The sequence below is a fragment of the Lichenostomus cassidix genome, chromosome 21, assembly GCF_008360975.1.
Source record: "Lichenostomus cassidix isolate B80296 chromosome 21, HeHo_3.0, whole genome shotgun sequence".
Classification (NCBI taxonomy): Eukaryota; Metazoa; Chordata; class Aves; order Passeriformes; family Meliphagidae; genus Lichenostomus; species Lichenostomus cassidix.
The window spans coordinates 6,183,770-6,313,718 of NC_139501.1; the positions used below are offsets into that span (position 1 = coordinate 6,183,770).

Genomic DNA, 129,949 nt, shown 5'->3' on the forward strand with positions numbered 1-129,949 from the left:
ACGGTTTCCCTGGGTTCCGCAGGGGATGGGGAGCGCGGCAGGGCTCCAGCCAAGCCGGAGAAGCTGCGGCGCTCCAGCCTTTCCCTGGAGCAGCCCAGGGCAGGTAGGATCCCTCTGGAGCTTCCGTGGGATCCAGCAGCCGTGTGTGTCCTGCATTCCTGGCTTTCCTGCATGGCTTTGGGGTGCTGCAATCCCAGGAGAGCATCCTTGGAATCCCTGGGGAGCTGAAATCCTTTGGGAGCTGAAATCCTGGGAGAGCTGAAATCCTGCAAGAGCATCTCTGGAATCCCTTGGGCTCTGAAATCTTGGGAAAGCATCCCTGAAATTCCAGGAGAGCATCCCTGTGGGGCTGAAATCCTTCGGGAGCAGAAATCCCAGGAGAGCTGAAATCCCAGGAGAGCATCCCTGAAATCCTGGGAGAGAATTCCTGGAATTCCTGGGGAGCAGAAATCCCTTGGGATCTGAAATCCTGGGAATCTGAAATCCTGGGAGAGCATCCCTGGGTGGTGAAATCCCAGGACAGCTGAAATCCCTTGGGATTGGCAATCCTGGGAGAGCTGAAATCCTGGGAGAGGATCCCTGAAATTTTGGGAGAGCATCCCTGGAATTCCAGAAAAGCATCCCTGGAATCTGTTGGGATCTGCAATACCGGAGAGGATCCCTGGCCCAAGCCGAGGCTAATCTGATCATGGCCAAAATTAGGGAAGGAAAAAAGTCTCACACCCAGCCGGGGCTGCCAGCGCCTCCCACCCCTTCCTGTCCCCTTCCTGTTCCCGTTCCGTCCCCATCCCATCCCCATTCCCGCTGTTCCCGGGTATTCCAGCCGGGATGGGGTGGCACTGAGGCCATGTGGAAGTTCTGGCTGCTCTCCCATCCCGACGTGTCCTTGGCTCGCTCAGCCTCCTCCTCCTCGGGTAAGGAACCCCTGCTGGCTGCTTCCGGATTTCCTGCTTTCCGGATTTCTTGCTTTCCGGATTTCCTGATTTCCTGCTTTCCTGATTTCCTGCTTTCCGGATTTCCTGCTTTCTGGATTTCCTTATTTCCTGCTTTCCTGCTTTTCCGCTGCTTTCCTGCTTTTCCTGCTTTTCCACTGTTTTCATGCTTTTCCACTCCTTTTCTGCTTTTCCACTCCTTTCCTGCTTTCCTGCTTTCCTGCTTTCCCGCTTTTCCTTCTTGCGTGCTTTTCCCGCTCTTCCCGCTTTTGCTGCTTTTCCTGTGTTCCTGCTTTCTTGCTTTTCCCGCTTTTTCTGCTTTCCTGCTTTTCCTGCTTGCCTGTTTTCCTGCTTTCCTGATTTCTTGCTTTTCCTGTTTTGTTGCTGCTTTCCTGCTTTTCCCGCTTTCCTGCTTTTCCTGCTTTTCCTGCTTTTCCTGCTTTTCCTGCTTTTCCCGCTTTCCTGCTTTCCTACTTTTCCTGCTTTTCCTGCTTTTCCTGCTTTTCCCGCTTTCCTGCTTTTCCCGCTTTCCTGCTTTCCTACTTTTCCTGCTTTTCCCGCTTTCCTGCTTTTCTGCTTTCCTACTGTTCTGCTTTTCCCACTGCTTTCCCCATTTCCAGCTCCTTTTCCACCTTTTCCTGCTCCTTTCCTCCTGCTTTTCTGCCTTTCATACCACTTTTCCAGTTTCTGCCTCCTTTTCCCACCACTTTTCCCACTTCCAGCTCCTTTCCGCTTTTCCTACCTGCTTTTCACATTTTCCCGGCTCACTCAGGCGCCATTCCCGCATTTTGGGGTTGGGGTCCCTCCCTGTCCCCTCCCTGCCCGGCTCATCCCAGTGCTAGCTCCAGAGAGAAAACTGGGATCTGCCTCTTCCTGGAGCTGAGCGCAGCGCAGCCCAAATCATCCCAAATCCGAGATTTTGTGGAATTTGGGATTTTTGCCGAATTTGGGGGTTGTGTGCAATTCGAGAATTTTGTGGAATTTGTGTTTTTTGCCGAATTCGGGTGTTTTTGCGGAATTTGGGGTTCGTGTAGAATTTGGGGTTTGTGAGAAATTTGGGATTTTTGCGGAATTTGGGGTTTTTGCAGAATTCGGGATTTTTGCGGCATTCAGGGTTTTTATGAAGTTTGGGTTTTTGTGGCATTCGGGGTTTTTATGGAATACAGGATTTTTGTGGCATTCGGGGTTTGTGTGCAGTTCAGGGTTTGTGTGCAGTTTGGGGTTTTTGCAGCATTCGGGGTTTTTGCAGAAATCAGGGTTTGTGTGCAGTTTGGGATTTTTGCAGCATTCGGGGTTTTTGCAGCAATCAGGGGTTTGTGCAATTCGGTGTTTTTGCGGCATTCGGGGTGTCTGTCCCGCAGGTGACTCGGAGGAGGAGGACACCGCGGGGTTCCTGGAGGTGACAGTGTCGGACATGAAGCACCCACCGCCCGAGCTCAGCCCCATGCCCCAGGGACTGACCCCACAGCAGGTCTGGGGTTGGGATTGGGGATTGAACGGGTTTGGGATTGGGGATTGAGGGGGTTTGGGATTGGGGATTGCCAGGGTTTGGGATTGGGGATTGAGGGGGTTTGGGATCTGGGATTGCTGGGGTTTGGGATTGGGGATTGCTGGGGCTTGGGATTGGGGATTGAAGGGGTTTGGGATTGGGGATTCCCAGGGATTTGGGATCAGGGGTTTCTGGGATTTGCGATGAGGGCTTCCTAGGGATCTGGGATTGGGGCTTGCCAGGGATCTGGGATTGGAGTTTCCCCTGGATTTGGGATTGTTGTTTCCAGGGATTTGGGATGTTTCCCTGGCATTTGGGCTTCCAGAGATTTGGGACTGGGGTTTCCCAAGGATCTGGGATCGGGGATTCCCAGGGCTTTGGGATCAGAGTTTCCCTGGCATTTGGGATTGGTGTTTCCCAGAGATTTGTGATTGGGGTTTTCAGGGATTTGGGATTGGGGTTTCCTAGGATCTGGGATTGGGGTTTCCCAGGGATTTGGGATTGGGGATTCCCAGGATTTGGGGTGGTCTCAGCTCCCCCAGGTCCCGTGACTGAGCGGGGAGGGAAACACTGAGTCAGCACAAACGGCTCTGCCCTGTCAGCACTTCTGCCAGGCCAGGGCTGCTTCCTCTTTTTCTGGGATTTGGCATCTGTGGGATCAGGGCTAAGCCCCACACACTGTCCCTGCATTTCCCGGGATTCAGGATCCATGGGTAATCCCGATTCCCGCAGGTTGTCCGCAGGCACATCCTGGGCTCCATCGTGCAGAGCGAGCGCAGCTACGTCGATTCCCTGAAGCGAATCCTGCAGGTGATTCCTGGGAATTCAGACCTTCTTTCCCGGCAATTCAGGACTTCCTTTCCTGGGAATTTGGGACTTCCTTTCTTGGAATTTGGTACCTCCTTTGCCACGAATTTGGGACCTCCTTTCCCAGGATTTTGGGACCTCCTTCCCTGGCAATTCGGGATCTCCTTTCCCGGCAATTTGGGGCTTCCTTTCCCAGGAATTTGGGACTTCCTTTCCTGGGAATTTGGACCCCCTTTCCTGGGAAATCGGGATCTCCTTTCTTGGGAATTGGGATCTCTTTTCCTGGCAGTTTGGGCTCCCCTTTCCTGGGAATTCAGTACCTCCTTCCTTGGGAATTCAGGACCCCCTTTCCCAGGTCCTGGGAATTCAGAACCTCCTTTCCTGGCAATTTGAGACCTCCTTTCCCAGGAATTTGGGACCTCATTTCCTGGGAATTGGGACTTTCTGGGACTTTGGGAGTGACTTCCTTTCCCAGGAATTTGAGACCCCTTTTGCTGGCAAGTCGGGCTCCCCTTTCCTGGGAAATCAGGACCTCCTTTCCTGGGAATTTGGGTTCTCCTTTTCCGGCAATTCAGGCTCCCCTTTCCCAGCAATTCAGGACCTCCTTTTCCAGGAATTCGGACCCCTTTTCCCATGGATTTGGGACCCCCTTTCCCAGCAATTCAGGCCCCCCTTTCCCGGGGGTCCCCCTGGCGCGGATCCCGCTGTGCTGACCCCGCAGCATTCCCGCAGGATTACCGGAAGCCGCTGCTGGAGATGGAGCCGAAGGTGCTGAGCGCCAGGAAGTGCCAGGTGGTGTTTTTCCGGCTGAAGGAGATCCTGCAGTGCCACTCCATGTTCCAGATCGCCCTGGCCTCCCGCGTGGCCGAGTGGGACTCGGCCGAGAAAATCGGGGATCTCTTCGTGGCCTCGGTAGGGGCGGGAAAAATAATGGGAATTGAGGCCAGAAATTCTCTGGGATCCCTTTGGATAGTGGGAATGGCTGCAAAGGTCATGGGAATCACCTCCAAAACCCCTGGGAATCACCTCCAGACCTCCCCTGGGATCTTAGAAATTGAGAATGAGCTCCAAACTTCTCCTGAGGTCTCATCAGAAATTGGGAATCACCTCCAAACCCCCTGGGAATCACCTCCAGACCTCCCCTGGGATCTCAGAAATTGGGAATGAGCTCCAAACCTCTCCTGAGGTCCCATCAGAAATTGGGAATCACCTCCAGACTTCCCCTAGGATCTCATGGGAAACTGGAAATGACCTCCAAACCTCCCCTGGGATCTCAGAAACTGGGAATCACCTCCAAATCCCATTAGGAATTGGGAATAACCTCCAAACCTCCTCTTGAGAATCACCTCCAGACCTCCCCTGAGATCTCATGGGAAACTGGGAATCACCTCCAGACCTTTCCCAGGGTCTCATGAGAAACTGGGAATCACCTCAAATTGGGAATCAGCTCCAGACTTCCCCTGGGATCTCAAAAATTTGAGATCCAAATCCCGTCAGAAATTGGAAATCATCGCCAAACCTCCCCTGGGATTTGATGAGAAATTGGGAATCACTTCCAGACCTCCCTTGGGATCCAATCAGAAATTGGGAATCAGCTCCAAACCTCTTCCAGGTTCCCATGAGAAATAGGGAATCACCTCAAATTGGGAATCACTTCCAAACGTCCCCTGGGATCTCAGAAATTGGGAATGAGCTCCAAATCCCATCAGAAATTGGAAATCGCCTCCAAAATCTTCCAGGATCCCATGAGAAATTGGGAATCAGCTCCACACCTCCCCTGGGATTTGATGAGAAACTGGGAATCACTTCCAGACCTTACCTGGGATCTCATGAGAAATTGGGAATCGCCTCCAAACTTCCCATGGGACAAATTGGGAATCAGCTCCAAATCCCATCAGAAACTGGGAATCACCTCAAATTTGGAATCACCTCCAAATCCCACTGGAAGTTGGGAATCACCTCCAGACCTCCACTGGGATCTCAGAAATTGGGAATTGCCTCCAAACTTCCTCTGGGATCCCATGGGAAATTTGGAATCACCTCCAAATCCTATCAGAAATTGGAAATTACCTCCAAACCTCCCCTGGGATTTGATGGGAAACTGGGAATCACCTACAAATCTCAGAAATTTGGAATCACCTCCAAACCTTTCCCAGGATCCCACCAGGGCTGGATTTAGGATTAAACCAATGGTGCCCAAACTGGGAATCACCCCCAGCCCCCCACCCTTTCCCACCCCATTTTCGGGAATCCCCACCCCATTTTTGGGAATATCCCCCATTTTTGGGAATCCCACCCCATTCCCAGTTTCCCTCCCTCTCCAGTTCTCCAAGTCCATGGTGCTGGATGTCTACTCGGATTACGTCAACAACTTCTCGGCGGCCATGGCTCTGCTCAAGAGGGCCTGTCTGACCAAGCCTGCCTTCCTGGAATTCCTCAAGGTCAGCTTTTATTCCAAAAAAAACCCCTTTTTCCTGGATTTCTCCCCCGCCATGGTGCCCCTGGCTCTACTTCTCCCAAAAAGCCCATTTTTCCTGGCTTTCTCCCCACTGCAGCCCCACTTTTCCCAAAAAAACCCGTTTTTCCTACTTTTTTTTTCCCCCCAGAAGTGGCAGATTGCCCCAGTGCTCCCCTTTTCCCAAAAACCCCATTTTTCCTATTTTTCCCATTTCCTCCCAGAAGCAGCAGATGGCCACCAGCTTCCTTTTTCCCAAAAACCCCATTTTTCCCATTTTTCTCCAGAAGCAGCAGATGACCCCTGCCTCTGCTTTTCCCAAAAATCCCATTTTTCCCATTTTTTCCAGAAGCGGCAGATGTCCCCAGTGCTCCCCTTTCCCCAAAACCCCATTTTTCCCATTTTCCCCCCAGAAGCAGCAGATGTCCCCAGTGCTCCCTTTTTCCCAAAACCCCATTTTTCCCATTTTTCCCATTTTCCCCCCAGAAGCGGCAGATGGCCAGCGCTGACCGTGTCACTCTCTATGGGCTGATGGTGAAGCCAATCCAGAGGTTCCCTCAGTTCATCCTCCTGCTCCAGGTACTGCCAGGGTGCTGATTCCGATCTTTGGGGTTTGGGGTTTAGCATGGGATGTGTTTTGTGGTTCAAAACATCCATCCCAAAGATCATCTTTGGTTTTGGAGATCCCAGAATTGCTCCAGTTCCCTCAGTTCTCCCAGTCCTTCTCCAGGTATATCTGTGGGGTTTCTGCTCCCAGTTTTTGGGGTTTGGCATGGGATGTGTTTTGGGGTTGACACCTTGGCTGGATTTAGGGATCAATCCCAAGGATCATCTTTGGTTGTGGAGATCCTAAAATTGCTCCCAATTCCCTCAGTTCTCCCAATCCTACAGCAGCTACATCTGCGGGTTCCTGCTCCCAGTTTTTGGGGTTTGCCCCAGGGACACATTTTGGGATTATCCCGAGGTTGGATTTAGGGATCTATCGCGAGGATCACTTTCCAGGCTTGGCCGCTGGAGATTCCCAAAGCTCTTCCAACAGTGATGTTCCATATGGCACCACTTTCTTGGAGCCATTCCCATTCCCAGATTTTATTCCCGTTTTTCATTCCCTGTTTTCATTCCTGGTGTTTATTCCCAGATTTCATTCCCATTTTTCATTTCCAGGACATGCTGAAGAACACTCCCCAAGGTCACCCTGACTGGCTGTGCCATTCCTGGTTTTTATTCCCGGTTTTTATTCCCATTTTTTCCCAGAACATGCTGAAGAACACACCGTGGGGTCATGCTGACCGGCTGGGCCATTCCCGGTGTTTATTCTCATTCCCAATGTTTATTCCCAGTTTTTATTCCCATTTTCCCAGGACATGCTGAAGAACACTCCCCGAGGTCACGCTGACCGGCTGTGTCATTCCCATTCCCATTCCCGATGTTTATTCCCACTTTTCATTCCCATTTTCATCCCCAGGACATGCTGAAGAACATGCTGCGGGGTCACGCTGACCAGCTGTGCCGTTCTTGGTGTTCATTCCCAGTGTTTATTCCCATTCCCATTCCCGTTTTCATCCCCAGGACATGCTGAAGAGCACTCCCCGAGGTCACACTGACCGGCTGTGTCATTCCCGTTCCCATTCCCGGTGTTTATTCCCATTCCCATTCCCGTTTTCATCCCCAGGACATGCTGAAGAACACTCCCCGAGGTCACGCTGACCGGCTGTCGCTGCAGCTGGCGCTGACGGAGCTGGAGACGCTGGCCGAGCGCCTCAACGAGCAGAAGCGAGTGGCCGAGCAGGTGGCTGAGATGGAGCAGCTCAGCCGCAGCGTGGGGGAGAGGAGCAGCCTCAGCAAGGTGAGCCTTCAGCCTCATCATCATCTTCATCCTCAGCATCCTCATCATCCTCATCATTGTCCTCAGCATTGTCTTCATCATCGTCCTCATCCTCATCATCCAGATCTTCCTCCTCAGCATTGCCACCATCCTCATCCTCAGCACCGTCCTCATCACTGTTCTCATCTTTATCCTCCTCTTCTTCCTCCTCCTCCTCCTCCTCCTCCTCCTCCTCCTCCTCATCTTCATCCTCCTCCTCCTCCCTCCTCCTCCTCCTCCTCCTTCTCCTCCTCCTTCTCCTTCTCCTTCTCCTTCTCCTTCTCCTTCTCCTTCTCCTCCTCCTCCTCCTCCTCCTCCTCCTCCTCCTCATTCTCCTACATCTCCTCATCCTCATCTTCATCCTCATCCTTTATCCTTATTCTCATTCTCATGTCATTCTCATTCTCGTCTTCATCCTCCACATCATCCTCTTCCTCAGTGGGATTGGGAGCTGCTGGGTTTGGATTTGGTGTTTCCTCTCCCCATTGGGGTTTTTGGGATCCTCTTTGCTCCCAAAGGATGTTGGGATCCAACCCAAGCCTTGAGGGTGGAATGGGGGAATTCCTCCCCAAGGAGCTGCTGGGTTTGGATTTGGGGTTTCCTCTCCCTGCTGGGTCTTTTGGGAAGCAGAAATCCCTGTTGGGTCTCCTCCCCCGGATTTTGCAACTCTCGGAGTTGGAAAGAGGAACCCAAAGTGACCTCATGGTGCCACATCCGGGGCTGGGAGTGGCCCTGGAGAGAACACACAGCAGGGCCTGCTGGGATTGGGGTCGAGATTGGGATTGGGGTCAGTATTGGGATTGGGATTGGGATTTGGGTTGGGATCAGGATCTGGATTGGGGTTGGGGAGCTTTTGGAGAAGGTTTTTGGGAGGTTCTGGGGAAGGTTTTGGAGCTTCTGGAGAAGATTTTGGGATGTTCTAGAGAAGGTTTATGGGAGCTTTTGGAGAAGGCTTGGTACTGTTTGGAGGAGGTTTTGGGATGTTCTGGTGAAGGTTTTGGGGATGATCTGGAGAAGATTTTTGGGAGCTTTTGGAGAAAAGGTTTGGGAGGTTGTGGAGAAGGTTTTTGGGAGCTTTTGGAGAAGTTCTTTTTTAAGGTTCTGGAGAAGGTTTTGGGGATGGTCTAGAGAAGGTTTTGGGATGTTCTGGAGAAGGTTTTGGGAAGGTTCTGGAGAAAGTTTTTTTGAGGTTCTGGAGAAGGTTTGGGCTGTTCTGGAGAAGGTTCTTGGGAGGTTCTGGAGAAGGTTTATGGGAACTTTTGGAGATGATTTCTGTGATGTTCTGGTGAAGGTTTTCAGGAGCTTTTTATACAGATTTGGGAGCTTTTGCAGAAGGTTTTGGAGAGATTCTGGAGAAGGTCTTGGGAAGTTGTGGATGTTCTGGAGCTGGACTTTCCAGGCTGGCCAGAACCATCATCCCTGATCTCCCCACAGCTGCTGAGCTCAGGGCAGCGGCAGCTGCTGCTGTGTGAGACACTGACCGAGACGGTGTATGGTGACCGAGGGCAGTGAGCCTGATTTGGAGAGGGTTTGGGAGGTTCTGGAGAAGGGTTTGGGAAGGTTCTGGAGAAAGTTTTTGGAAGCTTTTGGAGAAGGTTTGAGAGGTTTCGGTGAAGGTTTGGGGATATTCCTGGAGGAGGTTTTGGGATCCTCTGGAGAAGGTTTTGGGGATGATCTGGAGAGAGTTTTTGGGAGCTTTGGAGAAAAGATTTGGAGAAGTTTTGGGATGCTCTGGAGAAGGGTTTGGGAAGGTTCTGGAGAAAGTTTTTGGGAGCTTTGGAGAAAAGGTTTGGAGAGGTTTTGGGATGTTCTGGAGAAGGTCTGGAGGTTGTGGAGCTGGACTCTCCAGGCTGGCCAGAAGCACCATCTCTGATCTCCCCACAGCTGCTGAGCTCGGGGCAGCGGCAGCTGCTGCTGTGCGAGACGCTGACCGAGACGGTGTATGGTGACCGAGGACAGCTGCTCAAGTCCAAGGAGCGCAAGGTGTTCCTGCTCAATGACCTGCTGGTCTGCGCCAACGTCAACTTCCGGTCAGAGAGCTGGACTGCCGGCCCCAAATCCCGCGGGTCCCATGGGGGTTGCTGGGATCTGCCCCGGGAGGGATGGGGGCTTGGGAAACCTGGGGAACCGCGGGTGTGGGGGATCCTGGGGGGGTTGGGGGAATCCCATTGGATTTGGGGCAATCCCACTGAGGTTGGGGCAATCCCACTGAGGTTGGGGGAATCCCATTGAGGTTGGGAAATCCCACTGAGGTTGGGGATTGGGGGAAACCCATAAAATTTGGGGAAATTCCACTGGGGTTGGAGATTGGGGGAATCCCATCAAGGTTGGGGCAATCCCATTGAGTTTGGGGTTTAGGGGAATCCTGTTGAGGTTGGGGGAATCCCACTGAGGTTGATGTTTGGGAGAATCCCATTGGATTTGAGGGAATCCCATCAAGTTTGGGGTTTGGGGGAAACCCATTGAGTTCGGGGTTTAGGTGAATCCCATTGAGGTTGGGGTTTGGGGGAATCCTGTTGAATTTGGGATTTAGCAGAATCCAATTGAGGCTGGGGGAATCCCATGGAGTTTGGGGGAATCCCATTGAGTTTGGGGTTTGGGAGAATCCAATGGATTTGAGGGAATCCCATCAAGCTTGGGGGAATCCATTGAGTTTGGGGTTTAGGGGATTCCCATTGAGATTTGGGGGAATTCCACTGAGGCTGGGGAAATCCCATCAAGTTTGAGATTTGGGGGAATCCCATCGAGGTTGGGATTTGGGGGAGTCCCATTGGATTTGGGGTTTGGGGGACATTGAGGACTTTGGGGTGGGTTTGGGGTTTCTCAGCCCCCTTTTCCCACCACGGGCTCCAGGAATGGGATGAACTCAGCAGGTTTTGACACCTCTGAGTGTGGAAATCCCGGAATTGCCCCAAATCCCACTAAAGAGCTCCTTTCCCCTTTCCCAGGCCGGTGCCTGCAGGGTGGCTGTGAGGTGTGCTGAGCTCTGCCCCACAGACATTTGGGGTTTTCCTGCACACTGTGGGGGCTTGGCCTGCAGGACGCCTTTTTTGGGGGAGAGATGGGGGTTTTTTTAGGGGAAAAGTGAGGTTTTTTCTGAGGAAAATGTGGGGTTTTTTTAGGGGAAAATGCAGGTTTTTTGGGACGAAAATGTGGGGGTTTTTTAGAGGAAAACGAGGATTTTTTAGGGGAAAATGAAGGGTTTTTTGCAGGGAAACTGTGGGGGTTTTTTAGGGGAAAATATGGGGTATTTTTTTAGGGGAAAGATGGGGGTTTTTTTAGGGAAAAATGTGGGGGTTTTGGGGGAAAATGTGGGGGTTTTTTAGGGGAAATGTGAGGTTTTTTTAAGGGAAAGGTGGGGGTTTTTTTTAGGGAAAAAACGTTTTTGTTTTTAGGGGAAACATAGGTTTTTTTTAGGAGTAAAACATGGGGGTTTCTTAGGGAAAACACAGGGGTTTTTTAGGGGAAAACACAAGTGTTTTGGGGGGAAATCACAGGGGTTTTTTAGGGGAAAGCGCAGGATTTTTTTAAATGAAAACATGGTTTTTTTATGGCAAAACACTAGGATTTTTTAGGGAAAAACAGGGGTTTTTAGGAGAAAAATGAGGTTTTTTAGGGGAAAAACGCTGGGTTTTTATAGGGGGAAAACCAAACTTTTTTAGTGGGAAACACAAGCTTTCTCTAGGGAAATACATTCTTTTAGGGCAAAACACCAGGATTTCAGGGGCAAAACCATGACTTTTTCTAGGCATACAAAAGCCATTACTTTTTTTTACCATAAAAACCGCGTGGCCCTTTCTGAGGTCAGGAAAAATCCGTTTATTTTGGTGGGTGCTCTGTTCCCGTCAGAGGGCAGCCGGAGCTGGGCAGCCTGGTGCCGCTGGGCCCCAAGTACGTGGTGAAGTGGAGCTCCAGCCTGCCGCAGGTGCACGTGGTGGAGGTGGGGCAGGATGGACACCACGACAAGGACAGTCCTGCCGGGGTCACTGCTGCTGGCCGCAGGCACGGCCCGGCCGGCCAGAGCGCCAACAGTGAGTGCAGGGTGGGGCTGGGGGGGGTGGGGGTTTGGGGTGGGGTTTGGGGTTTGGGGTGGGGTTTGGGGGTTTGGGGTGGGATTTGGGGGGTTTGGGGTGGGATTGGGGGTTTGGGGTGGGATTTGGGGGTTTGGGGAGTTTTGGGGTGGGATTTGGGGTGGGGTTTGGGGGTTTGGGGTGGGGTTTGGGGGTTTGGGGTGGGGTTTGGGGGTTTGGGGTGGGATTTGGGGGTTTTGGGAGTTTGGGGTTTGGGGTGGGATTTGGGGGTTTGGGGGTTTGGGGTGGGATTCGGGGTTTTGGGGTGTTTGGGGGTTTGGGGTGGGATTTGGGGCGTTTTGGGGTGGGATTTGGGGGTTTGGGCTGGGGTTTGGGGGTTTGGGCTGGGGTTTGGGGGGTTTGGGGTGGGTTTTGGGGGCTTTGGGGTGGGGTTTGGGGGGTTTGGGGTGGGGTTTGGGGGGGTTTCACCACTCTGGGAGGTGGTGGAGTTTTGGATGTGGCACCTGAGGCCTTGTTCCTGGTGGGATGAACCTTCCTGTGCTGGGATTTGGGATCTGGGGGGTTTGGGGTGGGAACTGGGGGAATTTCACTGCTCTGGGAGGTGGTGGAGATGTGGATGTGATGCTCCAGCCCTTGTTCCCAGTGGGGTTGGGGTCTCATTCCTGGGATTTGGGGGGTTTCAGAGGATTTCACTGCTCTGGGAGGTGCTGGAGTCAAGGATGTGGCAGTTGGGGCCTCATTTCTGGAGGGATTTGGGGCTTTTTGGGGGGATTTCACCACTCTGGGAGGTGTTTATGGACATGGTGCTCTGGCCCTCATTCCTTGTGGGATTTGGGGTTTGAGGTGGGATTTGGGGGTTTTGGGGGGTTTGGGGTGGGGCTTGGGGCATTTGGGAGGTGATGGAGTTGCCAACCTCAGAGGTGTTTGAGGAACAATGGATGTGGAATTCAGGGCCTCATTCCTGGTGGGATTGACCTCTCTGGGGTGGGATTTGGGGGTTTTGGGGGATTTCACCTCTCTGGGAGGTGGTGGAATCGTCATCCTTGGAGATGTTAGAGGAACAATGGATGTGGCACTTGGGGCCTCATTCCCAGGATTTGGGGGGTTTTGGGGAATTTCACCACTCTGGGAGGTGTTTATGGACAGAGTGCTCCAGCCCTTATTCCTGGTGGGATCGACCTCCCTGGGCTGGGATTTGAGGGGTTTTGGGTGGATTTGGGGGGTTTGGAGGATTTCACCGTTCTGGGAGGTGGTGGAGTGATGGATGTGGCGCTTGGGGCCTCATTCCAGGGATTTTTGGGGGGTTTTGGGGTGATTTCATTGCTCTGGGAGGTGTTTTATGGACGTGATGCTCTGGCCCTTGTTCTCAGTGGGATTGGGGTGTCTGGGCTTCAATTTAGGGGGATTTGGGGGGTTTTGGGGGATTTCACCTCTCTGGGAGCTGTTTATGGACACGGTGCTCTGGCCCTCATTGCTGGTGGGATTGGGGTCTCTGGGGTGGAATTTGGGGGGTTTGGGGGGATTTGAGAGGTGGTGAAGTCACAGATATAGTGCTCAGGGCCTCATTCCTGGGATTTGGGGGGTTTTGGGGCATTTCAGTGCGCTGGGAGGTGGTGGAGTCATGGATGTGGCACTTGGGGCCTCATTCCTGGTGGGATGACCTCTTTGGGATGGGATTTATTCCTAGGATTTGGGGGATTTTGGGCGGATTTGGGAGGTAGTGGAGTCGCAGGTGTGGTGCTTGGGGCCTCTTTTCTGGTGGGGTTGGGGTGTCTGGGGTGGGATTTGGGGCGTTTTCGGGGGAATTCACCAGTCTGGGAGATGGTGGAGTCATGGATGTGGCACTTGGGGCCTCATTCCTGGTGGGATGACTTCTTTGGGATGGGATTTATTCCCAGGATTTGGGGGATTTTGGGCAGATTTGGGAGGTGGTGGAGTTGTGGACTTAGTGCTCCAGCCCTCATTGCCAGTGGGATTGACCTCCCTGGGCTAGGATTTGGGGGGTTTTGGGAATTTCACCACTCTGGGAGGTGGAATCCCAATCCTCAGGGCTCATGGATTGGGCTCAGTCCTGGAATCTTTCCCAACCCTGTGGATTCCACTCTGTGGGATTCCCTGAATTCCCATTTCCCCAGGCAAGGTGTACCTGGGTCCATTCAGGATTCCCAAATACCCATTTTTCCCCCAAATTCCCATTTTCCCCAGACAAGGTGTACCTGGGTCCATTCAGCATTCCCAAATTCCCATTTTTCCCCAGACAAGGCGTACCTGGGTCCATTCAGAATTCCCAAATTCCCATTTTTCCCCAGACAAGGCATACCTGGGTCCATTCAGCATTCCCAAATTCCCACTTTTCCCCAGACAAGGTGTACCTGGGTCCATTCAGAATTCCCAAATTCCCATTTGTTCCCCAGACAAGGTGTACCTGGGCCCATTCAGAATTCCCAAATTCCCATTTTTCCCCAGACAAGGTGTACCTGGGTCCATTCAGCATTCCCAAATTCCCATTTTCCCCAGACAAGGTGTACCTGGGTCCATTCAGCATTCCCAAATTCCTGTTTTTCCCCAGACAAGGTGTACCTGGGTCCCCCGCGGCTCTTCCAGGAGCTGCAGGAGCTGCAGAAGGACCTGGCGGTGGTGGAGCAAATCACTCTGCTGGTCAGCACCTTGCACGGCACCTACCAGGTGGGACCTCCGGAAAATCCCGGAAAATCCTGGAAAACCCCGGAATTCTGGGGTGATCCTGGTGGATTCTGGTGGATTTTGGGTGTTTCTCAGAACCTGAACATGACGGTGGCCCAGGACTGGTGCCTGGCGCTGCAGAGGATGATGAAGGTGAAGGAGGAGGAGATTCACTCTGCCAACAAGTGCCGCCTGAGGCTGCTGCTGCCCGGGAAACCCGACAAGTGAGATGGGAATGATGGGGTTGGGAATGTGGGCAGGGATCGTGGATTTTGGGAATGTGGGAAGGAATCCTGGATGGGCCCTGGAGTTTGGGAATTGCAGATGGGCCCTGAGTTTGGGAATCCTGGAAACATGGATGGGCCTTGGGCTTGGGAATTTGGGAATGAATCATGGATGGGACCTGGAGTTTGGGAATCCTGGATGGATCCTTGGGTTTGGCCGTCCTGGAATTCTGGATGGGCCCTGGAATTCGGGAATGGCAGGTGGGCCCTTCAGTTTGGGAATCCTGGATGGGCCTGAGTTAGGGAATCTGGGAAGGAATCCTGGAATGAATCCTGGATGGGCCCTGGAGTTTGGGAATTTGGGAATAAATCCTGGGTAGGCCCTGAGTTTGGTAAGCCTGGAGTGAATCCTGGAGTTTGGGAATTTGGGAATGAATCCTGGATGGGCCCTGGAGTTTGGGAATTTGGGAATCCTGGATGGGCCTTGGAATTTGGGAATTTGGGGATGGACCATGGATGGGGCCTGAGTTTGGGAACTGGGGAATGGCAGGTGGGCCCTAGCGTTTGGGAGTCTGGGAATGAATCCTGGAGTTTGGGAATTTGGGAAGGAATCCTGGATGGGCCCTGAGTTTGGGAACGTGGGAATGGCAGGCAGGCCCTTGGGGTTTGGGAATTGCAGATGGGAATGGGAATCTGGGATGGGCCCTGGAGTTTGGGAATCCCAGAGTCTTGGATTGGCACTGGAGTTTGGAGTTTGGGAATTATGGACGGGCCCTGAGTTTGGGAATCTGGGAGTGAATCCTGGATGGGCTCTTGGGTTTGGGAATCCTGGAATCCTGGATGGGCCCTGGAGCTTGGGGATCCCGTATTTTGGGAATGCTGGAGGCTCTGCTGTCCCCAGGTCTGGCCGCCCCATCAGTGTCATGGTTGTGTTCATCACCCCCAACCCCCTCAGCAAGATCTCCTGGGTCAACCGGCTGCACCTGGCCAAGATTGGCCTCCGTGAGTCCTGAGGGGCTGGGGAGGGAATTCCAGAGCTTTGGGATGTTTGGGATGTTCTGGGAAGGTTTGGGATGAGTTTGGGGAAAGTCTGGAATGGTTTGGGGGAAGTTTGGGAAGGTTTGGGATGGTTTGGGGAAAGTTTGGGAAGGTTTGGGGTGGTTTGGGATGAGTTTGGGATGGTTTGGGATGAGTTTGGGAAGGTTTGGGGTGGTTTGGGATGGTTTGGGATGAGTTTGGGATGAGTTTGGGAAGGTTTGGGATGGTTTGGGATGAGTTTGGGATGGTTTGGGAAGGTTTGGGATGAGTTTGTGATGAGTTTGGGAAGGTTTGGGATGGTTTGGGATGAGTTTGTGATGAGTTTGGGAAGGTTTGGGATGAGTTTGGGATGAGTTTGGGATGAGTTTGGGAAGGTTTGGGATGAGTTTGGGAAGGTTTGGGGTGGTTTGGGATGAGTTTGGGAAGGTTTGGGATGAGTTTGGGAAGGTTTGGGGTGGTTTGGGATGAGTTTGGGAAGGTTTGGGATGGTTTGGGATGAGTTTGGGATGGTTTGGGATGAGTTTGGGAAGGTTTGGAGAAGGTTCTGGAAAAGGTCTGGGAGTTTGGAGGGCTTGGAAGGCTTTGGAGAAGGTCTGGAAGGTTGTGGAAAAGGTTTGGGACCTTTTGGAGAAGGTTGGGAAGCTTTGGAGAAGGTTTGGGGAAGGTGTGGCAGAAAGTTTTAGGAAACTTTTGGAGAAGGTTTTGGGGATGTTCCTGGAGAAGGTTGGGAAGATTTTGGGAAAGGTTGGGGAGGTTTGGGAGCTTTTGGAGGAGGTTGGGGAGGTGCTGAAGAAGGTTTGGGATGTTCTGGAGAAGGTTTGGGAGGCTTTGGAGAAGATTTGGGAAAGGCTTGGAAGATTTTGGAAAAGGCTGGGGAGGTTTGGAAGGTCCTGGAGGAGGTTTGAGATGCTCTGGAGAAGGTTGGGGAGCTTTTGAGGAAGGTTTGGAATATTTTAGAAAAGGCTGGGAAGCTTTGGAAGGCTTTGGAGAAGCTTTGGAAGGTTCTGGAGCAGGTTTGGGAGATTTTGGAAAAGTTTGAGGAGGTTTGGGAACTTCTGGAGAAGTTTGCGAGGCTTTGCAGAAGATTTGGGGAAGGTTTGGAAACTTTTGGAAAAGCTTGGGGAGGTTTGGGATGTTCTGGAGAAGGTTTGGGAGGATCTGGAGCAAGTCCTGGAGGTCCTGGAGAAGGTTTGGGAGCTTTTGGGGGAGGCTGGAAGGTCCTGGAGAAGGTTTGGAAGATTTTGGAAAAGGCTGGGGAGGTTTGGGAGCTTTTGGAGGAGTTTGGGAAGTTCTGGAGAAGATCCTGGAGGTTCTGGAGAAGATCCGGGAGGTTCTGGAGAAGATCCTGGAGGTTCTGGAGAAGGTTTGGGAGGCTTTGGAGAAGGTTTGGAATGTCCTGGAGAAGGTTTGGAGGTTCTGGAGAAGGTTTGGGAGGCTTTGGAGAAGGTTTGGAATGTCCTGGAGAAGGTTAGGAGGTTCTGGAGAAGGTCAGGCTGATCCCAGCATTCCCGTTTTTCCCGTTTTTCCGCAGGGGAGGAGAACCAGCCGGGTTGGCTCAGTCCTGACGAGGACAGGAAGAGCAAAGCTCCCTTCTGGTGTCCCATCCTGTCCTGCCACATTCCAGCCTTTTCCTCCAAAGCCTTGGATCTGCAGGTGAAAACCGGGAATGGCCCTTGCTGCATCCCACATTCCATCAGATCCCGGAATTCCGGGAGGAATGGCAAAAATCCCACTCTGGAGGGGCTGGAAATCTGGGTGTGAGGGTGGGAATTGGTGTGATCCCGCCTGGAAAATTGGGAATGGCAGTTGGATCCCAAATTTTGGGGAGAAAAAGCACAAATTCCGCTCCTTAGGGGCTGGAAAAGTTGGTTGTGAGGGCAGGAATTGGTGTGATCCAGCCTGGAAAATCGGGAATAATAGCTGGATCCCAAATTTTTGGGAGGAAAGGCACAAATCCCACTCTGGAGGGGCTGGAAATTTGGATGTGAGGGTGGGAATTGGGACAATCCAAGGAGGAAAATTTGGAATATCAGCTGGATCCCACATTTTTGGGTTCCCACTGACATCCTGTCTGTTGGGGGTGATTTGGGTTTTCCATCTCCTTTCCCTTTGCATCCCAAATTTTGGGGAGGAAAGGCAGAAATCCAATGGTGGATGGGCTGGAAAAGTTGGTTCTGAGGACAGGAATTGGTGCAATCCAGCCTGGAAAATCAGGAATGTCACCTGGGCTGTGTGTGGATCCCAAATCCCGAGTTCCCTGACCTGTTCCCGTTGCCATTCCCAGCTCACAGCCGCAGTGCACAATCCTGTCCATTCCTCACTCCTGGGATTCTCGGCCGTCAGCACCTCCCTGCCCCAGGGCTTCCTCTGGGTGAGCAAATCCCGGGATTTGGGGGGGATTGGGAGGGAATCCCCTTTCCCAGGGAATCCTGGGCTGGAATTCCCTATTTCCCATGGGATCCTGGGCTGGAATCCCCTATCCTGTGGGTTGGAATCTCCTTTCCTGTGGAATTTCCCATGAAGATCCCAGGTGGAACCCATTTCCCAGGAATCCCCTCATTCCCATTTTTTCCTGTTCCCATGGGATCCTACGCTGGAATTCCCATTCCCAGACAGATCCAATTCCCAAATCCCATTCCCAGAGAGATCCCATTCCCAGAGAGATCCCACTCCCAGAGAGATCCCATTCCCATCAAGATCCAGTTCCCAAATCCCATTCCCAGAGAGATCCCATTCCCATTCCCAGCTCCCAAAAAATTCTTCCCCACCCAGGGCTGACCAGGGAATTCCAGGTGATTTTCCCTTATTCCCACTCCAAGTGCCCCTGCCGGCTCATTACTGGTTTTCCCCTTTCCCATGGGATCCTGGGCTGGAATCCCCTATCCTATGGGCTGGAATCCCCTTTCCCAGGAAATCCCAGGCTGGAATTCCCTTTCCCACAGAACTTCCCATGGGATCTGGGCTGGAATCCCCTTTCCCAGGAATCCCTTCACTCCCATTTTCCCATTTCTCAGGGAATCCCAGACTGGAATCCCCCATTTCCCACAGAATTTCCCATGGGATCTGGGCTGGAATCCCTTTCCCAGGACTCCCCCGATTCCCAGGAATCCCCTGATTCCCATTTTCCCCTTTCCCACTGGATCCTGGGCTGGAATCCCCCATTTCTCATGGAATCCTGGGCTGGAATTCCCTTTCCCACAGAATTTCCAACAGCATCCCAGGCTGGAATTCCCCATTTCCCAGGGAATCCTGGGCTGGAATCCCCTTTGCCACGGAATTTTCCACAGGATCCCAAGCTGGAATCCCCTTTCCCAGGATTCCCCTCATTCCCAGGACTGCCCTGATTCCCATTTTCCCTTTACCATGGGAATCCTGGTCCGGAATCCCATTTCTCAGGGAATCCCAGGTTGGAATCCCCTCATTCCCAGGATTCCCCTCATTCCCAGCACTCCCCTCATTCCCAGGGATCCCCTCCTTCCCGTTTTCCCCTTTCCCAGGGAATCCTGACCTGGAATCCCATTTACCACAGAATGTCCCAGGGATCCCCTCATTCCCATTTTCCCCTTCCCCAGGGAATCCTGACCTGGAATCCCATTTACTACAGAACGTTCCAGGGATCCCCTCATTGCCATTTTTCTCTTTTCCACGGGATCCCAGGCTGGACTCCCGAATTCCCAGGGTTCCCCTCATTCCCGTTTTTCCCGTTCCAGGTGGGAGGAGGCCGGGAAGGCTCGGGGGGTCAGGTGGAGATCTTTTCCCTGAACCGCTCCGTTCCCCGAACCGTCAAATCCTTCCCGCTGCCCGCGCCGGTGCTCTGCATGGCCTTCATCCCGGAGCCCCTGGAGCCTGAGGATCCCACGGAGCCGGGAAACCCCGCGGGAAAACCCTCGGATCCCAACCCCAGCTCCCCTCATCCCGCAGTGTGCCTGGGGCTGCAGGACGGCAGGTGAGATCCCAAATCCCCAGTTCCCAATCCCAAATCCCAAATCCCCAATGCATGCCCAGGGATGATCCCACGATTCTGGTGAGATCCCAAATCCCCAGTTCCCAATCCCAACTCCCAAATCCCCAATCCCAAATCCCCAATCCCAAATCCATCCCGGGGATGATCCCAGAATTCCGGTGAGATCCCAAACCCCAAATCCCGAATCCCAAATCTGACCCCAGGGTGAATTCTGATCCTGGAATTCCTGATGCCGGGCTGGAATACCCTATCCTATGGGCTGGAATCCCCATTCCCAGGGAATCCCAGGCTGGAATCCCTTTTCCCATGGGATCTTGGGCTGGAATCCCCATTCCCAGGGAATCCCAGGCTGGAATACCCTTTCATGTGGGATCCTGGGCTGGAATCCCTTTTTCCATGGAATTTCCCCATGGGAATCCCAGGCTGGAATCCCCTTTCCCACAAGATCCTGGCCTGGAATCCCTTTTTCCATGGAATCCTGGGCTGGAATCCCTAGTCTGGAATCCCCCATTTCCCATGGGATCCTATGGGCTGGAATCCCCTTTTCCCATGGAATTTCCCAAGGAATCCTGAGCTGGAATCCCTTTTCCAATGGGATTCTGAGTTGGAATCCCCTTTCCCACAGAATTTCCCAAGGCTGGAATCCCTTCTCCCATGGGATCCTGGCCTGAAATCCTTTTTCCCATGGGATCCCAGTCTGGAATCCCCTTTCCCATGGAATTTCCCACAGGATCCTGGGCTGGAGTCCCCTTTCCCATGGGCTGGAATCCCCTTTCCCAGGAATCCCCTCATTTCCGTTTTTCCCCTTTCCCACTGGATTCTGGGCTGGAATCCCCTTTCCCACGAATCTCCTCATTCCCATTTTTCCCCTTTCCCACTGGATTCTGGGCTGGAATCCCCTTTCCCACGAATCTCCTCATTCCCATTTTTCCCCTTTCCTACTGGATTCTGGGCTGGAACCCCCTTTCCCATGGGCTGGAATCCCCTTTCCCATGGGATCCTGGGCTGGAATGCCATTTCCCATGGGCTGGAATCCCCATTCCCGTGGGATCCTGGGCTGGAATCCCCTTTCCCAGGAATCCCCTCATTCCCATTTTTCCCCTTTCCCACTGGATTCTGGGCTGGAATCCTGGGCTGGAACATCCCATTTCCCACGGGATCCTGGGATCCCCATTCCCATGGAATCCCGGCCTTGCTCCACAGCCTGCTGGTGTACGGCAGCGTGGATTCGGGAACGCCGTGCCTGCGGAGCTGCAAAATCCCGGGAATGCTGCCCATCCTCAGCCTGGGCCACAGCGCCGACTTCCTGTTCGCCGGCCTGCAGGACGGCAGCCTCGCCGCCTTTCCCTGGAACAACGGTGAGCAAAACCCCGGGAAATCCTCTGGGATTGGAGATTCCTTGCTGCTGAAATGGATAAAGTGGAGAAATTCCTGGTTTTCCCCATTTTTCCTGATGTTTTAGTCCTTTCCTGGTGGCCCCAGGGTGGGAAAATGGGATTTTCCAGGGGTGGATTTAAAGCGTTTTGGGGGAAAACATTGGGAAAATTGTCCTGGAGATGGAAAAGTGTGCTGGAGAAGGGAAATTGTCATGGAGAGGAAAAATGGTTATGGAGAAGGAAAATTGTCCTGGAGAGGGAAAATGGTTCTGGAGATGGAAAAGTTGTTCTGGAGATGGAAAATTGTCCTGGAGAGAGAAAAATTGTGCTGGAGAGGGAAAATTATCCTGGAGCGGGAATAACTGTCATGGAAAAGGAAAAATATCCTGGAGAGGGAAAATTGTCCTGGAGATGGAAGATTCTCCCTGCTGCTGATCCGGTGTGGGATGCACAAGGAATCAGAAAAAAATGGGATTTTTTTCCCCCAAAATCCCTTTTGGGGGCTGGAATTGGAGTTGATCCTCTCCCACCTCACCCATGTGGAAAATTCCCTTTATTCCCTGGGTTTTGGGGTTGTTTTCCCTGGATTTGGCTCAGGCTGGTTGGGATCTCTCTTTTTCCCAGGAATTCCTCGCCGGGGATTGGGAAATTCCTTTTTCCCATCGCTAGGGGGTGGGAAAGAGCCTGGAATAATCCTGTGGGATTTGGGCCATTTTGGGGTGAAATCCCTGATTTTTTCCAGGAAAACCACAGGAAGCAGCACCTGGATCAATCCCGAGGCACCAAATCCCCCTAAACTAGGATTTTGGGATTCTTTCCCAAATTATGGCAACCCCGGGAGCTAATTAAGGGGAATTTTAATTAATTGTAATTGTTCAAGTGGCTGCCACGGGGGGGCAGTTTTGAATGCCAGCCCGGATTTTTGGGAGGAAAAAACTTCCCTGAAAAATCGCTCCTTTTTTCCCTGGAAACTGGGATTTTTGGGAGGAAAAAGCTTCCCTGAAACTGCTGCTTTTTGCTTGGAAATTGGCATTTTTTGGGAGGTAGGATTTTATAGGAAGTGGGAATGACTCTGAAAAAGGGATTTTGGGACTGCTGGGAAGCAGGAATGACCCCGTGGGTGTCACTGGGGCTCCCATCAGCCCTGGGGGGCTCAGCTAAATCCTGAGCATTCCCTGGGATCCCACTGATTCCCTGATTCCTTTCATTCCTTGTGATCCCATTGATTCCCTGATCCCATTGAGCCATCCCCATTCCACACTCTGGCTGGGATTCAGGATTGAGCATTCCCCATGCTCCCATTCCCTGTGCTCCCATTGACTCCCTGACACCCCACTGATTCCCTGACCCCATTGATTCCCTGATCCCATCGATCCTTTCCTGTTCCAGGCTCTCTCTAGGATTCAGGATTGAGCATTCCCTGTGTCCCATTGATTCCCTGATCCCATTGATCCATTCCCTGATTCCAGGCTGTCTCTGGGATTCAGGATCAAGCACTGCCCACTCTCCCATTGATTCTCTGATCCCATTGATTCTCTGATCCCATTCCTGTTCCAGGTTCTCCCTGGGATTCAGGATCGAGCATTATTTCCCATTCTCCATTCCCGTTCCAGGCTCTCTCTGGGATTTGGGATCATTCATTGTCCAATCCTTGATTCCAGGTTCTTTCTGGGATTTGGGATCATTCATTCCCCATTCCCCATTCATTCCCTAGTTTCAGGTTCCCTTTGGGATCTGGGATCAGTTCATCGTTCCCCATTCCCATTCCCTAATTCCAGGTATTCTCTGGGATCTGGGATCATTCATCATTCCCCATTCCCATTGATCCAATCCCTATTCCCAGGCTCTTTCTGGGATCCGGGCTGTGCTCCCATTGATCCATATTCCCTATTCATGGGAAGTCTCTGGGATCCAGGATATGCTCCCATTGATCCAATCCCTGTTCCCAGGAATTCTCTGGGATGTGGGCTGTGCTCCCATTGATTTCCCCTGTCTGTAATTCCAGGAACTCTCTGGGATCCGGGCAGTGTCCCCATTGATCCATTATTCCCTATTCCCAGGAATTCTCTGTGATCCAGGCAGTGTCCCCATTGATTTCCCCATTCCCTATTCCCAGGAACTCTCTGGGATCCAGGCAGTGTCCCCATTGATCCATTATTCCCTATTCCCAGGAATTCTCTGTGATCCAGGCAGTGTCCCCATTGATCCATTATTCCCTATTCCCAGGAACTCTCTGGGACCCGGGCAGTGTCCCCATTGATCCATTATTCCCTATTCCCAGGAACTCTCTGGGACCCGGGCAGTGTCCCGCACCTGTTCCGGGTCGGCTCGGCTCCTCTCCGCGCTCTGCTGCCGCTGGACGACTCGCTCTGGGTTGGATCTGCCAACCAGGTCTGTGTGCTCGACGCCTCCTCGCTGCAGCCACAGGTAATCCCAGGAATCTGGGAATTCTGGGAGTTCTGGAGGGCTCGGGAACGCCGTGGGGTCAAAATCCTGGGAATTTTGCAGGCTTTTGGGGGCTTTGAGTCCCAAATTTCCCCTTTTTCCCATTTTTTGTGCCTATGGCAATTTTTTATTCCCGTTTTTGTGCCATTCCCAAACTTTTTGTACCAATGCCAACCTTCTGTTCCCAGATCTTGTTCCCAGCAAGATCCCATTCCCAGAGAGATCCCATTATTTTTTGGGGCGAATTTTTGAGAATTTTTTTTGGGCAATTTTTTTTGCTAATTCCAGGAATTTTTTTGGGAATTGCAGCAGCAGTTCCAAGATGTCTGGGAATTCTGGGTGGGGCTGTGCGTTGTCGAGAGCAAGAACTCCAAGAATTTTGGGAATTTTTTGGGGGAATTTTATTTGGAATTCTGGGAATTTCATTGGGAATTTCGTTGGGAATGTCAGGAATTCTGGGCATTGCAGCAGAGGTTCGAGGCTCACCCCAGTGCTGAGGGGCCCAGGAATTTTGGGTGGGGCTGTGCATTGCCTGGGATGTGCTGTGCAAAACTCTGGGAATTTTTTGGCAAATTTTGAGAAATTTTTTGGGGGGAATTCTTTTTGGGAATTCCATGAATTTTGTTGGGAATGTTTGCCAAGTGCAGCAGCACTTCAAGACTTACCCTGATCATGAAGTGCCCAGGAGTTCTGGGTGGGGCTGTGCATTGCCAAGAGTGGGAATTCTGGGGATGTTGGGGATTTTTTTGGGGAATTCCTGGGATTTTTTGGGGAATTTTTTTTGGGAATTCTGGGAATTTCTTTGGGAACTTCTTAGGGAATTTTGGGCATTGCAGCAGCAGTTCGAGGCGCACCTGGACTCCGAGGCGTCTGGAAATTCAGGGTGGAGCTGTGCATTGCGGAGAGCAGGAACTCTGGGAATTTTTTGGGGTAATTCTGGGAATTCCTTTGGGATCTCTTTGGGAATTGGGAATGTTTGTGTCCCCGCAGCAGCAGTTTGAGGCTCACCCTGACCCCGGCTCAGCAGTGACGCACATGGTGCGCGCCGGCTCCGGGGTGTGGATGGCGTTTGCCCTGAGCTCCTCCATCCGCCTCTTCCACACCGAGACCCTCGAGCTGCTGCAGGAGATCAACGTGGCCACCAGGACCACCCTGCTCATGCCAGGTCAGTCAGGAATTAGTGATTATTGATTAATTAATTGGTTATTGGGGTCAACGTGGCCACCAGGACCACCCTGCTCATGCCAGGTCAGTCAGTAATTAGTGATTGATTAATTAATTGATTAGTGGGGTCAACATGGCCACGAGGACCACCCTGCTCATGCCAGGTCAGTCAGTAATTAGTGATTATTGATTAATTAATTGATTATTGGGGTCAACGTGGCCACCAGGACCACCCTGCTCATGCCAGGTGAGGATTCATTAATGCTTAATTAGTTAATTAATTGATTAATGGGATCAACATGGCCACCAGGACCACCCTGCTCATGCCCAGTGAGGGTTAATTAATTAGTGATTGATTAGTGATTAATTAATTCATTAATTGCTGAGATCAACGTGGCCACCAGGACAAGGCTCGTCATGCCAGGTGAGGGTTAATTAATTAGTGATTGATTAATGTTCATTCATTCATTTGTTGCTGAGATCAATGTGGCCACCAGGACTATGCTGCTCAGGCCAGGTCAGGGTTAATTAATGCTTAATTAGTGATTAATTAATTATTAATTAATTACTGAGATCAACGTGGCCACCAGGACCACCCTGCTCATGTCAGGTGGTGGTTCATTAATGGTTAATTAATGATTGATTAATTAATTAATGAAATCAGTGTGGCTACCATGACCACCCTGCTCATGCCTGGTGAGCCCTAATTAATTCTTGATTAATTAATTAATTCATTACTGAGATCAATGTGGCAACACGGGCAATGCTGCTCCTGCCAGGTGAGGGTTACCTAAATTAATAATTAATAAATAAATAAATAATGTGGTCATTAATGGGATCAACGTGGCCACACACAGAACAGTGCTCATGCCGGGTCAGAGCTTAATTAGTGGTTAGTTAATTAATTAATTGGGGCATTAATGGGATCAGTGTGGCCACCAGGACCACACTCCTCATGCAGGCTGAGCCTGACCTTGTCCTGTGATCCCAAATCCCTGTGATCCCAAATCCCTGGATCCCAAATCCCTGTGATCCCAAATCCCTGGATCCATTCCCATTCCCTCTCAGGGTTATCCCATCCCATTCCCACCCTGGAGCTCCCCAATCCCTTCCATAACTCCAAACCCAAATCCTATGTCAATACTTTTTTCCCTGTTTTCCCCCTTTTTCCAGGCATAGTCCTCCCTCCCAGGAGCATTGGGATCAAATCCCTTTGGGATTCCTGCTCCCTCCTCCTCTGGAATGTGGCAGCTCCTTAACGAGCCTTTCCCGGAGCTGCTTTTCCATGGATTTCTCTCTTTCCCAAAACTCCTTTTCTATGGATTTTTCCCTTTTCTGGTTCTGCTTTTCCATGGATTTCCCTTTCTCAGAGCTCCTTTTCCGTGGATTTATCCCTTTCCTGGAGCTGCTTTTCCATGGATTTCTCTCTCCCATCTCCCCACTAAATCATTCCCACAAAACATCCATTTATTTCCTACTGCAATCTCTTTTTTCCCCCATTTTTTCTCCTCTTTCCCTTTATTTCCCTTCCCATCACATTCCTGAGGATATTCCCTATGGAAAACTCCCTGGGCAGTGAATCCTTGGGGATTCCAGCCCTGGGATGATCCCTGATCCCGGATTTTCCCAGATTTTCCCATTTGTTCATTCCCAGGGCAGAAGCAGGTACGAGTGACGAGCCTCCTGATCTGCCAGGGCTCGCTGTGGGTTGGGACAGAGCAGGGAATCATCGTCCTGCTGCCGCTGCCGCGCCTCGAGGGAATCCCCAAGATCACCGGTGAGAGATTCCCAGAATTCCTGAACGTTCCCAAGGGTTCAATCCCCAAAATCACCAGTGAGATCCCAAAATTCCCTAAGAAACCATTCCAAAAGGGTTCCACCCCCAAGATCACCAGTGAGATATTCCCGGGAATTCATGAACATTCCAAAGGGTTCAATCCCCACAATCACTGGGGAGATCCCGGAAAATTCCTGAAAATTCCCAAAGAAACCATTCCCAAAATCACTGGAGATATTCCCAAATTCCCAAGAGGTTCAATCCCCAAAATCACTAGTGAGATTCCCAGAAAATCCTGAACATTCCCAAGGGTTCAATCCCCAAGATCACTGGTGAGATTTTCCCGGGAATTCCCAAGGGTCCAATCCCCAAAATAACCGGTGAGATCCCAAAAGTCCCGAAAATTCCCAGAAATTCCCAAAGAAACCATCCATGCCCAAGGGTTCATGGTATCCCTGAATGGCCATTCCAGCCTTTTGGAATTCTCAGCTCATTCCCAATCCCATTTTTCCCATTCCCAGGGATAAGTGGAATTCCTGACAATTCCCATTCCATTCCCACATTTCCCATTCCCAGGGAAAGGCATGGTGTCCCTAAACCGCCATTCCAGCCCTGTGGAATTCCTGACATTTCCCAATCCCACTTTTCCCATGCCCAGGGAAAGGCATAGTGTCCCTGAACAGCCATGGTTTCCCCATGGAATTCCTGGCTCATTCCCAATCCCACATTTCCCATTCCCAGGGAAGGACCTTGTGTTCCTGAACAGCCATTCCGGCCTCTTGGAATTCCTGGCTTTTCCCATTCCCAGGGAAAGGCATGGTGTCCCAGAACAACCATGGTGGCTCCATGGAATTCTCAGCTCATTCCCAATCCCGCTTTTCCCATTCCCAGGGAAGGGCATGGTGTCCCTGAACGGCCACTCCGGCCCGGTGGAGTTCCTGACATTTCTCATTCCCGCTTTTCCCATTCCCTGGGATAGGTGGAATTCCTGACATTTCCCAACCCAATCCCAAATTTCCCATTCCCAGGGAAGGGCATGGTGTCCCTGAACGGCCACTCCGGCCCGGTGGAGTTCCTGGCTCTGGCGCTGAGCTCCTCCAGCCCCGACGCTCTGCGCAGCGACGCCGAGCAGGAGCAGGAGGGCGAGCAGGACAAATCCCCGGATCCCGACGGACCTTCCCCGCGGGAATTACGGAAAAAAGGGATTTTCCTTCGCTACAAACTCCGCTCCACCTCCCACCTGCCCGGAACGCTGCTCTCCGTGCGGGAATCTCCGCCGGGAATTCCGGGCCACGCCGAGGAGGACGGATCCATCTACGAGCTGGATGACGATCCCGACGTTTGGGTTCGGAGCCGGCCGTGCTCCCGCGATTCTGGCCGCAAGGAGATCTGCTCCGTGGCCGTCGTCTCCGGAGGCCGCGGCTATCGGGATTTCCGGGCGGAAAGCCGGGAATTCCGGGCGGAGCAGCGCGGCTCCGGAGCTGCCGACAGCTCGCTGCTCATCTGGCAGCTGCCGCTGGCGCTGTGATTCCCGCCGGGATTCCCGCCCGGCGCTACCTCAGCTATTCCCGGGAATTCGCCTGCCTGCTGGGAGGAGAAATCTGGGAAAAACGTGTTTTCCATCCCTGAGATCCGGCGGGAAGGGAATTGGGAGTTCTGGGATTTTTCCCGGGAATTCTCCTGCTGGGAGGAGAAAAATCTGGGAAATACATGGAGTTTTCCATCCCCAGGATCTGGCGGGAAGGGAATTGGGAGCTCTGGGGTTTTTCCCGCCGGGAGGAAAAGAAATCCTGGAAAAACGCAGAGGTTTTCATCCCCGGAATCCAGTGGGGAGTTGGGAGGGGAGCAGGAAAATCTGGGAAAAACATGAAGTTTTCCCTCCAAAATCAGGCAGGAAGGGGAGTTGGGAGCTCTGGGATTTTTCCCAGGTGCTTCACCTGCTGGGAGGAAAAATATCCAGGAAAAATGCGGAGTTTCCCCTGGAATCTGGTAGGAAAGGAGTTGGGAGCGGCGGGATTTATCCCGGTTTTTTTTTGAGCTGGGATTGGCTCAGTGTGTGTTTGGATGATCCCTAGAGCTAGAAATCCCGGGATTTATCCATAGGCTGTAAAATATTCCAAATTCCCGGGAATTCACCTGCTGGGAGGAAAAAAAATCTGGGAAAAACGTGGAGTTTTCCCCTGGAATCCGGCTGGAAAGGAAGTTGGGAGGGGAGGGAAAAAATCTGGGAAAAACATGGAGTTTTTGCCCCGGAATCTGGTGGGAAGGGGAGTTGGGAGTTCTGGGATTTTTCCCAGGAATTCACCTGCCAGAAAGAAAAAAATCTGGCAAAACCGCAGAATTTTCCATCCCTGGAATCCAGCGGGAAGGGGAGTTGGGAGGGGAGGAGAAAAATTCAAGGAAAAATGTGGAATTTCCCCCTGGAATCCAGCAGGAAGGGGAGTTAGGAGGTCTGGAATTTTTCCCGGGAATTCGCCTGCTGGGAGGAAAAAAATTCCAGGAAAAATGTGGAATTTCCCCCGGAATCCGGTGGGAAGGGGAGTTGGGAATGGTGGGATTTTTGTGGGATTTTTCCCTGTTTTCCAGCTGGGCTCTGTGTGTGTGTGGATGACCCCTAGAGCTAGAAATCCCGGGATTTATACATAGGCTGTACAATATTCCCTGTAAAAAGGAGGAATCTGTATATATCGGGAACGCGGGGAAAAGTGGGAGTCGCTCCCGGGAAGATAATTGGGAATTGTGATAATTCCCTGGCTGGGAATTCCTGGATCTTCGGTACCAAAATTCCCTGGATTTGGGAGCTGAGCCAACTCAGCTTCCTGAGGAGAGGCAAAAGGGGGAATGTGGAAATAAATGCAATAGGAATCGCCGTGCTTTTCCTGGTTCTTTCCCGGGATTTGGGCATTCCAAGGGTTCCATTTTTCCCAGGAATGCTCTGGGATGAGGCTTGGAGCAGCCTGGGATGGTGAAGGTTTGCCATGGAATGGGATGAGCTTTGGGATTGCTCTTTTTCCCATTATTTCCCACCTCTTTTCCCCATTATTTCCCACCCATTTCCATCTGCCGCGGATTTTCCAGGAATTCTTGCCGGCAGTAAAACCTGGGATGGAGAAGCACAATGGATCCAAGGGAGGAGCAGCTCCAGTCCAAGGAAAAGTGACTGAAATGAGGCTCCAGGATCCCTGAGCAGCTGGAAAAATTATTCCAGGCTGCTTGGGAGAGTCATTCCCAAAATCCTGGGGAAAAAATTCCACTGGGAATATAATTTCTGAAATCCTGGGGGAAAAAAAAAATCCCACTGGGAAAGTCATTCCTGGGTCAGGCAGGCTGGAGAAATTCAAGGAATTAACACCTCGGATTCTATGGAGGAGGCTTGGGATGAGGATTCGGATGAGGATTTGGGCTCTGGGATGCTCCCGCAGTTTTCCGGGATTTGGCTCCTTTTGGGATCCTGGAGCTTCCCTTCATCCCTGCAATCTGGGATTGGAGCGAATCCTTCCCATCCCAGCGGGAAATTCCAGAGGTTGGGATGTGGAGCTGCTTTTCCAACTTTTCCTCACTTGGGAGCACCGTGGAATCCTCCTGGATGATCCCAGAAATCTGTTTTTTGGGATTTATGGGATGCAAATCCTGCCCCAGCTGGGTGGAGGCCAGGCCTGGCTAGATCCTGCATCCATGGAAAAAACCGGGATAATTCCTGATCCACCTGCAGCTCCTTTTCCCTGGCACAGGCAGCAGCAGAGCCTGGGATGTGCTGGGAAAAGGATCTGGGAAAACCTGGGTTTGTCCCCTAAAATTGGCTCTGCTCCTTAGGAAACCACAGTGGAAATCCTGGGAATGTTTTCCATGCAGGATTAGCCCAAAGAGGTCATGGAGACTTTGGTTTCCAACTCCTCCTTCCATGGAATGCTGGGAAGTTCTGCCCAGTTTGGAGGCAAAATATTCCTGGATTTCTGCCCCAAAATTGCCTCTGCTCCCAGTGAATACCCACTGGAAATCCCGGGAAATTTCCTAATGGGATGAGCCCCACAAGTTAGGGATGTGCCATGGAATTTAAGGAAGTTCTGCCCAATTTGGGGGCAAAATATTCCTGGATTTCTCCTCAAAATTGGCTGTGCTACTTCTGAACCCACACTGGAAATCCCGGGAAGGTTTTCCATGTGGGATGATCCCTACAAGTTAGGGATGTGCCATGGAATGCTGGGAGGCTCTGCCCAGCTCAGTGGTGAAATATTCCTGGGTTTCTCCTCAAGAATCAGCTCTGCTCCTTATGAATCCACAGTGGAAATCCCAGGAATGTTTTCCAAACAGGTTGAGCCCAAAGAGGTCATGGAGACTTTGGTTTTCAGTTCCTCTTTCCACGGAATGCAGGGAAGTTCTGCCCAGTTTGGGGATGAAAAATTCCTGGATTTCTCCCCTAAACTGGCTCTGCTCCCCTGACCCCACACTGGAAATCCTGGGAATGTTTTCCATGCGGGATGATCCCCCACGAGTCCCAGTTCCCAGTCCTCGGAATTCCCAGGATCCCGTGGATCAGCCCTCAGCGCAGTATTTTTAGCCGCGGTGTTTGTGCTCAGCAATCAGACCATGAAATCGCTGGAGACAGAACAGCCCTGAGCTGAGCTGAGCTGAGCTGAGCCAGAGCCGCAGCTGAGCTGGGATGGGATGGTGGGATGGGATGGGATGGGATGGGATGGGATGGGATGGGATGGGATAATGGGATGGGATAATGGGATGGGATGGGAAAATCCTGGAATTGTCACCTTGTGGCTCCTGGTATCCCCAAGGCCCTTGTTCAACACGAGCCGAGGGAAGGCAGGAGCAGCGATCATCCCACATGGAAAACCTTCCCGGGATTTCCATTGTGGGTTCTTAAGGAGCAGAGACAATTTTAGGGGAGAAATCCAGGAATTTTTCACCCCCGAACTGGGCAGAACTTCCCAGCATTCCGTCCAAGGAGGGGTTGGAGAGGCACATCCAAGACTTTTGGGGCTCATCTTTTTGGGAAAACATTCCTGGGATTTCCAATGGGTATTCATTGGGAGCAGAGGCAATTTTAGGGGAGAAATCCAGGAATATTTCATCCCCAGATTGGACGGAGCTTCCCAGCATTCCATGGAAGGAGGAGTTGGAAACCAAAGTCTCCATGACCTCTTTGGGCTCAATCTGCATGGAAAACCTTCCTGGGATTTCCAGTGTGGATTCATAGGGAGCAGAACTAATTTTTGGGGAGAAACCCAGGAACATTTCACCCCCAAATCCGGCAGAGCCAAGGCTGCCCCCAGATGAGGTTTTCCCCCTTTTCTGAGCAGGATTTGTTCTTCCCAAGTTTTCGAATCCCTGCTGAGGAGATTCCCATCCTGCTCATCCCAACCTGGCCTGGGCACAGCCTCATCCCAGCTCTCCTGGCCTAAAAACATGGATTTGCAGGGAATTCCAGGGTTGTCCCCCCGCCTGCTCTTGCCGGGGCTGCACTTCATGCAAACTCCTCTCCGGCTGCATCCATGGGAATTCGGGAAGGGAAAGATGGACATGAAACACTCCAGGTCTCATTCCCGGGATCTGGAGCTGCTGGGAAGAGTGTTCCCTTCCCAAGCAGGATCTGCCTCATTCTGGGATATCATTTGTGGCTCTTCCCGGGAATTGGGATCAAAAGGTGCTGAGGGGAGTTGGAGGAGCTGGGAAAATTCCGGATCAAAATCCAACCTCACCCCTTGGAAAGGCTTTCCTGCCCCAAAAACCTCTCCCAGAGGATCCTTGGGATGTGATGTGGATATTTTTGCAAGATAATCCTACATCCCATCCCTGTCTTGGGATTTGCAGGGAATTTGACTCCACAGAGCTGCTGCTGAGGCTTTTCGGGGCTATTTTGGTCTCATTCTTTAAGGAAAAGCTGTGGAATGAGATGTTCCTGGATTTTCCCACTCCAGGCTCGAATCCTGCTGTCTTTCTTTCCCTGTCACTCGGATCTCCTCGGATCCGGCTCTGAGCCGCTGCCTGTCCGAGATTAAACTCCCCTGGAGGCTCATCCCGCCTGGATTCCTGGTTTTTGACATCCTCTTCCCGGGATAATGGGATTAATTACAGCCAGATTTGTGTTCCCCACTCCAGGGTCGGAGGAACCGCTCGGGAATGCTGATGGCTTCTCCTTCCCCCTCCTTCTCCCGCTGGATTTGGGCTCTATCTAGGGTGGGAGAGGATGGGAATGGGGCGAGACTGGGAGCTGCGGGATTAGGGGAAGGTGGGCTGGGAAAACAGCGATGGCTGAGCTGGAACGGGATGGTGGATGGTGGAATGATGGCCATGTTGGATTGATGGATGTTGGAATGATGGGCATGTTGGAATTACGGTCATGCTGGAATGAGGGGCTTTGGAATGATGGACTTTGAAATGATGGGCATGTTGGAATTACGGCCATATTAGAATTAGGGACATTAGAATGGTAGATGTTGGTATGATGGCCATGTTGCAATGATGGATGGTGGAATTATGGCTGTGGTGGAATGATGGACGTTGGAATGATGGCCACGGTGGAATTACAGCCATGCTGGAATGATGGATGTTGGAACGGTGGCCATGGTAGAATGGTGGCCATGATGGTAGGGAATGTTGGAGTTATCACAGCCATGCCACCGGGCAAAGCCAATCCCTAACCATGGTGGCCCCATGGCAAACCCTAAATGATCCCGATCCCAAATATCCACTGGGATAAAGGCCACGTGCTGCTCCAAACCTCCTCCCAATCCTTGGGAATGTTGGACCACAAGGGCCTTCAGCCCCTCAAACCCATCCCACTCCTGACCTCCAGAATATCCACACCCCCTCCCCCCACCACTGAGCGTTAATTGGGTGCTAATTAAGTTCTCATTAAGGCTCCGGGCTGGGTGATTTCCCAACCCTGCTCTGGAGCTGGGGGGCAGCTGGGAGGAGGTCGGGAGGTCCATCCCGAATTCCAGGGAGGTTCTTCCCGGATTCCCAGGGGGCAGCTGGAAGGAGGTTGGGAGGTCCATCCCGAATTCCAGGAAGCTCCATCCCGAATTCCAGTTAACTCCATCCCAAATTCCAGGGGACTCCATCCCGTATTCCAGGAAGGTCCGTCCCTAACTCCAGGGAGGTTCATCCCTAACTCCAGGGAGGTCCATCCCGAATTAATCCCAAATGGGATGGACATCCATCCCATGTCCATCCCAGGGGGCAGCTGGAAGGAGGTCAGGAACTCCATCCCAAACTCCAGGGAGGTCCATCCCAAATTCCAGGGAGGTCCATCCCGAATTCCAGGCCCGGAGCAGAGCCGACCCCCCCATTAGCGCAATTAGCGGCGCTAACGAGGCTCTCTGATGTTTTATGCATGGCTCCTGCTCTCCCTGGCAAGCTCCCGCTATTTTTAACTCCATTAATCACGGATTCCCGAGGGGTCGGATCTGTGATTGGCGTCACATGGATCGGGATTTCAGTCCAACCCCCCTCGCCTTCATCCCGCGGGAGAGGGAGAAATGGATGGGATCGGTCCTTCCTGGGATTTTTGGGGAAGTTTTTTTGGGGAAAAACTGGGAAATCCATGTCCTAGGACGAGGGGGGAAATTGGGACCTGAGGGTCTGAGAATCCATGTCCTGGATTGGGGGGAAATTGGGATTTGGGGGGAAAATTGGGACCTGGGGGGGGGATCTGAGCATCCTTGTCCTGGAATGGGAGGAAAATTGGGATTTGGGAATACATTGGGATTTCGGGGGACATTGGGACCTGGGGATCTGAGCATCCAAATCCTGGCCTGGGGGGAATATTGGGATATCTGGGTTGTCAGAACATCCAAGTCCTGGATTGTGGGGATATTTGGACTGGGGGGATTTGGGGGAACTTTGGGACCTGGGGGTCTGAGCATCGTTGTCCTGGATCAGGGAAAAAATTGGGATTTGGGGTTCCAAGCATCCATGTCCTGGGATGGGAGGAAAATGGGGATTTGGGAAGACATTGGGATTTTGGGAACATTGGGACATTGGGGGGATCTGAGCATCCTTGTCCTGGACTGGGGGGACAATGGGATTTGGGAGAACATTATGATTTGGGGGAACATCAGGATTTGGGGTGTCTGAGCATCCCAATCCCGGATTAGGGCAACACCAGGGCCTGGAATTCCCGAGTTTTCCTCCCAGGGAGGATAAAATGAAGGAGAAGCAGGAAAAGCTGAGCCAAGCCGGGCTGGAATTGCCTCTTCCCGAGGAACAGATGGAGCAATGAAAGGACAAATCCCTCCCCAGGCTGATCCCACTCTGAGGAACCAAACAATCCCACAGGAGGTCCTTTCCCGGCTTCCCGAGGCTGCGTAATTCCCAGATGGAAATTGGATATCCAGGTGCTCGAGAATGGTGGAAAACATGGAAAAAAGGCCTTTCCCACCCTGCAAAACTCCCGGGGAGCCAAAAATCCTGGGAAAAAGGAATATCCAGGTGGATTTGGGATTCGGGAGCATCCCAAACTCCCTCCTTCCTCCTTTTCCATGCCCTCAGGTTGTGGATTCCAACCCCGGGGAGCAAAACCGATTTCCCAAGGTTTTCCCAATTAAACTCTTCCCATCGGAGTCGTTAATTAGGACATCACGGGGCGCTTCCCGGGAACTCCGATTTCCCAAGTACAATTACTAAAATCCCGGGAAACAATGAATTATCGGCCGCGATTAAAATTAATTACGTTTTCTCCGAGTTAATTGAATTATTCCTCGGGTAGGGAGACGAGGGAATTCCACCGTCCAAAGGAGTGGGAGACTCGGAGGAAGTTTCCCAAATTCCGTGTTTTTCTTGGATTCCCAGATTCCCAGAGTTCTCCCATGTCCTTGGGCTTGGATAGGGTAGAATTTTCCAGGGAAAAATAAAATCCCAATTTCTTGGATTCTCCGGGAAAAAGGATTTTCCTTTCTTTTTATTTTTTCCGATTCTTCCCCCATTTTTTCCCCCTTCTTTTTATTGGTTTTAATTTGCCGTTAATTTTTGCAGCTCCTCCTTCATTTTTCCAGCCAAATAAATTGGAGATCCAGGAAAAGGGATTTGCTCCAGGTGGGATCTGTGGTTTTTTTGGGAATATTTGGGAGCTGAGGTGGATCCTGGGATGAGGAAGACCCACAGACTCTCCTTACTGCTCCTTTCCGTGTTTTTCCTCCCAAAATTCGGGAAAAAAGACTTTTCCCAAACCGAATCCTCCCCTGGCTGAGGGTTCAATCCCACAGGAGCAGACATCCTGGTTTGGAGCAGGAAATCTGGGATTCATCCCGGAATTCCTCACCCTCTCCTCCCCTGGGAGTCTGCTGTGCTCCCAGCTGTGTTCCCTGCTGGTTTTTATGGAAATTAGGAATTTTTCATGGAATTAGGTCTGGGATAGAGGTCAGGGAATGCTGAGTGTGGCATCAATGCATGGGAATGCATTCCTGGTGCTCCAAACCTCCCTAATCCCAGAATTCCAGCAATTTCCCCTGTTCCATGCCCCAGACTTGGTTTTCCCAGTGAATAAATAATAATAATAGTAATAATTATAATAATAATAATAATAATTTCCCCATTAATTTTGGAATATACCTTTATTTTTCCCTGATTTCCCCCCATTTCTCCCCATTTCCCCCTTTTTTTTTAACATTTCCCCATTAATTATAGAATTTACATTTATTTTTTCATAATTTTCTGCCTTTTTTTTCCTTTAATTTCCCCATTAATTTTGGAATTTACCTTTAATTTTTCCTAATTTCCCCACCCTTTTCTTCCTTTTTTTTTTCTTCCTCCAGTATTCCCCATTAATTTTGGAATTTACCTTTTTCTCCCCTTCTCCTTCCTCTCCCACTTCCACCTGGATTTATTCCCACCTGGATTTATTCCCATCCATATTTCAACACACATATATAATTCAAATATTCCTGCCCTGCATTCCCTCATCCCAAGGAGTTTCCTTTTTCGGGAATCCTCCCTGGATTTCCCTCATCCTCGACGTTCCCATTTCACATCCAAGGATAAAAAACCTCCTCCTGCCGATTCCCAAAAGTCCCATAAAAGCTAAAAATTCCCACTGAATCGCAGCCAGCGAAGCACTTAAACATCTCTGTGGTGATTAACGAGGAGGAACTCTAGGATTTGGGATGGATCTGGAATTTTGGGATGGATCTGGGATTTGGGATTTTGGGAGTCGTGGGAGGAGGTTCTGCTCCTTGTTTTACACCATGACCAATTTTTTCCCATTTTTCTTCCCTCTCCTGGCAGACCCAGCCTGGAAAAACGGGAAAAAATTCCTTCCCGATGCATCCCAGGCTCTGCTGAACCTGAATTCTTTATTCCAGGAAAATAGTGGGAATCTGGTTTGTTCCGAGGGTTGAAAAACAAGGATAAAAATTCGTTTATTTCCAGGAATAAATGGATTTTTTCCGTTTGTCTTTTTTCCCCCCCCCATTTATTTTTTCCTTGCCCTTCTTTTCTTCATCCCAGGGGATTTTTGGGATGCCGAGGTTTTGATCATGGGGAGATTTTTGGGATTCCGAGGTTTTTGGGATGCTCGGATTTGGCCCTTTTGGGCCATTCCCATATCCCAAAGTGGGACTGGGATGAATTTTGGGATTGGGATGTATTTTGGGATTGGGATGGATTTTGTGCAATTCCTGCATCCCAAACTGGGACTGGGATGAATTTTGGGATTGGGATGGATTTTGGGATTGGAATGGGTTTTGTGCCATTCCCATATCCCATGTTAGGACTAGGTTGGATTTTGTGCCATTTCCCTTTTCCAAATGGGGATTGGGATGAATTTTGGGATTAGGATGAATTTTGGGATTGGGTTGGATTTTGTGCCTTTCTCATATCCCATATTAGGATTGGGATGGATTTTGTGCCATTCTCATATCCCATATTAGGATTGGGATGGATTTTGTGCCTTTCCTGCATCCCAGACAGATTGGGATGGATTTTTCTCCATCCCCCTATCCCAAATTGGGATTCCATCCTCTCCTTGATCTCTCCCCTCAATCCCAGCCTGCCCTGGAGCTTTTCCAAGCCTCTGGAATTGGGAACATCTCCCCGAGGGCACCTTTGACGTCCCAATCTCTTTTTTGGGATCTCTCCAGCTCCGGCCTTGTCCTGGATTTTGGGATCTGCTCCACTTCCTCTGTCCTCCTGCAAGGATTTTAATTAGCAGGGCTGGAATTAGGGCATTAATTTGGGAAGCGGGAATTGCTCTCCTTGTTTCTTCTCCCCGCGGCTGCAAAACACCAGGAATTTGGAGGTTTTCTGGGGGGAAAAAATGAAAATCCACATTTTTTCCCCCTCATTTTTACCTCAATGGTGGGGGAGGCCTGGCTGAGCTTTTCTCGGAAATAGGGAGCAAAAATTCCGTGGAAAAATTCCATTGTTTGAAACGCCAGCTCAGATTGGGCTGGAAAGGAGGAGAATAATCCCTTTTTGAAAGATAATAAATCCTTCCCTGCCCTCCCATTCCACCCTGGATTTTGGGACATTTTGGGATAAATCCCCATTTTTTTAAAGGATAATCATCATTTTGGCATTGTCCTTCCCTGCCCTCCCATTCCACCCTGGATTTTGGGATAATTTGGGATAAATCCCCATTTTTTGAAGGATGATCATCCCTTTTTGAAGGACAATAGATCTTTCCCTGCCCTCCCATTCCAACCTGGGTTTGGGACATTTTGGGATAAATCCCCATTTTTTAAAGGATAATCATAATTTTGAGCATTGTCCTTCCCTATCCTTCCATCCCAGTCTGGATTTGGGCATATTTTGGGATATTTTGGGATAAATCCCTGTTTTTTGAAGGATAATCATAATTTTCAGCATTGTCTTTCCCTGCCTTCCCATTCCAACCTGGATTTGGGGATATTTTGGGATATTTAGGGATGAATCCCCATTTTTTGAAGGACAACCATCCGTTTTTAGCTCATTCCCGCCCTCTGTGCTTCCACCCTCTGATTTCCCGGGAATGCCGTTTTCTCTCCTGGATCACCACAGGGAATTTTCATCCCAGGTGGAGTCAATTCCCATCCAGAAATTCCCATTTTATCCCTGACCAGGAGCACCCCTGGCTCCAGCCACGAACCCCAAATCCTTCCTCATTTTCCATCTTTTTTTCCAGCCCCATCTCCCTCAAATTTTAACGGAATTGCTCATTCCAGGCGTTTCCAGGCGCCGTTCTGTGAAATTAAACACGAAATCAACACATTCCCGTTATCAGCGGGAAAAGCGCGGCTGAGGAGAATTGGGAATAGGGAAAAGTCTTTATCTGGAATTCCACACATTCCTGGCGCTGGGAATTGGGAATTGCTGGGGATGGAGCTCCTGCTGGGGAACTATCCGGGAGTCTCCAGGCTGGGAAATGCATCCAGGGTCATGGAGTTTGGGAAAAGTTGGGAATTTCCATGGGGCTGAACCCACTCTGTGGGGTTTTCCTGAGGCTTTGTGGAGGGGAAAAGGGAATTTTGCAAAAGGAATAAGGAATTTTGCAGAAGAATAAGGAATTTTGCAAAGGGAAAAAGGAATTTTGTAGAGGGAATAAGGATTTTTGTAGAGGGGGAAAAGGGATTTTACAAAGGAATAAGGAATTTTGCACAAGGAATAAAGAATTTGGGGGAAAAAAGATGTACTTTTGCACAAGGAATTAGGAATTTTGCAAAGGAAGAAGGGATTTTGTAAAGGAATAAGGAATTTTGCAGAGGAATCAAGAATTTTGGAAAAATAATAAGGAATTTTGCAAAAGGAATAAGGAATCCTGTGGAGAGAAAAAGGGATTTTGCGTAGGAATAAAGACTTTTGTGGAGGGAATAAGGAATTTTGCAGAAGAATAAGGAATTTTGTTGAGGGAATAAGGAACAACCGGGATTGTCTCATCCCAAAAACTGGGATGGAGCTTTTCCATGGGATTTCCCTCCATAAGGGCTCATCCTGCCCTGCCATGTGCTTGGTGTCTCCTCCCTTTTTTTGGGGGATTTTTTTTCTCAATCCACCTCCCCAATCCTCGTAATCCTACAAAAATCATGGGAATTTTCCCTATGGGAAGCAAAGGCCTCGGATTTTGTGTCTGGGAAGGGAAAAAAGGGAGAAATGGCATTGGAAGCTTTAGGAGAGATAATCCCAGTTATCCCTTGGGACAACCCATTGCTCATAATCCTACAAAAACACGGGAATTTTCCTTCTGGGAAGCACCAGGATATCTCCATGAACCAGAGCGATGCCAAGCCCTGCTTTTCAATTGATAATTAATTGATCCACATTCCCCCTTTCCCTGCCTTTCCCCTTTTCCATCCATCCCTCCATCCCTCATCCCTCCCTCCCTCCCCCGCCGTTCCCCCGGGATTCATTCCCGCGCTGTCGCATTGTTTCCGCGGATTATCCGTGAATTCCTCGTGCCCTTCCCGGCTCCCCGCGTGTCCCTGAGTTGATTCTAAGGCTCTGCGACAGCTCAGGCGCCGAATCTGCCGTGCCGATCCCGGGATTGCGGCCGAGCCGTCGCCGGAGCCGCGGCAGTCACAGCGCATTAGGGACACCGCGAGGCCCCGGGTGGCACCTGGAGATGATCCCAGGGTGGAGATGATCCCAGGGATAATTACTCAGGAGGGTCTGGTGAATCCAGGGAGAGCAGGATGAGTTTTCCCGGGATTTGGTGCCTGTGGGGATGATCCTGGTGCTGGAGCAGGTTGTGCCTTTGGGGAGCTGTTATCCCGAATTAACATCCTGTTCCTCTCCCTTCCTGCTCCAACCTCTCCTTTTCCTCCTCTGGAGCATGAAGGGCATGGCTGAGTTGGGATTATCCCAAATCATTCCTGGGTGCTGAAGGTGAAGGTGAAGGTGAAGGTGAAGGTGAACTCACCTTGGATTTCTCCTTTGGGCCAGGATGGCCATAAAGCCAGTCCAGGACAACCCTAAAAGCCAATCCATGACTGCCCCAAAAGCCAATCGAGGATGGCCCTAAAAGCCAAACCCAGGATAGCCCTAAAAGCCAAGCAAGGATGGCCCTAAAAGCCAATCCAGGACAACCCTAAAAGCCAATTTCAGGATGTTCCTAAAAGTCAATGCAGGACAACCCTAAAATCCAATCCATGACTGCCCAAAAAGCCAATTCCGGCCTTTTTTCCCATCTTTTCCCCACTTGTGAAGTGCCTGAATCCCTCTGGCATCCACGGGGAGGAAGTCAAGGGGAAGGGAGGAAAATCTTGAACTCAGATCCGGAGCAGAATCCAAATCCAAACTCCGCCAGCTCCAGGCTTGGAATCTTCTCCCGTCACGGCGAGGACTCGACAGTGTGGCTTTTCCTGCCAAAACCACCCCGGGATGGCTCCGAACTCTTGGACCCAGCTCCTTCCCGGGAGGCTGGGATCCATTCCAGCCCTGCCGGGCGGATCTGGGGGACGAGGAGGTTCCGCTCCAGCCGAGCCGAGCGCCAAAGCCTCGTTAAAACCGCGGGAGCTTGGCAGGGTTTGAATGGGAAACTTGGACAAAACCGCAGCTTTTTCCCCCCAAAGTCCAATCAATGCCTTTGGTCTATAAATATCCTCTATAAATAGCGACGGGAAGAGGTTTCAATATTTCCAAAGGCTCTTTTGGGGGAGGAAAAGCTGGGAAATTGGGGCTAAATACCCTTTTTGTCCTACGTTGGCTCAGCAAAGGCAGCGCCGCACCCAGAAAAGCCTCTCGGCTTTGCTCTGAGAGCCTCGAGGAGCTTGGTTTGGGGGAAAATCGGCAATAAAACGGGATTTTATTCCAGCCGGGAGTCTGGGAGAGGCAGAGTCCGTAATGGGGTCACCGCCTGGGCCGCGGGCTTGGCAGGAACCTGACAAATGGCTGAACTGCGGAGAGCTCCGAGCGGGTCATTAGTGCCTAATTAGCGCCTAAACGCTCTCATTTGTCCTGCCGTGTCAGCCCCGCCTCGCGGGGGGATCCCTGCGGCCTCTGCCTCCCGCATCCCACAGCCTGGGAATGCCGGAGAGGCAGGGAAAGGCAGGAAAACAAGGGGTTTCCTTGTCTGCTTCCCAAAGGGAATTAATTTCTGCCCAGCACAGCCTTTTCCTTCCTGAATCCCCACCTGGCTCTTCCTTCCTAAAGCCCCACTCGTCCTGTTTTCCCTGAAGCCTGGCTTGGCTCTTCCTTCCTGAGTGTCCTGGGTGAATGTTCTGGAAGTTTGTACCGTGTCCATGGTAAAAGCCCAGCTTGGCTCTTGGTTCCTAGAGCCCAAATTGGCCTTTTCCTTCCTGAATCCCCACCTGGCTCTTCCTCTCCAGAGCCCCACTTGGCCTTTTTGTCCTAAAGCCTGGCTTGGCTCTTCCTTCCTTCCCAAAACCCGTCTGGCCTCTCTCTTCCTTCCTCAAGCCCAACTTGGCCTTTCCTTCCCACAGCCCCACAAGGCTCTTCCTTCCTAAAGCCTGGCTTGACCTTTCCCTCCTAAAGTCCAACTTGGTTCTTTGGTCACAAAGGCTGACTTGGCCTTTCCTTCCCAAATCCCCACGCAGCTCTTCCTTTCCAGAGCCCAGCTTGGCTCTTTCTGCTTAAAACCTAACTTGACCTTTTTTCCAAATCTCAGTCTGGCCTTTCCTTCCCAAATCCCAGTCTGGCCTTTCCTTCCTAAATCCCAACTTGGCTCTTCCTTCCCAAATCCCAACTTGGCTCTTCCTCCCTAAACCCCAACATGCCTCTCTCTTCCCAAAGCCCCACTTGACCTTTCCTTCCCAAATCCCCCAGCAAGGCCTGGCCCATCCCCCTGTTTCCTCTCCTCCTTTTTCCCAGGAACACTGGAATTCCCATCCATGGAATTCCATCGAAGCCCACCTGGATGCAGCCCTTGGATTCAGTGTTGGACTCCAGGACCTCGGAGATCTTTTCCAGCCTCACCAATTCCATGATTCCTCTTCCCTCACTCACTCAGCCCTCCTGCCTCAAACGCCTCCGGGTTAGGAATAAATTCCCAGGTTTTGTGTTCCTGGGATGGCAAATCGAGTTGGAAGGGAGATGAGTTTGGAACATCATTTTGTTTTTCCCTTCTTTCTCCTCCGGAATGTTTTTCCATCTCGCTCACAGCCCGGCTCGGCACCGCCGGGTGACAACGTGATGACAGTGAGTCCGATAGAGGGGGAGGAGATGGATCCGTGTGGGGAAAGAAAAAATGGGAAAAGGAGGGAGGGAGGGAGGGAAGGAATGAGGGGATGTTGAGATGCCACTTCACTCCTCACGCTCACTGTGATTATCCCTTCCCGGCTCCCCCTTCTTGGAGATGAGATCCCAATCCTCCTCCGCTTCTCCTGGCTTTTCCCGATTTATTTTTACCTGTTTTCTGGGTTTTATATTTGTACTTGGATATAAATAAATCAGGAGCCATCCCAATGCGAGGATCCACGTGGGGCTGGGGTTGTCCCTTCCCACGTCCAGCCTGGAGCGCAAAAACTCCAGGATGACTCTGAAATTCAGGCAAAACAGGTCTTTTCCCTAAAATAATGTGGATTTTCCTTCTTTTTGCCCCCGAGGAGAGTGTAAGACCTTGGCAGGCTGGGTTAATTAATTTTTAATTAATGTGCAATTCGGATAGAGGCCTGGCCTGGTGGAAAATGGTTTTTGGGATGTAGATTTTTGGGATGAGGGGCAAAGTGGGTTGGGATTCATGTCAGATCCAGGGGTTATTTTCCCTGTGATTCCCTCAGGAATCTCCTGTCGGCTGTGCCTTGGCTGCTCCAACCCCTTCCCAGCCCTTCCTTCGGATTTCGGGGACCTCCTCTCCCCAAACCCCGATCCAGAGGCACGGCCACATCCCAAATTCCCGGAAAAAGGAAAACCCTTCGTGTCCAGCCGGCGATTTCATGGCACGAGGAGGTCGCCGAGGCCTGAGCCTCTCTCACCCAGGCGTTGGGATAAATCCACACAACCCCAATTTTCCGATTCCCTCCTTTCCGTCCTTTTTTTGTCTCACCTTGAGCTCCCCCCCGGCTCTTCCCGAGGCGGCGGCACCTGGCTCCGGGATTATTTTTCCCATCCCTTTTTGGCAGCTCTCCCTCCTCCTGCACAACCGCGGATCCTATAAATAACCGCGGCTCGTGCTCAATCCCCCTCCTCCCTCCCTCCTCCCTCGCTCGCTCCCATCTCTCCGTCTTCCTTTCTCCTTGGCCGTCCCTTCTCCTGCTGGGAGGAGACGCCGGAAAATCCAGGAGTGGGGGGTTGAGCTCACCCGTGTTCCCTTCATCCCGAAAATCCAAACTCGCGGGGGAATTTTTAATTGGATTTATGCAAATCCTGCCCCCCAAACCCCGATTTCCACCTCGATTTCCTCCCCAATTCCCCATTATTAACTCCTGTGTTTCCTTTCATCCTTCCCCATGTTCCCAAATCCAGGTGGCTGATCCCTAAAAACTGACCCTAGCCGCCTTTCTGCCCCAAAAGTATCCCAAAATCTGTGTGTTTCCCGAAGGAAAATGGTGGTTGTGGCGTTTTCCGGCCTTTCTGGGGTTGGGATGGATTGGGATGGGGTGGATTAGGATCAGGATCCCTTTTCCTGCAGGAATGTGGATTTCCAGACACAATTCCTGGCTTGGGATGAGTGCAAAGCTCCAAGAATTCCAAACAATCCTGACAGAATTAATTCCATCACCTTAATTGCCTTAATTTTTGGGAAAAAGCTCCAACTGGGCTCTGCCTGGCCAATCCCGAAGGATAAATCCCGGTCTGGAGAGCAGAAATTCCCAAGGATCCGTTTGGGATCGCCCATCCTGGGGGATCACAAACCCACCCTCGGCTTCGGGGTTTTTCCAGCGGGGAATTCTCCGGGAATGGGAATGGCAGTGGGGTTGGGATAATGAGATGCTGCTCACGCTCCCTAATGAAGTGCCGGCGGAACTCGGCGCCGACTCCCGGCAAATTAGATCGGGATTATCGGAGCGGCGAGGGCGGAACGAGCCGGGACGGGATGGGATGGGAGCGGGAAGGCCTCGATCCCATTCCCTGGGAAGGGAAAAAGGATGGAAAACCCTCTCAAATCCGGGACTGGGGCTGGGATCGGGAATGGGGTTTGGGAATGGGACTCTCCGGAGTGCCTCCTGCTTTCCTGGGCTGCATCGCCCCAGATTTGCTTTTGCTCCCAATTCCCGGCTGGATTTGGCTCCGTGCTCCTTCCCAAGAGCTCCTTGGGAGTTTGGGTCTTCCAAAAGCACCATTTTTGGGAATATGAGGGAGATTGGAATGTTTGCATCCCCCAGACACAGTGTTTTTGGGAATATGAGCAATTTGGGAATGTTTGCTTCCTCTGAATGTGGCATTTTTGGGAATACGAGGGATTTGGGAATATTTTCATCTTCCAAATGCTCCATATTTGGGAATACGAGGGATTTGGGAATGTTTGCATCTTCCAAATATAGTAGTTTTGGGAATATGAGAGATTTGGGAATGTTTACATCCTCCAAAGTCACTTTATTTGGGAATATGAGAGATTTGGGAATGTTTACATCCTCAAAAGTCAGTTTATTGGGGAATATGAGGGATTTGGGAATGTTTACATCCTCCAAAGTCAGTTTATTGGGGAATATGAGGGATCTGGGAATGTTTACATCCTCCAAACGCTCCATGTTTGGGAATACGAGACTCAAGTGGGGATGATGCTCGAATTTCCCAGGAGAAAAACCACATTTCCAATGGATTTTCCCCCAGTCTGTCCTTTCCCATCCTCATCCAAGGATTGGGATGATCCAAACCCATCTGCTGTGTTCCCTTTTCCCTCGGGATCCCTCGGCTAAGAGCCACCCAACAGCATTCATTAAAAGCATGGAAAACACAAATTTAATTAAAGCCAACCTTGCCTTTTCCAGGGAAATCAATCCTCCCTTTTTTTCCATGGAACAATGGATTTTTCCAGCCCTCCCGTGCTGGGATTCCTCCCTCTTTTCATACCTCTCCTTTATTATCCCTGGCTGGGAGCAGGCGCCGCCTCATTTCCATAAATTTGCATCAGGAATTGGGGATGGGAAGGGAGGAGGGGAGGGAAGAAAAGAGCTGGAAAAAATGGGATTTTCCAGCGCTGAGCTCGCTCTGAAGAAAGGAGGGAAAAGGAATGAATGGGAGGGAAAATCTTGGATTTTTGGAGTTCACCAATTCCCAGTTTTTTTGGGAGTGAAAAGCATTCCTGAGCTTGGCAGGGAGCCAGAATTCCCAGTTTTTCCCAAACACAAAACCTCTAAAGCAGAATCCCCTCATTCCGGTGTTTTTTCCTGGAAAGATCCGGAATTCTCCAGAGAAATCTCAGCTCTGAGTTTGCGGGTGAGGGAAAGGCTGAGCTTGGAGGAAGGGATGGGAGAAAATCTGGGATTTGGGAGCTGATTTTCCTTCAGGATTGGCTTTTTTTGGGATTTGGGGGAAGGCCCATCCAGGTGGGAGAGGAGCACAATGATCCCATTCCCAGGTGTGGGAATTATCCATGGATGGAATTGGAATTCCCAAGGCTGGACAGGCTGGAGAGGCTGAACCCCAAAGCTGCTCCGTTGGGATCGTCAGAGTTATTCCCAAGTGTGGCTTGGATGGGTTTTTCCAAATTCCCAGGAAAACAAATCCTGTTGTCATCCCAAAAAAACCCAAATTCCCAGGAACACCAATCCCATTGTATTGCCAGTACAGCTTTGCTTTGCTCCTGGAAAAACCCCAAAAACCCCCAAATTCCCATGAACACAAATCCCATTATCTTCCCAGCACAACTCCACTGCTTTACACCTGAAAAATCCCAAAACCTCACAAATTCCCATGAACACCAATCCTGTTGTCATCCCAAAAAATCCCAAATTCCCATGAACACCAATCCTGTTGTCATCCCAGCACAAGTTCGTGGATTTGCTCCTGAAAAATCACAAAAAACCCCAAATTCCCAGGAACACAAATCCCATTATATTCCCAGCACAACTCCACTGCTTTACACCTGGAAAAATCCCAAAAAACCCCCAAATTCCCAGGAACATCAATCCCATTGTCCTCCCAGCACAGCTTTGCTTTGCTCCTGGAAAAATCCCAAAAAACCCCAAATTCCCATGAACGCAAATCACGTTGTCATCCCAGCACAACTTTGCAGATTTTCTCCCAGAAAATCCAAAACACCCGAAATTCCCCTGAACACGTTTACTTCTGGAAAATCCCAAAACCCCACAAATTCCCATGAACACAAATCCCATTGTCATTCCAAAAGTACCCCGAATTCCCAGGAGCACCAATCCCATTTCCATCCCAGCACCACTTTGGGAATTCCCCCCATTCCAAGCTCTTCCCGACCCTCTGGAATTCTCCGTGTGGGATTGGGATGGAGCTGGGCTGGGACACCTGGAATGTGGGAATGTGGGTGGGAGAGGAGTTAATCCACCCGGGAATGACTCAGAGCATGAGGGATCTGCTTCCCAAAGCTCCGGGGGAGAAGGAAAATCCCAGAAAATTCCAAAGGGATGAATTCGGGATGATTTCACTTCCAACCCTCGGGAAGTTCCGGCTTGGGAAGTTCCCTGTTGGGAATTTTTTTTCTTAATATTTCAATTTATTCCTTGATTTATTAGGGAGGTTCCCAGAGGTGGGGGAAAAAAAAAAATCCCTGGAATGTGTGATGAGATTTTGGGATGAAAAGGAGGGAAAAAGGGAAGAAAAGAGGAGGGAAAAAAGGAGGGAAAAAGGAGGAAGAAATGGAGGGAAAAAAGAGGAAGAAAAGGAGGGAAAAGGAGGGAAAAAGGAGGAAAAAATGGAGGGAAAAGGAGGAAAATAAGAGGAAAAAGGAGGAAAAAGAAGGAAAAAAAGGAGGAAGAAAAACAGGCTGAAAAGGAGGAGAAAAGGAGGAAAAAATGGAGGGAAAAGGAGGAAAAGAAGGAGAAAAAAGGGTTGGGGAAGAAAAGGGGGAATTTCTGCTGGATTTTGGGATTTTCCAGGCAAAGGGGAGGATGGAGCAGTTTGCTGAATCCAAGGAGAAAATCCAAGGAAAAAATCCCAATCCAAGGAGAAGCAGCAGCTCTGGGCTCTGGCTCTGTCCTTCCCTTGGCTGCTGGAGGAATTCCCAATTAATTCCCAATTAATTGCTTGGTTTGGGCTCTGATCCCATTAATCAGCTCTGCCAAAGCTTTAATGGGAATTTTTCCTGGCTCTTTCCCCTTGCTTTATTAATGTTTTTTTTTCTGGGGGGGGGAATGTTTTTGATTCCTTTCTCTCTTTTTAAAATTAATTTTAGGCCCTTTCCTCCTGCTTTTTTTCATTCCTTTTCTTCCTTCTTTTTCCTCCTTTTTTTCCTCTTTTCCCTCCTTTTTCCCTCCTTTATTCTCCTTTTCTCATCCTTTTTTCCTCTTCTTTTCTTGCATTTTCCCTCCCTATTTCCTCTAATTTTCTTCCTTTTTTCCTCCTTTTTCCTCCTTTTTTGTCCTTTTCCCCTCCTTTTTCCTCCTCTTCCCTTTTCTCTCCTTTTTCTCTGTTATTTTCCTCCTTTCTTCCTCCTTTTTTCCTCCTTTTTTCCTCTTATTTTCCTCCTTTTTCGTCTTATTTTCCTCCTTTTTTCTTCTTCTTTTTCTCCTTTTTTCCTCTTCTTTTCCTCCTATTTTCTCATTTTCCCCCTTTTTCTTCCATTTTCCCATCCTTTTTCTCCCCTTGTTTTCCTCTTTTTTTTCCTCTTCTTTTCCTCCTCTTTTCTCATTTCTTTCTCCTTTTTTCTTTCATTTCCTCCTCCTTTTTCCCTCTTTTTCCCTCCTTTTCCCCTTCATCTCCCCTTCCCCTCCAAATCCCTGTGGAAAACCAGGATTTGCTCCTTCCAGCCTTGGAAAACTTCACGAGGAGCAGAAGCTCTTTTTGGGGATATTTCATGGATATTTGGAGATTCTGAAAGCAGCAGGACACCTCTGGTGCTGTTTTTGGTCTTTATTTTCACCAAGTTTTGCTCAGGGATTGTTTGTCGTGAGGTTTGGAGGGGAAGGGAAGAGGAAGGGAAAAAGGAGGAAAAGAGGAGGAAAAGAAGAGGAAAAAAAGAGGAAAAAAATGAGGGGAAAATGGAAGAAAAAAGGAGTAAAAAAGGAGAAAAAAGGAGGAAAAGAGGAGGAAAATGAGAGGAGAAAAAGAGGGGAAATGGAAGAATAAAGGGGGAAAAAAGGAGAAAAGAGGAAAAGAAGAGGAAAAAAGGAGGGAAAAAAGGAAGGAAAATGGAAGAAAGATGGAAGAAGAAAGGAAGAAAAAAGGAGAAGAGGAAAATAAGAGGAAAAAAAGGAGGGAAAATGAGGGAAAAGAAGAAAATAAGAAGAGAAAAAGGAAGAAAAAAGGAGAAAAGAGGAGGAAAGTAAGGGGTAAAAAAGAGGGGGAAATGGGAGAAAAAAAAGAAGGAAAAAATGAGAGAAAAGGAGGAAAAGAAGAGGGAAAAAGGAGGGGAAAAAGGAAGAAAAAAGGAGTAAAAAATGGAAGAAAAAAGGAAGAAAAAAGGAGGGGAAAATGGAAGAAAAAAATGGAAGAAGAAAGGAAGAAAAAAGAAGAAAAGAAGAGGAAAAAAAGGGTTGGGAAATGGAAGAAAAAGGAAGAAAAAGGAGAAATGAGGAGGAAAGTCAGAGGGAAAAAAGAGGGGAAAATGGGAGAGAAAAGGAGGAAAAAAAGAGGGAAAGAGGAGGAAAAAAGGAGGGAAAAAAGGAAGAAAAGAGGAGGATAAAGGGAGGAAAATAAGAGGAAAAAAAAAGAGGGAATGCCATGGAAGGAATTTTGGGATGAAGCAAAACCCTGGGATCCAAACAATCCAACTCCACAAAATCCAGGGGTGAGTTTTCCGACGGGAGATGAAAATCCTCTGAACGACACGCAAATCCTCCTTTCCTCCCAAAATAACTTCCCCGAGCTCCCAGCTGTCGCTTTTTTTGGGAAAAATCCCTTTCCAGCCCTTTGAAGCCAAATAATTCCCGGTTGGATCCTCTGCAGCTCCACAGGGATTTCAGCTCCGTGTTTTCAGCTCGTCAGCAGAGCAGGGATTTGGGAATTCTGCTTTCCCAAATCCTCCTTCACTCCCTCCTCCCCAGATTTTGGCTGCTGGGAGATTTCCCGGCTCTGAGCCTCAGTTTCCCAGGAATTTTGGGGATAACGAGGCCCAAATTGCTTGGATCCCCCGAATTCCGGCTCTGCTGCTCCTCTTAAATCCAGAATTAAACATGGAAAATTCTCATCCCGGGTGGAATCTTGAAGTTTTCCAGAGGATTGGGGAAGTTTTGAAGCTTTGAGAAACTGCCTGGAATTTTTGGATCTGGATTTTATGGATTTCCCCTCCTGGATATTCAAATAAATCCCCACATTCCAAAGGGTTCCCTGTAGGAAATTTTCCTGCAAGGAAACCCAACTTTGGAAAGCTGGGAATGATTCTTTCCCGGAGGTGTTGGGAACACCCGGAAATTCCAGCTGCTCCAAACATGGAATTGTGATCCCAGGAGAAATCCTGACATCCCCCTTGTCCTCCTTTCATTTTTTTTTCCGGGAATGAGGAATATTCCCAGTTCCCAGTCAACATTCCCAGTTTCCAGTTAATATTCCCAGTTTCCAGTTAGCATTCCCATTTCCCATTTAATATTCCCAGTCCCTGTCAGCATTCCCAGTTCCCAGCCAAACTTCCCATTTTCCATTTAACATTCCCATTTCCCAGCCAATATTCCCAGTTCCCAGTTAGCATTCCCAGTTCCCATTTAATATTCCCAGTTCCCATTTAATATTCCCAATTCCCAGTCAGCATTCCCAGTTCCCAGTCCATATTCCCAGTTCCCAGTCCATATTCCCAGTTCCCAGTCCGCATTCCCAGTTCCCAGTCCATATTCCCAGTTCCCAGTCAATATTCCCAGTTCCCAGTCCATATTCCCAATTCCCAGTCAATATTCCCAGTTCCCATTTAATACTCCCAATTCCCAGTCCATATTCCCAGTTCCCAGTCCATATTCCCAGTTCCCAGCCCATATTCCCAGTTCCCAGCCCATATTCCCAGTTCCCAGTCCATATTCCCAGTTCCCAGCCCATATTCCCAGTTCCCAGCCCATATTCCCATTTCCCAGTCCATATTCCCATTTCCCAGCCCATATTCCCATTTCCCAGTTAGTATTCCCATTTCCCAGTCCATATTCCCAGTTCCCAGTCCATATTCCCAGTTCCCTCACTGGGCACAGCTGCACTCTCCACATCCATTCCCAAATCCCTTTGTTTCCCACACTTCCGGAGCCGGAATTCAATTTTGCTTCCCAAAAAATCCCCAGCTCCCCCCAAGGCTCCTGCCGAGGAGTGAGAAAGAATTAATTTAATTAAATGAATTAAATGAATTCAATTAATTAGCGGCCATTGTGTCATTAATGCCAGACTTTAATTACATCGTGGGGAGATAACGACTCCAAGGGCTGGAGCTTCCCGACATTCCCGGGATGGAGAAATTCCTCCTAAAACGGATCCAAGGCAAGTCCTGTCCTCCTAAATTGGACATTCCAGTGGATTTTCCACCCAAAATGGCTCCTTCCTCCTCTTCCTGCCTTCTTTTCCATGTTTTTGGGAAACATGGAAAAGTTTCCCAAAAACTCCTGGGAAGTTTTTTTGGGGCTCCTGGTTGGATCCTGGGAGATCCAGGATCTCCTGACCTCCTTCCCACCGCTGAGCCTCGGGAAAGGTGATCCCCTGGGATGAGGAGTTTGGATCCTGGAGGTCCCCTGGGGGATCTGTCAGCTCCTCGTGGTGGTGATGGATCATTCCGGGAATTCTTGGGAATGTTGGCTGCAGGGAGAACTTCTCATCCAGGTCACCACATCCCGGTTTTCCTCGATGTCCTGGATGGATTTGAGCTCCTCCAGAGGGGTGGGAAATCCCAACCAACCCCATTTTAAAGCTGGTTTTGGGGCTCTCCACAATTCCAAGGTGATTCCAAAGTCATTCCAAGGGATTTGAACTCCTGGAGAGGGATTGGAAATTGGAACCAACCCCATTTCCCAGCTGCTTTTGGGGTTCTGCACAATTCCAAGGTGATTCCAAAGTGATTCCAAAGTTGTTCCAAGGGATTTGAGCTCCTCCAGAGGGGTTGGAAACCCAACCAACCCCATTTCCCAGCTGGTTTTGGGACTCTCCACAATTCCAAGCTCATTCCAAAGTCATTCCAAGAGATTTCAGCTCCTCCAGAGGGATCAGAAATCAGAACCAACCCCATTTTCCAGGGCTACCCACAATTCCAAGCTCATTCCAAAGTCATTCCAAGGGATTTGAGCTCCTCCAGAGGGATTGGAAATTGGAACCAACCCCATTTCCCAGCTGGTTTTGGGACTGCCCACAATTCCAAGGTGATTCCAAACTCATTCCAAGCAAATTCCAAGCTCATTCCAGGGGATTTGATCTCTTCCACAGGGGTTGGAAATCAGAACCAACCCCATTTCCCAGCTCATCTTGGGGCTCTCCACAATTCCAAGGTAATTCCAAAGTCATTCCAAGGGATTTGAGCTCCTCCGGAGGGACTGGAAATCCCAACCAACCCCATTGCCCAGGGCTGCCCACAATTCCAAGCTCATTCCAAGGTATTTGAGGGATTTGAAATCTGAACCAACCCCATTTCCCAGCTGGTTTTGGGACACACCACAATTCCAAGGTCATTCCCAGGTATTCTGTGGCTTTTCCAACCTTTTCCAAGTCTCTGGCTGGGATTTGCAGGTGGAGTTTGTGTCATTCCTGAAATTCCTGGGATTTCTGTGGGTGTTTAGTGGGAAAAAGGAGCCATTCCTGAAATTCCCAGGATTTCTGTGACCGTTTAATGGGAAAAAGGTGCCAGTTGGATTCCTAACTTGAGGCAAAAGACTCTCCCAGATTCTCACTTGGATTTTCAGCTGGAAAACATCATTTTTTCCCAGGAACATCTTGCCATTCCCACCCTGGCACTTCCCCCCAATTTCTCCGGCACAGCAGGAATTCTCTTCCGCATGCGGATTCCATTCCAGCTCCCTCGCCTCCTCTGCCAGCCCAGCCACGGGTCCTTATCAGGACTGATGAGCTCCGAAGCCTCGGAACGACTCCGGAATTCCGAGGGCAGCTCCTTCATGGCCTTTTCCCAATCCCCTGCTCCCGGCGTTTTTCCAAGCCGGCGCTCGGATCCGAACCCCGCAGGATTTGGGATTCGATGTGGTTTTATTTCCCTTTTATCTCCAGGGAAAATCATTGAAATTCTGCTGCTCTCCTCCCGCTTTTCCTGCTCCGTCCTTCATCCTCTCCTCTCCCAGCCGGAATGTTTCCCTCTCCGGCTTTTTCGGCTGGAGAAGCTCCCTGGAGAAGGTTTTGCTCAGAAGGATATTCCAGTGGTGACTCCTGGCTCCTCATCCCGTTCTGATGTCCTTTCCCAAATTTCCCAAGAGATCCCAAAACCCGGGAAGCAAAAGGGAAATCCTGGCTGAAAAATCCCTTTTTTCCTGATTCCTCCTTGGAATTTCTGCCTTTTCCTCCTTGGAAAAATCTCCTGATCCAACCTGATTTCCAAAGGGAATAGCTGTGTGCCCAGAATTCCAAGAAATTCTGAGCTCCAGGGGGCAAAATGTCTCCTCTGAAATGTTCCAAACCTCTGGAAAAGTGGGATTTTCTCCTGGATTTTGGCTCCAGGGAATCCAGGGGCTCCCGACCCTCTTGGGTTCTTCCCAGGAGGAGCTGGGTTGGGATTTTTCCCTTTTCCCTCCTCGTTCTGACTCCTTGCTTTATCATTATTTCTTATTAATAATTATTTATTATTAATAAATTTTGATTATTTATTATTTTTTAGTTTTGTTGATTTATTATTAAATTTGATTTGTTTATTTGATTTATGGATTGGCTGAAAAGCAGGAGAAACATGGAGCTTCCCATTTTTCCAAGGCCTGGAGAGAATGGGAATCTCAAAGCAAAATTAGTATTCACTAGATCCATGGAGTTTGAAACAAATTTTATGGAAAATCACATTTTTCCCTCTTTTTACTCTGGAAAAAAACAGTTCCCATGTTTCCTGTGGATGCACCAGATCTGGCTGCTCTTCCATATCACTTAAGGTTAATTCCATCCATTCCCATTCCATTCCCATTCCATTCCCATTCCCATTCCCATTCCCATCCCATTCCCATCCCATTCCCATTCCCATTCCATTCCCATTCCCATTCCTATTCCATCTCCATTCCCATTCCCATTCCCATCCCGTTCCATTCCCATTCCCATTCCCATTCCCATTCCTATTCCATCTCCATTCCCATTCCCATTCCCATTCCCATCCCATTCCCATTCCATTCCCATTCCCATTCCCATTCCCATTCCCATTCCCATTCCCATTCCCATTCCATTCCCATTCCCATTCCCATTCCCATTCCCATTCCCATTCCCATTCCCATTTTTTCTGCCCTGAGCTGTGCAGCCCCAAGCCATCCTATCCCATTCCCGACATTCCTTGGGAATTTTTTCCGAGGCTCCTCACCTTGCGGGATGCCAAAAGGGTTTTCTCCCAAATTCCACGGATGCATTCCCATTCCAAGGAAGCATTTCCCTCCCACAGATCCCATTCCTGCCTTTTATAGGGATGCCAGTTTTCCTCAGATTGGGAATTTTTGGGGTTGAAAAACCTGGAAAAATTCGAGTGCTGCTGCTAAAACTCCAAAGGATTTTCCTACCTTTTTCCACCTGAGGGATGCTCAGGATTTTTATTCCTTTGGGATGCCCTGGGGAGGGAAATTGGGAATTTTTTCCATGGGGGAAGCATTCCCAAGGCTCTCTGTCCTAGAAAATCTCCTCTCCGAAGGGTTGTGGCCAAGGTGGGATTTCTTTATCCAGGAGCAGAGCAGGAAGGAAGGGAATTCTGGGAATTCTGGAATTGGGGAAAGACAAGGAATCATGAGGAGTCAGAGCCTGGGAAATGCTGGAAAAATTCCCTGGGGGAAACTTGATAAAAGGCCAGAATGAGACCAGATTTTGTGGATTTGGGATATATTTTGTGGGTTTGGGTTGTATTTTGTCGATTCGGGATGTATTTCAAGAATTTGGGATGCATTTTGTGGATTTGGGATCTATTTAATGGATTTGGGATGCGTTTAGTGGATTTGGGAATCTATTTTGTGGATTTGGAATCTATTTCATGGCTTTGGGATATATTTAATGGATTTGAAATGTGTTTTGTGGGTTTGGGATGTATTTCATGGATTTGGGATCTCTTCCAAGAATTTGGGATATATTTTGTAAATTTAGGATCTATTTAGTGGATTTAGGATCTATTTCATGGATTTGGGATCTATTTAAAGGATTTGAGATGTATTTAAAGGATTTGGGATGCATTTCATGGATTTGGGATCTATTTCATTTTTTTGGATCTATTTCATTTTTTTGGGATCTATTTCATGGATTTGGGATGCATTTCCCAGACTGAGGTGTTTTCCCTAGGATTGAGGTGTTTCCCACTGGATTTACTCCCCACTAAAATCATCCCAGTCTCCTCAAATCCCTTTTTCCCAGTTTTCCCAGCCCTGCTCTCTCCAGGTGTTCCGATGGATCCAATCCCTCATTCCAGCCTCTCCCCGTCCCTCTCCCGCCCGAGGAGGAGTCATTTCCATATTTATTCAATTCCTTTCCCGGGATCTGCAATCCGCCGGGAGCTGCAGCAGGGATGGGAGGAGGGGAAATATGGATGGGGAAAAAAACGGGAATTGGGATCTGATTTTTCCTGCCTCATTCCCACTTTTCCTCACCCCAGAGCATCCAAACCATCCCTGTTCCCACAGGGTCCACTGGGAGGTGGAGCAGGCGGAATGGGGAATTCCAGGTGGGATTTTCCAGCTCCAGGGACCCAAATTTCCATGGATTTAAGGAAAAAAGAGGCGTTGGGATTCCCCCGGAATGGAATTCTCCACTGGAATTGGGATGTTTCCCATCGTGCTCTGGGTGGGAAGATTCCAGGATGGGAGGATCAAGGATTTGACTGCAATTCCCAAATTCCAGAGCCAACACTTCCTCCCAAAATCCTTTATTTCCATTTTCCCTTTCAAATCCCAGGAAGAATCCTCAGGGCTGATGGATTTATCCCTTTTTCCCGAAGAAAATTCCTCCTGGTTGGCTGTTCCTCATCCCTGCTCCCCCTAAAAACCTGGAATTTGGCTCCAGCCTGGTCAGGCATCCCAAAATCCCCGTTTGGAGATTTTCCTTCCTGGGAATTCCTTCTGGGAATATTCACCCAATTCTGCTCCAAACTCCATCCTGAGCTCCTCTTCCTTCCATGGATTTCTGGGAATTGACCAGAATGGCTCCAATTTGGGTCAAATCCAAGGATTTTTAGCTCTCCTGCTCCAGCACTGGCAGAACTTCCATAATTTGCCTTTTTTATTCCAAGAAAAAATTAATTCTCCAGGAGAAAATCCATCCAAATTCCAAATCCCATTTCCACCTTCGGCAAACCCGTGGAATTCAATGGGAAAACCTGTCTGGAATATTTCTGAGATTCCATTTGTTCCCTTTGGGAATGAGGTTTGGGCTCTGAAATGTATGGATGTTCCCAAAACTGGAGATTCATGGGATTGGGAAGAAAAGTGGGAATTGGGATGCTGGAAAAGAGGGAGGAGGAGGAGGAAATTTGGGAAAAATTCCCATGTGGATTCATCCTGGTGTTTGAGCACAGAAAGGGGCTTGGAGCAGAGAGACTGCAGGGAATTTATGGGAAAAATCCCAATTTTTCCATGGAAAAAGGTCAGCATGAGCCAGCAGGATAATCCCTCTGGAACACGAATGAAGTAGGAATTCCCAAAGGGGAAGCCAAGCCGGGAATGAGGGATGGAGCAGAATTTGGGAATCTCTGGGATTGCTTTTCCAGGAGTGTCAACATCCCTGGAAATCTCTGTTTGAACAGCTCCCGGCTCTGTTTGCTCCGGAGCCTTGGGAGAGGGAAACGTGGAAAATCTGTTCATCCCGTGAAATTCCCTCTGGATTTGTGGGAAATGTGAGGAAAATTCACTCATCCTGTGGGAATTCCATCTGGATTTGAGGGAAATGTGAGGAAAATCGACATTCCCTATTTTGGGACTCAGGACGGGAATTTCTGATCAAAAATTCAGGAATTTCACTCCGAATTCCCAAGGAAAAACCCTTTTAGGAGAGATTTTCCATGGAAAAATGGATGCGTTGTCCTCTTAGCTATGGATATATCCTGGAAAATTTTGGGATCGACGTCCTGGAAGCTGACAAAGAGGACCTGACAGCCTCGGGATGGAAATTTGGGAATGAATCCTGGAGATTTCTGGGATGAGAGGGCAGTGCGGTTGGGATTTTCTCCAGAAATTGGGATTTTCTTCATAGATTTGGGATTTTTTCCATAAATTTGGGGTTTTCTCTTCCACTTTGGGACTTTATTCCTAAATCTGGGAATTTCTCTTCCAGTTTGGGACTTTAATGGATTTTAAATACATTTTGGGATTTTCTCCATGAATTTGAGATTTCCTCTTCAGCTTTGGAACTTTCTCCCGAAATTTGGTGCTTTGTCCCCAAAATTGGGGATTTTCTCCGTAAATTTGGGATTTTCTTTTCCACTTCGGGACTTTTCTCCTCCAGTTTGGGTCTTTCTCCCCCATCTTGAGATTTTCTCCCTAAATTCGGGATTTTTCCCCTAAAATTTAGGACTTTATCCCCTAAAATTTGGAATTTTCTCTTCCACATTGGGACTCTCTCCTCCACTTTGGGACTTTCTCCCAAAATTTGGGACTTTCTCTTCTGGTTTGAGATTTTCTCCATAAATTTGGGCCTTAACCCCTGGATTTCCTCCAGAAAGGTCGGGAAATGAAAACAAACCTGGAATTTTCCCTCTGGGAGCATTTTTCGGCCCAAATTCCCATCCTGGAGGTCGGACAGAGGACAATCCTGCTCTGCCCTGAATTCCAGCTTTTCCCAAGGGATCAGACCTCCTTTCCAGGCCGGATTGATCCCTCGGGAAGCCGGCAAGGACGGGAGGGCAGCAGCTCCATCCTAAAACAGGGATTGGGGTTTTTTTGGGGATCCAGCTTTGGAAAGAACTACAGGAAAATCCTCATCCATGAAAAAACTGGGAATAACGGCGTTCGGATGACTCTCGGCTCATTCCCTCCCTCCCAGGCTCGGGAATTCCCAGGGAATTCCAAAGGGAGTTCCCAGCAGCCGCTGGGATCGCAGGGAATTAGAATCCGGAGGGATGGGAGCGATCCGGACACGGCGGGAATGTTTTCCAGCCTTCCCTGTCACCTCGGATCTCCTGGGAGCTCCTGATGGCCCCAGAGCTGCTCCCGAGCTCCTGCGGGATCCGGAGGCTGCCGAGGAGACTTTGCTGCGGGAAAAACGAGATTTTCCATCTGTCCTTCTCCCGGATTTTTCTCCTGGGGAGCTCGAGGAGCTGGGGATGGGAAAGGGAAAAATTCCCGTCGGGAAGGGGTGGAAGTTTGGGAATATTTTTTGGCTGGAAAAGGCTGGAATTCCCATTGAGAAGTTGTGGAAGTTTGGGAATTCTTTTTGGGTGAAAAAGGCAGAAATTCCCATTGGGAAGTTGTGGAAGTTTGGGAATTCTTTTGGGCTGGAAAGGAGAGAAATCCCATCAGGAAATGGTGGAAGTTTGGGAATTTTTTTGGCTGGAAAGGGCAGAAATTCCTGTTGGGAATTTTTGGAAGTGCATAAATTTTTTTTTGGCTGGAAAAGGCCAAAATTCCAGTTGGGAATTTTTGGAAGTGTGGGAATTTTTATTTATTTTTATTAATTTATCTTTATTTGTGTGTTTATTATTTTAAATTTTTAATGTGTTTTTGTTGCCCAAGGAGTTATCAGAGCTGTTGGATTTTTTGGAAACGATTCTCAGCTTCCCTAAAATCCCTGTCTGCCTCATCAGGGGGTGACTCCTATCCAATGGGGATGTTCCAACCCTTGGCTAGCAAACCAAGAATTCCAGGAATCTGGAATGGAATTCCCACATTCCCATTCATGTTGGGAATGCAGTTTTTGGGTTTTTCCATGGAAAAATGGATGGGAAGAGCCAGAGTTTGGTTCTTTCCCTCCGGAGGCTGAGGGGAAAAGTCTTGGATTGGGTCATCCCATGACAATGGATTTGGGGTTTTTTCACTCCTGGTGTTTCTGTTTTTCATGGAAAATTCACGAGGGGAAAACGGAGGATTTGAGGTTGGACATGAGGGATTGGATTTGGTTTTATCCCAGATTTCCAGGATCAGTGATTCCAAAAGGTTATCCTGATGTTTTTCCCAACTAGAGCCCCAAAAAAGGGATCCTGGGTGGGATTTTGGGGTTTTCCATGGAATTGGCTTCCAGGGGGATGTGGAACAGCTGGGAATTCCGGCCCAACCAATAACACCAGTGTGATCAGAACTGGTGGGATTTGATTCCCAAACAACCTCCCTGGCAGGAACCAAGCTCTGGATCACTGCAAACATCCATCCCGTTAAATCTGTGAATGCTGGAATTCCTGGTTTTCCTTCCCTTCTCCCTCTGCCCCCAATCCGCTGGGAAAAGCTCCAGGTCCAGAGACCTCCTGGCCCCTGTATCCCACATCCCATACTGCATCCCAGTCCTGAATCCCAATGCCTCCTGTATCCCAACCCCAATCCTGCATCCCAATCCTGCATCCCACATCCCAATCCCATATTCCAATCCTGTGTCCTGTATCCCATCCTGCATCCCAATTCTGCATCCCACATCCCTGCTGGTATCCTGTTCCCATCCTGCGTCCCAATCTTGCATCCCACATCTTTGCATCCCAGTCCTGTGTCCTAATTCTGCATCCCAATCCCTGTATCCCACATCCCTTCCTGTGTCCCAGTTCTGTATCCCACAGCCCACCCTGCACCCCAATCCTGCATCCCATATTCTATCCTGCATCCCAATCCTGGACCCCACATCCCTGCCTGTATCCCAACCTTCATCCTAATCCTGTATGCTACATCTCGGCCTGTATCCCAATCCCATCCTGCATCCCACATCCCTTCCTGTATCCCAGTACTGCATCCAATATCCCTGCCCCTATCCCAACCCATCCTGTATCCCAACCCTGCATCCCACATCCCTGTATCCCAACCCCTCCTGTGTCCCACATCCCTGACTGTGTCCTGCTCTCCATCCTGCATCCCAATCCCATCCTGCATCCCAATCCCATCCTGCATCCCAATCCCATCCCATGTCCCAACCCCTCCTGTATCCCACCCCATCTGGCATCACACTTCCATGACTGCATCCCAATCTCGCATCCCAAATCCCTGCCTGTATCCCAACCCCTCCTGTATCCCACATCCCTGCCTGTATCCTGCTTCCCTTCCTGCATCCCAATCCCATCCTGTATCCCAATCCCATCCTGTATCCCAATCCCATCCCACATCCCAACCCATCCTATATCTCAACCCATTCCACATCCCAGCCCATCCTATATCCCAATCCCATCCTGTATCTCAATCCCATCCCACATCCCAACCCCTCCTGCATCAGTGCACCTCCTTGCCCCCCCGCCCCTCCCATCCCCCCTTATCCCCAAATCCATCCCTGCATTCTCCTCCTCACTCCCACAATCCATCCTCTCCGTTCCTGCGGGAATCCCCCCTGTATCCCCACACAGCCTCCCCAGTCCCTCCCCCAATCCCACCCGAATTCCCTCCACTCCATCCCCCAATCCCTCCCGAATTTTCCTGCTCCATCTCCCCCAATCCTTCCCAAATTCCATCCCCGATCTCCCCTGAATCTCCCCAATCCCTCCCGAATTCCCAAATCGCCCGCCCATCCCCCCAGTCCCTCCCGAATTCCCCCAAATCCCTCTCCCTTCCATCCCCCAATCCCCGCGAATTCCCCCAATCTCCCCGAATCTCCCCGCTCCCTCCCCAGTCCACCCCAATTCCCCCAGTCTCCTCCCTCCCTCTCTCCTCCCTCTCCCCGCCTTCTCTCAGCCCCTCCCGGGGGCGGGCAGTGCCGTGCCGTGCCGTGCCGTGCCGGGGGGGCAGGGGAGCTCTGCTCTGCTCGGCTCCGCTCCGGCTGCTCCAAATCCGCTTAAGGGCGGCAGCGGCGGCGGAGCTGCGGCACCGGGGGGGCACCGGGGGGGCAGCGCCGAGCAACCCCAGACCCCTGCCCACCCTGCCCGAGCCCGCGGGCCCGGAGCCCCCTGCCCGGCATCCCCGGAGTCCCCAGCATTTCCCAGAGCCCCCCGGAGCCCCCTGCCCGGCATCACCGGAGCCCCCAGCCTTGCCCGGAGCCCTCTCCCCACCCTGCCCGACCCCCTGCTCGGATCTCCCCCCCTGCCCTGCCCGCAGCCCCCCGGCTCGGCCCCGGCACGATGCCCGCTCTCCCCCCGGCGCGGGGGCCCCGCTGAGCCCCCCGGGCAGCATGGGGGGCACCATGAGCCCCCTGCCCCTCTGCCTGCTGCTGCTGTGGCACCTGCGGCAGCCCGCGCTGGGTGAGTGACACTGAACCCCCGGGGACAGGGATCTGGGGTCTCCGTGCGCCCCGAGAGTGGCGGGGAGGGTTGGGTTCCTGCGGTGAGGTTTGGGGTTCGGCAGGGAGGTTTGGGTTTCCGCCGGGAGGTTTGGTTTTCTGCCGGGAGGTTTGGGGTTCGGCAAGGAGGTTTGGGATTCTGCCGGGAGGTTTGGGGTTCGGCAAGGAGGTTTGGGATTCTGCCGGGAGGTTTGGGGTTCGGCGCCGCCGCTCTGGGGTTTGGGGTGGGTGGGGAAGCACGGAGAGGAGAATGGGTTTGGGGTGGGGAATTGGGGTTTGGTGCTGGGGCTGTTAATGGGGCACCCCATAACCCGGTACTGCTGTGGGAATCATTAATAGGGCACCCCATAACCCGGTAGTGGTGTGAGAGTCATTAATGGGGCACCCCATTACACGGCACGGGTGTGGGATCTGTTAATGGGGCGCAGTTAATGAGGCGCCGTTTATAGGGCGCCGTTTATAGGGCGCCCGCTTTGGCCCCAGACGTGGGGCGCTGGGGACAGCGGGAAAAGGGGACACGGGGGTCTCATCATGGGGCCTCTGCCGTGTCCCCTTTTCCCTCTCCCGTGTCCCCTTTTCCCTCTGCCGTGTCCCCTTTTCCCGCTGCCGATCCCATTCCTGCTCCAGACAGGGGGAGGGGGGTGCAGTGCTCTGGGGACCCCGCGAGCTCAGTTTTTGGGGTCTCAGCCCCTCCTGCCCCATGGGGAACCCCAAATCCCAAGCCGGGAGTGACATCCCCCAAATTCCCGCTGTCCTGGGGGATTGCAGCTCCCAAAAACCCCAGGACTCTTCTCCCACCCCATCCCTAAAAACCGGGAGGGGAAAACGCCCGGGGAAGGAAACTTTCCCCTCCTCCCATCCCGCTGGCTCGGGATTAAAATAATAATTTCCATTACAAAAAAAATATAAAAATAAAATTCCAGTCTGGGGGTTTTATCCCTTCTCCATTTGGGGCGAATTCCGTCCTTTTCCCCCCACATTCCCGCTCCCCCCAGATCCCCTCTCGGGGGTTTCGCTCTTTCCCGAGCCGCGGAAGGAGCCGGGAAGCTTTTCCCGGCGCCGGGAGATGGAGGCGCGAGCATCGCCCGGGTTTTTTTGTGGATTTCTAATGGAGTTTTTCCTCTCCGGGAAGCTGCAGGGCGCGGGGAGGGGGAGCCTCCGAATCCACACAAAGGAGGGAATTCTTCCCGGGCTGCTCCCCATCCTTTCCCCCCGGGATCGCCTGGATTGGGCTCGGGAAGCTTTTCCAGAGGATCCCTGGGGTTCTGCTCCGCTCGGGGATCCTCCGGGATGCGGCAGGGCTGAGGGGGCAGCTGGGCCGTGCAGGGGACAATGAAACCAGGCAGAATTCCCAAAAAACAAGCAGCTTCGGGGACATCTGGCAAACGCGGGGATGAACATTCCCTTCATCCCTCCCCGCTGGGCTTCGCCTCCTGCCGGGCTGCGGCTGCTGCTCCTTTCCCCCTTTCCCGAGCATCCCAGGATCATCGGGAACAAAACCTCGGCAGAAAGGTGGGCAACTCGTGCCAAACCCAACCCCGGCTGCCTCCCTCCCTCCCTCCCTCCCCGCTCTCCTCCGCCGCCGTTTTAAGGTCACGGAGAGACAATTTCCAAGGAGCGGCGCATCCCCCCGGCTTTTCCCTGCTCCAGCTGTCTGTCACTGGCGCAGGGATCATTTTTCCTGCCTCGCTCCTGGTTTTTTTTTGCTCGCCGCGGTTGCTCTCGCGCTGTTGATCCCCGGGAAATCTCGGGTTTTTTTCGGGGGGAAAAATGGGATGGAAGTTGGTGTGGGGAGAGGTTCGGGGAGCTCGGAGGGGTTGGGGGTGATAAGGAGATGCCGGGGGAGGATCCAGCGTTGGGAATTGCTGGATTTGGGATATCCACGGGCTGGATTTGGGCTCTGAAACCCCACTGGAACTTCACCGCGTCCAGCATCTCCTCCCCGATGGAAGCTGCCGCCGCCCCCGCGGCTTTTTTGGGATTCCAACCCACACCACCCCGGAATTCCGCCATCCCACCCCTCGGCCGTCCCAAAAAACCCCGATCCCAGCTCTGTTTTCCCACCAGCCGACCCCAAATCCCGGTTTTCGAGGCGCCTCCCTTGGCTCGGGGCAGCAGGAGGCGGCGGGGGCTGAGCTGCCTCCGAATTTCTGTGCATTTCGGAGCGTTATTCCCGAATTTCGGTGCATTTCGGGGCGTCATTCCCGAATTTCGGCGGGCAGATGGCTTTTCCTCGGAGCTCCCCATCCCTCCCTGCCCTCCCCATCCCGGCTGGAGAGGAATCCAAGGAATCCAGAGATCGGGAAGATCCAGCTGGACTCATCCCAATTCCCACTGCTCACCCCACGTTTGCCAGATGTCCCAAATCCCTCTTTTGTTTTGGGAATTCTGCCTGGTTTTATTGTCCCCTCCACTGCCCACCTCCCCCTCCCCATCCCTGCCGCATCCCAGAGAATTCCCTAGCGGAGCAGAACCCCAGGGATCCTCTGGAAGCGCATCCCACTCTCCAAACCATCCTTGGGAATCTTTTTTGGGGTTCCCAGCCCTGCTCCCCACCCCAAACCCCATCGGGAAAATCCCTTTTGGGGTCACTTTTTCCTTTTGTGACCCTGAGCACATCGGGATCATTCCCGAGGTGTTTTCCAGCCCTCCGGGAGCATCAGGGCTCCCATTCCAGCTTTTTTTTCCCTTTGTCCCCTTTGGACAGCGCTAAGTGGGTTAAGGAGGGAAAAACGAGGCCACGCGGAGGAGGCAGCGGCTGGACCATGGAGAAGGAGCCGGAGACACGGGAAAAAGGCTGGGAAAAAAACAGGGGAAAGGGCTGGAAAAGCCCAGATCCATGGATTCTGGCTGGTTAGCTCCAGCCCTGAAATGCAGCCCCATAAAGGGCTCGTCGGGGGTGGTTTTAGGGCCGCGGCGAAGCCGGCAGGGAGGGATAAAAGTGTCACATTCCCAGAGATTTCCAGCGGCGTTATCCCGGGGATTGGGGTTGGATTCTGCTTCCCACCCCCAGCCGGGAAAAAAAAAATAAAGGAAAAAGGGAAAATTCAAATGTTTGAAGCTCCTGGGATTTGCAGGGAGCTGTCCTTAGGGATATCCAGCTTGGAAAAAGCCTTTTGGGTTTGGGATTTTACCGGGATTTCTCTCCACTCTCTGTTCCCCCCAGGATTTTCCTGGCAGGGATTTTCCAGCTGACATGGAGCCCCCCAGGTGGCTCCTTTTCCAACCTGGAAAAGCTGATTTTTCCTCATTTTTTGGAGGAAAAAACCCCAAAAAAACCCTGTGGGGCTTTTCCCAGGGTGGTGGGAGCCACCTGCTCGTGTTCCTTGTTTAAAGAGGAATTGGGTGGGAATTGGGAAAAGGAGGGAAATGAGGGAAAAGGAGGAGCAGGGATGAAATCCCACTTTAACTCAGAGGCCAAAAATCCACCCCACATTCCCACCGCCCTTTCCCGTTAACGCTTTTCCCGTCAAATCCCGCATTCCGCTCCTTTTCCGAAGTTTTCCTCCCTTTTCCGTGAATCCCGGAGCCTCTCCGGGTAAATCCAGGCCACACGGATCCCCCTGGCTGTGCTAATTGCCCTCTCCCAATTAGCCCAATTTCCCTCTTCCCACCAGCTGCGGCTCGGAGCTGCCACTTCCAGCCGGGAAAAAGCCGCGACTCCGGCGAGGATCTTCCCTCTCCTCGCGCCTTTCCGGGCAAATCAACATCTTTGGGATCGGAGATATTCCCGGCTCTGTTTTTCCATGGAAAACTCTGTTCAATTGTGGTTTCTCCAGGAGTTTTTCCAAAGCTCCCTGAGCTCGGATTTGGGGGGATTCATCCCAAGAATTCCCTTGGGATTGTTGGCGTCCCCCAAAACCGAGGCCTGGGGGTGCTGGAGGGTTTTTCTTGGGAATGTTGGTGGCCTTTGATCCGGGATGAGGAATTCTGATCCAGGAGCTGAGCAGGCTCTGCCCTGTGGGGGCTGGGAAATGTTCCTGGATCAAATCCCATGGGATCAGCCACGGAATTCTGGGAATCTTTGGGTGGGAAGGGATCTCAAATCCCATTCCATGTCCAGGGACACCTTCCCTGATCCCAGGTTGCTCCAAGGCCTGTCCAGCCTGGCCTGGGACATTCCAGGGATCCAGGGGCAGCCACAGCTTGGCATTTCTGGGAATTCCACGCCAGGGCCTCCCCACCCTCCCAGGGAGGAATTCCTTCCCAAAAACTCATTTCAATTTCCCCTCTGGAATTGGGGTGCCATTCCCTGGGTCCTGTCACTCCACGCCCTTCTCAAGACACTTTTCCCGTCTTTTTCCCAACCTTTTTCCATGCTACTTCCAGTCCTGCAAGGCTGCAATGAGGTCATCCCGAAGTTTCTCTTCTCCAGGCTGAAATTCCCAACTTTCCCCACAGCAGAGCTGCTCCATCCCTCAGATCCCCTCAGAGCCTCCTCCGGACTCTGCTCCAGAGGGCAGAATTCCCACTTTTCCAGCTCCTTCTCCCAGGGCTGCTCCACCTGCTCATCCCAGCCTGGATCCATGGAATTCCCTTCCTGCTCCTCTGAAACCTCACCAGATTCCCGTGGGTCACTCCTGGAGTTTTCCAGGTCTGGAATTCTGGAGGCTTCCCGGGTGCCTCCAAACACTTCCAGGTGTTTCCTGGATGCCAAATCCCAAATCCATGGCTGATCCTGGAGCATCCAGACAATCCCACCCCATGGAGAAATTTCCCATGCCGGTTTATTTTCATCATCCCAAAATTGCTCTTTCCTGCTGGGAAATCCACGATTTGGGAATGCTTGAGACTCATCCTTCGGGATCTGCCCATGGAAATCTCTCGGCAGTGTCGGGATCACAGCGGGATTTTAGGGAATCCAGGTGTGGGAATTGGGATTCTCCATGCAGGATATCAGGGAAAAGCTTTGCAGGGAGCTGGGAATGGAGCTGGAACTTCACCCTGGATCTGCCTTGGGATCAGGACAGAGATGAAGCTCCTCTCCTTGGGATGCGGCATCGGATTGCCTCTTCTTTTTGGGATTTTGGGATGCAGTATTGGATTGCCTTCTCATTATGGGATTTTGGGATGTGGTACCGTATTTTCTCCTCATTTTGGGATGTGGCATCGGATTTTCTCCTCATTTTGGGATTTTGGGATGTGGTACCAGATTTCCACCTCATTTTGGGATTTTCCCACTTCTCCAACACAAATCCTCACCTTCACCAGCACTCAAACCCCACAAAGAGCCAAAACACGGGAAGGAGCCCCAAATCCCAAATTTTGTGAGCAGCTCTGGCCACACAAATTCCCGACCTGCGAATCCCGGCGGGAGAGATGCAGCTGACGGCCGGGGCTGGATTTGTTCCCGATTTGTTCCCGATTTGTTCCCGATTTGTTCCCGATCCAGCTGCTCTCTGTGCCCTTTTGTTCGCTGGCGGCGGCGCTGCCGGGCTCGTTCCGAACTCCTGGCTGTCGCTCCCATTATCCCCATCCCACTTTTCCCCTCTTTTTTTCCCAAAATAACCCATCAATCACGGCCTTGTTTGCGGCGCCTCGGGGCCTTGGATGCGCCGGGAATGCCAAGGGCGGGAGGATTCCAGAGGCAGGGATAACAACCCGGGCTGTTGGTCCCTCTCTGGAATTGTTCCTTTTATCCAATTAGGGATTGTGGCTCTGCAAAGCCTTTGGATCAGGGAACGTGTGGAATTATTGATTTTATTGAATTAGGGATTGGGGCTCTGCAAAGCCTTTGGATCGGGGAATGAGTGGAATTATTGATTTTATTGGATCTGGGAATGTGCAGAATTATTGATTTTATTAACTTAGGGATTGTGGCTCTCCAAAGCCTTTGGATCAGAGAACGTGTGGAATTATTGATTTTATTGAATTAGGGATTGGGGCTCTGCAAAGCCTTTGGATCAGGGAATGTGTGGAATTATTGATTTTATCGAATTAGGGATCAGGGAATGTGTGGAATTATTGATTTTAATGAATTAGGGATTGGGACTCTCCAAAGCCTTTGGATCGAGGAATGTGTGGAATTGTGGATTTTATTGAATTAGGGCTCAGGCAACATGAGGAATTATTGGTTTTATCGAACTAGGGCTCTCCAAAGCCTTAGGATCAGGGAATGTGGTGAATTATTGATTTTATTGGATCTGGGAATGTGCGGAATTATTGATTTTATTAAATTAGGGATTGGGGCTCTGCAAAGCCTTTGGATCAGGGAATGTGTGGAATTACTGATTTTATCGAATTAGAGATCGTGGCTCTCCAAGCCCTTTGGACTGGGGAATGTGCAGAATAATTGATTTTATCGAATTAGGAATCAGGACTCTCCAAAGCCTTTTGGTGGAATTATTGATTTTATCGAATTAGGGCTCTCCAAAGCCTTTGGATCAGGGATGTGTGGAATTACTGATTTTATTCAATTAGGGACTGGGGAAAGTGTGGAATTATTGATTTTATTGAATTAGGGATCTCCAAAGCCTTTGGACTGGGGAAAGTGTGGAATTATTGATTTTATCGAATTAGGGATCTCCAAAGCCTTTGGATCAGGGAATGTGTGGGATTATTGATTTTATTGAATTAGGGCTCAGGCAATGTGAGGAATTATTGATTTTATCAGATTAGGGACCAGGGAAAGTGTGGAATTATTGATTTTATCAAATTAGGGATCTCCAAGGCCTTTGGATCAGGGAATGTGTGGAATTACTGATTTTATCAAATTAGGGACAGGGGAATGTGAGGAATTATTGATTTTATAAAATTAGGGATCGTGGCTCTCCAAAGCCTTTTTGTGGAATTATTGATTTTATTGCATTAGGGCTCAGGCAATGTGAGGAATTAATGATTTTACCAAATTAGGGATCAGGGAATGTGCAGAATTATTGATTTTATTCAATTAGGGATCTCCAAGGCCTTTGGATCAGGGAAGGTTCCTTGTCTCCATTCCCATTTGGATTCAGCTCCAGTTTGGGAGGTTTGGGAAACGCCAGGAAACGCCACAATTCCTGGTGGGAATGTGGCTCCACCAAGCCCTTCTCAGCTTCCAGGCTGCACATTTCGGCTCCCCTGGTGCTGGGAGTGCTTCTCCAGCTGGAAAATCCTCCCTGGAGCAGGGCAGGCAGGGAATTAATTCGTGTCCTGCCCAGATCTCTGGAATAATTTCCCATTTCTGTAATTCCTTTGCCGATATTCCCCGGAGGGGAGGGCAGAGGGGATTGAGAGCCCAGGGAAAAATCCTGGAATTCCTTCCCACCCGGCCAGGCCAGGGAAAGCTGGAGCTGGGAATGTTCATTTGGGAAGAATCTCCTCCTTTTCCACCTCTGGGTTTCTTTTCCAAGGATTTGTGGTCACCGGGAAGGGTTGGGGCTAAGGAGATGCTCCATGAGGGAATTTTGGGATTGGAGGGATGGATCTGCTTCATGGTGCTCTCCCACCCATGGAAAGGCTTTTTTTGGGGATGAATTCCATGGATTAGCCTGGATTTATGGGTGGAACTTTGCTTTGGAGGTCACTCGTGCCGAGACATCCCAAGGTGGGATTTGCTCCTGGAAAAGAGGAACGGGATGGAGGGAACACCATGGAGTGTCCCTGGATGGATTTGGGAATCTCCAGCTCTTCCCAGGGAATCTGGGCCAGCAGGAGAGGAGAACAAAGACTCCAGCTCAGCAAATTCCACCAAAATCCTCGGGATCACCCAAATTTTGGGATGAGGGGCGAGCTGAGCTCCCTGTGAGCTCCCTGTGGAGAAGTTCCCCTTCCTCATCCTGAATTCTCCATGGCTGCATCTTCCCTTTGGAAAAAACCCCCATGGATTGGTTGGAAATTTCTTGGGAAGGGATTTTGATGTGGTTGAAATTCCCAGCCCAGCTTTGCCCCTCTGGAAGGCGAATTCCCAAGCTTTGGCTTCCAATTCAGAAGATTCCCAGCCTGGATTCCCAGACCAGGATCTGGGATATTCCCTCTGCTCCGTGGAGCATTTTCCTCCTTTTTTCAGGCTCAGCCTCCCCCGTTCCCTGCGGATGGAGCTGCAGAAAGTGTGGGATCATGGGATCCACGTGCCTGGGCTCTGCATCCCACCCTGAGCAGCTCCGGGAGCATCCCGAGATCCGGGGGTGGAATTTGGCTGCTTTCCTGCCTCTCTTTTCCCCTAAAAATAAACCTGGAATGTTGGATTGCGGGAGGACTCCGAGCAGGGTGGGAGGGGTTGAGGCGGCTGGGAAAGGCCAGGGGGCCCAAAATATTCCCAGGGAGCTGCTGGGGAGTGGGATTTTCCATGGGAGGTGGATGGAAACACTGGATCTGCTGGGGAATGGGATTTTCCATGGATAATGCTGGATATGCTGGGGAGCAGGATTTTCCATGGGGGATGGATGGGTGGATGGATGGATGATGGGCTGAATCTTCTTGGGAATAGGATTTTCCATAGGTAACACTGGATTTGCTGGACAGTGGGATTTCCCATGGGGGATGGAAACACTGGATCTGCTGGGGAATGGGATTTTCCATGGATAACACTGGATTTGCTGGAGAGTGGGGTTTTCCATGGGGGATGGATGGACATTGGGCTGTATCTGCTGGGGAATGGGATTTTCTATGGATAACCTTAGATCCACTGGGAAGTGGGATTTTCCATGATAACACTGGATATGCTGGGGAGCAGGATTTTCCATGGGGGATGGATGGATGGTGGTTGGGGTTGTGGGTGGGTTTTGGTTGGTTGTGGGGGTGGGTTTTTGGGGGGGATGGATAGATCCGTGGATCCATGGATGGATAATGGGCTGGATCTGCTGGGGACTGGGATTTTCCATGGAATCACTAGATCCATTGGGGAGTGGGATTTTCCATGGATAACACGATCTGTTGGGTAGTGGGATTTTCCATGGATAACTCTGGATCCACTGGTGAATGGGATTTTCCATGCAGGACACAAGGCTGGATCTGCTGCTGGAAAAGCACCCCGCAATGGGCAGATCTGTTCCAGAATTATCCAAAGGATGTAATTCCCACCAGGAGCTGAGCCCCAGAGTTTCCATCCTGCATGGAAAACCCTCCAGCGCTCCGGCTCCACTCGGAGCCGCTTCCCTTTGGAATTGGATAATGAGATGTTTTCCATAAATTCCGGCTCCCAGTGGCTCCTTTGAAGCTCCGTTTGTGTCTCCTTGTGCTATTCCAGCTTTTTTCCCCCAGGGAAGCACTTTGTGCGGAGAGGAGATAGTTGGGATTGCTCCCGAATTTCCGCTGTAATTCCAGCGGGGCATGGGGGGCGAGCAGAGCTCTGGGAAGTTAAACCCTCCCATTCCTGGGAATTCGTGGGGTTTTTATTTGGAATTTTTATTTGGAATTTGTGGGGGTTTTATTTGGAGTTTTCACCTGGAGCGGGAAAATCTGGGAGATTCCATGGAGGGATGGAAGGGGTTTGGACAATGGGAATGTCGGGATGATCCCGGAGATCTTTGTTTGTGTGGATCACGCTCTGGATCTGCTCCCTGCTTCCCGCTGGGAGAGAAAAAAACAGGAGAAAAAAATCCCAGAGGTTTTGGGCTGAAAGGATTTGATTGGAATGATTTGATCTTTGGGGGGAGGGAGGGAGAAATGGGAATGGGAATGGGTAAGTAGAGCACTTCCAGCTGGGAAAATGGGAATGGGAATAAGAATGGGAATGGGAATAAAATGGGAAAGTAGAGCACCTCTAGCTGGGGAAATGGGAATGGGACAGGAGGGCACTTCCAGTTGGGAAAACAGGAATGGTTATGGGAAAGGAGGACAATTCCAGCTGTTTCACATCCCGGGCGCTGCTTTCCGCCCCGGTGAGCAGGAAAACCTCCGGCATTCCCGACCTCTCTTCCTGCCCTCCTGGGAGCACTGAATTAAAGGAATATTGGCTGATCCCACGCTTGGTTATGTTTTATTAACATCGGAGCCTCCCCGGCACATCCGACGGCTCTGAGGCTCTGCCGGCCGCTTTGCCCTCTTTTCCAAGGCCTGGCTGTGGCTGTGATTCCCAATCCCACTCCTTGGGTTGGCTGGGAGGGAAAAATGGGGTGGAAAATGGGAATATTGGATTGGTGTGAGGGTGCTCCATGTGCAGGAGGGCTTGGGGATGCAGGAATAGGGATGGATGAGGGAATGGGAATGGATTTAGGGAATTGGAGTCATGAACACCCCATGGAAGTGTTGGAACCATGGAAAAATCTCATCCTGATTTTCCAGCTCTGCTCCTTCTCAAGCCTGGGGTGGGAGAACCTCCGGGATGGTGATTTTGGGGGAAAAGATCCCAAAAAATGCCAACATCCCATGGGCAGAGCTAAAGCAGGAACCAGGGCTGGGATTTTGCTGTGTGAGTCTTTGGGATCAGCGGGAAAATCCAAACATGGATAACAGGGCAATGCTGGAAGTGCTGGGAGAGGGAAAGGTGTTAATTAGCAGGAATTGCCCAGCAGTGCGGAGATGGATTGGGACTGAGGGAACACGGAGATGGATTGGGATTGAGGGAACAGAACAGCTCCATGGAAATGGCTTGGGATTGAGTGAACGTGGAAATGGATCAGGATTGAGGGAACATGGGTATGGATCGGGATTCAGGGAATGGGATGTGGATCAGGATTCAGGGAACAGTTCCATGGAGATGGATCGGGATTGAGGGAAAAGGGAGATGGGTTGGGATTGAGGGAACATGGAGATGGACTGGGATCCAGGGAACAGCCCTGCCCATCCTCTCCACGGGAGCAGGGAAGTGTCAGGGAATCAGTGCCTGGAATCGCGGCTGGAAGAGGGCGATATCCATTAATCCCATTAGGGACGCGGAATTACCGGAGAGCAGAAGGATTATCAATCACCGAGTGTGAATCCGGAGGAGAGGGAGCAACGATCAGCAATCCTGCTTTTTCCAGGGAATGGAGATGGCGGGAAAAGCGGAGCAGGAAGAGGCTGGAGCAGGGAGATCTGAGGGATGGGATTGCGGCTGTCCCAAGGGATGAGGGAAGTTTGGGATTCAGTCATTCTTTGTCCCAGTGCCTGGGAGCAGCATCTCCAGGCCAGGGCAGAATCCCAGAGTTGGGAATCCCAGTGGGAATTGTGGCTGTTGCCTTGGAGGGTGTGGAGGAGTTTGTCCCTTTCCTTCCCTTCCCTTCCCTTCCCTTCCCTTCCCTTCCCTTCCCTTCCCTTCCCTTCCCTTCCCTTCCCTTCCCTTCCCTATCCATCCAGCTGCTCCAAGCTCCCCCCAGGTCATTTTTTTTGGGAAAAAGCCGCACATCACACCCAGAATTCCAAAAACAAAGTGGATTTTGGAGCTCCTGGGATTCCCACCCAGAGCAGGTGTTTCCCCTCTCCCCGAGGGTGTGCCTTTGGAGAAGGAGTTCAGAAGAAAAATGGGAAGAAAAAAATCCCAAAACATCAATAGTGCTGATCCTTCCCAGTTTTTCTGAGCGGGAATCGATGGAAGGAGCGGAGATCATCCAGAGGCGACAGCTGGGAAGGGCGCAGGGATCGATGGCTCCTCATTTGTCACCAATCAAAAATCTGGGATAATTGGATTTCCTTCAAGCGGAGAAATAAATCAGGGAATTCATCATCCAGGTCAGGGTCAGCCCTGCTCCAGGGCCACCTGGATTGGGAAAACCTGCCTGGAATTGCTGGGAGAACCAACGGTGGCATCCAAACTGAATCCTCTGCCTTTCCTTTATGGAATTGAGGATTTCCTCCCTTTTCCCATTCCAAGCCTGTGGATCTCCCACTAAAGCTGGAAAAAGAGGAGATTTAGGGAAGACTGGGGAGTTCCAGGTGGAAAATTCCTTCCTGGGGTTATTTTTGGGAGCAGGAGCACCTCTGATAACCCCTTGCTGTTATTCCAGGAGTTTTTGGATCTCAAATAACCCCTGTTGATATTCCAGGATGGGATTTTTTTGGGATGTGTAATACTCCCTTGCTATTATTCCAGGATGGGATTTTTTAGTATCTTGGATAATCCCTTGCTGTTATTCCAGAACAGGATTTTTTGGGATCTCAAATAACCCCCTGCTGTTATTCCAGGATTTTTTAAGATCTTGGATAATCCCCTGCTATTATTCCAGGATGGGATTTTTTAGGATCTTGGATAATCCCTTGTTGTTATTCCAGAACAGGATTTTTTGGGATCTCTAAAAACCCCCTTGCTGTTATTCCAGGATTTTTTGGGGGTCTTGAATAATCCCCTGCTGTTATTCCAGGACAGGATTTTTTCAGATCTCTGACAACCCCCCGCTATTATTCCAGGATTTTTTGGGATTTCTGACAACTCACTGCTATTTCTCCAGGATTTTTTAGGATCTTGGATAATTCCTGTTGTTATTCCGGGAGAGGATTTTTTGGACATCTCTAAAACCCCCCTGCTGTTATTCCAGGGTTTTTTAGGATCTCAAATAACCCCTGCTGTTGCTCTAGGGTAGGATTTTTTGGGATCTCTAAAATCCCTGTTGTTATTCCAGGATGGGATTTCCCTGGATCTTGGATGAGCTGGAAAAGGCCTAATTTTCCCCTTCACAAGTGGGGAAACTGAGGCACGGAAACACCTGGAATCATGGAATGCTGTGGGTTGGGATGAGCATTCCTTTCCCACAATCCAGGCTCTTCCAACCCTGCCCTGGACACTTGCAGGGATTTGGAACAGCTCCCAGCTGCTTCCCGCTCCGTTAATTATTCCTGCCGGGATTAACTCCAGCCGGGATTAACACCCGGAGCAGTGGATTCCCGGAATTGGCTGCTGGTGCCATAATCCCGATAAAGGTGAAACAGCGGGAAAACCCTCAGCTGCTGCCTGCAAATCCCTCCCAGTCCACGGATTCTGCTCTGCCAGGGGTTTGGAATTTTTTTTCCAGGTTTCCAACCCCTCAGCTCCGGTTTGGGGCTCTAAAAGTGCAATAATTCCCATTTTTTCCCTCCGGAATTGCCTCCCTGGGGATGGATTTTGCTCAGCAGTGCCAGTTTGGGATGGATAGTTTATCCCAGGTGAGGTTTTCCATAATCCCTGGGACAAGGCTCAGCATTCCTGGGAGAGATTCCAGGAGGAATCCTGAATTCCAGGAGATTCCAGGAGGAATCCCTTCCCTGTCGGGACACGGAGCTGCTGGAGAAGGAAAGCCAGGAATTCACTGCCGTGGGGGAAAAATCCCATTTCCAATCTTTTTCAGGGTGGGATTAGGACTCTGCCTCCCCTTCTCCCACCAAAATTAATTCGGGATTAAAGCCACATCTGCACACGGAGATCAGATCCTGCTGTGCTTCCCGCTTGATTAAAAATCCGGGAAAAGGGGAGCAGGGGGGAATTTTTAGCCCTGGACACCTGGACATTGCTGCCCTGGGCATTAATCCCGGTTAATCCAGGTGTTGAGGAGTCACTGTGCTCCGTCAGAAGGATTTTAGGGAATGCTGAGCCGTTCCGGGAGCATTCCATTGGATTTGGCGGTTGGTGGTCATTCCTGCTTGGCAAAATTGGGATTTTGGGAATGTTCCTCATCTGGTGAGGTTGGGATTTGCTGGAGAGAGGTGAAAATCCATGGAAATGGGTTGGAGAGTGATCCATGGGAGATGGCAAAGAGAGAATGAGGAAAAGGAGGAAAAATTGGGATTTTTTTAACGGTTCTCGAGGTTTGTTGGGATCTGCTGGAAAAAGGTGGAAAGAAATCCCTCCTGGGATTTATCAGCAGGAGGGAATTTCTGCTCGGCAGCACTTCTGGGTGGAAAACTTGCAGGAAAATCCAGCTGATGTGGAGGGAAACACAGGGGAGAGCAGAAAATCCTGCTGGAAAATCCTGCTGGAAAATCCTGCTGGAATGAGGGGGTTTTGCTTGGAAAAGGGAAAATTTGGGATGGGAGGTGACACCTCCCACTTGTTGTGCCTTGTTTGGCCAAAATCCATTGGGATGGGAATAAAACGGGGAATTCTGCCTCAATTAACTGGGGTGGGGGTTGATTGGCAGGTGGAGCTGCAGGTAATCAGCCCCGATTTGCTTATTTGCATATATGCAAATGAAGGGCGTGATCTCCATTTATCAAACAAGGCGTCTCAGACCCAACTCCATCCCGATGGATTTTCCGCTCGGTTTAGCTCCAGCAGCTGCTCCAAGAGCTGGGAAGAGGTCATGAGGTGCTGGTGGAGCCTTCGCTCCAAAGTAGGGATTGATTTTTTGGGAATTCGGGATTTTGTGGGAATTCGGCTCTGCTGGATTTGCTTTCCCGCCTTTCCTGGGATGAGGAATTGTTTTAGATTCTGGAAGCGCCCAAAATGATCCGAGCAAAATGAAAAATCTGGGAAAATCCGTAAATAATGTGGGAAAAGGGGTTAAAGGAATGAGAGAAATGACAGTGGAATGAGGACATTTCCAAAATCCCAACCCAACAATACATCCTGAGCTCCTCCCAAAATACCAACCCAACGATCCATCCTGAATCCTTCCCAAAATCCCAATGACCCATACTGATTTCTTCCCAAAATCCCAACCCAACGACCCATCCCAAGTTCTTCCCACAATCACGATACATCCTGAATTCTTCCCAAAATCCCAACCCAATGATCCACTCTGAGCTCTTCCCAAAATCCTAGTGACCCACCATGAGTTCTTCCCAAAATCCCAACGGTCCATCCCAAGCTCTTCCCAAAATCCCAAACCAATGACCCACCATGAGCTCTTCCCAAAATCCCAACGGTCCATCCCAAACTCTTCCCAAATTCCCAAGTGACCCACTGATTTTTGATCCATCCCAAACTCTTCCCAAAATCCCAAGCCAATGACCCACCATTACTTCATCCCAAAATCCCAATGATCCATCCCAAGCTCTTCCCAAAATCCCAGCTCCCCATCCCAATCCGCACTGAGCAGCTGCAGGATCTCCAATGGGATGCCTGACATATTTTATGGGAATATCAGTGGGATGAAGATGTGGAGATGAAATATTCCCCCTCCGGGGGAGGAGGAGGGATTTTATGGAAAGGTTGGAAGTAGAAAAGGGGGGGAAAAACGATAAATCAAACTTCCCATCGCTCCGGTAAATACTCCTAAACATCCTTCCCATCCGGAGATAAATATTCCGTGTGGAATTTATGGCTCTGCACTCCCAGGCTGGGCTGGGGTTGGGTGGTGGCAGCCGATAAAATCCCATAAATCTCCGGGATTATCAATGCAGCCACCACAGCCCTCGTGAGGTGGGAAAATCCATCTTTTCTGTGCCAGCTGCTCCTCGATTCAGGGAGTTTTGGGATTGGGAGGAGCTTCCCAAGCCTTGGAAGGCTCTGGGATCCTTCTTGCTGTGTTTTCATGGAGAGAGATTCTCTTCCAGGGGGAATTCCAGCTTTGGGGGGGTTGGAATGTTGCTCCAAATGGAAGAGAATTCCCATCCATCCCAGGTCGATATTTCCCAAATAAAACTGATCCTGGTTTTCCAGCGGCTGTCGCTTCCCTCCAACCCCATTTTCCTTAAATTCATCCCCAAATCCTCACTTTTCCAGCATCCCTGGTTGTGTCCCATCCATCCCAGGGAGATATTTCCCAAATCCAACTGATCCTGATTTTCCAGCGGCTGTCGCTTCCCTCCAACCCCATTTTCCTTAAATTCATTTCCCCATTCATTTTCCCCATTCATTTCCTCAAATCCTCAGTTTTCCAGCATCCCTGATTTTTCAGCCACCGGATTTGGCTCTTGGGAAGGGCAGGATGTGATGCTTGGATCCACCATGGATTCACATCCCTGAGGATCCAGGAAATCCCCAGATTTTTAGGACGACAAACGATGATTCCAAGGGGGATTCGCCGCCAGGCCTGTGCTCCCTCCAGCCAAAGCCGTGCAGTTTTCCCTCGGAACATCCATCTTTTTCCCTGGAACGCCCCATTCCCTGTGGATTTGTGCCGGAGATGTCGAACAAGCCAGGAATGGTCTCCCTCATCCCCTGCTCCAGTGAGCCGGAACAGCTCCGAGGAGCTCGGAGAAAAAGCCGGATGAAGACATTGGAGGATTTATTCCAGTCCGTGCCCAAGGCACGGAGATGATTCCGACGGCTCAATCCCGTGTGGGTTTGTTTGCCAGGAGAGGCGTGAAAAGCTGGCGTTTTCCTGGGATTCGCTGGGGATGGAGAGAGGAAAGAGGAGAGGGAGAGGTGGGAATGTGGGATGGAGGAGATGGAAAGAGGCTGGAGATGGGGTTGGGGAGAGGAGAGGACATGGCAGCACCTGGAGGCTCCCAAAATTCCCAAATCCCAATTTCCCTGTGGCCTTTCCGCCCCCAAAGGGCCCAAACTCTGCCTTTCCACCAGAAATCCTCGATTGTGCCGATGTGGATGAAAATCCCACGGAACTGGAATGTTTGGAACATTTTCATCCCAGCAGAACCCATTTGGATCTCATTCCTCGTTCCTCCAGAGATATCAGTGCCGATAGCAGCCAATCCCAGCTATCCGGAGGATAAAAGTGGCTCTGGACCTCCAAACGAGGAGAAAATGGCCCGAAAATGGCCCAAAAATGGATTTTTCCTGACAAAAAAATTCCATCAATCTTTCCTGGTGATGCAATCCATCGGCATGACTCCTTGGGAAGCCCTCATGTGATCGTGTGGATTTGGACATGTTCCCCGCGGAGCGAGTGACGTCAGGAATTTGTCCTTTTTCTTCCCGATTGGGATATTTTGGGATAGCTCTTCTTTGGGATATTTCACCTAGGACAAATCTGGGATTGAAGGAAAAAAAGGGAAGGTGGATGGTGGTTAAAATTCCTATCCCAATGGGATTTTGGCACTGGGAGCTGGTTTGGGGTTCGTGTCGCACTTTATAAAAATACGGAATCATGGAATTGGCTGGATTGGATGGACCTTAAATCCCATCCCATTCCATCACTTCCCACAATCCCAGGCTGCTCCAAGCCCACCCTGGCCATGGACACTTCCAGGGTTGGAGCAGCCTCAGCTCCTCGGGCGGGATCAATCCATAGAATTCCGCGGTTCTGTAATTCTGACGCGTTTTGCCCCCGGCTGTCCCCGGCGTGGAGTGATTGCCTCACTTCATCCTCATTTAAAAGGGGCTGAGAGGCCAAAGGGGCTGAGATCAATCCATGGATTGATCCAGAGGATCGATCCAAACTATTGATTCGCATTCCAAAGGGCTAACGAGGCTCGGGATGCCTCCATGGGATCCGGCAGGTTTGGCATCCCATTAATCGGGGAAAAATGGGCCAGTAAAGGGCTGGACAGCCCTCTGTTTATCCCACACGTTTTCTCCTGATCCTTAAAAATTTAGGAGCTGGGTTGGTCCAGCAACATAACCAGTAAGGAACAATTTGGGATACATCCATGGGATCTGGCAGGTTTGGCATTCCATTAATCGGAGAGAAATGGACCAAAGCACAGGCTGGACATCCCTCTGTTTATTCCATACGTTTCTCCCAATCCTTAAAAATTTCAGAGCTGGGTTGGTCCAGCAACCCCACCTACCCCTAAGGAAAAATTTGGGATACATCCATGGAATCTGGCAGGTTTGGCATCCCATTAATTGGGGAAAAATGGGCCAATAAAGGGCTGGACATCCCTCTGTTTATTCCACACGTTTTCTCCTGATCTTTAAGAATTTAGGAGCTGGGTTGGTCCAGCAACATAACCAGTAAGGAATAATTTGGGATACATCCATGGGATCCGGCAGGTTCAACATCCCATTAATCAGAAAAAAATGGGCCAAAGCTTGGGCTGGACATCCTCTTATTTATTCCATGTTTTCTCCTGGTCCTTAAAAATTTCGGATCTGGGTTGGTCCAGCAACCCTGCCCTGTGCTAAGGAATAATTCAGGATACATCCATGGGATCTGGCAGGTTTGGCATCCCATTAATCAGAAAAAAATGGGCCAAATCATGTGCTGGACATCCCCTTATTCATTCCATACGTTTTCTCCCAATCCTTAAAAATTTCGGAGCTGGTTTGTCCAACAACCTCCCCCCACACAAAGGAATAATTCCAGGTCCAGCTGCGGAATCGTTCCCTCCCACTTCCATGGAAATGAGGGAGGGAAGTGGCCCCTAATGAGATGTTTGTGCTGGGGGAGGGAGGAGGAATTTTAATTACCGGCTCTTAATTGCCTGCTCGGCCCGTTAATATCCCATTTTCCCGGGATTAATGGGATCCGCTCCCTGCCAGCCGCGCTCCTCCTCGCCCGGGGGTGGCGCCGACTTTCCCAGCTTTATTTCAGGGAACAACCCCATCTCCCAGAAAGCCAAAAGGATTTTTGGGAAGGCAGCGGAGGTTTTGGGAGTGCTCAACCCCGCTGGTGGATTTTTCGGGAAGCAAAGCTGAATATGCGAGGAAAACCCGACCCCAATCCATTTCCCCATTCCCAAAGGCCCGTTTTCTCGGGAAGCACTGCTGTCACATCCCATTCCCCAGCCGGTGTTAAACCCTTGTCAAACACTCATTCCCCTTTAAATAAAAAATCAAACCCCAGCGCAGCTTTCCAGGAGGAAAAGCTCCGGATTCAGCAAAATTCCACCTCTCCGGATGGAGCCAGCCGGGAATTCTTCGCCCTCGGAGTCCTCCCGGGTTAACGAGGAGAGGCAGCACCACATTCCGACCGCAAATTGTCCTGGAGTGTCATAAATAAGGCATTGCCAGGGCCGGGAAGGGAGCGAGAAGGAATTTGCTGCGCTCCCAGGAACAACTGGAGCTGTTGAATTTTTCATGGACAAGACGTTGTGAAGTCAGGATGCGTTCGGATAACGCGGATCTGGGGAGGCATCCCTGGATCCACCACAGACACCGGCATTCCGCGCCTCTCCGGTCGGGAATTTGCAGCTGGAGAACTCCTGGGTTTTTCCAGGGGTGTTTGCAGCCCTTTAGATCCCACCTGGAACGTCTCCTGCTCTCCTCAAATCCTGGGAAATGCTGGAGATCTGCTGGTTAAGGAAGTGTTTTCCTGTTTCCTCCTGGTTTTCCCGTTCCGATCCCATCCCATCCATCCCATCCCATCCCATCCCATCCCATCCCATCCATCCCATCCCATCCCATCCCATCCCATCCCATCCCATCCCATCCCATTATCCCATCCCATCCCATCCCATCCCATCCCATCCCATCCCATCCCATCCCATCCATCCTGGCTTGGAAAAGAGGGGTGGAGGAATGGGAGGCAACTATGGATAAACCCCGTTAATCGCCGATTAAATTAAATTAATTAAAGCCATGAGGTGTTCCTCACCAGCTCCTCAAGGATGCTGGGGACATTCCAGAGGTGGATCCCAGTATTCCCTGCTCCATCCCAAACTCCTGCTCCACTCAGATCCTTTTCATTCCTGAAAGGATGGGGACAGGTTGGATTTTGGGGACACAGAAAGAGGAAAAATCCATCCTCACCTGAGGCTGCCTCATCCCGGGACTTGTCCAGGGTTGGGTGGGGCTTGGAGCAGCCTGGGATAGCGGGAGGGATGGCAGGGATGGAACGGGAAAGGGATGAGCTGTAAGGTTCCTTCCATCCCAAACCATTCCAGAATTCCATCCGTTTGGAGTCAGCTTTCTGGGAAGCGCGGGGAGCTGGGAAATCTGGGAATGGGATTTATATCCATTAATAAATCTCAGATTTCACCGTGGGTTGGAAGAACTCAGGAAGGCACGGAGGAGGCTCTGCTGTTCCAGGATTCCCTGGAAAGCTCAATCATTCCAATGCCTCCAGGCCTTTCCTTGGGAGATTCCCACCCATTCCCTCCTTCCCGTCCTTCCCAGGAACATTCATCCCTGGACATTCCCATGTTTGTGGGCAGAAATCCCCATGGAATGCTGGAAAGAGCTGGAAAAGGGGATTTTATCCCAAATCCCACACTTTCAGGGCTGGAAAAGAGGATTTTATCCCATATTGTCCACATTGCCAGGGCTGGAAATGGGAATTTTATCCCACACTTTCCACACTTCCAGGGCTGGAAAAGGGGAATTTATCCCACATCCTGCACTTCCAGGGCTGGAAACGATTTTATCCCACATTTTCTGCACTTCCAGGGCTGGAAAAGGGGATTTTATCCCACACTTTCCACTCTTCCAAGGCTGGAAATGGGGATTTTATCCCACACTTTCCACACTTCCCAGCTGGAGCAATTCCTGCCTCATCCCTGGGAACTCTTTTGTAATTGGAAGCGCCGAGCTCGTTCCGACGTTCTCCTTTATTAATGTGTCATTCCCGATTTCAAAGGACATTTCCTTTATCCCTCCCTTCCCCCTCCTTTCCCCTTTTATTTTTTTTGATTTCCCACTCAAACCGGACGGCGCCAGAAAATTCCCAGCGATCGCCGGCAAAAATATCCTCTCCTCCCCAGGGATGCCGCTCTAATCAGAGGGATGAATTTTCCAGAGGGATGAATCCGATCCAGGGGAGGTCCAGCCTGGCTTTTCAGCGGAAAATTTGGGATTGAAAAGAGCAAAGGGGGAAGCAGAGCTGATAAGACGCTGATAAGGGGATGATGACGGAAATTCGGGATGGTGGAAATTCGGGATGGTGGAAATTCGGGATGGTGGAAATTCGGGAGGATGGAAATTCAGGATTGGCTTCTCCTCGGGAGCCCTTCTGGAAGAATTCTCCCCATCCAGTATTCTCCTCAGTAAATCCCAAAAAACCAGAGCCGAGGGAGGTTTGGGAGCAGCACTGACACCTGGCAGGTGTTCCTGTTGGGAAGGGAGGGATGAGGGATGAGGGATGAGGGATGAGGGATGAGGGATGAGGGATGAGGGATGAGGGATGGGATTGGCAGCCGAGCAGCGGGGTTGGGATGGCTCCATCTGGATTCCGGCTTGTTTTCCCTTTGTTTTCCCTTTGTTTTCCCTTTGTTTTCTTTGTTCTCCCTGTTTTCCTCCTCCTCTCCACACATCCTCGGCGTTTCGGGGTCTGGATCCTGCAGGATTCGGTGTCTGCTGCCCTCCTTCCTTTCCACAACTCCTGGGTTGGTTTTGCTCTGGATTTGAGCAGGGATGCTCTTGGAGCATTTGGAAATTTTTAAAGGATTTGGATTTGAATTTGGGGTTGGTTTCATTCTGGATTTGAGCAGGGGAACTCTTGGAGCATTTGGATTTGGATTTGGGGTGGTTTTGCCCCGGATTTGAACAAGGAAATTTTTGGAGCATTTGGGAATTTTTGGAGTGTTTGGATTTGGATTTGGGGTGGTTTCATTCTTGGAGCATTTGGGAATTTTTGGAGCATTTGGATTTGGATTTAGGGCTGGTTTTGCTCCGCATTTAAGCATTTGGGAATTTTTGGAGCATTTGGATTTGGGATTGGTTTCACTCTGGATTTGAACAGGGAAATTTTTGGAGCATTTGGGAATTTTTGGAGTGTTTGGATTTGGATTTGGGGTGGCTTTGCTTTGGATTTGAGCAGGGGAATTTCTGGAGCATTTGGGAATTTCTGGAGCATTAGGATTTTCCCCTTCCCTCCCATTCCAGCCCCAGCTCTCCATGGCATCTCCATCCCACTGCCTGGGAGCCATAAATCCTGGAGATAAATCCAGAGCTTTGTCTTTTCCATGTGGGATCTGCTCAGGAGCATCCTGTGGTTCCACTCTGGTGTTTTTAGGGACCAAATGTCAGGATCTAAGGCTCAGCCAAGCCAGAATTCCCAGGAGTGGAGGTGGAAGCTGCTGCCATTTCCAACTCCAGGTGGTTTTCCAGCCCATGGTGGAAAAAATCCCATTTTGGCTCTTTTGTTTTGGCCACGCAGAAGGTGCAGGTCAGGGATGGGTTTGGAGTGAGATTTCCCTGGAAAAATGCTTGGATTTGGATTAAAATAACCATTTTGGCTCCTTTTCTTGGCCACACAGAAGGTGCAGGTCAGGGATGGATTTGGAGTGAGATTTCCTTGGAAAAATGCTCGGATTGATGCATTTGCTGCATGGGAGTGGCTGGGATGCCCCAGATTTGGTCCTTTTCGGCTTTAAAAATCCATCAAAAATCAGGGAATGATCCAAGCACCACCAAATCCTGGGAGGGAGATCTTCCCTCTTCCCATGGCAGTGCAGAGTTTGGAAGGGAATAATGTGGGATGAGGGATGGAAAACACCTGGAATTGCCACTGGGAACGACTAGATCTCCATAATTGATGGGAATGAGGGAAAATCCAAACTCCACTCCAGCTGGATTGGGATGGGGATGTTTCCTCTTCCTATGGCAGTGAATAGGTCTGGAAGGGAATAATGTAGGAAAAAGGGTGGAAAACATCTGGAATTGCTGCTATTCCGAGCTGGGAATTTCTGGATCTCTGTAATTCGCAGGAATGAGGGAAAATCCAATCTTTGCTCCGGTTGGATTGGGATGGGGATGTTCACTCTTCCCATGGCAGTGCACAGGTTGGAAGGGAATGATGTGGCAAGAAGGATGAAAAACATCTGGAATTGCCACTGGGAACAGCTGGATCTCCATAATTGATGGGAATGACGGAAAATCCAAACTCCACTCTGGCTGGATTGGGATGGGGATGTTTCCTCTTCCCATGGCAATGAATAGGTCTGGAAGGGAATAATGTAGGGAAAAGGGTGGAAAACATCTGGAATTGCTGCTATTCCGAGCTGGGCATTTCTGGATCTCCATAACTGATGGGAATAAGGGAAAATCCAATCTTTGTTCCAGTTTGATTGGGATGTTCACTCTTCCTATGGCAGTGAGTAGGTCTGGAAGGGAATAATGTGTGAAGAGGGATGAAAAACATCTGGATTGTCCCTGGGAATTTCTGGATCTCCGTAATTCTCAGGAATGAGGGAAAATCCAATCTTTGCTCTGGTTGGATTGGGATGGGGATGTTCACTCTTTCCATGGCAGTGCACAGGCCTGGAAGGGAATTATGTGGGAAGAGGGATGGAAAATATTGCTGCAATTCTGAGCTGGGAACTTCTGGATCTCCATAATTGATGGGAATGAGGGAAAATCCAATCTCCACTCTGGCTGGATTGGGATGGGGATGTTTCCTCTTCCATGACAGTGAATAGGTCTGGAAGGGAATAATGTGGGAAGAGGGATGGAAAACACCTGGAATTGCTGCTATCCCAAGCTGGGAGCTTCTAGATCTCCATAATCCTCAGGAATGAGGGAAAATCCAATCTCCACTCCAGCTTTGGCACCAGCAGTTCCTTCCCGTCTCCCTTTACTCTCGCGCTGATCCTGGAGCTCTGATCCCGGCCGGCAGCTCCGCGGGGAGGCAGAGCTTTTCCGCACGCACGGATCCGATCGCTCCGTCCCGGTTTCCTCGGGGCTGAGCCAGCCGCGCTGCCAAGGATTTGCTCATCCCCCTTTTCCGCGCCTGTTGCTCATCCCGGCGCTCGGAAATGTCAAAAGCCGAGCGAGGGGAATTTGGGATGAGGCCTTGGCTGCCCTTCCTCGCTCCATCCCTCCTCCTCCTCCTCCTCTCTCCCATCCCGGCCTTTTCCAGCCCCAAATGGAATCCAAGGGGAAATGGCAGGGAATTATCCCTGCTTTGGGAAGAAAAATAAATTCCTGATGGGGAGGGAGAGGCTGGAAAGGTGCTGGGCCTGGATGGACAGGGAATGTTGGCTGGGATTTGGATCAATCCTGGCTGGGATTCCGGGATGGGCATTCCATCATTCTGACCATCATCTGGGGGCTGAGAAGGGACTTTGCTCCCAAAAAATCCTGGATTTGGGTCACTCCCAGCAGGGATTCTGGAATCCAACACTGGCATTCCACCATTTCGAGCATCATTTGGGGGCTGAGAAGGGATTTCACCCCCAAACAATCCCAGGATTTGGGTCATTCCTGGCTGGGATTCTGGGATGAAACATTGGAATTCCATAATTCCAACCATCATCTCTGGGCTGAGAAGGGATTTCACCCCCAAACAATCCCAAAAAATCCACTTTTCCCCCTCATTTCCTCACTCAGAGCTGCTCCCGCCGCCCCCAGGAGCAGCACAAGAAGGGATTTTCCTGTTCCATCCCGGTGTTCAGTATTCCAGGTGTTCAATATTCCAGGTGTTCAATACTCCAGGTGTTCAATACTCCAGGTGTTCAATATTCTGGCTGTTCAATACTCCAGGTGTTCAATATTCCAGGTGTTCAATACTCCAGGTGTTCAGTATTCCAGATGTTCAATATTCCAGGTGTTCAATATTCCAGTTCAGTATTCCAGGTGTTCAATATTCCAGGTGTTCAATACTCCAGGTGTTCAATATCCGCAGCCAGCACGTGTTCCCGGAGCTGTTCTGCAGGGATTTGTAGCACAAACACCTCCCAGGTGTTTCACAAGGAGTGCTGAGCCTCAGCAGGCTGCCGGCAGGCATGAAAAAATCCCGGGAATTCGCCTTTTCCCCTTCAGGGCAACTCCTGTGAAAGAATCTCCAAATTCCAGCTCTATTTCCAAACCTGCTCCTGTTTTCTGGACTTTTTCCCGGCTGTTTTCCCACCTGGTGCAAGGAGGAATTTAAAAAAAAAAAAAAAAAAAAAAAAGGGAAGCACCAAAAATCCCAGGAATTCGCCTCTTCCTCCCCGTCAGGGCAGCTCCCAAAGAAAGAATATCGGAATTCCACCCCTGTTTCCAGACCTGCTCCCGTTTTCCAGACTTTTTCTCGGCTGTTTTCCCACCTGGTTCAAGGAGTAATTTTAAAAAATATGGGAAGCACAAAAAATCCCAGGAATTCACCTTCCCTAATTCCAGGGCAGCTCCTCAAAACAAAATCTCCGTTTTTCAGTTCCCAAACCAGTTCTAGACTTTTTCCCAGCTGTTTTCCCTCCTTTCTTCCCATTTTTTTTACCCCTCCTTCCCTCTTGCTCCTTTCCTCTTCCTGCCTTTGGGAAGTTTTTAATGGAAAATCTCAATATTTGCCAAATTTTTTAAAGGTTTTTTCCCCATTTTTCCCCCATCTTGTCTCTCTCCCGGACTTTTGCATCTTCCCCAAAACAAAAGGGAATTCGGAGAGGGTGAGGGGTGATTTTGGGAAGCTCTGGGATGCCGAGGAGAGGCTGGGATCTCTCAATCCATCATCTCCAGGCAGGAAAAACAAACCAGGAGTGCAATTCCCTGCCTGGCTGCTCCCGAATTCCCAGCAAATGGAGGGGAAAGAGGGAGAAAAGACCTGGATGGATCTGATTTTCCCTCTGGAGTCAGGATGGGGAGAGAGGGAGAGAGCTGGGAAACGGCAGGGTGGGAGTTGGGAATCCTCTGGGGGAATGTTGGATTCATTCCCATCGGGAATGAGGGGTTTGGGAGATTTTATGGAAGCAGAGGGTGGGGAATGGGGAGAGAGCCTGAGGTAATGCAGGAATTCCATGGGAATGATGGGAATTTGCAGTGGGAATGATGCTTTCCTTATTTATTTTCTTTTTTAATTTTTTTTTAATTTTCCCAGATTGTTTTATTGTTATTTTTTAAATTTTTTCTAAATTCATGAAGGATTTTCCACAATTTTAAAAAATTTTTTTTAAATTTTCCCAAACTCAGGAAGGATTTTCCACAATTTAAAATTTTTTTTCCCCAAACTCAGGGAGGATTTTCCTCAATTTTTAATGTTTTTTTTTTTTTAATTTTCCCAAATTCAGAAAGGATTTTCCACAATTTTTTTTTTTTTAAATTTCTGAGTTCTCCCAAGTTCAGGAAAGTTTTTCCACAATTTTCAAAATTTTTTAAACATTTCCACAGATTTTTTAAAAATTTTTTTGAATCTTCCCAAATTCAGGAAGGTTTTTTCCACAATTAAAAAAAAAAATTGAATTTTCGCAAATTCAGGAAGGATTTTCCTCAATTTTTAAAAAAAAGTTTTGAATTTTCCACAAATATTTGTTAAAATTTTTGAATTTTCCCAAATTCAAATTGTGGAATGATTTTCCACAATTTTTTTATAAATTTTCCCAAACTCAGAAAGGATTTTCCACAATTTAAAAAAAAAAAAATTGAATTTTCCCAAATTGAGAAAGGATTTTCCACAATTTTTTTTTTAATTTCTGAATTTTCCTGAATTCAGGAGTGTTTTCCCACAAATATATTTTTTTAAAATTTTTTTTTAATTCTCCCAAGTTCAGGACAGTTTTTCCACAATTTAAATTTTTTTTTAATTGTCCACAGATTTTTTTTATTTTTTGAATCTTCCCAAATTCAGGAAGGATTTTCCACAATTAAAAAAAAAACCATTTAAAATTTTCCCAAATTCAGGAAGGATTTTCCACAATTAAAAAAAAAACTATTTAAAATTTTCCCAAATTCAGGAAGGATTTTCCACAATTAAAGAAAAAACTATTTAAAATTTTCCCAAATTCAGGAAGGATTTTCCTCAGTTTGGACGTTTTTGGGATCACTGTCTAGATTTTCCTTGGGATCCAACAACATTCTCTCCCCACAACAGCACCGTTAATCCCTAAAACCACTGGAAAATCCCATGTTATCCCCCACGCCCAATTTCCCTGGATCTCAACTCTCTTTTCCCACTTTTTTCCCACTTTTTTCCCACTTTTTCCCCACTTTTTTCCCACTTTTTCCCCACTTTTTTCCCACTTTTTTCCCACTTTTTTCCAACTTTTTTCCCACTTTTTTCCCACTTTTTTCCCACTTTTTCCCCACTTTTTTCCCACTTTTTTCCCACTTTTTCCCCACTTTTTCCCCACTTTTTTCCCACTTTTTTCCAACTTTTTTCCCGCTTTTTCCCGCTTTCCCAGCCTACCTGACGGTCAGCATGGAGCCGCTGCCGCCCGTGGTGGTTGGAGACGCTGTGACCTTGAAATGCAACTTCCAGACCGACGGCAAGATGCGGGAGATCGTCTGGTACAGGGTGAGCTCTGCCCGGCCTCGGGAGGGGAGTGGGATGGGCATGGGTTGGGATCATCCCGAGGGGCTTTCCGGGTGGATTCTGGGATGTGGGATGTGGGATGGATTTGGGATGGATTGGGGATCATCCCGAGGGGTTTTCCAGGTGGATTCTGGGATGTGGGATGGATTTGGGATCATCCCGAGGGGTTTTCCAGGTGGATTCTGGGATGTGGGATGTGGGATGGTTTTGGGATCATCCTGAGTTTTCCAGGTGTTTGGTTGTGGATTTAGGAATGTGGAATGGATTTGGGATCATCCCGAGGGGTTTTCCAGGTGGATTTAGGGATTTAGGGATTTGGGATGGATTTGGGATGGATTGGGGATCATCCCGAGGGGTTTTCCAGGTGGATTTTGGGATGTGGGATGGCTTTGGGATCATCCCGAGGGGTTTTCCAGGTGTTTGGTTGTGGATTTAGGAATGTGGGATGGCTTTGGGATCATCCCGAGGGGTTTTCCAGGTGGATTCTGGGATGTGGGATGGCTTTGGGATCATCTTGAGGGGTTTTCCAGGTGGATTTAGGGATGGCTTTGGGATCATCCCGAGGGGTTTTCCAGGTGTTTGGTAGTGGATTTAGGAATGAGGAATGGCTTTGGGATCATCCTGAGGGTTTTTCCAGGTGGATTTAGGATCATCCCAAAAGTCCCAGGAGGAGTTTTCCAGGTGTTTGGGAATGGGAATTTTGGGATGTGGGATGGCTTTGGGATCATCCCAAGGGGTTTTCCAGGTGTTTGGGTGTGGATTTAGGGACGTGGGATGGTTTTGGGATCATCCTGAGGGTCCCACAGAGAATTTTCTAGGTGTTTGTGGTTTCTGGGATGTGGGATGGATTTGGGATCATTCCAAGTGCTCCAGAAGGGTTTTTCCAGGTGGATTTAGGGATTTAGGGATTCAGGAATGACTTTGGGATCAGCCCGAAAGTCCTAGGAGGAGTTTTTCCAGGTGGATTTTGGGATGTGGGATGGCTTTGGGATCATCCCAAGGAGTTTTCCAGGTGTTTGAGTGTGGTTTCCGTGTGGATTTAGGGATATGAGATGGCTTTGGAATGATCCCGAAAGTCCCGGGAGGAGTTTTCCAGGTGTTTGGGAATGGGAATTTAGGGACGTGGGTTGGCTTTGGGAACATCCTGAGGGTTTTTCCAGGTCTTTGGGTGTGGGTTTTGGGATGTGGGATGGTTTTGGGATCATCCCGAGGGCTCCAGGAGTTCTCCAGGTATTTGGGAATGGGAATTTAGGGATGTGGAATGGCTTTAGGATCATCCCGAGTGCTCCAGGAGTGATTTTCCAGGTGGATTTAGGGATTTAGGGACGTGGGATGGCTTTGAAATCATCCTGAGGAGTTTTCCAGGTGTTTGGGTGTGGATTTCAGGATGTGGGATGGCTTTGAAATCATCCCGAGGGTTTTTCCAGGTGTTTGGGTGTGGATTCTGGGTGGATTTAGTGATTTAAGAATGGCTTTGGGATCATCCTGAGGGCTCCAGGAGGAGTTTTTCCAGGTGGATTTTGGGATGTGGGATGGATTTGGGAATATCCTGAGGGTTTTTCCAGGTCTGGCTGTGGTTTCCGGGTGGATTTAGGGATGGCAGGAGCTGAGGTCAGCACAGCTCTGCCAAGATTGGAAAGTGATGGGAAAAAGGGGAAATCAGGAAAATTTGGGATATCTGGGGTTTGGGGAGAAGTCCTGGGCTCTTCACATGGAGATTTCCAAAAAGAACTTTCCATGTCCCCAAATTCTTCAGGAATTTGGGATGCTGGTGAGGAGGGAATCTCCTGGTTTTATTTGGGAAAGGGGGAATTGGAGGTTGGTTTTTTTTTTGGGAAGAGAGAATTTGGAGACTGATTTTTTTTGGGGTGGGGAAGAGAAGGATTTGGAGGTTGTTTTTATTTGGGAAGAGGGAATTTGGAAGCTGATTTTGTCTGGGAAAGGCTGATTTGGAGGCTGATTTTATTTAGGAAGAGAGGGATTTGTAGACTGATTTTACTTGGGAAAGAGGGAATTTGAAGGCTGCTTTATTTGGGAAGAGAGGATTTTGGATGCTGATTTTATTTGGGCAGAGGGAATTCAGAGGCTGGAGCTGCCCCTGGATCATCACTCCCAAGCCTTGATCATCCCCAGGCTCAGCAATCCCAAGCTTTCTCCAGGGAAATTCAGGATAAACTGCCAACTGCAAATGGTTTTATCCCAGAAATCCTAAAGTTTTCCAGGAAAAACTCCTGGAGGAGGCAAGGAAAGGGCGAGTGGTGCTGGTGGCATCGGATGGAGCATCCCAGAATGTTTTCCCTTGGATTTCCCATCCTGGAAAAGGAGCAGCCCTTTCCCAATGGGAATTCTCCTCCATTCCCAGGTTCATAAACAGGGACAGGAGCTCTCCGGATGGACACAAATCCCATTGTTGGGATGTGATGTGACAGGAATATTCCCATGGAATCCTGGATGGATTTTCCCATCAATATTTATGGACGAACACCTAAATGCCAGATAGGAAATTCAGGCAGAGGACAAAACCCCAAACACGAAATTCCATCCAGGAATCTCCTCCTCCTCCCCCTTTTTTCAGGGAGATATTTTCTCTTTTCCGCCGACTCCGCCGTCTCCGGCAGGTTTTTCCTTCCCTTTCCCACTCGGTAATATTGGATTAACCCACTTTCCCGGGAGCTGGATTTGCATAATCCGCCCTGCGAGGAGGGATGCTGATGCTCCGGAGCAAATGATGCTCCGAGAAAACCTCGGCGGGAGCGGGAAGGGCAAAAAATATCCCAGCTTTTATTTTTATCCTCCCAAATCCCCTCTCCTTCCTTCCAGGGTTTTCACCCCTCCTTCCCTCTCGCTCCTTTCCCAGAGAGCTTTGGGAAGTTTTTCATGGGGCGTCTCAGGATTTGCCAAATTCTGCTGTGATTTTAAGATTTTTTTCCCGTTTTTTCCCTGGTCTTGTCCTCCTCCTGGACTTTTGCAGCTTCCCAAAGCTCCGGCGGCAGATCCTGGCTGCTGGAGGTGATGGATGGATCTGGGAGAGCTGGAGCTGCGGAATTCTGTTTATTCTGCCTGTAAATCCTGGGAGTGTGGCTCTGGATGGCTGGATTTGGGTCACTTGGGGCCACACTGGGCTCTTTGTTCCCAGGGCTTGTTGGACAGGGATGTTCTGGTATTTGAGGGATCGGAGCTGCTCCAGGGTTGGGAATGGGGATGGGAAAAGGGGGAGAGAGGTGGAAAAGTCAGTGGCTGCACTTTGGTGGGAATGGAGGGGAAATAACCCCTGGGATGGATCTGTGACCCCTGGGATGGATCTGTGACCCTGGGATGGATCTGTGACCCTGGGATGTATCCATAACTCCTGGGATACACCTGGAATCCTTGGGATGTATCTGTAATCCATGGAATGGAGCCATGACCCACAGAGTGTAATTCATAACCCGTTGGATGCATCCATAACCTATGGGATGGATCTGTGACCCTGGGATGGATCCATAACCCCTGGGATCCATCCATAACCCGTTGGATACACCCAGAACCCTCGGGATGTATCTGTAATCCATGGAATGGAGCCATGACCCACAGAGTGCATCCATAACTCACCGGATGGATCCATAACCCATGGGATGGATCCATAACACCGGGATAGAACCATAACCCTGGGATAGATCTGTAACTCCTGGGATGGATCCATAACCCATGGGATGGATCTGTAACCTGTGGGATACATCCATAGCCTATGGAATGCATCCATAACCCATGGGATGGATCGGAATCCTGTGAGATATATCCATAACCCTTGGGATGGATCTGTAATCCATGGAATGGAGCCATGATCCACCTAGTGCATCCATAACCCACTAGATGGATCCATAACCCATGGGATGCACCGATAACCCATTGGATGCATCCATAATCCATGGGATGGGCTTATAACCAATGGAATGCATCCATAACCTGTGGGATCCATCCATAACCATGGGATACATCCATAACCATGGGGTGAATCCATAACGCCTGGGATGGATCCATAACCCATGGGATACATCCAATAACCCATGGGATACATCCATAACCCATGGGATACATCCAATAACCCATAGGATGAATCCACAACCATGGGATACATCCATAACCTGTGGGATACATCCACAACCATGGGATACATCCAATAACCATTTGGGATGTGTGTATAACCACGTCCATAATCCCTGGGATGAATCCAAAACCCACGGAATGCATCCAATAACCATGGGATACATCCACGGGATACATCCATGGGATCCATAACCCCTGGGATGTGTGTATAACCAATCCATAACCCCTGGGATGGATCCATAACTCCCGGGAGGGTGATCCCATCGGGATCTGCTCACTCCAAGGCCTCTTCCCATGGCTAAAACCCCACGGAGAAACTCCACACTGCAACCAGCACCCCCCATTCCAGCAGATTTCCCCCAGAATTCCCAGGGATGAGCCAGAGACAACCTTTCCTCCCATCGGGAAACCCCTCAGTTTCCCCCCGATTTCCGGATCCCCGGAACGAGCAAAGGGGATTTTTCCCGGAATGAGCAGGAGCACATCCCAGGAGCAGAGGCGTTAATTAACATCCAACAATTCCCAACGCCTCCAAACACCTCGGGAAGGTGTGATGTTCCCAGGAAAAGGTGCAAACACAGATCTGCACCTGGAGAGCTCCCAAAAAAACCTCGGCAGCAGGCAGGGGTGGTGGAATCCATGGAAATGAGCTCAGAATGAGGCTGGAAAAACCCGGAGCTGTCCCTCCATTCCCAGTCTCCCGGGTCACACTGGATCCTGGATTTCCTGGGAAGTTTGGGAAGTTTAGGAAAAATAACAGGGAAGCAGGAAAGGGAGGGAAAATCCTCGGATGGTCTGTTCTGGCTCTGTGCAGCAGGAAGGGAAGCAGAGCTGGGTTTGGCTGGACTTGGAGCACAGGAATTTGGGAATTTGGGAATTTTTGGCAGACTGGGGGGGTCAGACGAGGGATGTGCCACATCCTGGGATATTCTGGGATATCTGGGAATGAAGGGTGGGAATGGAGGGGAGGCTGCTCTGCCTCTGTTAATTGGGGTTTGGTGCTCGGGGGAATTAGCCGGAAGGGAATAACTCCAGGATTGGCGCTGGGATTGCTGTGGGATTGCTGGGATTGGAGCTGGGATTGGAGCTGGAATTGCTCCTGGTGGTATCCATGGAGTTTGGGAATTGCTACCGGTAGTATCCCTGGTGTGTGGGAATTGCTCCTCGCAGTATCCAGATGTTCTTGGGGCGTGGTGCATTCCAGGTGGTTTTTGGGAGTCTGAATTCCAGATGTTGCTGAGCTGGATCATTCCAGATGTTGACAGGGCTGGTGCATTCCAGATGTTGGGGGGGTTGATGCATTCCATATGTTTACTGGAGCTGGTGAATTCCAGATGTTTTAGCCGGTGCATTCCAGATATAGGTGAGGTCTGGTGCATTCCAGATGTTGTGGGGGTTGTTTTTGAGTCTGCAGCATTCCAGATATTGCTCAGCTGGATAATTCCAGATGTTGTTGGCCAATGTATTCCAGATGTTGCTGGGAGTCTGAATTCCAGCTGTTGGAATTCCAAACCCTTCCCGCGGTTTTTTGGGATGTTGGGAAGGGACGGTGGGTGACGTCCTTGGATTGTGGAGTTTGTTTTTGGATTGAACTGCCTGGGATTGGGCAAAAGTATTCTCTGGATTTTGGGAAGGGCAATTTGGGATCGGGGAAGCTCGGGATGAGAGGTTGGATTCCAGCTGGGTGTGGATTCTCCAGGGAATGGGCGAGGGGGGCAGGAAAAAACCTAAACCAGGATTTTCCAGGATTTTCCAGAATTTTCCAAGCTTTTCCCAGTGGCTGTGATTCTCCAAGGAATGGGCAGGAAAAAAAAAACCTAAACCAGGGTTTTTCCAAGACTTTTCCAGGATTTTTCCGGGATTCTTCCAGAATTTTTCGGGTTTTTCCCAGTGGCTGTGATTCTCCAGTGAATGGGCAGGAAAAAACCCTAAACTGGGATTTTTCCAGGATTTTAAAAATTTTTTCTGGTGGCCATGATTCTCCAGGGAATGGGTGGGAAAACACTAAATCAGGATTTTCCCAGGATTTTCCCAGGATTTTCCCAGGATTTTTCCAGGATTTTTCCAGTTTTTCCCAGTGGCTCTAACACAGACACTGCCAACCCTCCCAACCACCCGGAGCGCTCCAGGGAATTTTCCCTCTTTCCAGAGCAATTTTCCATTTCCCAGAAAGGGAATCCATCGATCCCTCCCTGGAGCAGAGCCCAATCCCAGCCTTTTCCAACCACTCTGCTCTCCCAAATCCTTCCCTTCATCCCTCATCCATCACTTCCCGATGGTTTCTGATCCTCTGGGCATCGCGGCGGAGATGTTAATGGAATTTGGGGACAGCGAATGTCCCCATGGAGAGGGGAGGGACAGGCGGAGCTGCCTCTGGAATAGCGGGAAAGAGCTATCTGGAGAAATATTCGGGATCAGCATCTCCCTGGGCAGGTTTGTCAGGAATGGGATTTTTCCTGGAATTCTGGAATTTATACAAAATACAGGAGACATTCCGGTGCCTGGAATGTATTCCCGAAACTCTTTTCCTGACATTCCTGGATGTGGAGAAATCCCTTGGGACAGAAACTGTGGAATGCTGCCTGATTATCCTCCTTTTTTGATTCTCAGCAGGAATTTTTCTCCCAAAAAACGCCTCCCCGGGGCAGGGATAAAAGGCTGGAATTATTGCTGATCCCTGGAGGGAGAAAATTCCCGAGGGGTCTTTCCTAGGAGCCATTAACTCCCTGGAATTCCCTCAGGGAACATGAGAGGTCCCAGAGATTCCAGCGGCGTTTTCCCAATTTTATCCCTGGATGGAGGGGAATGTTGGCTCCACATCTGTCCAGATGTGCCTGGAAAATCCTGTGAATTCCCAATCCGTGGAATTCCACCATTCCTGGCACTTCCCTAAAAAAATCCCTAAAAACCCTTTGGGTACCTGAAGAGCTTCTCCAAACCCAGAGAAAAGTAAAGAAAAATCCTTGGAAACTTCCCTGGAAACTTCTCCTTCCCGAGGCCAGAGATTTACAATTTCTGTCATTTTTCTCACTTTTCTTTATCCCACACCCCTGCCGGGGTGAAATTTCTTCCCCATAAAAGCCTCAGCCTGGGACAATAAATCAGAAGATGTTTTTTAGTGGCAGATTTTTTTTCCTCCTTTTCTGACTCTTTTTGCCATAAAAAAGGTGGGAAAAGAGGAAATTGGGAATAACAGCAGATTTGCCCAAGTGTTGGGTTGGGAAAGTGGGGTTTTGTCCTCGGGAAATGTTGGATTTGGGGATTAAATCCCAAAATTTGCTCCTGGTTAATTTTAAAAAATGAGGATTTTAACTCTCTGCTGGATCTGAGCTGGTTTAGCCCCAAAATTCCCATTTTCCTCCTCATTTTTCCACTAAAATTCCTCCTCACAAGCAGGGAGGATAAATCCGGAGGTGTTGTGGGAGACAGGGAATAAAGGAGTCCTGAAAAGAGGAATTTTCCATTGAAAAATGACAATTGCTGGCTGGAAAAAGGAGTCATCTGTGGAAAAACGGGATGGAAAATGTGGATTTTGCTTTTCATCTCAGCAGGGGCATCATAGATCTATAAATTGCAAGCAGAAAGGGATTCTTTGGATAAATAGGAAAGTCATGATATTCTAATTGCGTAAGCTAAAATGAAAATGAAAATGAAAATAATTTTTTAAAATGAAATTAAAGTAAAAGTAAAAATAAAAATTAAAACATTAAAACATTAAAAAGTTAAAACATTAAAAAGTTAAAACATTAAAATGTTAAAATTAAAATAAAAACAAAGCAAAACCAAAACAAAATAAAACAAAACAAAACAAAATAAAATAAAATAAAATAAAAATTTTAAAAACGTTTAAAATTTGACATAATTCTAATTTAAATATTTAAATGCACGGAAGGAAAATACGAAAATAAATGGATTTACAACACTGAATAGAAATTGATTAAAGTTTAAATATATGCAAATGTCGACAAACAAACACATTAAAACGCAAAAATAAATCGATTCAATTCCAAATAAATCGATTCCCATTCCAGGAATGAAATATCCCCTTTTGAAATATTCCCAAACGGGATATTCCCCAAATTCCCCAAGTCTGGGACACGGGGCTGTTTCTGCAGGTCACTGACGGCGGCACCATCAAGCAGAAGATCTTCACCTTCGATGCCATGTTCTCCACCAACTTCTCCCAGATGGAAAACTACCGGAAGCGGGAAGACCTGGTGTACCAATCCACCGTGCGGTGAGCTCCTCTGCCCCGTGTCGGGACGGTTTTTGGGGAGTTTTCCCCAGTTTTTGAAAGGATTCCGGGAGAAACCATCCCGTGGTCCTGCTGATCGTCGGGGAGAAGGGGGAAAGTGGGAAATTCTAGAAGTGGGAATGGGGGGAGAAATCCGAAGATTGGGAAAACTGGGGGAAATGGATCCATGTTTATTTGTAGGAAGAGAGATTCTCCCTGCTTTTATTCCAAGTGGGAATCACATCCAGGAATGCCTCTTCCCTGTTGCGTGCTGATTTTTAGGAATTTTTTCCCCAGTTTTTGAAAGGATTCCGGGAGAAACCATCCCATGGTCCTGCTGATCCTTGGGGAAAAGGGGGAAAAGTGATTTCTGGAGGATTTCTGGGGATTTCCGGAGGTGGGAATGGGTGGAGAAATCCGAAGTTTGGGGAAATCGGGAAAAACAGATCCATGTTTATTTGTAGAACAGGAGCTTCTCCCTGCTTTTATTCCAAGTGGGAATCACATCCAGGAATGCCTCTTCCCTGTTGCGTGCTGATTTTTGGGAATTTTTTCCCAGTTTTTAAAGGATTCCAGGAGAAACAATCCCATGGTCCTGCTGGTCCTTGGGAAAAGGTGGAAAAGTGGGAAATTCTAGAAGTGGGAATGGGCAGAGAAATCCAAAGGTTGGGAAAATCGGGAAAACCGGATCCATGTTTATTTATAGAAGAGATATTTTTATTCTCCCTGCTTTTATTCCAAGTGGGAATTACTTCCAGGGATGCCAGGTTTATTCCTGATTCCTCACCTTCCTCATTTCCAACATTGGAGCTTGGGAAAAAGGTCAGGAGAGGTTTAATCCAAGGAGAGTAAAACCTGGGATGAAGTATTCCTTCCTCATCGCTTCTTTCCATCCTAATTTCCTTGGGAAATGAGAATTTTCTAATCAGATTTTCCCAGCTTGGGGTAAGAAAAATTCCATGCATGGCAGGGGAAAACCGGGATTTCCTCCAGTCCCGGGAGGTTTCCCACCACGAAATGTCCGGGAAGGGCTGGGAAGGGCTGGGTCTGGTTTATCCCATGGGATGAGGGGGTGGGAAGTGGAAAATTCTTCCTAAAGCTTTGGAATCCGAGATTTTTGGGGAGTTTTTTGCCTTTTTTTCCTGCTACATTTGGAATTACTCCATTCCCTGTGAAGGGAGTGAGGGACTGGGAGGATTCCTGGAGCAGGGGACAAGGAATTCCATTTTCCCTGGGGATTGGGAGTATCCCTGTAGCAGGGGAAAAGGAATTCCACATTCTCCCTGTGGATCGGGAATGAGGGATCAGGAACATTCCTGGTGCAGAAGACAAGGAATCAAACATTCCCTGTGGACCAGGAACATCCCTAGAGCAGGGAACAAGGAATCAAACATTCCCTGTGGATCAGGAGCATTCCTGGAGCACAGAAGAAGGAATTCCACATTCCCTGTGGATTGGGAACATTCCCAGGGACAAGGAATCAAACATTCCCTGTGGATCTCGAGGATTCCTGGAGCAGGGAACAAGGAACTCCATATTCCCTGTGGATTGTGAACATCTCTGGATCAAGGAACAAGGAATTCTACATTTCCTGTGGATCGGGAGCATTCCCAGGGACAAGGAATCAAATATTCCCTGTGGATCCAGAACATCCCTGGAGCACAGAAAAATGAATGGAACACTCCCTGTGGATCGGGAGTGAGGGATCAGGAGCATCCCTGGAGCACAGAACAAGGAATCAAACATCCCCTGTAGACCAGGAGTACTCCTGGAGCAGGAATCAGACATTCCACATTCCCTGTGGATCACGAACATCCCTGGAGCAGGAACAAGGACATTCCACATTCCCTGCTCACGGAATGTTTCTCCCACACAGCGAGCAAAATCCATCACCTTTTTTTTTCTTTTTTCTTCTTTTTTTTCTTCCGGCCGCTCCGTTCTCCTCCCTTTCTCCACACATTGTAGAACGAATGGAATTTGGGAGCAGAAAATCCCCCTGGCTCCAGGAGCAGCCACTTGAAAGCCTCGGGAATGGCTGGGAAATCGGCCGTGCAGCCGGGAGGTGTTGGCGGGAAAAGGCTTTTCATGCAGCCTTCTTTTTTTATTTTCCAAAGGAAAACAAGACCCAGCCTGGGGGAGAAGGAGATCATTCCTGCAGGGTGAGGACAGAGCCTGTTTTCCAAATCATTGGCTTTTTTTGGGAATGTCCTGCCTGATTTTGGACTCTCCCGAAGAATTGGAGCAACCCTGGGAAGGGTTTGGGGATGGATGGATGGAATCTCCCAACCCAGTTTTTCGCTTCCGTTCATTCTCCCTTTCTTTTCCCATCGATTTATTCTTTATTTTGGGAATCTTTGCCGTGGCTCAGGCACAGTCGGGGCCGTTCCAGGGAGATTTATCCCAGGAGGAGCCAATTTTATCATCATTCTCCCAGTCCTTGGTCCTTATCAGCGTTCTCCCAAGTGGAATCAGCCTCATCAGCATTATCCCGGTCTCTGGTCCTCATCAGCATTATCCCGGGCAGAACCGGCCTTATCAGTGTTATCCCAGTTCTTGGTCCTTATAAGCGTTTTCCCAGTCCTTATCAGTGTTATCCCAGTTCTTCTCAGGGTTTTCCCAGTTCTTGGTCCTTATCAGTTTTATCCCACTCCTTATCAGCTTATTTCCGTCCTTATCAGCATTATCCTGCTCCTTATCAGCGTTATTCCAGTCCTTGGTCCTCATAAGCATTTCCCAGTCCTTATCAGCTTTTTCCTGCCCCTTATCACCGTTATCCCAGTCCTTGGTCTTTATTAGTGTTCTCTCATTTTCCTTATCAGCGTTTTCCTGCTCGTTATCAGCATTATCTCAGTCCTTATCAATGTTTTCCCAGTCCTTATCAGGGTTATCCCAGCCCTGGGTCCTTACCAGCGTTCTCCCTGTCCCTGCTCCTTATCCACATTATCCCGCTCCTTATCAGCATTATCCCGTTTTCCTGCTCCTTATCACCACCACTTTTTCCGTCCCAGCTTTGAGCCGGGAAGAGCAAATCCGGGAGAGATCCCATTCCTCCAATCCCGTTTTTCTTTCCCCTTCCCTTGATCAAAATCCCCCCTCATCCTAAGGCTTTGCTTTAGGATTTCCCATGTCCCTTTTTCCCCCGTATTCCCAACTCAAGGACGCGCCAGGGTCGGTTGTTCCCCGTTATTCCCATCCTCAGGAATATCAAACAGAGCCAGTCAGGCCCCAAAATCCCCCCGCGAATCCAACGGGATCATTCCAAAAGGAGCGGAGCGGGATCGGAGCCGCTGCGGAGCGCTGCTGACGGAGCGGGTGGGCGGCAGATTCCCGATCCATGGATAATCGGCGGCTGGAACAGATGGCGGAGGCTCGGTTGGAAGCGCCGTGGCCATGGAAAGGAGCTGCCAGGGAATGCTCACTTCCAGGGGGGCTCCTTGGAGTGGGAATGGATCCAGGGGCTGGGAGGAGGGAAAAGTGGAGCTGGAATTCGCCCGGAAGGGGAATTTGCGAGGAGCGGGTTCTGGGTGCTCCAGGAGGGAATTGCTGCCGTCCTCGTGGGATGGGAGAGGTGGGGTGAGAGGGAAGGAGAGAAGGGATGGATCCGTGACTGGAAAGGGGGAATGCTGCCAGCCAGAAGGTGGGATAGCACGGGCTGGGATGCTCCTCGCCACAAGGGTGGGATGATGCCAGGTGGGAATGTGGAATGTTGCTGGAAAGGCAGGATCAGGCTTCTGGTCAGGGGGATGGGATAATGCTCCAGCCTGGAAAGGCGGGACATCTCCAGATGGAGAGGTGGGATAATGCTTCCAGTTGGAAAGGACGGATATTTCCAGCTGGAAATGTGGGATAACACGTCCGACTGGAAAAGCGGGATATTTCCAGATGGAGAGGTGGGATGATAGAAAAGCAGGATATTTACAGATGGAGAGGTGGGATGATGCTTCCAATTGGGAAGGCAGCGTACTGCCAGCTGGAAATGTGGGATAATGCTCCCAGCTGGAAAAGCTGGATATTTCCCACTGGTGAGGTGGGATGAAGCTCCAGACTGGAAAGGCTGGATATTTCCAGCTGGAAATGTGGGATAACCCTTCCGATTGGGAAGGCAGGATGTTTCCAGCCAGTGAGGTGGGATGATGCTCCTAACCAGAAAGGCTGGATACTCCCAGGGGGTGAGATGGGATAATGCTTCCGACTGGAAAAGCAGGATGTTGCCATCTGGTGAGGTGGGATGATGCCAGCTGGAAAGGTGGGATGTTTCCGGCCAGTGAGGTGGGATGCTGGCAACTGGAAAGGTGGGATAATGCCAACAGGAAAGGCAGGATGCTGCCGGCCAGTGAGGTGGGATAATGCTTCCGACTGGAAAGGTGGGATGTTTCCAGCCAGGGAAGTGGGATGATGCTTCCAACTGGGAAGGTGGGATGCTTCCAGCCAGCAAGGTGGGATGATGCCAGCTGGAAAGGTGGGATTCTTCCAGCTGGAGGTGTGGGATGCTTCCAGACAATGAGGTGGGATAATGCTTCCGACTGGAAAAACGGGATGTGTCCAGGCAGTGAGGTGGGATAATGCTCCCGACCAGGAAGGTGGGATGCTTCCAGACAATAAGGTGGGATGATACCAACTGGAAAGGTGGGATGTTTCTGGCTGGAGATGTGGGATGCTGCCTGGAAAGCCAAGATGTTTCCAGCTGGAGAATTGGGATGATTCTTCCGGTCAGGGAGGTGGGAAGTCGCAGAGCAGCAAGGCAGGATGGGAGCAGATGGAGAGGCAGGATGGGGAGGTGGGACAATGCCAGCTGAACGGTGGGGTGGGATGGGATGGGATGGGATGAGATGGCATGGGATGGGATGGGATGGGATGGGATGGTGCTGGCTGGGGAGGTGGGATGGGGATGCTGGCTGGAAAAGTGGGATGCTGCCCACCGGAAAGGTAGGATGCTGGGGACGAGAAAAGTGGGATGCTGAGGATCAAAAAGGTGGGAAGATCTGGAGCAACAAGGTGGGATTCTCTAGACCCAAAAACTGGGATTCTGAGGACCAGAAAAGGGGGACACTGAAGATCAGAAAGGTGAGATGCTGAGGACCAGAAAGGTTGGATTCTGAGGACCAGAAGGGTGGGATGTTGAGGACAAGCAATGTGGGATCCTCTGGACCAAAAAAGTGGGATGCTGAGGATCAGAAAGGTGGGGTGCTGCCATCCAGGGAGCCAGGATTCAGCAAATTGCCTCCCAGGCAGCCTCCTGAGCATTCCCAGCTCCAGCAGCACTGATCCTTTGGCATAACTCCTCTTTCATTTTCCCCAAGCTTATCTAAAGTCTCCAGATAAAAGACGGATCGATGAATGCTCTGGTTTTGCTCAGAATTTGGGATTTGCTGCTTTTCTCCCCCACTTTGCCGTGCTGGGGTGGCCTGGCAGGTTCAGTGCTGAGGTTTTCCATCAGAATTCTGCAGGCGGGATTCCATGGTCACGGATTCATGCCTTTCCCTCCCATCCACGTCTCCTTCCAATAACGGAATTCCTTCCCCTCGGAGGAGCTGTCAGCACCGGTGAACTCTGGCTGCTAAAACATTCCCCAGCTCCTCCCGCAGCCTTTGGAGTTATTAAGTTTATTGATTCCCATCCAACGCCGCGGTATCCGGGTGCTGACCGCTGAATCCCACGGGAAAATGGGATGGGGACGGAATGCTGAGTGCTGTCCATCCTCTGCAGCCTTCCCGAGGTCCGGATCTCGGACAACGGTCCCTACGAGTGCCACGTGGGGATCTACGACAGAGCCACGCGGGAGAAGGTGGTGCTGGCATCCGGGAATGTGTTCCTGAACGTGATGGGTGAGCGCCGGGAGAGGGAGAGCATGGAAAACTGCTGTGGGGTCTTGGAGTGCGGGAACAGCCGGGATTGGGATTGTTTTGTCATCCGCAGGGATGGGGGAGAGGATGGGAATGGGATGGGATGGGATAATGGGGTGGAATAATGGGATGGGATGGGATGGGATGGGATGGGATGGGATGGGATGGGATGGGATGGAATGGGATGGGATGGGATGGGATGGGAGGGGATGGGGGTGCTGAGGACCCCACTCTGACCCCACGGCTCCACCCTGCAGCTCCCCCCACGTCCATCTCGGTGCTGGCCGCCGACACCCCAGCGCCCTTCAGCCGCTACCAGGCGCAGAACTTCACCCTGGTGTGTGTGGTGTCCGGCGGGAAGCCTGCGCCGCTGGTGAGCTCCTGGTGGGATTGGCACCCCAGGGACATGGGGAATCACCAAACATCCCTTCCGTGTAAAATCCACCAGAACCGTGCGCTGCTCCATCAGGCCAAACCCACTTCCCAAATCCCATTTTTCATAAAATCCACCAAATCCTACTTTCCGTGGAGACTGATCCATGTCCTGTTCCATCAGGCCGAACCTGCTTCCCAAATCTCATCTTTCCATGGAGACTGATCCATGTGCCATTCCAGCAGGTCAAACCCACTCCCCAAATCCCATTTTTCATCAAATCCATCAGATCCACACATTGTTCCATCAGGCCAGACCCAATTCCCAAATCCTATCTTTCATGAAATCCACCAAATCACATCTTTCCTAAAATCCACCAGATCTACACTGTTCCATCAGGCCCAACCTGCTCCCCAGATCCCACCTCTCATAAAATCCACCAAATCTCATCTTTCCATGGAGAATGATCCATGTGCTGTTCCATCCGGCCAAATCCCATCTTTCATAAAATCCACCAGATCCCCACTTTGTTCCAACAGGCCAAACCCACTCCCCTGATCCCATCTTTCCATCGAGACTGATCCATGTGCTGTTTCATCAGGCCAAACCCATTTTCCAAATCCCATCTTCCCATGGAGACTGTGGGAAGGAGTTCCATCCTAACCAAATACCCCTTCCATGTAAAATCCACCAGGTCCGTGTGCTATTCCATCAGGCCAAATCTGCTCCCCAAATCCCATCTTTCCTAAAATCCAGCAGATCCACATGTTGTTCCCTCAGGCCAAACCCACTCCCCAAATCCCATCTTTCATAAAATCCATCAAATCCCTGTGGTGTTCCATCAGGCCAAACCTGCTCCCCAAATCCCATCTTTCACAAAATCCATCAAATCCCATCTTTCATAAAATCTACCCATCTACATGTTGTTTCATTAGGCCAAACCAGCTCCCTGAATCCCATCTTTCATAAAATCCACCAAATCTCATCTTTCCATGGAGACTGATCCACATGCTGTTCCCACCAGTCAAACCCTCTCCCCAAATCCCATTTTCCCCCAGAGATGGCGGGAAGGATCTCCATCCATAGGAACACCGGGGATGTCCCAGCCCCTCACACCACCCTCTGTCCCCTCCAGGTGTACTTCAAGCGGGACGGCGAGCCCATCGAGGCCACCCCTCTGCCGGAGCCGCCGGCCGGCGCCGCAAACTGGGCTCCCCGCAACCTCCTGCACCGTGACCTGGACGACACCAAGGTGCCCAAATCCCTGGCGGCCGACGGCGAGCCGGGGATGGGCCAACCCTTCCCCACGGCCGAGCCGCCGCGGGGACTGGCGGCCGAGCGCGACGCGGTGACGGAAAACATTCCCGAGACGGTGGTGAGCCGGGAGTTCCCGCGCTGGGTGCACATGACGGAGCCCATCTACTATTTCCGGCACACCCACGCGCCCGTCAGTGACGGCACCGTCGAGGCCAGAGCCACCCTGACGTGGACGCTGAACCCGCAGATCGACAACGAGGCGCTCTTCAGCTGCGAGGTGAAGCACCCGGCGCTCTCCATGCCCATGCAGTCCGAGGTCACGCTCGGTAAGACGATGGATTCGGGGCTTTTCCTGGATTTTTGGGGCTTACGTGATTTTTTTCAATTTTTTTTCCATTTTTGAGGGGTTTTTTCTTTCCAATGTTTGGATTTTCTTTCAATTGTTTTGGCTTCTTCCCTTCCATTTTTTGGCTTTTCTTTCCATTTATTTGGCTTTTTCCCTTCCATTTTTTAAATTTTCTTTCCCCTTCCCCCCCCACTTTTCTCTTTTCACTTCTTTTAACTTTTTCTCTGGTTTTGGCACCTTTTTTCCCTTTTTTTACTTTTTTCCTCCATTTTTCACCCTTTTTTTTTTCCCCATATTTTTTCTGGGCTTTCCCCCATTTTTTTCCTGTTTTTAATTCCACTTTTTTTGCTCTCCTGGCCCTCAATTTTCCCTCCTTTCGGACTTCTCCTTTTGGGGGCTTTCAGTTCTGTGAGGATCACATGTGGCTGCATCAGGACAGAGGCGGCGATGCCAAGCCTCCCCAAAATTTGGGATGAGAGGAGGGAATTTGGGGGATCCATCAGGAAGAAGAAGGGATTTTCCAGGTGTTTATGGCCCATGGGCGATGTTATAGGGTGTGATAAAAAGGATTTTTTGGGTATCAGGGCTGTGTTGGGATGAGCAGGATGGGGGGTTGGAACTGAGGGGTGTCACATCCATCCATCCATCCATCATCCATCCCTCCATTCTTCCATCCATCCCTCCATCCATCCATCCATCCATCCATCCATCATCCATCCATCCCTCCTTCCCTCCATCCATCCCTCCTTCCCTCCATCCTTCCATCATCCATCCATCCACCCATCCCAGTCCCAGGAGATCCATGGACACTCCATGGCCGTTGTTGGCCGTCACAAAACTCATCCCAGCAGGAATCGCCAGGGAGGGAATTCCCAGGCTGGCTCCTGGCAGGGGGATGGGATTGAAGGCAGGGAATTTGGCTCCCAGCATTCCCAGGCCTCTGGAATGGCAGCAGATCCTCAGGTGACCACAGGATCCAGGGAATTGTGTCCTTCACCATCTCCCACCCTGCCCGGGGCTTCCCTCCTCTCTCCCAGCTTCCATGGGAAGAGGCTGAGCTATCCGCTGGGATTTCCCAGCCTGGGGATATTCCTCTGGAAAAGCTCTCCCAGCCTCGGGATATTCCCCTGGAAAAGCTCTCCCAGGCTCAGGATATTCCTCTGGAAAAGCTCTCCCAGGCTCAGGATATTCCTCTGGAAAAGCTCTCCCAGCCTCAGGATATTCCTCTGGAAAAGCTCTCCCAGCCTCAGGATATTCCTCTGGAAAGCTCTCCCAGGCTGGAGCCAGGTGGAGCCGCCTGGGCTTTGCTCCTGGCCAAGTAGAGCACTTGGCTCCTCACCATCTCCTGGAGAGCTTCTCCTCCTTGGCTTCCCGACGTCTTCCCATTCAATCTCCTCCCCACCATCCAAAACCAACAGAAATCCTGGATTTTCCCACTTTCTGGAGCTCGGCAGGTTTTGATCTGAGGCCTCACAGCTTGGCTGCTCCAAGACCTGGCCTGGCCAAGCTCAGCCCATATTGTCCCCAGATCCAGGCTCTCCGTGTCCCCAGAGGTGTCTCTGCAGCTCCCAGGGTTCCCATCTGCTCCTGGATTTTGGGCACCAGCCCAGCAGATCCCCGTTAACCCCTTCCCGATATCCATGGCATAAAGACACACTATAAATAGATATTAAATATATCATTCCCAATAAAAGCTTTTTTCTTTTCATTTTTTGGTTTTTCTTTCCATTTTTTTGCCTTTTCTCCCCATTTTTTTCCTTTTTCTTTTAATTTTTTTTTCTACTCTTTGGCTTCTTTTTTCTTCTTTTTTTTGCCTTTTTTCTTTTTTTTTCTTTTGTTTTTGCCTTTTTGTTCCACATTTTTTCTGGGCTTTCCCCTGATATTTTTTTGCTTTTAATTCCACTTTTTTTTTTGCTTTCCTTCCAGTGATTTTTTCCCTCCTTTTGGACTTCTCTTTTGAGGGGTTTCACTTACATGGGGATCACATGTGGCTGCATCGATAGAGGCAATGATGCCAAAGCTCTGCAAAATTTGAGATGAGAGGAGGGAATTTTTTTTCCATTTTTTGGCTTTTTTTCTCCCATTTGTTTTCCTTTTCATTTTCAGCAATTATTTTCCTTCTTTTGTTTCTCTTTTTTTTTGTTTTTTTTCCTTTTTCCTGGCCTTTTTTTCCCTTTGTGTCTGCTTTTTTCCCACATTTTTCCCGTGGTTTTTGGGGTGTCCAGGCAGAGCATTCCTGAGCAGGGATGGACATTCCAAGGGCTGATATTCCCCACCACATCTCTCTGGTGGTTTTGTCCCTCTGTGTCGTGCCAGTGTCATATCCAGACTTGTTTTATCCCATCCATGGAACAGCTTGGATGGACAAAGAATGATTTTTGGGACATTTTGGACAAAGCACAACCTCCCTCCTGTCCGTTTTTCCTTCTGCTTCCATGGAAGCCCAGCAGGGACACTCCCACCACCCTGCCTGGTGTCCCCACACCAGGGTTGGCTGCCATGGGAAAAGGGATTCCCTCTTTTTTCCGCGCTGTTATTGGGATTTTGTGCCAGCCGGGATTTGGGGTTGTCTCCCTTGCTAATGGCAGCTGGGTGGGACTCACTGAGGACACGTTTTTTGGGAATTCTCTGAGGTGTTTATCTCCACGGCTTCAAACCAGCCTGATCCTCCATGGCTGTTTTTTCCGAGCAGAGTTTGGTTGGGAAATAAATCCTTCCCATCAATCCATCCCATCCCAGCCATCCATCAGCCTCACACTTCCCGCTCTCTGCCCTGGGGGGTCCTTCCTCCCCGTCCATCTGTCACTCGGTGTCACCCAGCCTGGCCATCAATCACCGGGCAGGGATCATCTGTCAAACCCTCGTTAACCCTGCCAAGGGCATTCCCGGCTCCGGGAATCTGACAGCTCTTCCTGTCCCCTTCCCAGTGGCTCCCAAGGGCCCGAAGATCACGATGACCCCGACGAGGGCGCGGGTTGGGGACACGGTGCGGATCCTGGTGCAGGGCTTCCAGGTCAGCATGCCCGGGGGAGCAGAGGACAGCCGTGGTCAACAGCTGGGATTTGTGGGGTTGGTGTGGTGGCCTTGGTGGTGTCACTGTCCCTGTGGTGGAAGGGGTTGGCCGAAGGTGTGGCTGCTCCATCCTGGAAGTGTCCAAGGATGGGTTGGGTGGGGCTGGGAGCAAAGTGGGATGGTGGAAGGTGTGACTGTCCATGTGGGGTGGGATGGGATCAGCTTTAGGGTCCCTTCTAACCCAGACCCAAAGCCAAACTCAGACCGAAACCAAATTCAAACCCAGACTCAGACCCAAAACCAAACAGAATCCCAAAATCAAACTCAGACCCAAACTCAAACCCAGATGCAAACTCAGACCCAAAACCAAACTCAGACCTAAACCCAAATTCAAACCAAAACCCAAATTCAAACATAAACCCAAACTCCAACTCAGACCCAAACCCATCCCCAACTGCGATTTGATGCTTTCACCTCCATCTTTGTCCCTTTCCCACTCCCCTGGCCCCATCCCTCTCCCTGCAGAATGATATGTTCCCAGAGCTGCTGTTCGCCTGGAGGCAGGTGGGCAGCTGATTCCTGACTCAAACTCAAGCCCAAAAGCAGACCCAGACCCAAATCCAACCCCAACCCCAACCCGAATCCCAACCCGGATTTGACTCTCCCAGCTCCACGCTCTCTCCCTGTCCCCGCAGAACGAGGTGTTCCCCGAGCCGCTGTTCACCTGGACGCGGGTGGGCAGCCGGCTGCTGGACGGCAGCGCGGAGCACGACGGGAAGGAGCTGGTGCTGGAGCGCGTGCCGGCCGAGCTGAACGGCTCCATGTACCGCTGCACCGCCCAGAACCCGCTGGGCTCCACCGACACCCACACGCGCCTCATCGTCTTCGGTGCGCAGCCCGCGAGTGTCCCTGCTGACCCCAGGGCAGGGTTGGGCTTGGAGTGGGGGTTGAGGAAGCTTTTCTTGGCAATGATATATTTTATACCTATTTATATTGTATTTTTATATCTATTTCTATTTCTATTTATTGCATTTATATTTATATTTATATATATTTATATTTATATCCATATCTATATCCATTTCCATATCCATATCTATATATCTATATAGGTTTCTATTTCTAGATGTATTTATATTTTTATAGTCTTATTTTTATGCATTTATATATTTCTATTTTTTATATATTTATATTTATTTTATGTATATTTATAATTTTATATATTTTTTTATATCTATGCCTCTGCGGGGTCCCCTCGGCTCCTCCCCCTGAGGAGAGGAGTTGATGTTGGGTTTGATGCAGCTTTCATTGGGAATGATATATTTTATATATATATTTATATACTTATTTATATACTTATATATTTATATACTTATAAATTTATATACTTATATCTATTTTTATATATTTATATATATCCCTCTGTGAGGTCCCCTCAGCTCCTTCCCCCGAGGGGAGGGGTTGGTGTTGGGCTTGATGCAGCTTTTATTGGAAATTATATATTTTCTGCCCATTTTTAGTGCGTTTTTCTAGTGTGTATTTAAAATCGTCTCTCTGCTGTTTGTTTCCTGCTAGAAAACCCCAATATTCCCAGAGGAACAGAAGACTCCAATGGTGAGTGGTGCTGGCAGCACTGGGAATTCCATGGAAATGCTTGGGAAGTTCTGGGTGGAGAGAGTCTGGCCTTGCCTCATCCCAAACCCTTTCCCATCTCTCCTCACCTCATCCCAAATCCTTTCCCATCTCCATTGCCTCATCCCAAACCCTTTCCCATCTCCCCTCACCTCATCCCAAATCCTTTCCCATCTCCATTGCCTCATCCCAAACCCTTTCCCAGCCTCATTGCCTCATCCCAAACCCTTTCCCATCTCCCCTCACCTCATCCCAAATCCTTTCCCATCTCCCCTCATCTCATCCCAAACCCTTTCCCAGCCTCATTGCCTCATCCCAAACCCTTTCCCATCTCCCCTCACCTCATCCCAAGTCATTTCCCATCTCTCCTATCCTCACACCCAGCCCATTACCATCTCTACTCGCCTCTTTCCAGGTCCTTTCCCATCTCTCTGTTCATCATCCCAAGCCCTTCTCCATCTCTCCTCATCCCAAACCCTTTCTCATCTCTCCTCACCTCATCCCAACCCTCTCCCATCTCTCCTTTCATCATCCCAAGTCCTTTCTCATCTCTCTTCGTCTCATCCCAAGCCCTTTCCCATCTCCTCAGCTCATCCCAAGCCTTTTCCCATCTCTCTGTTCATCATTCCAAATCCTTTCCCATCTCCTTGTCTCATCCCAAACCCTCTCCCATCCCCATTGCCGCATCCCAAGTCCTTTCCCGTGTCCCCAGGGATATCCTCACACCAAAAGCGACCCCACAGACCCTCCCACCCCATCCCCCACCTCCCCCCGACCCCACCCCATCCCGAGATCCCCCCAAACACACGGTGCCCCCATGCTGCTCCGATCCCCAGCACCAGGACGAGATTCCGTGACTCCTGATCCCTTTTCCCTCCTTTCCAGAGTCACTCCAATCCCTTTCCTCCACTCTCGTAGTTCACTCCTACCCTTTTCTTCCCCTCCTCTCCAGTTTCACCCCGATCCCTTTTCCCCTGCTCTCCAGGTTCACTCCAATCCCTTTTCTTTCTCTCCAGGTTCACCCCGATCCCTTTTTCCCTCCCATCCTTCTTTTGCCTCCTCTCCAGGTTTGCTCCAAGTCCTTTTTCCCTCCAATCCCTTTTCCCCTCCTCTCCAGCTTCACCCTGATCCCTTTTTTCCTACTCTTCAGCTTCACCCCGGTCCCTTTTCCCCTCCAATCCCTTTTCCCCTCTTCTCCAGTTTCACTCCAATCCCTTTTGCCCTCCGATCCCTTTTTCCCTCCTCTCCAGGTTCGCCCCGATCCCCTTTCCCTCTCCAGGTTCATTCCGATCCCTTTTTCCCTCCAATCCCCTTTTCCCTCCTCTCCCGGTTCACCCACATCTCTTTTTCCCTCTCCAGTTTCACTCCAATCCCTTTTCCCCTCGATCCCTCTTTCCCTCCTCTCCCGGTTCACTCCGCTCCTTTTCCCTCTCCAGGTTCGCTCCCAGGCCACCGCGGTTTCAGACTGGTTTTGGCGCTCACCCTGACAGTGATCCTGGAGCTCACGTGAAGCTTTGCCGCCTCCTCTTCCTCCTCCTCCTCCTCCTCCGTCCAGCTCCTCCCGGAATTCCCAAACTCCAACCCTCGGCTTTCCCGCTCTTTTTTTTTCTATTCTCTCGACAGTCTCGGTCTCTCTCCATGTCTTGGCTTCCTCAGACGATCGAATTAAAGGGAAAAATGGAAAAACCTCCCCCGGGAGAAGGTTGTGATTCATGTTTTACCTGTGCTGGCATTCCCAGCATCATCCTGGTTTTCCCAGATCCATTTTGGGGTTCCCAGCTCTGTTTTGGGGTTCCCAGCTCTGTTTTGGGGTTCCCAGCAGCCTCTTGGGGTTCCCAGCACCATTTTGAGGTTCCCAGATCCATCTTGAGGTTCCCAACACCTTCTCGGGGTTCCCAGCTCCATCTTGGGCCTCCCAGCTCTGTTTTGGGCTTCCCAACTCCATCTCAATGTTCCCAGCTCTGTCTTGGGTTTCCCAGCTCCATCTCGGGTTCCCAGCACCATCTCGGAATTACCAGCTCCATCTCAGAGTTCTCAGTTCCATCTCGAGGTTCCCAGCTCCCAGCTCAGAACCTTTGCAAGGTCTGTGAAGGGTGCAGGAACATTCTGGGATCCAAGCACCAGATTTTCCCTGGGAAAAACCCAGCTGCCCCATTGCCACCGCCCGGAGCTGCTCCAGGCCTCCTCTCCCGGGTGAGGACCCGCCGTGTCCCCAGCCCTCCCGAGGTGGCACCGGGAGCCCAGACTCGTGGATCAGTGGGTTGATCCGGTGGGAATCAGGGGACAGCCGGGCTGGCTGAGGAATGCCAAGTGACAGGCAGCTCCCAACCCCAAATGTCAGCGCTCACACTTGAGCGGGCAGCGCGTCCCGTGGGCACCCAGCCCGCTCCGTGCCACCCTCCTGTCCCTCCTGGCCACCTGTCGCCATGGCAACGGGCCGGATCCCGGCCATTCCCGCTGTCCCCATCCCGGGATGGCGCCAACCCCACTGCTGGCGAAATCCAGGTGGTTTTGCTCGGATCCTGGTGGCTTTCCAGGCTGCTTTTACAGCTGTGGAGCAACCAGCTGTGGGCCAGGATCCCTGAGGATTGGAAATGGGATAGGAAAAGATTCCAAGGATCCCCGAGGAGCAGAAATGGGGGGGAAAATCCCACGGATGAGCATCCAGCTGTGAGCTAAGATCCCTGGAGAGTGGAAATGGGGTGGGAAAAATCCCAAGGATGGACATCCAGCTGTGGGCTGGGATCCCTGGGGAGCAGAAAAGGGATGGGAAAAATCCCAACAATCCCTGCAGAGCGGATGTGGGGGAAAAATCCCAAAGATAGACATCCAGCTGTGGGCCAGGATCCCTGGGGAGCAGAAATGGGGTGGGAAAAGATTCCAAGGATCCCTGGGAAGCGGATATGGGGGAAAAATCTCAAGGATGGACATCCAGCTGTGGGCTGGGATCCCTGGGGAGTGGAAATGGGGCAGGAAAGGATTCCAAGGATGGGGATCATCCCAAGGACGATCCCAAAGCTCATCCCAAAGGATGGGGCACTCCCAAGCCTTTTCCTCGGGGAACTCTCCCTCCTGGAGGGTTATCCAGCAGCCGCGCTGTGCCTCATCTCCCCCAAGCCCCGCACGAGCGCTCAGCGTCGTTATTACCGCGATGATTAATTATTATTAGCAGATTCCAGCCTTTCCCCGCTCCGGTTCCAACCTCGCCGCTTTATCATTTGGATTGGGAGCAGCACCGGGATGGATCTGGGATGTGTGGGAGGATCAGCAGCTCTGCTTCCATCCCGGAGGAACGATATCCGAACATCCCAATCCTGTGGGATTTTCCCTTTCACTCCGTGGATGAGAAGGAAATCTTTTTTCCACAGGAACCGTCATTTTTTTAGTAATTTCTCCTTGCCTCAATTCCCCCCTCCCATGGATCCTTCCTGGCCGGATCGGAGCTGCTCCGATCATCCCGAGGTAATTAAACAACCTTCAGGATTAAGGAGCCATTAGGCCTCCTCGCTTGGAAAAACCAGCATTTCCAGGCGCCCGGAGCTCCATTTAAATGCAAATGTGGCCCAGAAGCGTGGAAATGAGGAGCGATTTCCGGACCCGTGGAAATGAGGAGAGATTCCAGCATTCCCGGATCTGTGGAAATGAGGAGCAATTCCAGCATTCCCAGACCCATGGAAATGAAGAGGGATTCCAGCATTCCTAGACCTGTGGAAATGAGGAGTTATTCCAGCTTTGGGGTCACCCCTCGGTGCCACCTCGGGAGCACCAGGATGTCCCCATCAGCGGCTGGGACAGGAGCGCTGGGCTTGCAGACCTGCATCCCAAATCCACCCCAATCCCAAATCCACCTGCATCCCAAATCCACCTGCATCCCAAATCCACCCCAATCCCAAATCCACCCCAATCCCAAATCCACCCCAATCCCAAATCCACCTGCATCCCAAATCCGCCCCAATCCGGGCTGCTCGGCTCTTTTCCCAAAGGTTGGGACCTTCCCAGCCGGAGATGAGTGAGAGGATTTGGGAGTTTCTCCTCACTCGGGGCAGAACTGCTGCTCGTTTTCCCAAATTCCCCCCAAAGCGAGGGACACGAGGGGATTCCAAAGGAACCGAGCCAGACCCACCTTCACCTCCCTCCCCACCCTTCCCCTCCAGGTCATCCCAAAACACCCCAACCACCCCCCATCCCCTCCCCCACCCGAAATCCCGCTTTTTCCGAGGCGCTGGCAGTGAATAATGCAGGAGGAGGCGGCTGGAGGGGAAAGGAGAGCTCAGGTTGTTCCATTATTGATGAGAGCTGACAGATCCGCGCCTGACAACCTTCCGAGGAGATCTGATTAGCTCGCGAAAAAAAAAAAAAAAACCCGCAGCGCCTTTCCCAGGGCTGGAAACCCCAAAGGAGCGGCGTTATCGCTGCTCCCGAATTCCGGGGGACTTTTGGGAAGGGTTTTAGCGGAATTCGGGAGAGGTAATTACACTCGATTAGAGTCACAAGCGGCGAGACGTCAGCGCCGCTCCTGCCGCTTGCTGCGGGAGGAGATAAACGGGGATTTGTCCGGCGGTTTTTCCGTGGAATTTTTGGGACAGGAGGCTGGAGGACACGAATCCAGGGGTGCTCCGACCCGGCCGGGCTGGGAATGTCAGCGGGAGCTTAGCCCGGAGCTTCCCGCCTGGCCGGGAGGTTTGTGGAGCTGCGGAATAATGAATAATTCATCTCCTCCTTCCCGGATCTGTGCGGATCCAGGATAAAAGCCGCGGCTCGGAGGGCTGGGCAGCCCGGGAGGGGTGAGGGGCGCGGGGGTCGCGGCTGCTGCCCCTTCCCCAATTAGCCGAGCCCCGAACGCGTGCCCAGACTGCAACACGGCCCGTTCCCCTCAGCTTCGCCACCTTCCGGCTTCCCGGGCTGGAAAAATCCCCCTTTTCCCGAGGTTTTGGCAGCCCAGGGATGGATTTTGGGGCCTATGGCAGCAGGATGGAGGGGAGAGGCTGGGTGGGCTCGGCTGGCGCCGTTTGGGATGCACAACACCAAAATCCGGGTTTTAATCCCAATATCCTCATTCCCCAAACCACTTCCCCACACTAGGTGGGAACATCCCAAATATCCCACACAAGAACATCCCAAATATCCCCGCACGAGGAGAGAACATCCCAAATATTCCCTAAAGCCGCCAGTGGGATCTCGGTGTTCTCAGCAGGAATCCCGCAGGGATCCCTGAGAGCCAAACCAGCCAGGGAGGTCGTTGCTCTCCTTCCTTCCCATCGTTTTCAGGGATATAAAAATATTCTGCTGTTTAGGATCTCGATGGAAGCCATCCTGGGAATTTCAGCGTTCCAGCCTGGGCAGGGGGACACCTCATCCCCATATCATCCCCATAAACATCCCCACATCATCCCCAAATAATCCGCACATCTCCCCCACATCATCCCCATAACATCCCCACATGGCACCCACATCATCTCCACATAATCCCCACATCAGCCCCAAATAATCCCACATCGGCCCCAAACCATCCCCACACCATCCCCAACATTGCCTCCACATCATGCCCAAATAAACCCCAAATCATCCCCACATCATTCCCATAACATCCCCACATCATCTCCAAATAAAACCCACATCGCCCCCACATCAGTCCCAAATAATCCCCACATCGGCCCCACAACATCCCCACATCATCCCCAACATCGCCTCTACATCATCCCCAAATCATCCCCAAATAATCCCCACATCAGCCCCAAATAATCCCCACATCGGCCCCACATCATCCCCAACATCGCCTCCACATCACTCCCACATCATCCTCAAATCACCCCCATATCAGCCCCACATGGCCCCTACACCATCCCGGCATCGGCCTCACATCATCCCCATATAATCCCCAAATCATCCCCAAATAATCCCCAAATCATCCCCACACCATCCCCCTATCATCCCCTCCCCATCGCCCCCCCATCCCCTGGCTCATTCCCCAGGAGGATCCCTCGGGATCGCTCCGGGGCCAGCGGGGAGCCAATCCCGGTGTCCAACCAGGAGCTGCCACCCCCGCCCGGGCCGTTCCTTGGCTCCCCGGGTGTTTTTTCCCGGATCTCTCGGTGTGTGAGCTGTTCCCCCGGGGATGAGGCACTGGCTTTGATCGCTCTGAGCTGCGCTCCCTCGGCGCTGATGGGAGCGATGCCATTCCCCAGGCTCCCTCCCTTCCCCCGCTCTGGGAACTTGGTTTTCTCCGGGATAACAACTCCCAGAAATCTCCGGAATTTCGGCAGATCCATCCTCAGCACCTTTCCATGGGGAGCACCGCCCGGCATCCTCCGTGCCTCAGTTTCCCCGCCGCGACCCCAATCCCCGCTGTCATCCAGACATCCCTCAGGAATTCCAACTTCCATCCTTTCCCATCCCGAATTTCCCCCCGCTTTTATTCCTTCCTTCACCCCTCTCCCCTCGCCCGCAGCCGCGGCTGAGCTCCAGCCTGGATTTGCTCTCAGTTCCAGGATTTCTCCCCTCCCGAAGCCCCCCGGCTCCTTTCCCACCAGCTCCTCGCTCCCTGCCGCTCCCACGGCGGCATCCAGAGACCCCACAAGCTCCGGGGCGCTTTCCCGTCAGCCCTCGTTAGGCAGCGCGCGGAGAACGAGGCCCGCTGAATTAATTAATCACTGAATTCATTAATCACTGACTCAGTCGCTGAATTCGTCACCCGTCCGTGCCGCGGAGCAGCTGCTCGGCATCAGCCCAAAGGGCTCCCGGCTGCTTCTCCCTCCCTTTTCCGGGAGAATCGAGGGATGAAGAACCTTTGCTGGGCAGAACAACTTTTTATTTTATTTTTCCCGCAACCTTTCCCCCGTTTTAAAGCACCGGGAAGGAGCAGCGGCTCCTCGGGGGGATTTTTCCTGTCCTTTGGCTCTTCCCCGAGTTTCTCCGCCGGTTTCCCAGGCGGCCCTGGGCTGCACCTTTCCCTGGAGCCCTGCCCATCCCAAACATTCGCCACTTCTCCGGAAGCCTCCCGCCAGCTCTGCCCGCTCAAAGTCACCTTGTCCCAACCCCGCTGGCGCTCCGGCCTCTCCCGGCAAATCATTAATCGCCTCCTCGGCATTCCCGCCTGGAAAAATGCCCCAGCGGGCGCCCCCGGCCTGGCACTCGGACATGCCGCTGCCCGGGAAGCTGCTCCTGTCGGCGGCCGCGCTGCTGCTGCTGACCGCGGCGTTCAGGTTTTATAGGAATCGCTCCAGTCCCGGGGGGAAAAGCCCGCCGGGAGAGCGGCGGGAAAAGCGGGATGGGGATGGGGGGCTGAGGAGGAGGAGGGTCGGGGAGGAGGAGAGGAAGGACGGAGGGGACACGGCAGGGAATGGGGCTGGGATGAGGCACGAGGCGCTCCGGGGGGAGAGGAGGTGTCCGAGGGGTCGGGAAGGGGAGGAAGGAGGGGAGAGGGGTTGGGAAGCGGCGCTGATTCCCAGGAAAGCCTCTCTGGGTCCGGCCGGGGGGGAAAGGGAGGTGGGAAGGAAACTGGGATGGAAGCGGGGAGTGAAATCAGAAAGCAAAGCGGGGATGGAGCTGGGGAGCGATCCTGGGGGAAAGGCGGGAAGAGAGATGGGAAATCAGCCGGGAAGTGAACTGGGAAGTGAGGCGGGAAGCAAGTCGGGAAGTAAATCAGGAAGCAGGCTGGGAATCAAATCGGGAAATAATCCAGGAAGTGAGCCAGGGAGGAAATTGGTCACCGAGGTAGGAAATGAGTGGGGAAGCGAGCCGGGAAGCGAGCTGGAAAACCAGCTGGGAAGTAAATCGGGAATTAAATCAGGGAGCAAGTCAGGGATCAAGCTGGGAATTGATCCGGGAAGCAAGATGGGAAGTGATCCGGGAAGCAAGATGGGAAGCGAGCCGGGAATTTTGCCGGGAAGCCAGCCGGGCTGGCAGGACACCGGGGCCGCGGGAGGATGCCGGAGCAGCCCCCAGGAGAAGGAGGCCACAGCTGCCCCGAGCTCCCGGAGCTCGCCGGGGGTTCCCGAGGCCCGGACGGAGGGGGATGGATGCGCCCAGGGCGCGGGGGAGGATTCGGCCGGAGGAAGAGCGAGCAGGGAGGGCGGCAGGGCGACAGTCAGGACCCTCCGTGTTACCTCCAACCTGGGAGTGCTGCTCAGGGCCAGCGGCGCGAGCTCGGACTCCTCCTACTCCTTCTCCTCGGTGGCCAAGATCCAGGTGGAGGAGAACTTCATCCCGGAGCGCCGCGACAGCGACAGGGACAGCGACAGGGACACCCCGCCGGGCCCAGGCCTCAGGGGGAAGATCTACGACTATTTCGTGCAGTCCGTGTCCGAGTCGGTGTCCAGGCGGACCGCCCTGCCCTTCGTCCCTCCGGGGACATCGCAGCGGGGCTGCGGAGCCTGGGAGCGGAACGGAGATTTGGGAATTCCCGATCCCAACGCCTCCTGCGCGGCTGAGCTGCCCCTAAGGGAATGTCCCGAGCTGCCTTGTCCCGGCGGGGAGAGCAGAACCCTCGGGATCGCCGAGAGCAACCAGCTCCTGCTGCCCGCGGAGGGCGTCGGGGTCCCGGCTCTGAGTCCTGACCTGTCCCAAGTGCCACCTGACCTGTCCCAAGTGCCACCATCCACCTCAGCTCCGGGTCCCGACCCGTCCCAGATGTCACCTGACCCGTCCCAAGTGCCACCTGACCTGTTCCAAGTGCCACCACCCGCCTCAGTTCCAGATCCTGACCTGTCCCAAGTGCCACCTGACCCATCCCAGGTACCACCACGCACCTCAACTCCGGGTCCCGACCCGTCCCAAGCGGCGCCACCCGCCGAGGTGCACCTGGGGAACTGCCTGCAGGTGCTGCGCTCGGCCCGGAGCCCGCGGCTGCAGGACGCTGCGCTGCAGGTGATGAGTGACAACCTGCTGCAGGTGCTGCGCTCCCCGGACATCTACGGCCACCTGCGCGCCGGCCAGCGGGACTTGCTCGTGCGGCGCAGGACGCGCGGCCGGCCGCGCCTGGTGGTGGCCGATGTCCCCCCGGCCCAGCCCGGCCACCAGCGCGGCCGCCTCTGCTACTACGACGAGGAGGGCGACCGCTGGTGTCACCTGAGCCACATCCCGGCCGAGGTGGCGTGGCGGGGCTGCGCAGCGGGCGCCATGCTCAACTACCTGTTCGTGGCGCCCGGCTGGGAGGGCACAGCCCGAGCGCCCCGCCCGTCCCGCCGCGTGCTCTGCTACGACCCCGTGGGCGACACGTGGAGCGACATCTGTCCCCTGCGCCAGGCGCGGCCGCGCTGCCGGCTGGTGGCCCTGGACGGTCACCTGTACGCCATCGGCGGCGAGTGCTTGGCCACCGTGGAGCGCTACGACCCCCGGCGGGACCGCTGGGCCTTCGCCGCGCCGCTGCCCCGCGACGCCTTCGCCGTGGCTCACTCCGCCGCCGCGTGCGGAGGGGACATCTTCGTCACCGGGGGCACCCTGCGCTCGCTGCTGCTGCGCTACGACCCGCGCGGGGACACCTGGGCCACCGCGCCGGCCCTGGGCGACACGGACGGGACGGCCGAGCTGGTGAGCGCCCACGGCTTCCTGTACCGCTTCCAGCTGCGGCGCGGCGCCGGGAGCGTCACCGATGTCACCGTGTCCCGCCGCAGCGCCGGGCTGTGGCACCGCTGCGCCAGCCGCGCCCTGCCCGAGCCCAGCCCGGCCGGCCTGCGCTGCGCTGCGCTGGGCGGCATCGTGCACTGCCTGGGCAGGAACGTCCACCTGCGCTTCCTGGCCGATCCCGTGTCGCCGCGCTTCGGGACAAAGGAGCTGCAGCCTTTCCCGGAGCCCCACGGGAGCCTCCTGCCCGCCGTGCTGCTGCTGCCCGAGGGGCCAGCGGAGCCCCCCAGGCTCTGAGGGTCACCGGGGAGCGGGGCTGGATGGATATGGAGCCCCGGCCGGACATGGAGCCCCCAGGCCATCCAAACCCTCCACGGAGCCCGCTGGGCACTGCGGACACAGGCAGGGAGCATCGGGGGGCGGCGTTAATTAACGAGCCTGAGGCTGATGTTAATTAATGAACCTGAGGCTTAGGGAACAGAGAAGGAACCAAACATTCGGGATTTGAGAACAGAGAAAGAGCCAAACATTCGGGATTTGGGAGCAAAGAACGAACCAAACCCTCGAGGAATGAGGATCGCTTTGGATTTGTCCTTTCCCGTTCATTTTCCCTCATCCCAGACTCATTCCCTGCTCTGTTAGGCTGCGCTAATTAACCTGAGGTTAATTAATTAACCCGCCCAGGCTCTCGGTGCTGCTGGGGATGTGTTCCGGACCCTCTCCCTGCTCCACGCTCCAGTTCCTCCCATCCTGGATCCATCCAGAGGGATCATCCCACCTCAGTTCCCCGGGATGGAGGAAGGGATGGACCCTCGGGGCTCTGCCGGGTTTCGCAGCCCCGCGGCGCCGGGAGGAGCCGGGAGCAGCCGGGAGGAGCCGGGGCAGCCGGGCGGACTCGTTTGCTCAGGGCTGTGCAAACACGGGCGGGTTTGTTTGGCTGGCGGCGAATCCCGGATCCGCGCGGGCTCCAGCTGTCCCGAGACCGGCAGGACATGGTTCAGAGCCGGTTTAGGGCCGGATTTAGGGCCGGATTTAGGGCCTGGTTTGGGCTCCGGGTGCTGAACATCGACCTGGGCACGGAGGAGGGACAGCGCGGGGAGGGCAGAGCCACAAACATCCACCTGATTCGGGACTTGATTTAGGACCTGATTTAGACCTGATTCAGGTGATTCCGGACCCGATTAAGGACCTGATTCAGACCTCATTTAGACCCGATTTAGGATTTGATTCAAACCTGATTAGAATCTGATTCAGACCGATTTAAGACCTGATTCAAAACTGATTAAGAACCTGATTCAGAGCTGATTCAGGTGATTTAGGACCTGATTTAGACTGATTTAGGGCCTGATTCAGGACCTGATTAAGAATCTGATTCAGACCGATTTAGGACCTGAGTTAGACCTGATTTAAACTTATTTAGGACCTGATTCAGATCTGATTCAGATCTGATTTAGGACCTGATTAAGGACCTTATTCAGAATGATTTAGGACCTGATTAAGATCCAATTTAGGACCTGAGTTACACCCGATTAAGGACCTGATTCATACCAGTTTAGGATCTCAAGGCAGGTGCCACCCAAAGCTCCACAACATCGATCCTCCAGAGCTGATCCCACTCATTTCCCCCTGGCTGGAGTTCGGGAATTCCTCGTTATCTCTCATCTCGTTCCCTCCTTATCTCTCACCTCTTCCTCCTCCTCCTCAGCCCGCAGTTCCCTACATTCCATTTCCCTCTCTATTTAATTAAAAAATATTTAATTTTCCTCTCTATTTAATTAAAAACTACTTAATTTTTATCGCCGGAAAGCGGCGCCGGGGGTTCGGGGACAGCCGCGCCTAAATTGGAGCGATTCGCTGAAATCCACGCCGCGCTTCGTTTTAAGCCGAGCCTAATGGGAAGCGAGAGCCCCAGTCATGTTTTACATCCTTAATTAGGCGCGGACATCCCTAATTAGGCACGGACATCCCTAATTAGCAGCTCCGAGGAGCCACCGGGGGCGGCAAACGTGGGAGGAGAAGCTCTGCCTTTCCCTTTTCCCAGCTTTTACCGGAGCACATCTCCTTTTCCCGGGATTTCCTGGAGCAGAAGCTCTGCCATCCCATTTTTCCCAGGTTTTCCCAGACCAGACGCTCCACTATCCCCTTTTTCCCGGGTTTTCCCGGAGCAGAATCTCGGTTATCTCCTTTTCCCAGAGCACATCCCCTTTTCCCAGGTTTTCCCGAGGCAGAACCTCTGCCATCCCGCTTTTCCAGCTTTTCCGGGAGCACATCTCCTTTTCCCGGGTGTTCCCAGACCACATGCTCCGCCATCTCCTTTATCCCGGGTTTTCCCGGCGCGCACTCTCTGACATCCCCCTTCCCAGGTTTTCCCGGACCAGATGCTCCTTCATCCCCTTTGCTCAGATTTTCCCGGAGCAAAAGCTCTGCCATCCCTTTTCCCAGGTTTTCCCGGGGCAGACTCTTTGCCATCCCCTTTCCCCAGCTTTTCCCGGAACAGAATTTTCCTCATCCCCTTTTCCCACGTTTTCCCGAGGTAGAACCTCTGCCTTCTCATTTTCCCAGATTTTCCCAGGTTTTCCTGAAGCACATCCCCTTTTCCCAGCTTTTCCCTGAGCAGAATCTGTTATCTCCCTTTCCCAGGTTTTCCGGGACCACATTCCCTTTTCCCAGGTTTTCCCGGAGTAGAATCTCTGCCATCCCCTTTTCCCAGGTTTTCCTGGAGCACATAACATTTTCCCAGGTTTTCCCGGAGCAGACGCTCTGCCATCCCCTTTTCCCAGAACACATCCCCTTTTCCCAGGTTTTCCAAGAGCACATCCCGTTTTCCCAGATTTTCCCGGAACAGAACCTCTGCCATCCCCTTTTCCCAGGTCTTCCCGGAGGAGACCGTCCTTCATCCCCCTTTCCCAAATTTTCCCAAGTTTTCCCTTAGCACAAGCTCTGCCACCCCCTTTCCCAGCTCTTCCCGCACCAGACTCTCCGTTATCCCCTTTTCCCAGCTTTTCCCTCAACAGAAGCTCCACCATCCCCTTTTCCCAGGTTTTCCCAGGTTTTCCCGGAGCACATCCCATTTTCCCAGCTTTTCCCGCCCTCCGCCTCCCTCTCCAGGGAATTGCCTTTCCTTCCCCTCAGCTCCATCATCTGTCAGCTCCAGATGGATCCAACCTGTTCCCAAACCCTCCCGGACCTGCTCGGCGCCAGCCGGGAAATCAGGGAAATGTGGGAAGAGCCGGGAAATCAGGGAAATGTGGGAAGAGCCGGGAAATCAGGGAAATGTGGGAAGAGCCGGGAAATCAGGGATGGAGCTGCAGCAGCCGCGGGAATCGCCGCTAATCCCAGAATTCCTGAGGGATTTGGTGGGAAAAGGAGCTTAAATCGCATCCCAGACACCTCCCACCATCCCAGCTGCTCCAGCCCGGCCCGGAAACTTCCAGGGATGGGGAATGCAGGGTTTTCCTGGGAAATTCTCCTCAGACACTTCCAGGGATGGAGAATCCACGTTTTTTCTGGGAAATTCGCTGCCGCTCGGGGTGGCTGAGGAGCTCCTGGGTTAATGTTCTCCCAAAGTTCTCCCGAAAGGATTCCTGGGGAATTCCTGCTTCCCCTGGAGGCCTGCGGACCGAGGGCAGGCAGCCTGGGAGGCTGCGGTAATTACCGAGCCCGAGGCTGAGTTAATTAATGAACCTGAGGCTGACGGTAATTAACGAACCTGAGGCTTTGGGAACAGAAGGAACCAAACATTCGGGATTTGGGAACAGAACAAACCAAACCCTCGAGGAATGAGGATCGCTTTGGATTTGTCCTTTCCCGTCCGTTTTCCCTCATCCCAGAGTCATTCCCTGCTCTGTTAGGCTGCGCTAATTAACCTGAGGTTAATGAATTCACCCTCCCGGGCTGGGGGATGGGCTCCAGACCCTCTCCCTGCCCCACGCTCCAGCTCCTTTTCCCACCCTGGATCCATCCAGAGGGATCAGCCGGGCTGGAATTGCACCTCCCACATCCCAGAGTTTTTTGGGGGATTTTTCCTCCGGGAAGCTCCACGAGTCCCAAAAAATCCTCTTTTCGCCCTTTATTATTCCACTCCTCGCTCCGTAGCTTCCTCTCGCTCTTGCTCCAACACATTCCCGCTTTTCCCGTGGCGCTGGAGAATTCCAGCCGCTTGGAATGGCCAAACCTCATCCCACATCCCGGATTTCTGCCTTTCCCATCCCTTATTCTGGATTTCTGCCCTTCCCATCCCACATCCCGGATTTCTGCCTTTCCCATCCCACATCCCGGATTTCTGCCTTTCCCATCCCATATCCCAGATTTCTCCCCTTCCCATCCCACATCCCGGATTTCTGCCCTTCCCATCCCCTCGACCGCTGGCTGGGGAGGAGAATTCCCGGCTGGAGTCCTTCCAGAGGACGCGGAGTTGTTTTCCATCCCGGGAAAGCTTTCCCGGTTTAATGTTCCACCTTGGCGTTAACCCCTTCCCGCCCGGCTCCCATCCCGATCCCGCGGCTTCTCCCGCATTCCCGAGGGATGGATGTCAAGGACAGGGCTGGGCAGCTCTCCCTTCCCCTCCCTTCCCCTCCCCCGCTCCGGCACTCTCCAAGATTAATTTGGGAAGCATTTGGGAGATTAAAACCGCTCGGGGACATCCCGGGCTTGTCCTGCCGGGAAGGACAGCGGGGCTGGGAGCTGGGAATGCTCGGGGGTGAGGGGAAGGGCGGGAAAGGACAGATCCGAGCTGATCCTCACTGCCCAGGGTTTGGTTCGCTCTGTTCCGAAATCCCGAAGGCTTGCTTCATTCTGTTCCCAAATCCCTAGGATTTGGTTCTTTCCCAAATCCCAAAGGTTTGGCTCGTTCTGTTCCCAAATCCCGAGAGTTTGGTTCATTCCCTGCTCCCAAATCCCAAAAGTTTGGCTCCTTCTCTGCTCCCAAATCCTGAAGGTTTCCTTCATTCCCAAATCCCAAGGATTTACTTCCTTCCCCGCTCCCAAATCTAGAGGGTTTCCTTTGTTCCCAAATCCTGAGGGTTTGGTTCATTCCCAAATTCCAATGATTTGATTCCTTCTGTGTTCCCAAATCCCGAAGGTTTCCTTTGTTCCCAAATCTCGAAGGTTTGGTTCCTTCCCTGCTCCCACATCCAGAAAGTTTCCTTCATTCCCAAATCCCAAGGATTTGGTTCCTTCTGTGTTCCCAAATCCTGGAGGTTTCCTTTGTTCCCAAATCCCGAGGATTCGGTTCATTCCCTAATCCCAAATGTTTGGTTGGTTCTGTTCCCAAATCCCGAAGGTTTCCTTCATTCCCAAATCCCAGGGATTTGGTTCCTTCTCTGCTCCCAAATCCCGAAGTTTGGGTTCATTCCCTGTTCCCAAATCCCAAAAGTTCGGTTCGTTCCATTCCCAAATCCCGAGGGTTTTCTTTGTTCCCAAATCCCAAATCTCTGCTCCCAAATCCCTGCGCAGGCAGGACTGTCAGCCTTAGGAGGACATCGGGATGTTCCAGATTTCCATGGAAAAGCTGGAAAAGCTGCCACGATTCCCAGGGAAAAGGGTTGGGAGATCACCTGGTGCATCCCAAAAACCTTCCCCATTTCCAAGGATAAATAACCAGAGGTCACCATGGATCCTGGCGGGGTGGGATTTTCCTGGAATTCCCCTGGAAAATCCCGCGCTTGGGAGCTTTTCCCCTCGCTCTGCTCTTCCAAGGATCCTGCGGCATCCAGGAACGCCGGGAATGGGGGTGGGAAGAGCAAACAGCCTTGGAAAACTGGGAAATCCAAATTCCACCAACAATCCCTCCATCCCTGGAATTCCCATCTGGAAACCCCAGCTGCTGGGAGTGCTGAAATTCCGGGAATTCCTGAAAATCCGGGAATCCCGGAAGCTGCTGGGACTCCTAAAAATCCGGGATTCCCTGGAATTTCTGGGGTTCTCCAGGTTTTGGGACTCCTGAAAATATGGGAATTCCTGAAGGTTCGGAAATCCCTGGAATTTCTGGGGCTCTCCAGCTGCTGGGAATTCCGGGAATTACCAGGGTTCTCCAGGTACTGTTGGGACTCCTGAAAAGTCTGTGAATCCCTGAAAATCCCGGAATCCTTGGAATTGATGAGGTTCTCCAGCTGCTGGAATCCCTGGAATTTCCCAAGTTCTCCAGCTGCTGGGACTCCTGAAAATCAGGGAATCCCTGGAATTTGAGGTTCTCCAGCTGCTGGAATCCCTGGAATTTCCAAAGTTCTCCAGCTGCTGGGACTCCTGAAACTCCGGGAATCCCTGGAATTTCGGGATCTCTCCAGCTTCTCCCAGCCGCACCGGGCTCGGTTCATTCCGGGCCAAGCAGAGCTGCAGCTCCAGCAGAATTCCCAGCTCTCTCCCGGCACATCCAGGATATTCCCGGCGCCGCCTCAGCTCTCCCGTCACTTCAGCTTCCCGGCTTTTCCCAGCTCTGCCTCCTCAGCATCTTCCCTTCCGCTCTGTTTTCCCTGGATTTGCTCAGGGAAGAGTCAGCAAAGCCCGAGGAGCGGAAGGAAAGCTGAGCTGGCTTTGCCTCCGGCTGGAGAATTCCAGCTGCTCTGGAAAATTCTGGGAAAAGGCAGGGATCTTCCTCATCCCACCGCCGGAGCTCCATCCCAAAGCTGCGGGGAGTCACGGGGGGAATGGGAGTGGGATGAGGATCCAATCCCGGCTGGAATTCCAACCCTGGAAGCTCCTGAAGGGATGGAAAGTGGGAGAGAACGGCGGGATTTCATGGATTGGGAAAGCAGCAGCCACTTCCCGGCTCCTGGAGCCATCAAACTTGGCGGGAATGGGAATTCCTGGTCCTCGGAGCCCCTCCGGGGATTTAGGAACACAATTCCTGCACATTCCCTGCATATTCCATGGAAAAGGAATGTTCTTTCCCGAGGAAAAGCCTGGGAATCCGGCAGCTCCTGGGAAAATCAGGATCCCTGCCGGGAATCGGAGCGGGAATGGGAATGGGATGAGGTTTTCCCGAAGGTATTCGGGGAATCATGGAATATCCGGAGCTGGGAGAGACCCGCAGGTCATTCCAGGAGCTGGGAAAGGACAAAACTCCGGAGCTTTCGGGAGGAAAATCCTCATTCCTGGGATATCCCAGAAGATGGGAAAGACAGAACATTCCAGAGCCTTCGGGATGCAAATTCCCATTCCTGGGATATCCAGGAGCTGGGAAAGGAGAAACGTCCGGAGCCTTTGGGAGGAAAATCCCCATTCCCGGAAAATCCCCTTTCCTGGAATGTCCTCATTCTTGGAATATCCAGGAGTTGGGGAAAGAGAAAATTCCAGAGTCTTCGGGAGGCAAATTCGCATTCCTGGAATATCCAGAAGCTGGGAAAGGAGAAAACTCCGGAGTCTTTGGGAGGAAAATCCCCATTCCCGGGATATCCAGGAGCCGAAAAAGGTGAAAACTCCAGAGCCTTTTGGGGGAGAAAATTCGCATTCCTGGGATATCCCAGAAGATGGGAAAGACAGAAAATTCCAGAGCTTTCGGGATGCAAATCCTCATTCCCGGAATATCCAGGAGCGGCCAGGAAGGAGCCACATCCCGAGGCACAAAGGATCCGGGAATGTCCCAATCCAGGATATTCCCTCATTCCCTACGCCGGGATGAGACTTCCAGGTTTTTTTTCCCTAAAAACAGCTGGAAAACTCGGCGCTGCCGCACGAGCAGGAGGATTCTCTTCCAGCTGCTCCCAAAATTCCCTTCCTGGAGCTGGATTGGGATGCGGAGCGGCAAATCCCGGGATTTGGGATCGCCGGATTTTCCCTCTTCCGGGGAGCTCCAGCCGCCATCCCATTAATTATTTCCTCATTAATTCCTCATTAACGGCCTCTGGAGCGAGCCGGCCAGCTGTTCCCGGAATTCTGCATCCCAAATCCCGGAACAAAGGGATCCTTTGTGCTCCATCCAAACCTCTCCTTTCCCAGCTCCTGGATATTCCTGGAATGGGAATTTGCCTCCCGAAGGCTCTGGAATTTTCTGCTTTCCCAGCTCCTGGAGATTCTGGGAATGGCAATGTTCCTCCCAAAGGCTCTGGAATTTTCCCATTTTCCAGCTCCTGGATATTCTGGGAATGAGATATTCCAGGAATGGGGATTTGCCTCCTGAGTGTTCCCAAGTTTTCTCTTTTCCAGCCCCTGGATATCCCAGGAATGGGAATTTGCCTCCTAAAGGCTCTGGAATTTTCTGCTTTCCCAACTCCTGGATATTCCAGGAATGGAGATTATCCAGGAATGGGAATTTGCCTCTCAAAGTCTACCGAATTTTTTCCTTTCCCGGCTCTTAGATATTCCTGGAATGAGAATTTTCCTCCCAAAGGCTCTGGAGTTTTCTACCTTCCCAGCTCCTGGAGATTCTGGGAACGGAGATATTCCTGGAATGGGAATTTGCCTCCCAAAGGCTCTGGAATTTTCCCATTTTCCAGCTCCTGGATGTTCCGGGAATGGAGATATTCCAGGAAAGGATTTATTCCAGGAATGGGAATTTGCCTCCCGAAGTCTCTGGAGTTTTTTCCTTTCCAGCTCCTGGACATTCCAGGAATGGAGATTTGACTCCCAAAGCCTCTGGAATTTTCTCCTATCCCAAGTCCTGGATATCCCAGGAATGGGAATTTGCATCCCGAAGCTTCCCGTGGAGCTCCCGATGATCCCAACCCCTCGACATTCCCTATTTTCCTCATTCCCGGCGGTCCCGGGTTGGATTCCGGATCCAAGGAATGCTCCAGGCTCTCCCTTTTCCATGTCCGGAATTCCCAATTCTCTCCTTTCCCATCCCTGCGCTCTGCTGACCTCTCCCGGAGCTCCTCGCGCCGATTCCCGCTGGATAAAGAATCCCAGGAATCTCCCGGAGATGATGTCCTCAGTCCAGAGTTTGGGAATTTCTCCCCCCAAGGTGGAATTTTGGGATTTAAACTGAAGATTTTCCCCCAAACGGGAAAAACTCGGGAATGGGGAGAGGAGGAATAATCCGGGAATCCGCGGGAATTTAAGCTGAGCCTAACCGATCCTTAAAATCCTCAAAATTCCCTTTTCCCGGTTTTTTCCCAGGTCATTCTTGCCACCTAGCGGCTCCCGGCTGCAGTGCGGACAGGGAAAAAATGGGATTTATTCCCGATTTCCCAGCGTTATTCCCAATTTTCAGCAGCACGGGACGCACAGCGAGTATTTTGGCTTTTCCAGGCGTTTTTTTCCTGCTTTGTTTGTAGGAAAATCCTCCCGGAATTCTGGCTGTAGTCAGGGGTTTTGCCAGGATTTATTATCCCAGCAAAAATGAAGATTTATCCTCGGAGAAATCCCTGGAAAAGTCTTGGATGTTTCCCAGGAAAAGCTTGGAAAGGGAAAAAATGGCACTTTTGAGTTCAGGCTGGGCTACAAAATACCCCAAAACTCAGAGGAATTCCCAAAAATAGGAGGAATTCCCAAAATTCGGAGGAGTTCTTGCTCCCCACCCAGCTGCTCATCCCACAAAATCCATCATTCCTCCCATTTCCATAGGGAAAGGCTGGAAATTCCATCCTTTGGGAATTTTTTTTCCCCAATTTTTGCTCCCCCAGGCTCCTTTTCCTTCTCAGTCACCCAAAATTGCTTTGGGAATGGGAAAAGATCCAGGGAAAAACTGGGAATTCTCCTCCCCCTCCTCCCTGGGATGCACCTGGATGACATTTTCCCAAAATATTTTCCTTTGGAGCCAGCAGGACCCCTGGAATTCCTTGGGATGAGAATCCCAAAAAAATCCAGCATGGAAAAGTTTCCATCCCCGAGCCCTTCCCACCCCAAATTCCAATGGAATTATCCCAATTCCAATGGAAATTATCCCAATTTATCTCAGATTCCCTGTTTTCTCTGCCCTGAACTTCCCAGCTCCCAGCCTGGATATCCATCCGGGATATTCCTCTCCACAATCCCGGAATTATTTGGGCTGGAAAGACTTTAAATCTCATCCTGTTTCACTTTTTCCGTGGGGGAATGGCAGGATGGAGATGATCCCTAAAAATCCCAGGAATATCCATCCACGAGCCCTTCCCACCCCAAATCCCAATGAAATCATCCCAATTCCAGTGGAAATTATCCCAATTCTGATGGAAATTATCCCAATTCTGATGGAAATTATCCCAATTCCAATGAAATCATCCCAAATCCAATGGAAATGATCCCAATTCCAATTAAATTCTCTCAATTCCAATGGAAATTATCCCGATTTAGCTCAGATTCCCTATTTTCTCAGCCCTGAACATCCCAGTTCCCAGCCTGGATATCCAGCCTGGATATTCCTCTCCACAATCCCGGAATTATTTGGATGTTCTGGGATCAATCCTTCCCACATTCCCGTTCCATGGCTCCGGTGGGATCCTGGGAGACATCCTCAGATCCTGGGCTGCTCCATGGAGTTCTGACTGCAAGGGATGGGCAGAATTCCCAAATCCATCCTGATCCCAGCTCCAGCCTTCCCTGGGAATGGCACCATTCCATCCCCATCCCCATCCCATCCCCATCCCATCCCCATCCCATTCCCATCCCATTCCCATCCCCATTTCCCATTGCCTTTTTCTGCCCCCGTTACTCCCCAAGGCTTTGGATTTCCCGTTGGATCTCCCCTTGGATTTCCCTTGGATTTCCCTTTTATTTTCCTTTGGAATTCCCTTTTATTTCCCTTTGTATTTCCCTTTGATTTCCCTTTGAATTTCTCTTTTATTTCTCTTTGATTCCCCTTTGGATTCCCCTCTGGATTTCCCTTTGGAATTTCCTTTGGATTTCCCTTTTCTTTCCCTTTGGATTCTCCTTTTCTTTCCCTTCGGATTCCCCTTTTATTTCCCATTTTATTTCCCATTTTATTTCCCTTTCACACTGGTTTTTACACCCTTCCAGAAATTCCAGCTCCTCCAGAGGTTTTTCCCTCCTTTAATCCCAAACCAGCTCCAAATCCTGTTCATCCCGTGAAAAATTCCAACATTCCCTGAGGTCATTCAAGCTTTTCGTGCATCTCATTAACAGCCAACTCCAGCTCTTTCCACTGGAATTGGGATAATTTCATTGGAATTGGGATAATTTCATTGGAATTGGGATGATTTCTGTTGGAATTGGGATCATTTCATTGGAATTGGGATCATTTCTGTTGGAATTGGGATAATTTCCATTGGAATCTGGGGGTGGGAAGGGCTGGTGGATGGATATTCCTGGGAGTTTTAGGGATCAACTCCATCCCACCATTCTCCCATGGAAAAGGGTGGAACAGGATGGGATTTAAAGTCCTTCAGCCCAAATAATTCCAGGATTGTGGAGAGGAATATCCTGGATGAATATCCAGGCTGGGAACTGGGAAGTTCAGGGCAGAGAAAACAGGGAATCTGAGCTAAATCGGAATAATTTCCACTGGAATTGAGGGATGGAAATGCCTGGTGGATGGATATTCCTGGGATTTTTAGGGCTCATCTCCATCCCGCCATTCTTCCATGGAAAAGGTGGAACAGGATGGGATTTGAAATCCTTCAGCCCAAATAATTCCAGGATTATGGAGAGGAATAATTTCCACTGGAATTGGGGTGATTTCCTTTGGAACTGGGATCATTTCATTGGAATTTGAGGTGGGAAGGGCTGGAGGATGGATAATTCTGGAGTTTTTAGAGACCATCCTCCCCCTGGAATCACCCCATGGAAAAGGTGGAACAGGATGTGATTTAAAGTCCTTCAGCCCTAATAATTCCAGGATTGTGGAGAGGAATATCCCGGATGGATATCCAGGTTGGGAACTGGGAAGTTCAGGGCTGAGAAAACAGGGAATCTGAGCTAAATCGGGATAATTTCCATTGGAATTGGGATAATTTCAGTTGGAATTGGGATGATTTCATTGGAATTTTGGGGGTGGGAAGGGCTCGGGGGTGGATATTCCTGGGATTTTTAGGGATCATCTTTCCCTGGAATCGCCCCATGGAAAAGGGTGGAACAGGATGGGATTTAAAGTCTTTCCAGCCCAAATAATTCCAGGATTGTGGAGAGGAATATCCCGGATGGATATCCAGGCTGGGAGCTGGGAAGTTCAGGGCTCAGAAAACAGGGAATCTGAGTTAAATTGGGACAATTTCCATTGGAATTGGGATAATTTCCATTGGAATTGAGGGCTGGAAATGCCCGGCAGATGGATATTCCTGGGATTTTTAGGGCTCATCTCCATCCCGCCATTCCCCCATGGA

At 50.9% G+C, this 129,949-nt stretch overlaps 3 protein-coding genes and 1 long non-coding RNA gene across 16 annotated transcripts in view; all 4 read left to right on the plus strand.

Moving 5' to 3' along the window:
* Positions 1–29,117, plus strand: part of ARHGEF10L (Rho guanine nucleotide exchange factor 10 like) — a 46,588-nt gene extending 17,471 nt beyond the window's left edge. For 3 of the 12 annotated variants that reach the window (XM_085080287.1, XM_085080289.1, XM_085080291.1), the window contains 21 exons: positions 23–103; positions 2,294–2,403; positions 3,154–3,231; positions 3,961–4,140; positions 5,553–5,669; positions 6,170–6,262; positions 7,356–7,529; positions 9,432–9,577; positions 11,397–11,578; positions 13,784–13,983; positions 14,018–14,263; positions 14,357–14,484; positions 15,386–15,486; positions 17,054–17,175; positions 17,807–17,893; positions 19,233–19,468; positions 20,690–20,844; positions 23,144–23,289; positions 24,298–24,472; positions 26,126–26,248; positions 27,277–29,117. In XM_085080287.1, coding sequence (XP_084936413.1) covers positions 23–103; positions 2,294–2,403; positions 3,154–3,231; positions 3,961–4,140; positions 5,553–5,669; positions 6,170–6,262; positions 7,356–7,529; positions 9,432–9,577; positions 11,397–11,578; positions 13,784–13,983; positions 14,018–14,263; positions 14,357–14,484; positions 15,386–15,486; positions 17,054–17,175; positions 17,807–17,893; positions 19,233–19,468; positions 20,690–20,844; positions 23,144–23,289; positions 24,298–24,472; positions 26,126–26,248; positions 27,277–27,776 — 3,380 coding nt within the window. In that variant the 3' untranslated portion in view covers positions 27,777–29,117. The other 9 variants (XM_085080290.1, XM_085080292.1, XM_085080295.1 and 6 more) reach the window with 7 other exon arrangements.
* A 31,064-nt stretch (positions 29,118–60,181) lies between these two features.
* IGSF21 (immunoglobin superfamily member 21) lies at positions 60,182–109,884 on the plus strand. The gene is made up of 10 exons (XM_085079913.1): positions 60,182–60,620; positions 87,281–87,393; positions 95,613–95,734; positions 101,438–101,556; positions 101,832–101,947; positions 103,083–103,530; positions 106,478–106,563; positions 107,258–107,450; positions 108,138–108,176; positions 109,631–109,884. Exons 1-10 carry the CDS (start codon positions 60,551–60,553, stop codon positions 109,702–109,704), a joined length of 1,380 nt encoding a protein of 459 aa, XP_084936039.1. The 5' UTR covers positions 60,182–60,550; the 3' UTR covers positions 109,705–109,884.
* Positions 99,243–100,518, plus strand: LOC146428404 (uncharacterized). Its single transcript, XR_014856154.1, has 3 exons — positions 99,243–99,621; positions 99,661–100,000; positions 100,070–100,518. It is a non-coding gene; the product is annotated as an uncharacterized LOC146428404 (long non-coding RNA).
* A 5,139-nt stretch (positions 109,885–115,023) lies between the features above and the next one.
* On the plus strand, positions 115,024–119,060 carry KLHDC7A (kelch domain containing 7A). 2 transcript variants are annotated; one of them, XM_085079830.1, is made up of 3 exons: positions 115,024–116,745; positions 116,830–116,855; positions 116,898–119,060. In XM_085079830.1, exons 1-3 carry the CDS (start codon positions 115,296–115,298, stop codon positions 118,050–118,052), a joined length of 2,631 nt encoding a protein of 876 aa, XP_084935956.1. In that variant the 5' UTR covers positions 115,024–115,295; the 3' UTR covers positions 118,053–119,060. The 2 variants fall into 2 exon arrangements, with proteins under 2 accessions (XP_084935956.1, XP_084935955.1); XM_085079829.1 differs by having other exon boundaries at positions 115,024–116,855.
* Positions 119,061–129,949: the final 10,889 nt, after the last annotated feature.

Coding starts and splice junctions, on each gene's coding strand:
- KLHDC7A (XM_085079829.1), top strand. CDS start 115,296: ATGCCCCAGCGGGCGCCCCCGGCCTGGCACTCGGACATGCCGCTGCCC. Junction 116,856..116,897: donor CGTCCCAAGTGCCACCTGAC/CTGTTCCAAGTG, acceptor CCAGATCCTGAC/CTGTCCCAAGTGCCACCTGA.
- IGSF21 (XM_085079913.1), top strand. CDS start 60,551: ATGGGGGGCACCATGAGCCCCCTGCCCCTCTGCCTGCTGCTGCTGTGG. Junction 101,557..101,831: donor TGTGTTCCTGAACGTGATGG/GTGAGCGCCGGG, acceptor TCCACCCTGCAG/CTCCCCCCACGTCCATCTCG. Junction 106,564..107,257: donor TCCTGGTGCAGGGCTTCCAG/GTCAGCATGCCC, acceptor CTGTCCCCGCAG/AACGAGGTGTTCCCCGAGCC.